Source organism: Octopus sinensis, unplaced genomic scaffold, assembly GCF_006345805.1.
Source record: "Octopus sinensis unplaced genomic scaffold, ASM634580v1 Contig02042, whole genome shotgun sequence".
NCBI lineage: Eukaryota > Metazoa > Mollusca > Cephalopoda > Octopoda > Octopodidae > Octopus > Octopus sinensis.
Window position 1 is genome coordinate 68,248 of NW_021825323.1, and position 130,898 is coordinate 199,145.

The following is a 130,898-nucleotide window of genomic DNA, read 5'->3' on the forward strand; positions in this document are numbered from 1 at the left end:
CCTTGAGATTGTGAAAACTATAAAACGGGACAATGCTAAACAACATTTTCAAAGACATTTAGACAACCTAGCTGTCAAGTCCAAGTGTTCAAGAGAAGATTCCCTCGAAAATTTGAAATACAAATTAAGACAAAAAAAATGTTTAAAAACTTTTTTAAATGTGGCAAATGCAAGAGTTGAAGCATCCTTTCGAGTTGCTCATATCCTTGGATCTGCTGGAAAACCTTTTTCAGACGGCGAACTTTGAAAAGATGTATCATGGAATCAGTTAAATGCATTGATCCCGACAAGGAGCATAACTTTGAAGCAATTCCACTTTCACGTGACACAATTCAGCCCCGACAGTTTCATATTGCCGAGCATCTTAATCTATCACTCCTACAAAAATTAAATTCTCAAACTACGTTATTTTCACTTGCCATTGATGAGTCGAATGATATGTGTGATTCTGATCATATTTATTCGTACTCTATCCTTCGATTTTGAAATACATGAGGATTTTCTATCCATAAAGTCACTACCTGGAAATGTACGGAGTCAAGATATATTTGAAATAGTTAAACAATGTTGTTTGGAATTCAAATTGGACATGAAATGTCTTATCATTGATTGATCTCATTGATGACAAAATAATTAATTATGACGATCTTACACCAAATACATTTAATACTATATTCGATTATATTTTGAAACAATTTGAAGAGCTATTTAACGAATTTAAAAAAATTGAACTCAAACTTCAATTAACTGCAGCACCACATACTGTTTCGATTGAGAATGCGCCATTGGAATTTCAAATTGAATTACATTGGAATTTCAAATTGAATGCGCCATTCGGAAGCACATATTTATGTGAGTCTACATTTTCCAAAATGAATTATTTAAAAAGTCAATATAGATCTCGGATAACGGATGCAAACTTAGAGTCATGTTTGCGCATAATGATATCTACCCTACCAGTGGATTTCAATAAGCTCGCAAAAAATACCAAAGATCCTGGCCGTCATTAGAATAACTTGTATAATACATTTCTTTTAATTAACTTTCCTTCTTTCTTATCTTTTGTCCATGAAATAATTATTTATTTTAATAATATGATGTCCCTGATGAACGAGAGCATTTCCTGTCCAAGAACTCATTCGGTCTCGATGACAATGGGCAACTTATGCGGTCACTTTTAATAATTAAAAAAAATTACTATATTAATATCGAAAAAATAATGCAGAAAATGTGCGGCCGTGGAAGAGAAGGAAAAATAAATGCTATGCGGCCGCAAACCCAAAAAGCTTGCGCACCCCTGCTGTAGAGACTTATCCACATCCAACTTTCTTAAGTACCGCCTGTGGTATTTGGTGACCAGTCCATCCCATGTCATCACACACGGGATGAAATGGACTTTGCACTGGTGCATCAGTCCTAGCTCGTTTGCAAGGAGGTCATACTTCCTCCTTTTCTTCACTTCCACTATCTGCAAACGGTCTAGGCACGTGATTCCCACCTCCACGATAACAATCTCCCCGGTGACCTTATCGTGGACCACAATATCGGGTCTGTTGTGCTGGACAACAATCGAGGTGCGTATGGGCGTATCCACCTTAATGCACACCCGCAAGTTCTCACACACCGATTGAACTCGATGGGTTCGCAACTTTCTGGACCGCCTCAAGCCATACTTATTGCAGAGCAAAAGATGGAGGGACCTCACCACCTCGTTATGCCTCCATGTGTAATCATGGTAAAGCATACTCCCGCACTTCGTGGCTAAATGGTCAACGGTCATTGCCTTACTCTTTCAGTGGTTACACTGTTTCCGTTGACCATTAAAAAAGTTTCTATCCTGCAAATATGAGAACAACCCTTCAGATCGGGGAGAGTTATTCCCATATTTCAGCCACGTTGATGACGACGATACGTCAATGTGCGGGTTTTCCAGGCTGCTAAAGAGAGTCTTGTGAAGGACTTTTAAGTTGATCTTTTTAATTAGGGACTCCTTTTGAAGTTTGATCAACTCCTTCACATTAACTTGGGTAGCACCTAGACCATACTTAGCCGACACATAGCCTTTTATGGTCCCTAGGTGTGTACCACGCACTTTTTCAGCAGCAAGGATGGCAGCCTTCCTTTGGGATACACTCGACCCACTCCACAAGGTGTCGTGCATCTTAGTAAGAATTTGCTCACTTAAGTGTACGATGTTATTCAGTCCACGTCCTAGCTGCCCGCGAGACAAGTAGAATCTCTCCTTATTGCTCGCCAACACGTGGACACGATTCTCTCGGAGTACTCTTCGGACAATAAGATCCATTTCATCGTACTCACTCGGCTCGAATTCGATCAGGCCAACGTAGTAGTTTAGCAATGAGGTGGCGTACTCGTTCAAGGCATGAAATATGTCGCGAGCGCAGCGAGAGACCGAGCACTAGACGCGACTTTGACACCTGTCAAGCCGGTCATTAACGTGTCAGTCTAATTTAATCAATATGTCGCGAACTACGCTGGCGACCATACCACGCTGGCGACCAGAGCAACCTTCATTGTTGACAAGATTGACAGCGCGACCTACATAGTTTGACACTAATTACTGGCTAAAGATAATTGCTAAAAAATCAAAAAACTTAACATTTTTTTATCTCTATTCATAGTAACTATTTCGTAATTTGATCTAAATGTTTGTTAGGAAAGACAACTAACCATTAATCTGTATTTAGACATTATATTTTTTTACTTTTCCCTTTTCTTCATATGGGGATTCAAATCTGTGTAGCTTCAATGACGGATTCGTCCCACAATCTTTTATTATTCGCTTCTAAAAATAAATACATCATAAATTTACCATTAAGTTCATCTTCGACAAACGATGACTCGTTATTTTTATCTAAATTATAAATAAGATTATAACCTGGTATTTCATGAATCACAGTGTTAGTTCTAGAAATACCCCTAAACTTTTGAAGGGGGTCTCATTGATCGCCGAGTGGTGTGTCGTATTATAGGAAAAAGTTTTTTTGTCTAAAAATTGTTTCCAATTTTTACGTATTTTTTTATGTAGAGAAATTGTATGACCGGTTTCAGTAGCATGTTGTATAATTTGATTTTCAGAGAGGTCGAAATTTGTTCATAATATGTCCGCTGTATTGTTTCCAATTTTTAGTTCCTTCTTTATCCATCAGTTTTGCCATACCATGTGTCAATGTTTGGTTAAAACGCTCAATTACACCCTAATTTATTTCAAATTTATAAACTTGTGACTGGGGATGGTTTGTTTTTCAATGAATATGTTTGATTTTATTTTCTCCGCATATCTGATCCATCAGTTGATTTTTGAATTCCAATCCGTTGTCAGTTTGTAAAATTTGACAATATCCAATTCTTCTAACATCAGTAAGATCCGCCTGGAATCTTTTATTTAGACTTCTTGCCGTTACATGGTAATTAGAATCGGATACCTAAGTATGTTTAATCAAAAATACTTTTAACGGCCCAGCAAATTTACAGATTTCGCAGTCTTTTATAATTTGTTCGATAATAGGGCGTTTCACAGTAAAATAAAATTCACAGCACTTCTTATGAAGCTTTAGAATTCCCCAGTGGCATTCTTGGTGAATAGCGAATGCCAGTGTCTTCATCTCCATTTAATTGTCAAAAAAGATAACCAATTTGTGTTTTTGGTTATTATCGTCCTTTAGATAGAGACTACGAATTAGGAATGTCAAATATACCGATCATCAATTATCATAAATTGATTCGCTTTTTTAATAAGTTTGTATTTTTCGGATTTAGATGTAGTTTGTACGGGTATTTGGAGTAGTGCATTTAAAATATTTTTATATTCACTGTCATTTTTCACGTAACCTAAGGATTGAGACTATATTAATACAACACCTTTTGGAAGATACCATTGTTTTAACTAAAATGACGTTAAACCCTTTTTATAATAAATTATTTTCGTTTTTAATTGAATGTAACTATGTAGGTCACGCTGTCAACAATGAAGGTCACACTGGTCGCCAGCTATGGGCGCGACACAATAAAAATGCTGTAAAAATCATGTAAAATATTACTCACGTTAGATAAATTTTGTTTTTTGTGTGCCATGTCGTATACGCGTTTGCATGTGAAAGATGAAGGTGAATACAATTTGCTAAACGAATATTTGTACTATTTGATAATAACTACAAGTTAATTAATTAAAAGCTTCATGGGCGGGAAGCCGACGCGATCGAGAAAGAATTAGAGCGTACTATCGCAAGGGATATCCGCTCGAAAAACCATCTCGATATGCTAAAATCCATACTTGAAAATGAGAATGTCGATCTTCACAACATAAGAAGTATCGACTTAAAAAAAGGCAGAGAATTTCACAATAATTGAGGGGAAATTGTATCTGAAGGATGTAAACGGGCTACACAAGCTCGTCATTGTGTCCATGAACATTGAAGAAATAAAAAATATTGTTTGAGGGATTCATGAGGCCAATCATTGCGGACACAATGCATTGGAAGCTCTTTGTAGGAGAAGATTTTATACAATAAAAAGAGAGATTATTCGGGAAGTTGTTAGAGATTGCAATATTTGTCAATTCTCAGTACCACTAAAACAATACGATGATTCAACTCATATTGTTGCCGATTCGCCTAATGAGAGATTTTAAGTCGATCTGATTGATCTTAAAAGGTCTTTATTTTTTTATTGTTATTTTATAGATTTAAAGATCAAAATAATCATTTTTCTTGGTTGCTTACTGTAGTCGACGTTTATTCGAAATATTCTTTTTCGAAAAATCTCTTAAATAAAAGTGGTTTTGAAGTGGCCGAAAAACTAGAAGAAATTTTTATGGGTTACGGCCCATGTAAATATTTGCAATCGGACAACGGAACAGAGTTCAAGAACATTCACATGACAAATTTATGCACAGACTATAATGTGACTCAAATACATGGAAGGCCAAACAATCCGAAAAGTCAAGGGATTGTGGAGAGATTCAACCAGACGATCACACGAAGTTTATCGAAAATGATGAGTTTGGAAAGTAAAAAGGAGTGGGTAAAATACGTTTCAAAGGCTGTTTTTTTATACAATCAAACTCCTCACTCCTCCACAGGTAAATTGTCTCATATTTTTTGTAGGTTTTAGTCCGTTCGAAAGATATCGTGGGATTCCGGGATTTAATACTGTAAAAGAAAATAGTACTTAACAGGACAACATTGAATCATTAAAAAAAGGTTTTGTATTTAAATATACACCCCTCGTCACCGAAAACCGGACAAGCCATTTTTTATGATTTTATTAATTAAATACAAAAAATCAAAAACGTACGCTTAATATTTTTACTTAATAATAATAATTGTGTATTAATTATTAATTATGCTATTATAGAACTAATATTTAAAGCAGAATTTCAATTTAGTTATGACATGTAAAACCGGACAAAACTTTTATAGATCTAAAAGTCGTTGAAAAGAAGCTAAAAATGTATAGTCAAAGAAGAAGTCACCTTTGAGATTTCCTGAAAGAACAAATTATTGCATTTTATAATCATAATATGTCACATGCCTCAGGGATTACTATGCCCCACTCGTTACCTCCGAATTATTTCTGAGAAATAATTGATTAATGATTTTTCAATTTTTTAGAAAAATTAATAATCAATCACAACGACGAACGAACGAACGAAGAATTTTATTGTAAGAAAGAAGAGCGAGACAGAAAATTAGTGCGGAAAGTAATTTTGACGAGACGATTGCTTTGGGCATTCGAGCTCTTCCATGGTTCGTCCGCTTTGTCTGTCTATGAGCAGGGACACCTGCTATTCTCCACGATCGATGAATAGGTCAGTTACTTTAGAGCGTTTCCGAAAAGTTCGGATAGAAGCCTCGATGGCCTGCCGTAGCTCTGGAGACTTGCTCTCCGCCCAGCTTGGGACAGGCTCCCATGGATTTAGCATATAGGCTAGTTTTAGAGCGTATCTCCGTATTTTTTCGCATTTTCGCAGAATTTTCTCATATTGTTTCGAGTAGAACCAAGCTTCCATACCATACAGTAGGCTGGGCAAGATTGTTGCATGGTATACAAATAGGAAGGTATTTGGATTCAAGTGCATGCTTCTTAGGAGTCGGAGAGCGGCGATGGCTTTCCCTTTTCTCCGTTTGAAATGCAAATGGTATCTCGAGTTTGCGTCGATTGTGAGCCCCAGGTAACGTATGCTCTCAGGGCGAGCAATTTCCACCAAAGAGCCGGGTTTGCGATCTTGCGACTTTCTTGGGTTAATTTGGAGATATGCAGATTTGTCCATGGCCAGCGAGAGTCGCTTACCAATGCACCAATTCTTTATCTCCTCAATGTAGCCGGCAAGTCGTTTCTCCGAGGCATTGGTGTCCATCGAGGTGTCCAGAACGAGAACATCGTCCGCGTAGAGGAGTAGGGATGTCCTGGGATCGGAGGGTGTGGGGAAACTGCTCATTACCAAATTGAAAAAGATTGGGCTGAGACAGGACCCCTGCGGAACCCCCCTTCGGAGCGAAATATATCTTGAGAAGAAGCCCGACTCAGAGATAAAAGAGTAGCGATTTGAGAGGAAGCAGCGCATCCAGAGGAAGACTTCCGCTGTTGGCTCACAGAGTTCGATCCTTTCCAGGAGGTCTCTGTGCCAGACGCTGTCAAAAGCCTTTGAGATGTCCAGACATACAAGAGATAAAGTTTCTTTAAACTCCGTTGCTCTCGAGATGGTGGACTGTACCGTAATGAAACAGTCACCGCAGCTACGTCCAGAGCGAAAACCCCATTGCTGCGGGAGCAGCACTTTCTTCTCTTCGGCGTGGAAGTCGAGGCGCTTGGCCATAATTTTCTCCATCAGCCTTGAGATAGTTGGGATTAGGCTTATGGGACGGTAGCTGCTAGCGAGATTCACCGGTTTCGCAGGCTTTTTGATCATCCGGACCTCTGAGATTTTCCATTTTTCCGGCACATGGCCCCATTTGAGACTTGCCGTAAACAGATCCGCGAGGAACACATGTAGGTCTTCGGGTGCTTCCTTAAACAATCGCATCGGTATTTTGTCATGGCCCGGTGCGTTGCCTTTTGACGAACGGATGGCCCAGGTCACCTCTGCAATGGTGATCGGGTGATGGTCCGGCGACAGTGGGCGCGGCAGTGGCTCCGACTCCCGGTTTTGCGACGTTTCCGGATTGGCCTCCTGGATAGTGGCCAGGTGTTCTGCAAATATGTTTGGCATCTCTTGTGGCGAGGCGGGCATACCAGACTGGTTGCACAACCTCGGGGGAGGATTTTCCTTCGAGGTTAGCCACTTTGTGGAAACAGTCCCAGAAATTTGGGTTTCTGTAGTCCAGGTTTTGACAAGCCTTCTGCCATTTCCTGGCTGCTTCCAGCTTTGTCGCGACGTGGACCTTATAACCAATTTCCGAGATCATGTTCCTAAGTCTTCCCCTGTCAGCTGGGTCCACACAGCGTTTGAGTTTATTTCTCAGCCGCTTCCTTTCGTTGAGGATGATCTTCACTTTCACGCTCAGAGTGGTCCTCCGTGCGCGGTCTGCACTTGACAATTCTCCGTACGACGTTAGATACTGAAGCATGAATTTGCTTAGCTTATCGCTTGCGGAGTCGATGTCGAGGGCTGAGTTATACCCAACAGGGCGACCGTTGTCGTGCAGGAATGCACTTATGGAGCTCCTGTAGTGTGGCCAGTTGATCTTTGAGAGATTGTAGTGAGAGGAAATGTGTTCTTGTCTAACAATGCTAGTGTGAATTTTGATCTCCATTGGTAGGTGGTCACTTCCGATATCGTCAAGGACTGTAGGCTTTTCCATAAGGTTAGCGACAGAGTGAGAACAGATGCACAGGCACAGGTTGTCCCCGCCAAAGGGCGAGTGGTGGTTCGGGTCTTCGGATGTCCTGACGAAAACACCAAGCTTGTCAGTGACCTTCTTCAGTGTTCGACCATCTTGGTTGGTTAACCGACATCCAAACGCCGTGTGCTTCGAGTTTAAGTCTCCGATAAGAAGGCAATGAGCTGTGCTTGAGAAGAATTCGTCAATCAATCTGATGCAGGGGGGGAGATATTTGCAATATATTCCACCGACCTTTATCCAGAAGGAATCAGTTTTCACCTCAAGAGAGAGGAATTCGCACACCGTGCTCTCGATGATGGTGAGGTTACGGATTTGGAGGTTTTCGGCGTAGAAGATGCTCGAGCCAGTCCCTGGCGTAGAGCAGCTTCCCCATTTTAGGTCCACTGACCGGTAGCCCGGAAGTTCGTACGAGTGGTTTTCTTTGAGCTTAGACTCGTTGACGACAATAATGTCTGGATGGCCGCTGTTTACCATCTCAACGAAGTCCTGGTGCCGTCTCTTGATAGATCGGGCATTCACAGCGATGATTTTGACTGGGGCTATGTTGCTGGCGTGCTCCCCTCTAATAGGAGCCGTTGCAGCACCTCAGGTTCCACACCAAGTTTGGTTAGAGCTCCCACACAACGATGAAAGAATTCCATAAGGGAGTCTCTGTTGTGCAGGTCTTCGTCCGAGAGGGCACCTCTTTGCGATGAGATATTGTCTGGAGGGGTGTTTCTTCTTGCGAGCAGCAGCCGTGCGGCCAGCTCTGGTACTGGAACAAGTGTCAGCCGTCGGCTTCGGGTCGAGTTTAAAATCAAAGTCGGAGTCCGCCGATGTCTGAATGCAGACATCAGTCTTGATCGGATTCACAACTGGCCTCTTTGTCCAGATCGACTCTGTGCGTTCGGCTTTCACCCAGCGAGCTGGGTTGCTGGCCGGCGGATTTCTCACAGCCCGTAAGGCTGCAGACGCGGCTTTGGCGAATGGGCATCCACCGTAACATGCCCAGTGTCCAGGACTGTTGCAGTTTATGCAGGTCTTGACAGCAGGGTCATTTGGTCTGGGGTCTGAGTTCGGACACCTATTGTGTCGGTGTTCGCCACCACAGACCAAGCAACGAACTTTTTCGGTGCACTTATGGGACGTGTGTCCAAATTGGTGACACCGAAAGCATCTGACTGCCGGGGGCTTGTGCCATTCACATCGGATATGGCTGAAGCCCGCAGTTATTCCAAAGCGGATGAGGGTGTTGGCCTCTGCTCTGGAATCCAGGGTGAGTCTGCCGACAGGCATGTCTGTTCCATTGCGAGAGAATCTTTCGAACTTGAAGTCCGATTCTAGACTTTCTCTCAAGTGGAGGTTAAGATCCTCTGTCGAGATCCAATGAGGGATTCCTTTAAGGATCAAGACTGAGGCCTTCTCAGCTATTGAGGCAAGTTTATGGCCGCCTTCGCCAAACATATTCGATTGAGTCAGCTCTGCTTTGAACGCAGCAGCATCCTCGGGCGATCTGAATTTTAGAATGAAGGTGCCGGACTTCTGCAAAGTTATCCGAGCTTTGGAGGCAGTTAGCGACTTGGATAGGAGGTTAAACCTCTTGATCTTTCCAAGCGTCGGGTTTTCAATACTCAAGGAATATGTGAGGGTCTCATGGGATTGGGTCTCACTCTGTTTTTGGGGCCCAGTAGGCTTCGGCAGTTCTGTGGGATCCTCAGCTTTGATTGGTTCACAAAAGGGCTGTGGCTTTGCCGCTGTTCGTCTTTGAGCTTTGGCGCAAGCTTTGATTGATGAGAGATTTTGATTATTCTTGACCATTTTTTCTTTCTTTTCCTTGACCATGATATTCAATCCGATATTCAATCCGATATTCGATATTTTTTTTTTTCATCACAACGACATAAAATTCAACCTATATATTAGGTTAATTAGAGTACAATTTAATGATATACTAAAAGATGCTTTAAAACAAATAAATTAAAATAATATTTTTATACAACAAACCATTTTGACTGATAAGCACATTAAAACATATTTTAAAAATGTGAATTGTGTGAAACGCTTTAAAGGCACATAATTTGATAGTTTTATAATTAACTCTAACCAGTTTTTAGTTTTATTTAAAACATTTTTTGAAATGTAAAAAGATAAAGGTTTAAAATCATCTGTAGATCTCTTATAAAAAACTCAAACTTTATCCAGTTTTTTAGTTTAAAATCATATATAGATCTGAAGTTTAAAACGAAAAATTAAATTTGTCCTTTTTTTGATTCTTTTCATGTGAACATCTTTGTATCTCCATTCGAAAATTCTACTTTAAATTTTTTCAAACCCTAAACCCAACCAATTCCCTAACCTTCACCCTAACCCTAACCTTCACCCCCAAACCCTAACCTTCACCCAACCCTAACCTTCACCCAAACCCTAACCTTCACCAACCTAACCTTCACCCAAACCCTAACTAACCTTCACCCAAACCCTAACCTTCACCCAAACCCTAACCTTCACCCAAACCCTAACCTTCACCCAAACCTAACCTTCACCCTAACCCTAACCCTAACCTATACCCTAACCATAACCATGAGATAAAACAGCATGCTTAATTTATTGTTTTTTAATGATAATGGTTAAGCATTGAAAAAATAAAAATCCATAATATTATTAATTTTTAAATTAATAAGTAAATATATTTCAATCATTTAAATATTTTAAATTGAAATTTTAAAAATTTAGAGCAATGGTAACGAGCGGGGCATGGTAACGAACAGGGCATGTGACATAATATGACTTATCGAATGATTTCTGCAAGTATAGGAGTCCCAAAATCAACTGTATCAGATGTGATTCAGAAATTCAAAAAAACTGGATCAATTAACAGACATCCGGGAACTGAAAGAAAGAAAATATTGAAAGAGGAAGAAATTTTAATTTTAGTAGAACTATCAAATAATACCCCCAATAAAAGTGTCAAAACTCTTAGCATCGAAATTAAAACTATGTTCAAAAAAAAATTTCAACAAGAATAGTATCTCGAATTTTAAATAAGAAAGGATTATATGGCCGAGCTGCTAAAAGAAAACCTCTTTTATCCACAAAAACTATAATTTTAAGACGTGAAATTACGAAATCATTTTTAAGCATTTCCGACAAGACATGGAAGTTGGTAATTTTTACTGATGAATGGTCTTTTGATATTTTTAATACCAATAAGCATCAAATAGTGTATATAGAAAATGGTTCTGCATACAAAAAATGCAATATTATCCCAACTGTAAAATTCGGTGGTGGAAAAATAATGGTCTGGGGCAGTTTCTCATATAACGGAGTCGGTAATCTTGTTTTTATTGACGGAATTCTTAATAGCGCAAAATATATTAATATTTTATCCAATAATATATTCGAATGTGCCAAAAAATTCGGGATAGACTCATTTATTTTACTACAGGATAATGGACCTTGCCACAGATCTAAAATGGTGCAAGATTATATTAAAGAAAAAAACATTATTTTACTTCAATGGCCGGCTCAATCACCGGATCTAAACCCCATAGAACATCTATGGGCAGAAATGAAGAGAAAATTATCAAAAAATGTAGTTCAAAAACAAAAATGAGCTAAAGGACAAATTAACAGAAATATGGAATAATATGTCACATGGGCGACTATGTCGCTATGGGCAGCCAGTCCTTTTACGTGTTTCTATGGAAACCGCAGAAAAGGTATTAAATATTGACGGGATATTCCCGGAGGATATGAATGCTCGAAGCAAACACCGGTTGGTCAAAAAGGCTTCCAATTTTTGTCAAAATGTCTGAAGAATCGTCATTTAATTTCGAGTTAGGGTTTGAGTTAAGGTTAGGGTTAGATTTTGAATATTTATGTTGTCACTCTGCCAACGTTAGGGTTTGGGTTAAGGTTAGGGTTTGATTTTGAATATTTATGTTGTCACTCTGCCAACGTTAGGGTTAGGGTTAGATTTTGAATATTTATGTTGTCACTCTGCCAACGTTAGGGTTTGGGTTAAGGTTAGAGTTAAAGTTGTTACAAACTTTGCAAAAAATTTGATGTAAATTATAATTTGCTAATGTTGCAATTTATATTATCAAAAATAAAAATAATTCACATTATAATTTGCTAATGTTGTAAATAATTTTACTATTTTAAAGCAAGCATGGTTCAAATATAAAACATCATTTTCTCAAAAATTTAAAGTTCAATCATTAGTTCAGATCGCTTGCCTTTTATTACTCGGCCTTTTAGTAAATATTTGCTATGTAGTTTCCATGGAAACACGTAAAGGCCAGGTTGCCCATAGGGGTCTGATCACCCATGTGACATAATATATCACCAGAATTATTGAAAAAACTAGTAATGTCTATGAAAAATAGATGTTACAAAATTTTCAGTGCAAATGGTGGACATATTATGTCGCGTCCCACACGAGCTACCCATCCCATGGTAGTTACATGTCACCTGTCAATAAATAATAATGCCTGTCAAATTTAATAATTAATTTAATTCCATTGATTTCTAATCAATAATCGTTTCAACAATAAAAATTTATTAAAATAAAGCGTCTACGTTTTTTTAACTTGATTCATATTAACTATTTTAGACTTCCCTGAACTTGTTTTAATCTGTTAAATAAAATAATAATAAAATAGACCTCTAGTCGATTGTTTGACAAAATTTGAACAAATTCAGCAGGTTCTCCATATGGGGATTCAAATCGGTTTAGCCTTAGGGAAGGATTTGTCCCAAAATCCTTTAGAACTCTAACCTAACAATTATTCACTAAAAATATTCCGCTCCCAATTGAAAAATCGTATTTCGATTGATGAACATTCATTTTTTATTCATGCGTTTAAAATATGGTGAATTTAAATTAGGTGGAGAAAAATTCAATATAAAATCACTAGCATCCAAGTTGTCTAGCATATGTTATTCAAAATTTACCTGAAACATCTAAAATATTTTCTACATCCATATCCTCTGATGATACATGATAAAAATCATCCGAACACTCACTTTCTTTGAAATTAAAAAAATTTTTATCATCATGAATGACGGTGTTTATACCAGAAACTCCTTTTAGTTTTTTAAATGGTGTTTCATTTATAGAAGAATGAATAGTCGTGTTATATGTAAAAGTGCTTCGTTTAATAAATTGGATCCAGTTTTTAGTTGATTCTTCACTCATCAGCTTTGAAAGATTTCGTGTTAAAGTTTGATTAAATCTTTCCACGATACCCTGAAACAGATAAATATTGTGTCATTACTTGTGATTGAGGATGATTTGGTCTTCCGTAAATATGTTGAATTTATATTTTATTTGTCTTGAAGATGTCTGTACAGGTTGGCCATTTAAAATATTGACTATAGTATGATATTCTGAGATATTTTTTACAAAACCTATTATTACATATACAGGGGAAAACATTTTAAAGAGGACATGTTGAAAATTGAATAATAACGCTAAAAATATTAAATATGCCCACACGAGTAACGAATGATTAAACCACATTAATTATGACATCTGACAGCCAATGACCTCGTAAAAATGATTTATTGACAGGTGACATGTAGCCAGCATGGGATGCGTAACCACCACGGGACGCGACATATTATGTCACATGCCCTGTTCGTTACCATGCCCCGCTCGTTACCATTGCTCTAAATTTTTAAAATTTCAATTTAAAATATTTAAATGATTGAAATATATTTACTTATTAATTTAAAAATTAATTTTAAACCTTTATCTTTTTACATTTCAAAAAATGTTTTAAATAAAACTAAAAACTGGTTAGAGTTAATTATAAAACTATCAAATTATGTGCCTTTAAAGCGTTTCACACAATTCACATTTTTAAAATATGTTTTAATGTGCTTATCAGTCAAAATGGTTTGTTGTATAAAAATATTATTTTAATTTATTTGTTTTAAAGCATCTTTTAGTATATCATTAAATTGTACTCTAATTAACCTAATATATAGGTTGAATTTTATGTCGTTTCTCGTATCAAAGATGAGGAGGGGTCACACTCCTCTCAAGTCTCTGAACAATCCAAACTGTACTGAGTCTCTTGTCCTCTCGCTGCAGATAAAAAATTATGCGATTGGACGAATAAAGTCCTTTAATATTCTAACCAAATCCGAGACTGCACAGAAGGCCCGAATTACTGCCAGGAAGTCTGGGGACTTTACCCTCGAATTCTCAAATTCTAGTGACAGGGACTCGTTTGTGAATGACTTCGAGTATAACAAACCATTTGGCCAGGACGGCCATTATATTTCTGCGTGCAGTCTGCAACCATCGACCGTAGTCTTGAAGGGAATACCATCTTGGGTCTCCGAGGAAGACCTGGATCTTTACCTCAAAGAAATTCTCAACCCCGGTTTTACTTTCCAACGGTTCTACAAAAATGGACGGAGTGTACCTGTTGGAAAGTTGAGTCTGAATTCGAGGGCAGAAGCCACTTCGCTTGTAAGGATGGGAATCGAAGTGGGATTTCAAAAAATACGATGCGAATGGTTTAAAAACCCAGCAACAAGATGCTTTCGCTGCCAACAATTTGGTCACATTGCTAACTTCTGCAAAGAAGTGGAAAGATGTCTTTTCTGTGGTGGTGATCATAATATGAAAATGTGCCCGATTAAAGGAAAAACTGAGAAAAAATGTATAAACTGCGGTCTGAGTGGGCATTTGGCTTGCTACGGTGGCTGCTCTTCAGCTAAGGCAGCCACTGAACAACTAAAAAAGCAGCTCAGTGCCAGGGACAGACTGGCCAAAGCAGAACACTCAAAAACTGTATGGTCAAAAGCGGAGGCCGTTGAATCTGTATGGCGAAAACCCACAATTTCCCGCTGTTTTGACTCCTCAACGCAAACAGATGTTAGTGAAGACGCAACTTTGCCTCCCAATACACAACACACAGAGCCTCCAACCCGCTTTAAGAGGAAAGCACCAACTATCGACGTTGAGCTTACCTCTATGATTCGCAAAATAATCGCTATATGCGATGAAAAAGGCCTCGATATCAACAATCTGTTGTCCCTTTCTCTTGGAAGGGAAAGGATTGATCAGGCGTGAGCCCCTTTCTGTCTATTATCGCTGTGAACGCACGTTCTCTAAAGAGAAGGCGTTCAGAGATTGAGGATATGTTATCCCATAACCCCGTGGACCTTTTGATCGTAAACGAAACAAAAATCAAAAAACATGATGATTACTACTTGGATGGCTATCGTTCCCTTGATATTAAGTGGAAGCCGGGCTCGATCGCTGGAACAGGCACTTCTATCTACTACAAATCAACTCTAAGGGTGAAAAATCTAAAAATTGTGTCCGAGGAATTGTGTGAATTCCTCACAATCGACGTCCTTCTGGAAAAAGGGTGGGTAACAATCGGAGGGATGTACTCAAAATCCCTTTCCAATTACTCATCGCTTATCAAGGACTTTTTTGCCGATAAACACAATCATTTGTCAATACTCCTCGGGGATCTAAATGCCAAATGCACATCTTTTGGCTGTCTGAGAACCAACAGGGATGGCATCATTCTTAAGAAGCTTTCAGAATCTCTCAGTTTCTCGGTCATCACATCAAAAACCCCAAATCATTACTCACCAGGAGGGTGGGACTATTTGGGCGTAGCATTGGTCTCTATGTCTACTCTTCAATTTATGGAACAACCGTACACCTTAAATGATATTGGAAGTGACCATCTACCAATTTTATACAAACTCAACCTTGGACCTTTAAAGGGTAAACCAACTTTTATACGATATAACCTCTCGACTATAAACTGGGAACACTACCGAAAATGTTTTACACTTTATCTGAGCAATTTCGCTCCTAAACTTGACGAAAATTCTTCATCTGAGGACCTCGAGAAGTCTAGCAATTCCCTTATTGGATACATAAAGTCTTATCTGGAAACATATTCTACAAAAATCGTCTCAAACAATAGGAAAACTCACATGCCAAACATGAATGTTGAAATCCTACTAAGGAAAAAACAATGTCTAAGGAACAAACTCCGGCGCTGCGCAGATTTTCGTGACCGGTCCGTTTTGGAAAGTGAAATCTTCACCATTACGGAAGAAATAAGAAAATCGGCGAAGGTGGCGAAGGATAAAAAATGGAATACTGAGTGCAAAAAGCTACATAAAGGAAGTCCAAATTTTTGGAAGGTCTACTCGAAATTAACCTCGACGTCTGAGAAAACTATACCTAAACTGCTAAAACAAGATGGATCCCCTGCATCTCATGAAGAAATCCCGAACATATTTGCTGATAGTCTCAAAAGAATACAAGAAGTCAATCCGGATACAAATCTATCTGATTCAGCTTTGTTTGATATGGAAAAAGAGTTGGAAGACAATCTTAGCTCATTACCAATGTGCTCGGAATCTATAACGTGCAAAGACGTGGAAAATGCAGTTAGATACTCCAAAAATAACGCTCCGGGAAAGGACAAGATAACCATGCGCATGTTCAAAGAAGCTCCCAAGCAACTTTACGAATATTTGGGATGTCTCTTCTCCCGCAGTGTGAGCTTGGGATACGTCCCTTCTTCATGGAAACTGACGGAGGTAAGGATGATACGGAAGCCTGGAAAACCTGGTTACTTGGCGACAAGTTATAGGCCTATAAGCCTAATTCCTACCATCAGTCGAATAATGGAAAGGGTAATGTTTGAACGACTCTCTGAACACGTCGAGAGAAATGGTTATCTCAAAGACGTGCAGTGGGGCTTTCGGAGGGGTCGTTCCTGTGCTGACTGTCTTTATACACTCAATTCGTCGATTGTAAAGGCTCTGGATTTCAAAGAGTGTCTGACAATTGTGTCTCTAGACATCTCAAAAGCCTTTGATATGGTTTGGCACCTCGGTCTCCTTAGACATCTGGCGAAGTGTCACATAGACAAAGGACTATTCCTATGGCTAAAAGACTTCCTCCGCGACAGGCGCTCTGTGATAAGCTTTCTGAACTATGACTCGGATGAACTGAAACTTAAAAGAGGCGTCCCTCAAGGATCAGTCCTCAGTCCTCTATTATTCAACATTGTGATGAGCAATCTGCCGTCTCCTGTCAACACACGGACGGAAATTTTGATATACGCCGATGATGTTGTAATCCTTGACATTTCATCGAAACCTGCCTTATCCGAACAAAGGATTATATCATATATGAATACAGTGGAGCAATGGTGCGATGAAAATATGTTCATTATTGCGCGTGAGAAGTCCGCATTACTGAGAATCACAGAAAGCAGAAATTTAATAAATTTACCGTGCCTGATCAAGAACATACCTCGACAAAACTCAATTAAATATCTTGGCTTGTTCATCGATGAAAAGGAAACTATCTCGAAAACGCAAAATTAAGTAAAAGGAAAGCAACTAATGCTCTGTTCTGCCTGAGGAAGTTAAATTTGGAGCCTGATACTTTCCTCTACGTTTTCAATACGGTGATCCTACCGGGACTACTATACGGAAAAGAGGGATGGTACTTCTCTAAAAAGAAGGACACCATCTTAACTAAATTTGAAAAGTCTCGCAGGCTCGCTTTGAAGCTTGCTTACCACCAAAAAGTTGAAGATCCAATCCCCCTGTGGCTTGAAAGTAAATCCTCCATGGTCGGTGAAACTGTCGAAAAAGCTATAAGTGGTTATAAATCCAACTCAATTGTCACTGGGACGTACCTGCAGAGGTAGAAAAGAAAAAAAAAAAAAAAAAAAAAAATTTACTTGAGAGGGTCTCTTTTTTTTTTCTGGGAAGAAGTCGATAGGGTAGTCCTATTGTTTCATTATACAAACTCCCCCCTAACCTTTAACCCTTCTCTGTTTCCAATAAAACTTCCTATTCCTATTTCTCTCTCTCGTTGTGATTGATTATTAATTTTTCTAAAAAATTGAAAAATCATTAATCAATTATTTCTCAGAAATAATTCGGAGGTAACGATTGGGGCATAGTAATCTCTGAGGCATGTGACATAATAGCATAATTAATAATTATTACACAATTATTATTATTTTTTTCCGGTTTTACATGTCTTTCCTCGTTTGGAGTACGCACTTCGCACTTCTCCCTGTTTCCGATTCCCGGATGCAGTCGGAGACTTCGATTCGCTGCTCAGGAATACTCTCGTTTAAATCTCAAACGTACATTTTGACGAAATGGGGTGGAAACAGGCTATCCTGCCTATCAGGCACGGGGGTCTCGGATTCCAAGCCCCCTCGGTCCTCTCCTTGCCATGCTTTCTTTCTTCCTCTCACCGATGCATGCCTCTCGTAGTCCAGATCCTTCCTCCTCCCTCTGGATCGCTCACGGACTCAGAGCTTTCATACGGCACATCGTTGTGGACAGATTGCGGACTAAAAACTCCCGTTGACCTATGCCTTATGCGCGAATGGACGGAGATCAGCAGCTCTCAGTCTTTCCGGTACTTACTGTCTCACGGAGACCAACACCGGCGTGCTTGTCTGTTGTCTGGAGCATCTCCACGGACTGGCGCCTGGATCAACGCCTATCCTTCCCCTGCAGCTGGAACCTTCCTGGACCCAGACTGCTTAAGAATCGGAATATCTCTCCGACTCGGCTTGGACATTTGCCAGCCTCACCAATGCCGTTGCGGGGCTCATATAGACCGCAAAGGTCTACACCCGCTCTCCTGCCGCAAATGCCCTGGGAGGTTCCCCAGGCACGGACAGCTTAATTCCATAATAAAGCGTCTGCTCGAGGCAACCGGCATCCCGTGCCAGCTGGAGCCCTCTGGCCTTAACAGGGGCGATGGCAAGAGGCCGGACGGCGTCTCGCTCTTCCCGTTCAAGTGCGGCAAAGCAATCGTCTGGGACGCGACATGCTCTGACACTTTCGCGTCAACATGCCTTCTCGCGTCCGCGATCGAAGCTGGCACAGCGGCGAGGAGGGCAGAGACCCGGAAGAAAGACAAGTACGCCTCGCTCGCCGACAGATTCCTCTTTGTGCCTGTTTCAGTCGAAACATCAGGCACATTCGGCCCAGCCACGCTACGTTTTCTCACCGAGAGAGGCCGTCACCTCGGGAGGATTAGAAACGACCCCCGCGAGGTCAATCGGCTTTTTGAGCGCGTCTCAATAGCCGTACTCAGGGGGAACAGTTTCTCTATTCTCTCTGCGGCTAGTAGCTGACTTCCTGTTCCATTTTCTTTTCTACTAGCAAACAATTTATTATTCATTATTATTAAGTAAAAATATTAGGCATAAGTTTTTGATTTTTCATATTTCTTAATAATAAAATGGTATGGTGTGTGTCTGTCTGTCTGTCTGTCTGTGTGTCTGTCTGTCTGTCTGTGTGTGCACACCAACTTCAAATTGGCAATACGATGTCCTCGACTTACATGATGAGGTCCTTAAAACCTTCCCCCCAAAAAAATTAAAAAAAAATTTTCTGCATTTTGGTTAAAATGAACAACTACAATGTCCTCGACTTACATGATGAAGTCCTTAAAACCTTCCCCCCAAAAAAATTAAAAAAAATTTTCTGCATTTTGGTTAAAATGAACAACTACAATGTCCTCGACTTACATGATGAAGTCCTTAAAACCTTCCCCCCAAAAAAAATTAAAAAAAAATTTTCTGCATTTTGGTTAAAATGAACAACTACAATGTCCTCGACTTACATGATGAAGTCCTTAAAACCTTCCCCCCCAAAAAAATTAAAAAAAATTTTCTGCATTTTGGTTAAAATGAACAACTACAATGTCCTCGACTTACATGATGAAGTCCTTAAAACCTTCCCCCCCAAAAAATCAAAAAAAAATTTTCTGCATTTTGGTTAAAATGAACAACTACAATGTCCTCGACTTACATGATGAAGTCCTTAAAACCTTCCCCCCCAAAAAAATTAAAAAAAAATTTTCTGCATTTTGGTTAAAATGAACAACTACGATGTCCTCGACTTACATGATGAAGTCCTTAAAACCTTCCCCCCAAAAAAAATTAAAAAAAAATTTTCTGCATTTTGGTTAAAATGAACAACTACAATGTCCTCGACTTACATGATGAAGTCCTTAAAACCTTCCCCCCCAAAAAAATTAAAAAAAAATTTTCTGCATTTTGGTTAAAATGAACAACTACAATGTCCTCGACTTACATGATGAAGTCCTTAAAACCTTCCCCCCAAAAAAATAAAAAAAAATTTTCCGCATTTTGGTTAAAATGAACAACTACAATGTCCTCGACTTACATGATGAAGTCCTTAAAACCTTCCCCCCAAAAAAATTAAAAAAAAATTTTCTGCATTTTGGTTAAAATGAACAACTACAATGTCCTCGACTTACATGATGAAGTCCTTAAAACCTTCCCCCCCAAAAAAATTAAAAAAAAATTTTCTGCATTTTGGTTAAAATGAACAACTACAATGTCCTCAACTTACATGATGAAGTCCTTAAAACCTTCCCCTCCAAAAAAAATTAAAAAAAAATTTTCTGCATTTTGGTTAAAATGAACAACTACAATGTCCTCGACTTACATGATGAAGTCCTTAAAACCTTCCCCCCAAAAAATCAAAAAATTATTTTCTGCATTTTGATTAAAATGAACAACGCGAATGTCCTCGACATTCATGATGAGGTCCATTAAAACCTTCAAGGCAAAAATCTCACGTATTAAGAATATCCTTGATGAAAACGACAGCGAGAATATTAACAATGATGAACTCCCAATTATTCGCGATAAAGAAATTCAATTCATCCTATGTTTTTCTCTTTAAAATTAATTGCATATATCATTATCGACCATGAATCAAAATTAAAGCTATTATCATATTTGACTTTGACAGAATGTGCAATCACAGATTGCACGACTTTGAATAGAGTGTGCAATTAACAGATTTTGAAAAACCACTTTGATAGTTGAAACCACATTAGCACAATCATTAACACAATTTACCACCAATTGACGCACGACCTTGAATAGAGTGTGCAATTAACAGATTTTGAAAAACACTTTGATAGTTCCCTTCTGATAGGTCCCTCCAACGTGAATGGGATAAAATTCTTGGTAAGCATCATGCGGACTCGTTGGAGGCTCTCCTGAACCAGCACAGACTGGCTTGTTACCGTGCCAGCCGCCAACCGCATTCTGGCTCTTGGCTTAACTGCCTTCCTTCGACCCATTTGGACACCTGTCTTGACTCCGACGCCCTCCGTTTTGGCATTTGCCTCCGCCTCGGACTTCCGATCTGTAGTCCCCACCCCTGCCGGTGCGGATCTACTATGGACGTATACGGGCTCCATGCCCTCTCCTGCAAGAAAAGCGCGGGTCGTATTCCACGCCATTCGGCGATTAACAGAATCATTCTCGACTCACTCGAAAAGGCCGGCTACCCTTCTGTCCTTGAGCCTAAGGGTCTCGACCGTGGTGACGGGAAAAGGCCGGACGGCTCTACGTTGTTCTCGTTTTATTCTGGGAGACCTTTGGTCTGGGATTCCACTTGTGTGGATACCTTCTCAAAGTCTTTCATCAACGAATCGGCCTCTCTTGCTGGGTCTCGTGCTAATAAGGCTGAGCTTTCGAAGTGCCGGAAATATCAGTCTTTGATGGATGACTTTTGGTTTTGGCCAATCGTTGTCGAGACTTCCGGCGTCTTTGGCTCCGGGACCCTCACTTCCCTAAAGAAATTGGGACATCTTTGTTCTTCGCGGTCCAAGGACCCTAGGGAATTTACTTTCCTCATTCAGAGGATCCTGCTGGCTGTCATGCGTGGCAACAGCTGTTCCCTCCGTCTCGCTGGGAGAATTTATTAGTTTGTTGACTTTACTTAGTAGTTTGACCCAGTCAAACTTTATTTTAATACTTTGATAGTTGAAACCACATTAGCACAATCATTAACACAATTTACCACCAATTGACGCACGACCTTGAATAGAGTGTGCAATTAACAGATTTTTAAAAACACTTTGATAGTTGAAACCACATTAGCACAATCATTAACACAATTTACCACCAATTGACAGCGCAATCAGAAGAATTTGCGTAAAAATATTAACTATTTACTTGAGTTTTTCGTAAAGATAGAATTTATTTTCGGTATGCCTCTTTTCCTAAACTTTTTTATTATTCAAAAATAATTTTTTAAATAGATAACCGAAGGAGGAAAAACGAAGCTGAAGAAAAAACGGTCAGCTTAATAAGGTAATTAATTAAATCTTTTTTGTGTGTCGCTTTTTTGTGTGTCGCTTTCTTGCCTGCCGCATCTCTGCCTGCCGCATTTCCGCCTGCCCATCTCCCCCTGCCCCATTTCCGCCAGTAAAAAACAAAAAAATAAAAAAAGAAAAAAAAGGAAATTACAAAGGAAAAATGAAAAAATTAAATATAAAAAAAAATAAACCACAAAAAATGAAAAAAAAAAGTTTGCAATGACAATAAACAAGGCCCAGGGACAGTCATTAAAGGTAGTTGGGTTATTTTTAGAGTGAGTGCTTTTCACATGGACAGCTGTATGTGGGATGCTCGAGGGTAGGCAGAAGAGAAAATTTATTCATATATGCCAAGGAAGGACGGACGACAAACATCGTTTATCAACAGGCGATAGAATAGGGTTACATTAAACCAGGTAGTTTTATACATCTACATAAACTTATAGTTGTTTGATGAAACAGGCCCTCCGCAGGAGCTAGGTCGCGGTGAGCGAAGCGAGCTGCCGAGCTAGTAATTAATAAAATCATCAAAAATAGCTTGTCCGGTTTTCAGTGACGAGGGTTGTATATTTAAGATGAATTTGAGTTCCATTTTCCTAAAATTAATTTGGAGTCCCCATATTATAAGAGAATGAATAAGAAAATGGGAGTACATGTCTCAAAGTATGACTTGGATGTTGGAGATATTGTATTCTATTTTAATTATTTAAAAGGCTCAGATTCAAAAGGATTACAGGACGAATCCTTCACTAAGATTAACAAGGTTCGAACAACCATATGGGGATCCAGTTACTATTGTTGCAAAATTGTCTAACAATTTTGTCAATGTAGAAAATATAGATGGATCAGTGACAAGAATGCATTTGAAACGACTAAAAAAGTTAAAAAAGACTTAAGTTGATTATGGCAATAAAAATTATTCTTAAAAAAATTAAGTTAATCTTACATAATTTTAGTTAATCAATAATAATCAATGAAAAGATAGAATTATGTTTATGGTGGATATGTAGCCTGGCGGATTGCCAAACTGTTTCCCCGGATAATGGCAATCGAGAGCCGTTGCATTAGCCAGTTCGCCTCCCGAGGATCATGGGTGCGCATTGAGATTTTGGCTCCGAGCTTGCGAAGGAACTTTTCAGTTTTTGGACCGAGAGCACCCGACGTCTCAGCCGCAATCGGCACCACGGAAAACTTCTCCGAGAGGGCAGAATATTTTAAAAGCTTTAAATCTTTAGCCTTCTTAGCTGCAGATTTGGCCTCCAGGGCACACGAAGTTAAGTGAGAAGCAGAAAAGATGTCGCAGCAGGTTGCGTCCCAAACGAGGCCTTTTCCGCCTCCGAAGGGGAAAAGGGTCATCCCGTCAGGACGTTTCCCGTCGCCGCGGTCGAGGCCCGGTGGCTCGAGGACCGAAGGAAATCCCGCCGAGTCGAGGGCCCTCCGTATGATGTCGTTCATTTCAGAGTGCCTCGGAAAACGTCCGGCACTCCTCTTGCACGATAAAGGGTGCAGACCGAAAGGGTCAACAGTGCAGCCACAGCGGCACGTGTGCGGGACACATTGCCTTAGTCCGAGTCGCAGAGAGACTCCGATCCTTACCGCTTCATCATCAAGGAGAGTGCCAGATGGGGCGTTCGGGAATGCACAAAGCCAAGCTCCGCTAGCCGGGGATGCTGCCGACAGAAGGCAAGCGCGGCGGTGCTGGTTGGACGACTCGAGCAGCAGATTGAAAGTTTGCTTGCATCTAATTCGATCCCAGGCTCGTTGAGACATTCGATTTTCCGGAAAGTCAAGGCCTTGTTCTCTCCAGACTTCGCTGAAATGAGCAACATTTGTGTCCAAGGAAAATTCAGAAAAGGAGCGTAGAATTTCCATGACAAGTGTGTGGCTCGCGGAGACGGAAGAGAGGTAAGCAGGTAACGATAGGTCGGAACATGAGCGGATGCCGAGCCCTCCAAAAGATAACGGGAGGGTTGCCTGTCTCCAACCCATGTCGTCGAAAGGGGAATTGCATACGTTCTGAGTGCAAGTGCGGATAAGGAGGTCAATGACTGAAAGCCTCTCTGGAAAATCAAAGCACGGAGAAGAGCGAAGCAAATAGGAGAGCTTTTGGATCGAAAAGCAATTCCGTAGGAGAAATAATGCAGTGTGCGAGTCCAGCTGTCTGATACGATCAAAAGCTTCTTCGAGGAAAAGTTCTTTTTTGCGTAGGGCCACATCGATAGAGTTGCCAGCGACCGGGGCTCCGAGAATAAAAAGTTCGTCAATGGGAGTAGATTGAACTCCCGGGATAAGATCGCAGAAAGAGGAAACAGCGTCTTCGAAAATAGATTCCGAGCATCCAAGGTTGGTAATTTCACATTTGGAGGAATTTAAAATGAGGCCGATTTTCTCCAGAGCCGGAATGATTTTAATTATGTCCTGCAAGACGATGTCCGGAGGGCCACCGAGAGTGGCGTCGTCGAGATACCAGAGGTTCAATGGAGAAGATAGAAGCTTGGTCACCTCGGAGATTCCAAGACAGAAAAGGAGTGGCCCCAGAGGGTCTCCCTGTTGGACTCCCGAAGCAGACGGGATAGTGTCGGAATCAAAAATGAGGGAAGATGGTTAGCCATATGATTGGAAAGCGAGCCCAAATAAGGAAGGACAGTACTCAGAGCAGGACTCTAAGACTCTGTCCCGTCGGATACTGTTGAATGCATTTCTGATGTCAAGCTTGATCAAAATGTTTGGACATTGTGATTTCCTGCACGCTTCTGAGAAAGTGCGGATAGCATGAACAGCAGATTCACATCCTCCAGGCACGCCGACCCCGAGTTGGACTGGACTGAGCTTTGCGGCAATGGTTGGGATAATTTTCTTGCATGCGATCTTGGCTGCAAGCCGACCGCAATTGGGCGGATCCCTCAGCATTTTTTGCCAAAAGCGGTGAGGTTGGCTGAAAAGAGAATGTGACGTATAGCATCCGGCAGATTCCCTTGGAGCAGTTCATTTAACAGGCAAGTGATAGATTTGAGCAAACGAGTGGCAGGCTCGCCCACGGTATGAGCGGTGAGGTCCTTCAAATGTCCCGGGCGGAGGCCGTCGGCTCCTCCGCTGCTGCACGGAGCAAAAGAGAGAATCCCGACAGAGACATCATCTTCCGAAAAAAGTAAAGGCGGTTGATTGGCCAGATGGGGACAGACGCGAAGGTCCGCAGGAGACGGTGGATGTTTTTCGAGCAAGGCCTCAAAGACTGACCGAGACGAGTTGAGTGGTCCATTGTCAGACGAAATAATTCTGAGAGCTGCACGGACTCCGCCCTCGCTAAGTTTAGAATGGATCATTTTGCGTAGACGGAGTTGTTGGGCTTCTGGGCTCTCATGTTTGCGACATTGAGACTGTTTGTGCGACTTTGATGACTTGAGAGGGGGCGAGTCTGGAAAGTATTCCCGAGCCATAAAGGAGCGAATGTTTTTCTTCATACGAGTGGCCAGAGAAGTCGAGTCCCGATCAGCATTCACAGGGGAACCGAGAGCACAGGGAGCAAAGGTCAGAAGACGGATCCAGTCCTGTTCGTCTTTAGACAATATTGCAGCGTCAATGCAAGATGATAGAGCATCGGCCGCGGTAGCTCGTGCTGCCTTGGGGATCTTCACGGGGATGATGGGGGATTTGCGTCTCTCCGAAACGAGCTTCAGCATGGAAACTGGATCAAACGGCGCCACGTCGGAGGGGTTTGGACGACACACGGGATTGCTTCGGGCTGTGCCCAGGCATACAGAACAATTCCAAATGGAAATAGCGGACATTGCCTTCTTGGTCATTTTGGCGCAGGACATGTGAGATTGATTCGAACAAGTTGCGCAGGAGATCCAAAGCTTACGACTGTTCGAAGAGTTGCAAATGATACAAGTTTTCATTAGATTGCGAACACCACGTCAAAAAACCAGCACGCGATATACTGACGTTGATTGATCGCATCTAGACATTGATTGACATTGATTGGTCGCTTGTTGCGCTCGGTGGCTCGCTGCGCTCGCGACAAAATAAGTTCCGTGCATTGAGCCGAGTCTTACATAACATTGCCGCCCTACTACGCACACCCTCCACTACACACTTTCTCGTTTCGGGTGTGATTAATGAGGCTGGACTCTCAACCACACCAAGATACTTATATCCTTGGTGTTCCTCCCAGACTTTGACTAGGTCACCGCACACAGGGGTGTTAGTCGCCGACTTGTTGTAGTTGAGTTCCAACCCCACGGCCTTCATGAAACCTTTCAAGACTTTGCCCATCGAGTGGAGGATCTCTGAAGACCGAGCGAACAGCTTAATGTCGTCTATGAACATGAGATGGTTGGTGCTAAAACATCCTCCTTCATGTTCGATCGACATTTGTTCAAATTGGGCAGTGAGGACTCTACTCAGCGGTTCTAGGCAGAGGACAAACAGCAGCGGAGACATGCTGTCGCCCTGTAATATGCCCCTCTCTAGCTTCACCTCGCATTTGTTGTAATGTAGATGCACGTTCCACCTGTCCATCACAGTTGCAACAAATTTGATAAACCACATTGGCAACTTAAGCCTTCGCAGACACTCAACGAGGTAGGCATGATCAACCGAGTCATTTGCCTTCTTCACATCCACCCACATCGACACTAGTGAGTTTCCGTGGGCTCTCGCGAGGCATTCGTTGATCAATGCCTGCTCCTTAGCTCCCTGGCAATCGCTCCGAGCACCTAACTGGTTCTCAGACAGAATCCCATTCACCTCCACAAAATTTCTGACCTCAGTGGCCACCACCTTAGTCATCAACTTGTACAGGTTGGGCATAGAAGTTATCGGACGATAATCTGTCGGAGCGGAAGGGTTATCTACTTTAGGGATCAAATAAGTGACCCCAGTACATAACCACTCTGGAATCGAGCCAGGGTCTACTGTAAACTGTTCGATTGCTCGACACATGCAATCATGGATAGGTTTGCAATTTTTTATAAAGAAATTATACACCTTATCGACCCCAGGTGTCTTCCAGTCAGAGAGACGGGTTACTGCTTCATCGAACTTCTTGCGAATGTCAGAGACACCACAAGACTCAATCATCAAGGGAGCATCGGGTCCACAAAACGGAAACGACACACCCTTGCGAGGACGTGCTTTCCACATACTCCCCCATGTGTCAAGCATTTCAGCCTTTTGCTGGGTACCCTCCTTCGTCTCTCCGTGCAACCGACGATAGAACAACCTGCGATTAAATTCAAACAGGTTGTTCTCTCGCCTGCGCTGATACCGAGACTCATGAGTTGAGAGCTTCTTCTGATAAACGAGAATCAGCTCCTCCCTCTCTGCCCGGATACGCCTCAAATCGTTGAGGTCCCATTTGGCAGCTCGTTCCCGACGAAGTAAAGTACGCACCAAGGGGGGAGTCTTGCCCTTGACCCCGTTGCTCACATTCAAAATGTGCCCAGTCAGCACTTCCAGCTCGGCTTTTCTTGCGGCTATTTTTGCGGCAATGTTTTCTCTCCATCTACTCTCTGGGGCAGGCCTCTGAGTGATTTCATCATAGGTTGTCTGTGCCGAGTACAAATAGAGAGAAATTTCGTCCATTGTCTCCGGAGGCTTACGCACGATCGTCCATTGTCTAATTAACTAAATAATTGGTTAAGTCCCGAACCTTCGAGGTGAACAAGGGGTGGCAGTCTGCACATCTGTTTCCTTCTTCCTTTTCTCCAACCCCATAAATCTCCGAGAAGGTATTGTCCAGTGCCTCTCGCCGACTAACTGTTAGGAAAGGACTAGATCGGAAAGCATCAAACGAGATACTTTCAAAAGTACAGTTGACTGTATATGGGTTAGGGTTAAGCCTGTTCATTATTCTAACATAGGACTATGCAAGTCCATCATGGGCGCAACTGCTGTCAAAAACAGTTCGTCAGAAACTACAATCAATCCAAAACCAGACACTCAAAATCATTACGGGTTGTATGAAGTCTACTCTGACCGACCATATATGCATCATGAAAGCAACATGATCAAACTTGAGAACTGTTTCGACATCTATGGAACCCAATTCTTCGCTTCAGCGAGTATGATCAAAAATCACCCAAGTCACAATCTCACGTCAACACCAATCCCATACAGGAACATCAAAAACACACCAGCACTCCATTACTGCCGTATCCTAGACTCATTATCATCGAAAATAAAAAGACTAATAACAAAATCCATCTTGACAGCACTAACCGCAAACACTATCCTCAACAATCCACCAAAAAAATTAACTCAGCTGAAAAGTATCTCAGCCCAAAGATCGGGTCGAACTTGCAAGGTTTAGCCATCATCCTTTACTCCTCGACTATTAAAAAAAACTTGATAAGGACGTCGATCGGGTTTGTTATGTTTCACGACGATGTCAGTCTTTATAAATGTGTTCACTCTGATTTCAACTTTCTCATTCGCCGATACAGATTCTACCGAGTCTGTTTTTAGTTTTTTTTATCATTCTTGAGTCAAAATTCTCGACAAAAATGAAAGTAGATGTATCTCACTACTTCATCATGCTTCCTGACATAATCTAGTAGCACAGTGATTGACGGTCTTCTTTCATCTCATGCAGTGGGAACACATTGAGTTATGTCCTGCAAAGAATAAATTTCTATCTTGCACGAAACAGAATAAGCTTTCAGACCGTGGGGAGTTATTGCCTTTGGCCAGCCAGTGACTAGAGTTTTGACATTCTTTTGTATATGATGGCATGAAGATATTTTTACAAAATCTGGTCAAGTAGGTACTCTGTTCGCCGGTCGAAGGTGTATCTTGTATTCTATTAATTTTGCCCGGATTGCATCGTCCACCATTTCATATTTAAATGACTCAATATCGACTAATCCGATGTAATAATTGTACAGTGAGAGAGCGTGTTCATTAATTGCTTTAACAGGTTCACTCCCTTCAGTTTTTTATTTGCTAACCTTTCAATTCGCGTGATTACTTCTCCAATAATTATTTTCAGCATGTCCGATTTTTGAATTTTTCCAGTTGAACTCTCAAGTACTCCAAGATACTTATATCCATCAATTTCGTCAAAAACTTTTGCCTCCGCTGATTACAATGAGGTATTCGTGGCTGACTTTTCCAGATTTTTCTTTAGCCCAGCTGCACGGAAATGACGATTGACCTCTTTCATCATTCGAACAATTACTTTCTCACTTTTCGAGACAAGTTTCAAGTCATCGAAAATAACATGCCCTGATTTCCTTGCCCTATAGAAACCTTCAGGAAGTTATGAGATAATAAACGGCTCAAAGGGCCTAATACAAGGACAAATAACATGGGGGACAAACTATCACCCTGCAAGATCCCCCTCTCGATGCGTACACCTCGAATGTACTTGAGATTTAGCCTTAGTTTGACTCTCTATCTGGTGACCATCGACTCAACAAACTTGCCAATCCATCCAGATAGATCAGACTTTTCCAAAATCTGTATCAGAAAATCGCGATCTACTGAATCAAATGCTTTTTTAACGTCATTTTATGCAGCATGAAGTTTGTAGCCATTCGCTTTGTTTAACTCTGTTCACTAATGCTTGTTCTTCTGCCCTCTGGCACAGCTTCCTTGTTCCCAGTTGATTTTCAGAGAGAAGGCCGGAAACTCCACAAACTCGCCAAGCTTGGTATTTACAAATTTGGTCATCAGTTTATAGAGAGCCGGCATACATGTTATAGGGCGTAACTCCTTTGGGGACACCGGATTTTTAAACTTTGGAATAAGATGTGTCACCCCAGTGTAGAACCACTTTCCTGAAGTGGTGTTTCTCCATTTATGACATTAAGCATCTGTTCGAAGATTACCTCATGAAGTGATGTGAACTTTTTTAGAAAGAAATTATACACACCTTCGCAGCCTGGGACCTTCCAATTTGGCAAATATTTAACGATCTCCTGAAATAAACATTTTGAGACTTTGACTGTTACGCCTTCTACTCCAGTCATCCTCTTCGCAATCTTCACAATCTGACCACTCAAATCATAATTTGTTAATTAAATTAACTAAAAAATTTGAAAAAAGCTAACAATTTTCTCAGAATTCTCGATCTAAAGGGAGATATTTTTAAAATAAAGAATATATCAATAAAAATGAATTCAAACAAAATTCTGAAAATTTAAAAAGAGATCAAGATTTTTTACCTTTGAAAAAGTTGCGGCCTGTTTGGTGATTCGTTCTTTTTAATTCTTTCTAAAATTTTTTCAAAAGACCAAAATTTTAAATTATTCTTTATAATTCGTTTCTAGAAAAAATATTTCCTCTTCGAACTGCTGGATTCCACACACAATTGGAACCTGCAGGGATTTTCGTAGAGGACGGCAGAAGACCCGATGGGATGACCACATTTCCATTCTAGAGGGGAAAGTGTCTGGTTTGGGACGTCACGTGCGTGAACTCCTTTTCCAATCAAAACATCAAATTATGCATCGAGAATCCTGTAGCCCCGTCTGAACGGGCTGAGAAGAGAAAAGCTGAGAAATACGCTGGAATTGGGAATGGGAGAGTGTTTGTCCCCCTGGCTGTTGAGACGTCAGGAATACAGGGGCCTTCTACTCGGACCCTACTCCAGCGCATTGCCTCATTAATCGAAAGGGTTACCGGCGACCCGTGTGAGCACCGGTAATTAATCGAAAGAATATCTATAGCCATAGTCAGAGGCAATACTCTGGCTATCTGCCAATGACTATTTCTCTTTTGATTTGAAATATATTAAATATAATTTTAGGTCTACATTTGAGTCAGCTTCTGTTTTATTGAATCAACTTATTTGACAGTTACGAGGTTAATTTTTAGGCCAACTTTATGGTTTCTCTAGTCATTATCAATAACATCGAACAGTGCTAATACGAATAAGTGATTCACGTTCTAGAAGGTTTTTAACGTGCGAGGTTCTTCAAATAAAGCTGGTTTTATGGTGACAATCACATATTCAGTTCGAAACTGTCTGTCTTCATTGCCCTATTTATAATATTTTATAAAATAAATTATTAATGCAATTTTGAAATTAGACTTTATAATAAATATATTATCTAAAAAGACATTTTGTAATCTGTTGATTTTCCTTTTTTGTTACGTATTAAACAGCAATATCACAAAATAAAATATGTCAGATGAAAATACTGTATCAGTAACTAAAGATGAGGCAGCCTGGTTACTCAAGTAAAGTTCACTTTACCTAATCAAAAGTTATTTGGAGGAATCAAAAGTAGCACATGTGACGTTTCTAAGTATGGTGGAAACATTTAAAATGTATGAACATGGTTCCTACAAACTCTTTTCTTTTGGTATATGCCTGGTATATTATGGAACCTAATACTCTCAGTTAGAACTGCTTCAAAGATATGAACTCTTCCCTGGAAGATGTCAGCGTCTCATGGCTGCTGTTATGCTATTCCAACTATATAGGAATGGAAACAAATTGTCTGGGTCAATATTCTCACAACAATTAGAAGAAATTATAGTAATATCTATTTCTTAGTTAATTAACAAACATTTACAGTGATAGTTAAAATAATTTAATTAATTGCACCTTGTAGATTCAGGATCAAAAAAGAGCAAGACTAGCTGGAATAAGGAGGTTTGAGTCCAGCGATATTGGCTTCTTGGTGCATATGATAAATGGAACTATTGAGGTTGTCGAAAATTGACGTTTTTTCTAGATTTGGAATCTGACACCACATATTGTAACAACAAATTTTGTGCTCCCTGAATTTGTTAATTTTGATGATTTTATGAATTTAGAAATCTAAGATTCCTAACATCTTGGCGGAGTTGACGGATACGAACGAATTTGGCTGGAATTTTCATGATAAAATGAGATTACCTTTGCTGTGGACACTTTCTGGCGATCCAAAGGACATTATCCCTCACAACGACGACATTTTTTCATTTACGGTGGACTTAATGTACCTCGCAGTCAATATGAATTCGGAAACCCTCCAGCCATCTATGATGCGCCCCTCCCCTCCTCCAATGGAAGGAAGCCTCATTGAAGTTATTTAAATATAAACTTTTTAGATACCGTGGCATTTTTCCTCCGCGAAACATCTTTTACCACCATTTTACGGAAAATCCCGTCCGGTCACGATCTGGCCGATTGAAAGTTCACTCCGTCGTCCAAAAACTAACTACTACCGCCACACTCATTTTAGTATTTTGAAAAGATTGTTGTGTCGGTGCCAAGTTTCGAGCGAGGAGCTGAATATGTTGGTGGATATGATAATTTCCTTGGAGAATGAGCCACGTTTTTTGTGTCAAATTGCTGTTGTGGACAAGGATTTGTTTGCTCAATTGTTGGGAGCCAGTTCTCAGGCTGCTAAGGTGTTGATTGCAGCGGTCTCAGGGACTGAGCTTTTTATCACCTTACTGTCTACGGTAGCCGATATTTCAACGTTCCGATCATTGGAACTTGTGAAGGACCTTATTAATGCTCCTGGAAAACTTATTTCCGTCGAGTTTGTTCATAAATACGTCATCAATTTCATGCATAAGACAAGTTCCGCTACTTGTGGCGAGGATTCTGGGGATGCAAGAGTTCGTTGGGTAAGGATATTGTTTGCTTTCCTCACATCTATAATAAAACAGAGAATGTTTGATCTTAGGGTAGGTTGTTGGTGTGTAAAATTGCAGCCTATTGTATCTGAAATTCAGTCTTTTTGTTGTGATCATTCAAAAATGAAGGAGTCAACTGCTCTCTATAAACTCATCCGTAGCCTGGATGAATATGTTCCGCAATAATTTTTTCGTAATTTAATCTGTTCTATTTATTTGTTTGAATGATATCCAATTTTCGTTTAATGCGCGACGAGGTTTGTTAGCATATAAATTACGATTGAAACGATATCGCAATATCCGAGATTAGCATGAGCAAATAGAAAGGCAGCCAAGTACCAGTCGGATTTAAAAGTCTTTCACTCAACATATGTCGGTGGAAAAGCTAACAGATAAATCATTACTAATTTTTAGATTGCAAGAATATTCCAGCCAAATTCGTTCATAATGGAATGCATTATTTTTCTATCTTTTTTATCAATTATGAAATTACTTGAGTTGAAACCGGTAGCTTTCGGTTCTTTGATGTCACTTAGAAATTATGACTAATACAATACAATACAAAAACTTTTGAAATAAAAGAGATAAAAAGATTTGAGCTTTATTTTGAAAAAGGCGTTACTAACCGGAAAAGAGGATAATATACGTGATGTTGGTAACAAATTTCTGTTGATCATATAAACATTAGACATGCATGCTGTGCTTAAATGATCTGGTTACGATATGTGTGAATGAAAAAAATCGCTTATATACTAGCACTTATGATTTGATTACAAAGTTCCAGTTTGGAACTAAACGGCATTGTCAGAAAGAAAAGGAACGATTCATCATTAATTGCAATATGATCAAAGAATCTGTTATTTAGTATTTAATTAGCAGCAGAGGATAAGATCGAATGGCAATTCCCACGCAAGATGGCTATTGATATGCGTTGGAAAAGCCATGTCCGTTCCCGATGATCATTTCTCCTTCTGCTTGCCAAATCCCCCAGTTTAATAAGGAATTTTTTAGTTCTGGGACCGAGGACTCCCGATGTCTCCACTGCGATCGGGGCAAAGATATGACGATGAGATAATGCACTGTATTTCTTGATTTTTAGCGTTTCGGCCAGGTTAGCTGCGGAGCCCGGCTCTGCGGCTGACGTAAAGATGTTTCCGGCAAAGAAGATGTCCGTGCAAGTTGCGTCCCAGATGAGCGACTTGCCATTTTCGAAAGGGAAATTCGTTAAGGAACTGTAAATAGATGCGTTAACAAAGCATTCCAAAATTGCTCTGTACTTAGATAGATGCAAAGAAAACTTTGGATTTAGGGCGATATCGTGTTTTAGCGTCTTAAAATCATAAGGGACCAATTCTGATTAGAAATCGCAAATAAATTAATATTATTATATTATTTTTTAAAAATTATTATAATTATCAAAATAATTATTATCTGCAACGCTTTAACAGTATTTTTGAATGATGTCTCGCGGAAGGCCGTCTGCATCGACTATTATTGTTAATAATACTCAACCAACATATGATTTGTTACTATTTGAATTGAATCACCGAGATTTTGTGGAAATAACAGTGACCACGCAAGATACGGTCAATTGGTTGGCTCAATATCAGCTAATCAAAAATTCGATGAAATGCGAAAACTGCAGCACGGATTGCCGTCTTCTTTCAGACAAATCCCGACTCGACAAATTAAAGTGGAAATGTAAAACATGCAATTTCTCAAAATCGATTCGAGATGGCAGCTTTTTCTCACATAGTCATCTTGAATTGAAGAAAATTTTGGACTATATCTATTTTTGGGCACTCAATTCAGAAACGATTATCTGCAGCAAAGAATCTCGATCAGACTTTAAAAAAACATCAATTGATTGGGGCAACTTTTTACGTGATGTATGTGTAAAGTGGGTCGAGGACCATCCTTGTTCTCTCGGTGGAATTAACCCAGAAACTATGTTGCCAATTGTCGTAGAAGTGGATGAAACAAAATATTTTCATCGAAAATACGCAAGAGGTACCTGGCACGAAGGGCATTGGGTTGTTGGTGGAAAAGAGAGGGGCAACCCTAGGAATATTTTTCTGGTCGAAGTTCCTGATCGGAGTCGAGACAGGCTGATTCCAATAATCCAAACTCATGTACAGACCGGATCGATTATCTGTACGGATTATTGGCCAGCCTACAATAGAATCGAATTGTAGGATATGCCGATCATTTAAGAGTCAACCACAGCCGCAATTTTGTTGACCAGAACAATCGCTCCACACATACGCAGGGAATCGAGTCATTGTGGTCTCACGCCAAGAAAAAGCTAAAAAGGATGAATGGAACATCCCGTGTTCTTTTTAATTCTTATCTGGCGGAATTTGAATGGCGGTGGAGAAATGATACGTATCCCTGTGGAGGCGGGAATGCATTTATTAAAATGTTAATAACTATTAATTCTCAGTATCCTTTGTCTTAATAATTCGAGTTTTTCACTGTTTTCATGTTTTACTAAGTTGCTGTAAAAAATGTAGTTTTAAAAAAATTTTAATTTAGGGTTGCCACAGTATTGTACATATAAATTTAATTATAATAATTTTTAAAAAATAATATAATAATATTAATTTATTTGCGATTTCTAATCAGAATTGATCCCTTGTGATTTTAAGACGCTAAAACACGATATCGCCGGATTTAGTTCAGGGGTGTCAAACTCATTTCTTCCGCGGGCCGGATTAAAAAAATTTTAGGCTCCGCGGGCCAGACTATTTATTTTTGATTTAACAAAATTCGTACTACGATTTATAATTTATAATTTTAATTTAAAATCATTTAACAACAAATTTAATAATTTTTATAATTAAAATATGTTCCAGAAACTTGACATCTTTTTTTCTTCATAATAGAGTCAATATCTGGAGTGAAATCCTGAGTTACCGTCAATCTTAGAATCTCACTCAGATGAGTGTGGGTGAGCCTTGATCGAAATTTTGTTTTGTTTATGTTCATTAAAGAAAAAAGTTGTTCACATAGATATGTACTTCCAAACATTGACAAGATTTTCTCAGCTAAGGCTGTTAAGTTGGGATACTTCGGCAAGAGATATTTATAAAAGGTGTCTAAGCCCACCATGGTAAATTTATTCTTCAGATCTGAGTCACATTTCAAATCAATTTCTTCTCTTTTCTAATTTTTCCCATCAAATTATTGTATTCATGAGCATGGTAGGTTTGGTAATGTCGTCGAATGTTATATTCATTGACAACTGAAATTTCTTGTCTACAGACCAAACAAGTAGGTTTACGATTTAAATCGGCAAAGAAATATTCCAGTTTCCACTTTTTTTGAAAAGATCAACTTTGCGCTTTGTTGAAAAAGGCATCAGCACAAGACAAGAAAAACAATTAGAATAATATAAATCCAAAAAACAATTAATTATTTTTTAAGTAATAATTTTTGTATTTTTATTTATATTCTAGAATCTAGATTCTTGTATTTTTATTTGGAGTTAAATAATAATTTTAGATTTTAAATACACTTTTAAACTTTTACCGCGGGCCGTATCTTTGACACCCCCGATTTAGTTAGTCGCAAATTTTTAAGCCTTGAAAAATTTAGGATTACTTAAATAGATTACTAAATTAATGATGTCAATAATTCCTAACTATGGAATGTCGTTGAGATTAAGAAAAAACATCTGGAGACAGTTAATATTCAACGTGTTATAGTTCAAAGGAACGGTTAATATTGAACGATTAAATGTTTCAGCAGTTATTTATATTGGTTTTTGATCTATTAAGGAAATTCATGTTCTTTAAATCAATACCGGTAGAGAATTTCCTTACGTTTTTTAAAAATTGTTTCCAAATTTATTGATGTAGGAATTTAGATCTCCAAAATATATAACCTCCCTTTTCCTGCCAGGTTGAGGAAAAATTCAAAATGTTGGATATTAGCAAAACTACACCAGAAGCTCAGTAGGAAAGCATAAAGTTGATTATCACTACAAACATCTACAAAAAACCTGATAAAAAATGTGCTTGGTTATCAGGATATACTTTGAAAATAGCCATGCGTCGTAGAGCAGCAAAGGCAGCTGACAGGAAAGATGTTCCCTTTAATGCTCGGAAAGAGAAATTTAAATTAATGGAGGGAGTACGGAGAAGAACTTTATACACCTGAATAAAAAACATCGGCCTCTCATCGTGGAACACTCTCTATCTTTCCAAACCCCGAAATAAAATAAGACAGTGATATATGAGCAGTAAATGAATTACCTTACAAGAAGGCTTCTGGGTCAGACAATATTTCAAGCGAGATGCTCGAAACCATTCCTTTATCTGAAATTACAATCGTATGCAAGAAAATCTGGAAAACTGGCATTTAACCTTCAGAATGGAAAAATCTCAGCATGGCTTCCGACCACAACATTCAACAACTCACCTCACGATTCTAACAGATTACATCGCAGACGGATTTAAAAAGTACACTCCATCTCAAAGAACATTCCTGGTATCAAAGACATCAGTAAGGCATTTGACCGAAAATCGCTTCATGTCGTCAGCACCAAAATTTTTGAATTCAACGTCACCCACAAAATCAAAATATGGCTGGCTTCCTCTCAGGAAAACTCGGCCGTACAGAATACGCGAACAAAAAATCTCAATTCCGCTACCTTCCAAATAGCGTACCACAGGGCTCTTCTTTCTCCCTTTTACTCTTCAACCTCCATTTGAGCAACATCCCCACCAACAACGCGACCCTACAACGCAACAATTCCTCAATGAGATCCCGGGCAGCCCACACTCTCAACATCGTGTTCCCCTGTCAAGAAACAAAAGGCATATCATTGCGACTCCGCAACTCCCCTTATCGATGAATCCGAATCATTGCTAGGCAGGAAAATCCGTATACAGCTATCAAGAATCCGCTCAGGGCACCATCCTCTTCTTCAAAGACCACATCTCTCCGTGCAACCAGATGATCTTTTCTCATGCCCTGGGCCACCTCAATCGTCTCCCAACCACGGGCTCCGGGACCTGTGGGAGTGTCCGGCCTCCGCCGAACAAATTTAATCATTTTTGTAATTTAGATTTAACCAAAGTATAAATCAATAGATCTCCTTTATCAGCTCTTCAAATGGATTTTTAAGAAAATACATTACATTTATTAAGGATATTGTTTTCGACTACAGCAATACAGTACGCTCAAAGACGAAAAAGCTTTTTTCTATCTATTCATGGAAATTGAAAATCCAGCTAACGTTGAAAATGACATAATTGAAAGCTTCCTTTTATATAATGACGACATTAATAAGTCCCGTGAACAGAATATAATAAATGCTGAAGAAAAAATGATACAACAAATAAAGTGGAGATTTGACAAACAATTTATTGAAATTTATATTCAATTAAGAATAAATTATCAACAATGCTAATGCATTTATGCATCACATCCAACTCCTGCTTCCAATGTTTTACGGAAGTAAGAAAACGTATGCACCGCACCGAAGGACCCGTATAGGCAAATTGTTTGAAACAGAGTCCGCCTTCAATCCCGCATCAAATCGTTCCGTAAATCCGTCGACTAATACAGTTTGGCCTGCTTTGAGACGACCTGTCGTCCTCACAGCGAAGCCCTAGCTAAATGCCACTTCACTGCCAAGTATTGGGAACCTTCTGGACAATGAGTCCGTACGGACTGGAATTTGTTTACGTCTCAGTATTCGCCTATGCGAGCCACACATCTGCCACTGTGGCGCGAAAATCTGTCGCTTTGGACTGCACGGATTGCCAAGTTCACCAGGATACAGGTTTCCACGTGTCTCCCTTCCTTCATCAACGATGGACTTGGGCTGTAAAGCACGGTTTCATCTAATCAGGTTTGCCCCACTTCCGCTCGGAACTCCTATCCGCACTGGGAAGAACCTACTTTCTTTCTTGAGCTTGATCAAAGAGAGCATCAACATAATCTCTTTGCACCCAATAACAATCCTCCTGGAAATTAATTACAAATGCCCCCCAAAAAACAAAAAGAACATCCAACACTGTCCGGAAAACACCCTGAATGAAGGTGTTAGTATCAAACTAGCCGAAGATGACGTCCGATGTGCGATTCGCACAAAAACTTCCGTCAAGTTTGGGGGTTCGCATTCCATTTCGTGTCGCTAGAGCGTAGCCCGCTCGTCTCGTCATGGGGCACTCAACGATGTCATCTCGCGAGCACTCAATGCTGCCGGTCTCTCTTCGAATCTATTCGAATTAGTCGGTCTGGACAAGGGGGAGGGCAAACCTCCGGATGCAAAATGTTTCATCTGAGATGCTAGGAGTACAGACACTTCGTTGCCATCCGTAATGCTGTCACCTGTATCTTTTCCCGGATCGGCATTGGCCGAAAAGTACAAACAGCTTTCCACACAACACTCCTTTGTCTGTCTGGCATTCGAGACCTCCGGAGCCTTCGGTCCGCAAACATCAAAATTCCTGAAAGACGTCTGCCTTCTTATCGCACGGAGAAAAATGAATGCACGCAAATCCTCTTGACTGAAACATAGGATCCCTAGAATGAAACAGAGGCGCAAGCTAACTATTTGCCCGGAATCCAACCGTTCTCTGGCAATGCTCGCAGATCTAGCTTGTTTTTCTTTGCTGACTTTTTTGCATGCGAGTAACCATTTGAGGAAAGTTTTTTTGACGGAACCAAAGTTGTTCAGCTCATAACTCTCAAAAAATTTTATTAAGTAATTTTTATTTTCAGAAATTAACGTAATATTATTTTTAAATAAATTACATTTTTTCTAGTGGTATTTTTATGAAGGATAAAATAAAACAATGGCGGGACAATAAATTTCCTCTCTACGAATTGAAAATTTGTGTAGTAGGTCCAAGCAATTCTGGTAAAACAACTTTTTGGTTTACTTCGAGTTTTATTTTTGATCCACTTGGTATGGAAATAGAAGAGAGTTTAGATATATTGTTTCGACTTATTGACCAAGGTGTAATTGAAGAGCACATTTCTCTTCTTCTTTTATCTAATATGTCGCGAGCGCAGCGCGCGACCGAGCGCTAGACGCGACTTTGACAGCTAACAAGCCTGTCATCAACAAATATATTTATTAAATTATTTAAAATTTTAACATGATTTAAAATTAAAATTGAAATAACTTAAGTTTTCCATTGAATCCCATAAAATAATTTATAAGTAGACCTTAATAGAAAAAGTAAAATCAATGAATACTGAACGCTAATTTGGTTTAGGTTGTGAGGGGGGTAATAATTTGACAGATCTCATTGCTATTTTTTCGTTTTAATCTCTAAAATTAGGTCTTCTAATCAAAAATAAACTGTGCAGACAGGCTTGCTCCTTCAGAAGATTCTTGTTTTGACATTTTAATAAATTATGAAGCATTTAGATTTTTTCTCATTATTCTAAAATATAAATTATAAATTGTAAAATATTATTTTTATTTATGAAATCGGTTTTAAAGCTCATTCTGCTTTGGCATCGATTTTAATTTTTGTGATCGAATATATTTAAACCCAAATACCAGCCCGTGTATTTGTCACATTTCAAAGGCGTTCGACAGCGTTTGGCACCTAGGCCTCCTGGAAAGGATCATCAGTATCCATCCGGGGCAAAGGACTGTCAAATGGCTAGAGAATTTCTTACACATGCGAAAGTCTTTTATCAGATGTGGTAACCGGACCTCGGATACAATCAATCTAAGGAGGGGAGTGCCTCAAGGGTCGGTCCTGAGCCCTCTACTTTTCAACTTATACGTTGCCGACATCCCGAAACCAGTAAATCCGGAGAGTCTACTAATCATCTATGCGGACGACATATTGGTTACGGATCTGTCGCGATCCAAGGACCTCTCTTGGAAAAGGCTGAGGGAATATATAGCGAGGGTTGAGTCTTGGGCTACGGAGAAAGCCCTCTCCTTAGCACGAGACAAGTCCACCATCACGTGGGTTTCTAAAACTCGGAAAGGAAGAGAACCACTTCTGGAGACAATGGGACTAAGAATCTCTGACGACCTAAGCTACCTTGGGGTAACGATCGGGGCTGACGGATCGTTCCTTAAGTTCGTGGAATCTAGAAGAAGGAAATGTTCCGGGATCCTGAGAAGCCTTATACGCTTCCATCTCTCCCCAGACACCTTTCTCTTCATCTATAAGGCGACTGTAGAACCAGTCCTTATCTATGGACATGAAGGTTGGTACCCTACAGACGAGAGAAATCGCATAATCACCAAACTGGAGAAAACAAGGCGCTTTGCGATTAAACTGGCGTATAAGCTACGGCTTGATCAGGATCTCCCCAGAGAGCTAGACGAACAAACTCAAAACATTCGGCAAGTCCTCTGCTCATTGCAAAGGGCATGAGAAGTGAAAAGGAAAGCAAGGAGGAGGCTTTCGGTGTCTCGATTTTAATAAAACCTTTTCATATAACTCTTCTCTTTCGGTTGCTAAGTCAATAAAATCTGTTCGTTCGTTCGTTCGTGTATTTGTCAATTTATAGATTTGTTGATTGATCGGATCTAGAAATTGAGTGGTCGCTCGCTGCGCTCGCGACATAATAAATCCGATTTATCTGGAGGCATTGATCATGCTTTTATTCCTAATTTTGTTGCAAAGTCTTATTTTTTATATTTTAAGAAATTTACGACGATGGCCTGATCGTACCTCGAACATAAAAATGCTTTCAATATCTTGTAAAAATGGACAGAACATAAAACAAGCATTCGAATGGATGTATAAATATCGTCGTAGAACTAATTTACTTTCTCTTATCCATTTTGTATTTGATTGAGATTAATAAATAATTCTAACAATCATCAAGAAAGGGGACATTTATTTAAATATATTCTCGCTGGTTTATGCTTACGTAGTTTTAACCACTTTCTTGAAAGCATACCTTTTAGTCTCTAGAACAGGGTATCTTAACCGGGGGTACATGTGCCTAGGGGGTGCGCGAGAAGATCCAGGGGGTACGCGGAACAATTTTCCAGTATGCAAAATTTAATTCCTTATCCAACAACATACTTATGCGAAACTGCGGTCAGTCAACACTGTCGACGGGAAAAGTTGAAATCAGGGTTGATACAACAATCCTCACCGAAACAAAAGTAGAATACAACAAGCCAGATATTTTTGTCCACGTTAAAGTCAGAAACGAAATAAATCTAATTGAAGTGGGTATTACTTCACAGGATCGCCTTAAGCAAGTGGAGGTTGAAAAGTGTCACAGGTATTATCTACTGGCAAGTGAGCTTTCGCTTCTGTATAGCTGTCAAGTAAAAATAATTCCTGTGGTTATGACATGGGATGGAGTTGTCTCGAAATGCTTCAAAAATTATATGAAGAAACGGTACTTTTGTCGAAGTGGTCGCAGTTTTTTAGAAGATAATAAAATTAATTAATTTTTTTAGTGAAAAATAGATTATTTAATTATAACCCTCTATCAATAATTAAATGGTTATTAAAATTATTTAAAAACACAAATTATTTGTTCAAGTATCCATGTTCGACACTCTTTAATTGACAAGCCTTCTCCTTGTTGGAATAAAATTTGGTTTTTTTTTAGAAGCGATGTCTCTTTTCACGTGAGCTTTTACTTTGGACCATACATTTTCGATAGGGTTAAGCATTGGGCTGTACGGACCGAGACGAAGAATGTGAAAATCATTAAATTCTTCCAATCAAAGAACTTCTTCGATACCACTGTGAGCTGGTGCATTGTCCAACACCATAATAACTGGACCACCATGTTTAATCCGTGCTTGCCTCAAACAAATTTTCATCCAATTACAAGCCTGCTCTTTTTTAAAAGCTCCCCTTCGGATTTCATAGTAAATGCATCCAATTATATGTATATTCGACCCTTTTGATGCAGCCGCTAGAGTAGTGCATCTTGTTTTTTTAGCGATCTTCCTTCTGTCCTGCTGATATGGAGATTAAAGTTTGATTCATCCATAAAGCAAATTGGTCTGTTTTCCGATTGAAATTTTAAATATTTTTCAACAAATTCCTTTCTCTTGATTTTGTTAATTTCACAATTAGCTTTTTCAGGCTCGAATCTCACTTTCTTTAATGTATACAAACTTAGATCGAGATGTCGAGCGATACTTGATTTTGATATTGATAATTTTGGAAAAACTAATTCAAATTTTCGTTTTATTCCATGAAGGGTAATTGTGCTATCGTCTTCAATGCATGATATAAAAAAGTCGACATGTTCTTTGTCAAACTTTTTTCTATAATTTCCACCTCTCGTGTCAGGTTTAACTCCATCCCTTATCCAACGATATGCTGTTGTTCTCGAGATATTGAGTTCAAGCGCTGTTTTTCCAATCTTCACCTAATTCTGCAGCTGAAATTAAATTTATTTTATTTCTATGCACTTGATTTTTCTCTTCCAATGATTTACGTAGCATTTTTATTTGCTGCGTCGAAATATAATAAACGTAATCCACTTAGTTGGACGTTAATCCCATTTAGTATGGGAAATGGTATAGATCTTTAACTTATATATAATAACCATATCTAAAAGTAAAAAGATAGCTAAGCTAATTAAAGGCCTCACGAGACACCCGGCCACCCTCGCGAATGGCGAAGCCGTTCCCTCGGATCACAGCAATCGATCCGAGGGAACTAATAAGACTAAAAGAAAACTAAAATCTTAAAGGACGGAATTTATAGATTTGATCCAATATAACATCAAGAGCTACAGTCTGTTCAAAAAAAACGTGACCACTTGAAAAATATGTGTTTTTCTTAATTTACAAAAATATGTCACGTTTTTTTTGAACAATGTTTTTTTGGAATATGTAGTTACTTTGAAAATGTAGCCGACAGTGACAAAAATAAAAATTGAATTGTGTAGATAGAAAGGTTTTAAATTCGGTATTCCTTGGAAATTTTACATAAGAATCAATAAATATTGAAAAAACACACATTTTCAAGTAGTCACGTTTTTTTTGAACAGAATGTATATAAAATAAGAATGTTCTAGAGAAGCGGTTCTTAACCTTTTTCAAACTTTTGATAAATTGTACCCTTTGGGGCTAAAAATGGATTCCGCGTACCCCCTATCGATTTTTAAATTTTTACATATCTTTTTTGAGATAAAGTACATATACATATTTTTTGAGATAAATGATTTAATGCTGGCACACGTTGTTGTTGTTGTTGTGGTAAAAGCCAAATGAAGAACGAAGAAGCTAGAAACGAAGACCCGTGTCAACTCACTCACTCTACCAGCGCATGTGCTACCTGCTCCCGAAAGAACTCTCGGAAACTGGGTCTATTCTGCTCCTCTTGTGGGGTCTACCATCATATTGGCTGCGCGAAGCTAAGGAAGAAGGCTGTCAAGGGCCTTCGTAATTGGCTTTGCCCACCTTGCTTACGCATGTTCACCTTTTCTGAACCCCGAGCAAGACGCTCTGATGTATTTTCAATCACAGACGGAGATTCAATTATTCTGCTGCTCTCTTCTATTCGAAAATCCAGAAGGATCCCTTTAAAGATCCCCAAGTCAGCCAGAGTTTCTGCTGCCTCGTGCCTCAACAGTCTTGTTGAAAGGGCACTCCAGTCACGTGACACAGAATCATGGATCCGCCTTTTCTGTTTTGCACCTCTTGGACTTGGAACTTCTGTGCACTCTTCAGAAAACCGCAAGTCTTTGGCTTCTGAAATTAAAACGCATCTAAAATCCCTCCCTGAACGCCCTATTGAGGAACTAATTGATCAGCCTGGGCGGCACGAATTTAATCGGCCACGCTTGGGAGATGAGAGGGAGTGGATCAGAGGAGAAGTTTCTCGTAAATTCATGGTGGGGGACCTGCGGGGAGCACTTCGTGTTATTTCCAACGACGGCAAAATTTTGCCGACGACACCTGAGATCTTGGATCTACTCAAATGCAAGCACCCGTCGGCCCCGACGAATGTGCGGCCGTTCCATTTTATAAATCCCACACTGGATGCGAAAACACTTACGGAGGAGATACTCGCATGCATTTCCTCTTTCAATGGGGGCAGCAGTGGCGGAATCGATGGCCTGCGTCCAAGCCACCTGAAGGATTTGGTTTCGGCCTCAGCGCACGAGGCTGGCCGGCTCGCTTACAGCTCTGGTCCAGCGCATTATCGAAGGGGACATTCCCGTGATCGCTAGGGAGCTCCTTTTTTCTGCCCATCTTCTTGCTTTCGGCAAAAAAGACGGTGGGATACTCCCAATTGCTATTGCCAACGTTTTTAGAAGACTTGCTGCTAAAGTTGCTTCACGAAGGGCATCACAGAGACTCAGCTGCGAACTTTCGCCACTTCAGCTGGGCGTGGGAATCCCAAATGGCTGCGAAGCTGCAGTGCATGCAACCAGAGAATTCTTCTCGCAAAAAGGGAACTCAAATGGTCCCGGAGTTCTAGCTATAAAACTGGACATTAAGAATGCATTCAACAGCCTGAGGAGAGATGTGATTCTCGAAACCTGCTTAGAAAGGGCTCCTGATATTATCGGCTTGGTTCACTTGGCATATGGGTCAGACAGCTCTCTTCTTTTTGGAGATGAAATTATTAAATCGTGCACAGGAGTTCAGCAGGGCGACCCTATCGGTCCACTGCTGTTCGCCCTCGGCATTGACTCTGCCGTACGGAAAGTCGATTCTTTTTTCAACCTGTGGTACCTCGATGATGCAACCATCGGGGGCCCCTCTGATACTGTGATTCAGGATATTTTCAACATAATTCCCACCCTCCGTGAAATTGGACTGGAAGTAAACGTCAGCAAGTGCGAGCTTATAAATATCTCTTGCTCGCACGAAGAATTCGGTTCCGCACTAAACAAGCTGCAACTTCGCCTGCCGGGGCTGACAACCACACCCATTGATGATGTTCTATTCCTCGGCGCGCCCATGGGCCAAATCCAACTTAAGAAGTCGCTATCTGAGAAAGCCAAATGGGTCACTGATTTCACAAATAAGCTCATGTTGCTTGATTCTCACTACGGATTTTTCGTGCTCAGAGCAAACCTCATGCTGCCAAGGCTTCTATATTTGCTGCGAACTTCAAACTGCTCAATACAATCCGACATGCTTCAATCGCTCGATACTTCTCTGAAGTTGGCCGCTGAAAAAATCCTAAACATATCCTTTGATGACGCTGGTTGGACTTGCTGCAAATTACCTCTACGCCTTGGCGGAGTTGGACTCCGTTCACCTCTGGACATGGCTCTTCCTGCATTCCTCTCCTCACGTGCGAGCTCCCAAGCCCTCATCACCCAAATCCTACGTAACTCTCGCGGATTGGAAGAGGACCGGGTTTTCTCTGGAGCTTGCGAATTCTGGAAGGGATCTGGATTGGCCATTCCATCTAACATTTCACGCCAATGGGAATGGGATGATATCTCCAGCAAAGCTAAAATGGAAGCAATCAGACCTACACTGGATCAGCATCGCCTCGCTTGTTTCGGTGCCGCTGCCAGACCTGAAAGTGGGGCGTGGCTTAATGCCCTCCCTTGCTCCCAATCTGGAACCCTTCTCGATAATGACTGTGTGAGGATTGGCGTAGCAATGCGCTTGGGACTTAATGTCTGTTCGGGGGGCCGATGCCGATGTGGGAGTAAAGTCGATACCAAAGGACTACATCCCCTGTCATGCAGAAGGAGTGCTGGCCGTGCTCCCAGACACTCTGCTATCAACGAGACTATTTCGGCTGCGTTACAAGCAGCTGGATTCCCGACAGAACTGGAACCCGTTGGGCTTGACCGTGGAGACGGTAAACGCCCAGATGGAGTCACCATTTTCCCGTGGAGTAATGGGAAATGCCTCGCGTGGGACTCCACGTGCACAGACACCTTCTCAAAGACCAATATAGTTGACTCCGCGATCAGTCCAGGCTCAGCCGCTGAGAAGGCTGAGATACATAAAGCTCAGAAATATTCCAACCTGCTGGACAACTTTATCTTCTCCCCAATATCTGTAGAAACCTCCGGGGCCATGAGCCAAAAATCGTTTGAACTCGTCGTGAAAATCGGGAATCTGATCTCGAGAAGACGGAGAGAGCCTCGGGAGAAGCAATGGTTGTTCCAAAGAATATCCATTGCGATCCTGAGGGGCAACGTCTTCTCGATCATCAGCAGCTTAAGATTATGATGATCATTTTCGCTCTTTGATTTTAATAAGAATCACTTTCAATGATTTAATTATTTTCTAACTAAACAAAATCAATAAAATATTTTATGCCGAAAAAGTGTAAAAGATTTAATTCTACTGAGATATTTGTTGTTACTTTTCTGCAACAAGTTTTCTAATATTCGAATCCATGTTGCTAAGAGCGATTCGCATATCATCTCCAACTTTCAATCGATTACGAGATTTATTTTTAATAAATGATAAATAAGACATCGCAGTTTCGCAGTACTTTGTATAAACAATAATAAATTAATAGTTAATCAGAAACTAAGCAGATCTCACTCCAGCTCGCTGATATCCACTCTCCTTCCCTTGGAAGAAGAGCCTACTTCCAGCTGCCTCTTACTCCCCATTACCACATCTGATTCAGCCATTGCATCTTCTTTAGCATTCATTGGGTCGTCTTCACCATTGCATGCCATCTCCACAAGCCGGTTGGAAGCAGAAGCGTATTCTTCACCAGATACCTTCATTCCGTGCTTGTGTTCGTTCGATCATCAGCGTTCTTTTCAGTACAACGAATTGGATGTATGTCCTCGTTCCTGCTCCAATAGATAGGGTACTTTTGTCGAAGTGGTCGCAGTTTTTTTGGCCTTTTAAAAAATCTAATAATTTTTGAGGTGGAGAATTAGTCTTGGGACCGAAGCTCAATTGGAAATGCTCAAGAGTTGGTTGTAGAGTCCAATGTTCTATTAAAAAGGTATAATTTCTCTCAAATAATTCTAGATACCTGGTTAGAGAATTGTAGATTGCCATTTGAGGATGTCATCGCCTACATATACTTATGGAGTTACGATAGGCATACCTTCAAATGGCTTCATCACGAATACAATTGGGGTGAACATACATATGTCGATTGGGCTATGTTTTTACGTGAAGTCTGTGTGGACGCACTTGTTAAAAGATCTGACGGCAAAATTGGTATTATTAATGTTTATTTCAGGTGGTCCTGGTATGATTGTGGAGGTAGACGAGAGTATGTTTTCCAAACGGAAAAAACAACTCTGGAAGAGTTTTACCAAAACAGTGGGTCTTCGGTGGTATTTGTCGAGCCACCAAACAGTGTTTTCTGCAACCAGTCGCGGATAGGAGCAGAGAAACACTGCTCAGTCTAGTAATTCGATATGTCGAGGTGGGAAGCATTATTTATAGTGACTGCTGGAAAGGTTAGCATTATTTGATTAACATTTAGGGTATTCAACTGATCAATTGGTTGAAAACGGCTACACACACGAAACCGTTAACCATAAGTAAGGAAATATAATATATTCAGAAAATTCTTTGTGGATCCAACGACGGGAGTGCACACCCAGACAGTAGTAGAACGAATGTGGGGAAGTGCAAAATGCAAGAATAAAGCTCAAAGAGGAGCTGTAAGACATCATCTGGGATCTTATTTCGCAGGTTTTTTTAGTTAGTTATTTTTTCAGAATTTATGTGGCGAAAACAAATACAGAACTATAAGGAATCTTTTGCACAGATTGTAAAAGACATAAATTCCTTCTACAGTCCTGGAATTTGGATGCCGCGTACTAAAAATGACTAAATTGGTTAAATAAATTTTTAAATAATTTTAATAACCATTTAAATTATTGATAGAGGGTTATAAATTAAATAATCTATTTTTCACTAAAAAAATTAATTAATTTTAATTATCTTCTAAAAAAAACTGCGACCACTTCGACAAAAGTACCGAAAGGTATCATACAGATTGTAAATGTATAGATTGTATCTTAAATGTGCGAATTCAGATCACAAGCTAGTGATTTGTTAGACAATGAACCCGAAATGGAGATCTTTGCTAAAAGTTTGCATGACTTCTCGCATGGAGGAGTTAACAAATTGAATATGAATGTCGACAACGATATTTCACAGTTAAAAATGAGATTATTCGAAAAGTCATTCGAAACTGTGAAATTTGTAAATTTGCGCGACCCTTAAAAGTTTAACTTTTTTAAATCCTAGATTGGAGATATAAATAACCATGTCTTTGCATCTTGCCCAAATGAAAGATTTCAGATAGATCTTATAAATCTGAAAAGTTTTTCTACTGTAAATAAAAATTTTAAATGGATTTTAACGGTCATTGACGTATATAGCAGGTTAGTTTTTTTAACAATTTTTATAGATTTGCATTTGCGAGGCCGCTCTACACTAAGTCCTCAAATGAAGTTTGTGAAAACCTCAGATCATTATTTTTCTTAAATGGTCCGTGACAATTTCTTCGGTCCGATAATGGGACTGAATTCAAGAATCGTGAAATGACCAATATATGTGAGGAATTCAATATCAAACGAATTCACGGAAGGCCAAACAATCCCCGCTCACAAGGGATTGTCGAACGCTTCAACCAGTCAATTACAAGAAAAATGGCAAAAATGATCGACAATGATAATAAAAAGTGGCTGGAAAAATTAGAAAATGCAGTGTACAGTTATAACATTTCTGTCCACTCATCTTCTAATGAGAGCCCTTTTGAAAGATACCGGGGAATAAGTGGAATAAATACAATATTTTATGGTTGTAATTATAAAATTATTCCTTAGATAATTCAAGTAATGATTTGTTGAGTCCTGATCGATGATGCAAACAATTGTCCGAGTCCAATTGAAAATTCATGTAATTTGAATTTCTATATGTAGATATAGACTGTAATTATTCGTTTACAAGTCCGAAAAGATTTCAGTTCGAAATCAACCCCATTGATCCTAATTCTAATTATTACAAAGCGATGAACAGAAAAATGAATGTTCACAATAGTAAGTATGAATTTAGTGTTGGTGATAAAGTATGCATAAAAATTAATGTTTAGGTTCGAGTTAAAAAAGACTTTGGATCAAATCCTTCGTTGCGACTGGATAAGTTTGAATCTCCATATTATGTCACAGGCGCTACCGGTTACCGAGCGCTAGACGCGACTTTGACACCTAACAAGCCTGTCATCAACAAATATATCTATTAAATTATTTAAAATTTTAACATGATTTAAAATTAAAATAACTTAAGTTTTCCATTGAATCCCATAAAATAATTTATAAATAGACCTTAATAGAAAAAGTAAAATCAATGAATACTGAACGCTAATTTGGTTTAGGTTGTGAGGGGGGTAATAATTTGACAGATCTCATTGGTATTTCTCGTTTCAATCTGTAAAATTAGGTCTTCTAATCAAAAATGAACTGTGCAGACAGGCTTGCTCCTTCAGAAGATTCTTGTTTTGACATTTAAATAAATTATGAAGCATTTAGATTTTTTCTCATTATTCTAAAATATCAATTATAAATTTTAAAATATTATTTTTATTTATGAAATCGGTTTTAAAGCACATTCTGCTTTGACATTGATTTTAATTAGAGTCACTCATACATCGGGCAGCAGTTCACACGACAAAACAAATTGAAAGTCTGGACCAGCTCGTTAGGAATCTTATCAACACTTCTTTGGAGAAGTTCTCCAGGAAAAAGTTCATTAAACACTCTGGTGGAGGGACTCATGAACTCGACGACACAGTAGTGAGTCTCCTGAAAGAAAAGGCAAGATACCAGAAGAGGCTACGCAGATGTTTTGACCCAACAGACTGCACACGCCTACGAGCAATGATTTCCTCTCTTAAAAAGAGGATCGACAAAAGGTCTAAAGAAAACATTGACTCAGCTTGGAGATTGGAATGTTCTAAGCTTAATCGAAGACACCCAAGTTTCTGGAAGGCATATAATCGCCTAAAGGAAACGGAATGCAAAGGAGATGAAATCAATTTAACCACAGAAAATGGCTATGCTATCAACCGAGACGATGTACCTGACGCTTTACGTCAACAACTGGCGAAAATTCAAGATGTCGACCCGAGCTGTTTGGTCCCGACAGATATAATGGACGATAAAAAGAGGGCAATAGCCTCTGCGAAAATGTCCCCTGGTCGACTTTGTCACGCAATCACCCTGGATGAAACCCTACTAGCAATTAAAAGATGCAAGGACAACGCACCGGGTTTTGATTACATACCCATCCGAGTCTTCAAAGAGGCCCCGATAAGCCTAGTCAAGATAATAACGATACTTTTCAATGCCAGTTGGGAGACTGGATACGTCCCGAATGCATGGAAAAAAACCGTGGTACGAATGATTCCAAAGGCAGGGAAACCTAAAGACCGTGCAGAAAATTTCCGACCCATAAGTCTCATCTGCTCCATATCAAGAATCATGGAACGTATAATCTTTAAAAGATTATCTATTCTCGTGGAGGAGTCAGGTTACCTGGCTAAAGAACAATGGGGTTTCCGACGTGGGAAGTCCTGTGGAAACTGCTTTGCCCAACTGGAAACGCAAATCTCGAGGGCCCTTACACACAAGATGGGGATGACAGGACTTCCCACGTCGGAAACCCCATTGTTCTTTAGCCAGGTAACCTGACTCCTCCACGAGAATAGATAATCTGTTAAAGATTATACGTTCCATGATTCTTGATATGGAGCAGATGAGACTTATGGGTCGGAAATTTTCTGCACGGTCTTTAGGTTTCCCTGCCTTTGGAATCATTCGTACCACGGTTTTCTTCCATGCATTCGGGACGTATCCAGTCTCCCAACTGGCATTGAAAAGTATCGTTATTATCTTGATTAGGCTTATCGGGGCCTCTTTGAAAACTCGGATGGGTATGTAATCAAAACCCGGTGCGTTGTCCTTGCATCTTTTAATTGCTAGTAGGGTTTCATCCAGGGTGATTGCGTGACAAAGTCGACCAGGGGACATTTTCGCAGAGGCTATTGCCCTCTTTTTATCGGAAGAAGGAAATGTTCCGGGATCCTGAGAAGCCTTATACGCTTCCATCTCTCCCCAGACACCTTTCTCTTCATCTATAAGGCGACTGTAGAACCAGTCCTTATCTATGGACATGAAGGTTGGTACCCTACAGACGAGAGAAATCGCATAATCACCAAACTGGAGAAAACAAGGCGCTTTGCGATTAAACTGGCGTATAAGCTACGGCTTGATCAGGATCTCCCCAGAGAGCTAGACGAACAAACTCAAAGCATTCGGCAAGTCCTCTGCTCATTGCAAAGGACATGAGAAGTGAAAAGGAAGCAAGGAGGAGGCTTTCGGTGTCTCGATTTTAATAAAACCTTTTCATATAACTCTTCTCTTTCGGTTGCTAAGTCAATAAAATCTGTTCGTTCGTTCGTTCGGGTATTAATACACGGATGCAATCAAATTAGCAATACACGGATGCAATCAAATTAGCAATACACGGATGTAAAAATAAATCCCCTGGTTGGGACTACATACCGATGATTATCTTCAAAAAGGCGGGAATGCCTTTGTTGTACGAACTATGGAAGTTATTTAACTTTTCGTGGAGTATTGGACATGTTCCCCAAGCATGGAAGAGGACAATTGTTCGCATGATCCCGAAGAAAGGAAAACCGAGTTCGGATCCTGCAAATTACAGACCAATCACCCTCATATGTTCTATCTCAAAAATCATGGAAAAAATTGTCTTTAAAAGACCATCAACTTATATTGAAGATAAACAGTATCTCTTGAAAGAGCAATGGGGTTTTCGGCGGAACAAGGGCACTGGAAATTGCTTTTCACTGTTAAAGGAGGCCATATCTACAGCACAAAGGAAAAAAGAGTATCTTACGGCTGCATGTCTAGACATATCAAAAGCATTTGATAGCGTCTGGCATGCCGGGCTATTACGAACTTTATACAATTTTAACGTTGGAAAGACAGCCCTAGTTTGGATGAAGAGTTTCCTCTCGGAAAGAGAATCGTTTGTACGGGTCGGTAACCAATTATCGAAGAGAATTTTGCTTAAGAGAGGAGTTCCGCAGGGATCTGTCATCAGTCCACTTTTATTTAACTGTGTGATGTGCGACATCCCTCAAGTGGATCTCCCTAGCATGGAGATGGTCATCTACGCAGATGATATTTTAATTATGGATTTCTCTATGAGCAAATCAATATCGTGGAAAAGAACCCATAGTTATATCGAAAAAATTGGCAAATGGTGCAGGATAAAGGCTTGTCTTTATCTTTTGAAAAAAGCACTGTTTGCTGGATTGTTGGAAGGAGAAGGAAACCTGATGTTTGTATTAACACCGGAGCGATAAAACCCGTGGATGATCTTAAATACCTCGGAATAGTTGTGGATGCAACTGGTTCATTCAAGATGTATATAAGGAAGAGAAAGAACAAGGCTACCCAAATGTTGAAAGCTCTGATGCGATTCCAGCTGAAACCGGAAACGTTCTTATACGTATACTCTGCGTGTATAGAACCCTTCCTGATCTATGGATCTCAAGGATGGTTCGGAAGCTGCGAAGGAAAGAAACATATTGATCTTTTGGAGAAAACGCGGAGATATGCCATTAAACTGGCACATGGCTTGGACTTAAAATCCAAACTAACCCCAGAGCTGGAGGGATCGGTACGATTTATTGAAAAACTGTTGCATCACTTAAATAAATAGTGGTGCAAGGGGTCATTATTTTTATCGAAGGGACATCTGGTGTCCCATTAGAGTTGACCCCAATCAGCAAACAAACTTGGTTCTTCCGTCTCCTTGGTTTCGTTTGGCTCTTCTCTCCCCCTTTTAATCTAGTGACGAGTTTGTTACATAGAAAATAAACAGTTCAATTCAATTCCTGGGTATTTGTCAGCTGTTTGTCTGGAAATTTCAAAGGCGTTCGACAGCGTTTGGCACCTAGGCCTCCTGGAAAGGATCATCAGTATCCATCCGGGGCAAAGGACTGTCAAATGGCTAGAGAATTTCTTACACATGCGAAAGTCTTTTATCAGATGTGGTAACCGGACCTCGGATACAATCAATCTAAGGAGGGGAGTGCCTCAAGGGTCTGTCCTGAGCCCTCTACTTTTCAACTTATACGTTGCCGACATCCCGAAACCAGTAAATTGGAGAGTCTACTAATTATCTATGCGGACGACATATTGGTTACGGATCTGTCGCGATCCAAGGACCTCTCTTGGAAAAGGCTGAGGGAATATATAGCGAGGGTTGAGTCTTGGGCTACGGAGAAAGCCCTCTCCTTAGCACGAGACAAGTCCACCATCACGTGGGTTTCTAAAACTCGGAAAGGAAGAGAATCACTTCTGGAGACAATGGGACTAAGAATCTCTGACGACCTACGCTACCTTGGGGTAACGATCGGGGCTGACGGATCGTTCCTTAAGTTCGTGGAATCTAGAAGAAGGAAATGTTCCGGGATCCTGAGAAGCCTTATACGCTTCCATCTCTCCCCAGACACCTTTCTCTTCATCTATAAGGCGACTGTAGAACCAGTCCTTATCTATGGACATGAAGGTTGGACTGTAGAACCAGAACCAGTCCTAATCTACAGACGAGAGAAATCGCATAATCACCAAACTGGAGAAAACAAGGCGCTTTGCGATTAAACTGGCGTATAAGCTACGGCTTGATCAGGATCTCCCCAGAGAGCTAGACGAACAAACTCAAAACATTCGGCAAGTCCTCTGCTCATTGCAAAGGGCATGAGAAGTGAAAAGGAAAGCAAGGAGGAGGCTTCCGGTGTCTCGATTTTAAATAAAACCTTTTCATATAACTCTTCTCTTTCGGTTGCTAAGTCAATAAAATCTGTTCGTTCGTTCGGTATTTGTCAATTTATAAATTTTTTGATTGATCGCATCTAGAAATTGAGTGGTCGCTCGCTGCGCTCGGTAGTGCCCAGCGCCTGTGACATATTATCCATCTGCAGAAATTATCAGTATTTTATCAAACAATCGCGTTGAGGTAGTTTAAACATTTAAATTTAATAGATAAAAAATTCGATGAGCGAAATTTCGATTGTGCCAATGTCCAGACTTAAAAAATAATTAACAAGTTATTATTCTTTGAAGTTTAATACAAGGTCACGTCAGGTATCACGCGGCCCATAGGTGTCACGCAAACCATGTCACATAATTGTAGATAGAATGAAAACCATTACGTCTAAAGATTGTGTAAGCTTTATTTCTGGAATACAGGGAAATATTGCCGACACACTAAATATGGTTAACATAAAATTTTAAAAAAAGAATTTTTTGGTGTTAATCCCATTTAGTTAGCTATTTTTTTTTTTTCCATATTGATCCCATATTGTTTGGTATCAATCCCAATTAGTTTTATGTTAATCCCATTTAGATTTAGATTTTTGCTAATCCCACTTAGTTTGACGTTAATCCCATTTAGTTTTCTGCTAATCCCAACTAGTTTTTTGCTAATCCCATTTAGTTTTCTTCTAGTCCCACTTAGTTTGGTGTTAATCCCATTTAGTATGGGAAATGGTATAGTTTTTTGCTTACAGGGTATTTCATTAATATATCCTCTAATTTCATAAATATATCCTCTGATTTCATAAATAAATCTTCTTATTCCATAAATATATCCTCTTATTTCATAAATATATCCTCTTATTCCATAAATATATCGTGTAATTTCATCAATATATCCTCTTATTTCATAAATATATCGTTTTATTGTGCACATAAAACTATCATGAATAGAAAATCTAGAATTTCAATGACACAAGAAATAATTATTTATAATATACGATATATTTATGAAATAAGAGGATATATTGATGAAATTACACGATATATTTATGGAATAAGAGGATATATTTATGAAATAAGAGGATATATTTATGGAATAAGAAGATTTATTTATGAAATCAGAGGATATATTTATGAAATTAGAGGATATATTAATGAAATACCCTGTAAAAAGATTGTTGATAATTTTAAAGAATTCTTTTAGAATTATTGTTTACGCATAGTATGGGTTGCTAAGATGGAGAAAAGAGAGACTGAGGGAGTAATTCTTTTAGTAAGAAGCTTGATTCAAGATATAATTGTTTTTAATGCTTATTTTCCAAGTAGTTGATATAAAGCTATGAAGAAATTCAATTACCTGGTCCTTAATTAAACATTAGATCGATATGTTGGATGTTGTTTTTAATTATAATTTGGAGTTCTTTTTTTTCTATAGGGACTCTGGGTTTTTTAATAGTATTAAGTTAATCTTTTATCCGAGCCTGAATAACTGGGAATCTTATTCTTGATCCCATTAATGTTTATTTGATAGATGGATAAATAACGTTATTGATTTAGCTTAAAGTTCGAAAATTTAATGATTAAAACTCTTTCACTACATAGAATAGGAAATAAAGTGAATTCACTTATAATAGGAAATCTTTCTTCTTGTGGGATTATTAATGAAAAAAATACAAATTTGTTCGACAATAATTTTTTAATAAATTTCTCTTATTTCGGAAAGGCTAATTAAATTTATGTTTAAGAATTGGAAGGCGTTTCCATTTTTAGGGAATCACTTTGAGACACCCCGAGGAGCTTGGATAGAATCAAACGTCTCATTGTTTTATTTTAGAAAAAAGAAAGGATAAGCTCGAACCTGTTTGGCTCAAGTAAAGACTTAGTTTGGCAGTATTCCGAGTTAACGTTTTCGCTATCATCACCAGTAGTCATCCTTAACTTCCAAATATTCAATATTTGATGTTAAAATAAATTCAATATAAACGGATAAACCAAAAAATCAATCGTTTTTATTATACGAATTATTTATAATATTGGGATCTTTATTTATCTTTTTGGGATTTGTATTTATAATATTAGGATTATTCTTTATAATAATAGGATTATTATTTCTCTTTCTGGGATGCACTGTATTTTTAGGCCAAGATGTAATTTCGGCAGGAACTACACAATCAGACGGAAACCACCCACGCAACCGCACAATCCCTGTCAAACTATATCCAAGCACATACCCTGTCGTTTGTCCTGATCAGTCAAGCGCTTTTCCCCATAATACCACTTACTAAAAAATTAAATCGATTTACAATACCAATTCCCACCAGCACATCTCGTAACAAGGACAAAATCACCATTTTCCAAAGGAATTCGATTAGAAAAAACACACGGAACACACAAAGAAGTTTTCAGACCAAATCCTTCACAGAGGGGAAAACAACGTCCTTTGTTAGCAATAACGACTTTATGAAGGACACTATGACTATATTTATATTTTTTCTGTTCAATTTGTTCAATCTAAAAATTTCAAAACGCCGATAACTGTTAAATCAAATTTATTAGAGCCATTCCGCAAGACCCAGCCATCAATACCATCACAGCCTTTATAGTGAAAAAACAGGTGATATAAATTTAATTTCCATCCTACATTGTAGGGATACACAAAATCAGGCAGCCCTTCCTCTTTGCGCCTGTTTTTAGCCTAACTTTCACATAATCAAGTACTTTTTCCACAATAAAGGATTCAATTGTTGTCATGTTTTGACTGACTAGTACCAACTAATCGGATTATAAAGTTATATACTTGACTGTAAAGCAAAAAACATATTGTAATCAGCACTGAAACATTCATAATAAAGGAAAGAGCGATGACCCCAGTCCAAATTAAACCAAATTTCATTATTATTGCGATCAATAAAAATGACGAGTTGTAAAGTGCCCTCCCAACCGAAACCCAAAGACAGAGTGCGTAGAAAGTTGAAATGATGATGAAAACCAGATAAAACATAAAAGAGCGATGATTTTCAAATCCACAACACGTGTTAATCCAAGGACAGTGGTGATCCATCTTCATTACACAACTACAATTATAAATGTACATATTCTACCGTTGACATGAACTGCAATGGTGTGACCGGGGAGGCTTAAATCCGTTACAAATTGCACACCATTGGAGAAAAAATTGGTCAGATTTTTTTTTCTAAACAACTACAAAATGAAATTGACACCGGCTTCCAGTTTAAGGGGACAAATCCAGGCCCGTTCATTAATGAAATTGAATGTGTAATTGGCACCAAAGATGTACAAAACCAGAAAATAACAATTTCTATGTTTATCGTAATTCCTTGATAGGATTTGACCAATAAATATATTTGAGATATCGAAAATGTAACCCATAAATGGATAAATGTAGCAAAAAAAGGACCAGGGTGTAATCCCCTTAATAAAATCACTATCACCTCATTCAAATTAAATATCATTTAAATATTTAGATTTATTTAAAATTAGAGTGATTCTTAAACAAATTTTAGATTAAATAAAAATAACTCTATTTGAAGTGGTGGAAATGATTAATTTAAAATATGATTCAGGTCTAAATAATTAATTTACCATTATGGGCTCTGACAGCTTTTATAAATCTCTTGCCGAAGTATCCCAGCTTAACAGCCTTAGATGCGAAGAGTTTGGAAGTACATATCTATGTGAACAACTTTTCTCTTTATTGAACATAAACAGAAGATGATGGTAACTTAGGATTGTCGCTATTAAGAAAAACAAAAGATGTCAAGTTTATAGAACATATTTTAGTTATGAAAATTAATAAATCTGTTGTTAAATCCTCTTAAATATAAAAAAAAGTTTCAAATATTATAAAAATCATAGTACGAAACAAATATCTTGTTACGGCAATCGCCCTGGAGACCGCTGGAGCTGCGGGAAAGGGGACTGACTCGTTCCTCAACGAGGTCGGACAGTCCATCGGGAGGAGGCTCAAGGACACGAGAGAGGGCCTCTGGTTCCGCCAGCGCATCGGCCTGGCCATTGTTCGGGGCAACGCACACTGCGTCCTTGCCGCTGGGACTTAACGATTTTCGTTGTCTTTTAATCAATTTCATAGACAATATCTTGTCAAATCTTAAAATCAAAAACTACTAATCTGGCCGGCGGAATCAAAATTTTTTTAATCTATCCTGTTAAGAAAATGAGTTCGACATCCCTGCTCTAGAGGTTATATCGAAAGATCTCGAAATCTTTACTACGCGCTTATCCAAGTTGAAGTCGCATGTTTCCTTCTTCCTGCTAAGAATTTTCTGTTAATCACGCATCTTATTTTTTTCTTCGATCGTCTTTGTCCGTCACCTATCAGGCATTAATCGTGTCTCACTCGCTGGCAACGATTTTAGACACCCTTTTTGAGTTAGACTCGTTTAACTGACAAATCTTCTAATTTGCCACAGAAGCATTGGTTTTCCCAGATATGTTGACCCCCCCCTGCCATGCTATTTCTCATCCATGGCTGTTTCCCTAAATCTCATAAACACTGTTCCCTCCCCTGCTATGAACTGTAACCTCGTGTCCTTTTATGAGACTGTAACAAATTATGTTTTTTGCAGTTGGGAAGTAATTCGTCAACCCCATTTCTCTTTAATTTATTTATTAATACACATTATGCATGAAGAACCTTCGTGAGATTCAATGTTTCAGCGTCTCTCATTTGAGGTCATCCGGGGAAACAGTCAGACAATCCTATCCGTTGGGGCTATGTGACCTTTTACCTTCTTCTTTTAAATATTAATAGTTTTATAAAAATCAAAATTATTAGTGTTTTTTTAAATATTAGGTTATATAGTATCTGAAATGTCAATAAGTAAAATTCACTACGGCGTGACTTCAGATGGAAATTCTATCAAAGAGTTGAGTAAAATCATAAAAAATTTTGCAGATTCTGCTTAAAAACAAATTTTTGCAAAGTTAAGTTGATTAACTACGGAGCAACGATAACCTCTATTTGTGTACCTGATAACAAAGAAAACTACTCTGACATCGTCCTAGGACATGATAATTTAAGAGGTATCTGTAAATTGAGAATATGAATATCAATTTTTGTAGAATATGAAAACTGCAATGCTTATTTTGGGACTGTATGTGGAAGAGTAGCCAACAGAATAAGGAAAGGTCAATTCTTGTTGGACGGAAAATCTTACAAACTTTCTATGAACATACCTGACGGGCATCTCCATGGAGGAATTGTTGGCTTTAATAAAAAGTGTTGGAATTTTTTTGAAACAGAGAACAATTCTATCGAATTTAATCTGTGCAGTCCAGAAGGAGACGAAGGTTATCCAGGCTCCCTAAATGTCTCCGTGAAATATTCGCTAGAAGATGTTTCTGTTAACGATTCAGAAATAAAATCATTTCTGAAAATTCTTTTTGTTGCAAAATCATCTTTACCTACAATTGTCAATTTAACAAACCATACATATTTCAATTTGGGTGGAAATGTTTTTAAATGTTTTTTTTATGTTTTCGTAGACTTCGGGGTCGATAAATGATCATCTTTTTCAGTTCCCAGGTGCCTTTTACACTCCACTCGATTCTAATATGTTACCAACAGGTCAGATGCTGAAAAACTGTTTTTAGGTGAAGTCAGAAGTGTCATAGACACTCCATATGATTTTAGAATCCCAACAATCTTTTCTAAGGCATTTTCTTTGAATAAATGGAGGGGATTTGACATAAACTATTGCTATGGATCTCCCGGTTACATGAAAACGATGGGAACGTAAATTTTGTCATATTTCTTTCAGAGTGATTCACAGACCAAGCGGACGTGTTATGACTGTGGAAAGTAGTCAGCCAGGAATGCAGTTTTATACGGGAAACTATTTGAACAATATTTGTGGAAAAGACGGCTGTTGTTATAACCCTCGTGACGGTTTTTGTCTTGAAACACAAAATTATCCTGACGCTATTAACAATGTAAGAGTTTTATGTACTAATAAATTAGTTACATTGTTTTCCTTCTCCAATATTACGTCCTGACGAGGAATATCGGCATGAGACAACCTATACTTTTTCAGTTTTATATTGAATTTCTAAGCGTCAACCTCAACATTTATAATATCAAATCACTAAAATGGCCTGCCTTGTCTTAAACTTGTTACTAACTTGATAAAAATTACAAATAACACAGCTACTTTTGAATTATAGGAAGAAATATTTTGGTCACTATTGACAAAATATATCGAAGCAGAAATACTCATTCTACCAAGTCCGAGAAAGTGAAATTCCAAAATAAACAAAGTCCAACTCAAACATGCGAAAAAATCTCAGGATAGTAGTATAGGAAAAAAATTATGCAACCAGTTAATACGGGCTATATCTATACTATTTTCAGTTCAAGTTTGACAATTTTTGTATCGATTTTGACAATGCAATATTCAATTTTAACAATGCAATAATCAATATTGACAAGACAATTTTTATTAATCAGGTCAGTTTAATGGAATCGCAATCGTATAATTTGAAATAATTTTTTCCTGCATTTCTGTAAAAATTACGTATTTTCTCCCAAGTTAGATTTTTCATCGAATATTCTAACGCATTTTGCAATAATAATGCTCAAAATTTCGTCAGGGTTCCATTTCCTGCTACATGAGGATGAGAATTATTGTGATTAGATAAATATGTCTTTATTTCAGCCTTGAAAATCGAAAAACAGCCTTCGCATGGATAAAGCTACGGAGAATATGGTGCATCAAATCTTCGAATTGTATGTTCTACTTGCACGCCTTCAAAATTTCCTTGTTTTTTATGGATTGGAGCATTATCCATATAAATAATAATTTCCTCTCCAGCTGAACTGTCAGATAATGCCGTCATAAAATTGCAAAATTTCGTTCTCTTCGCAGCATTTTGTAGGTAATCAAACGCCCATCAAGTCGTTTATAAATTGTCGCAATACAAACTTTATTATTTACCAATTTTCGTAATTCCTTCAATGTTATCGATGGATTATTTTCAATTATCAAATTTATATCATCATCCGTAAGTTTAATCGTAGCATCCCCTCTACCTCCATGTTTACAAAAATACGGATTTCCACTTTTTACAATGGCTATAGCTGTTGTCCTCTTGACACCAAGATCGCGAGCAAGCTGTATATAATCGCCACCCTCTTCATCCTTATTTATAAGTGCTCTTCTTGTAGCTTCTGACACTCTTGAATTTTTTCATGACATAAAATTTGTACAGGAACGGCGAATCAGAAAATATAAAATAAATGACAAATCGGCAAAAGTCAAAATTAACATAAAAATGTCAAAATTGATATAAAAATCGTCAAACTTGAATTGAAAATGGTATAGATTGTTTATGTAACCAGTTAATACGGGTTATATTTATTAGAAAAGCGGGCTGGTTCCAGGATAATAAATTTTTGATATCATGCTCTCAGGGGTTTTCTTTATAGTAAGTGATTGAATGTATGCGTGCGTTCTCACCGATGTTAAGCGAACGTGCAGATTGTAAGAATTTTTGAGTAACCAGCCCATCCCATGTTAATACAATAGGTACTATTATCAGGATTAATACTGATTAGAATATTTTATTTGTCAACGTTTGTATTTATTTTTATTAAAATAAAGACCAAAAATATCAAAATTTCATGACAATAAATTATCTACCAACGGAAGAACAATACGTTCCCACTGAGTTTCCCATGTATTATCAAAGCCAATAGTAAGCTTATTCCGACAATTTTCGAAATTTTTGGAAATATCCTAAAATATTACAAGCCACAAATACAATAATAAGCTCTGCCAAATTAGAGGAATTGTTGAAAGTAAACCCATTCGAACCATAAGAGACGAGTTCTTCAATACTATTAATAACCTCAAAACAACAAAAACCAAGGATAGTGATATGCCAAGACAACCAATCCGGCAGCCATCATATCAACCACTTTCATAGGTAAATCTAATCCCGAAGATGAAGTGTGGAGACTCACGCCAACATCGGCAGCCCCTGAGTGTGATTTAATAATGACTAATAAAACTGAGCATAAGTGGATAGTCCTCTGCTTCAAGCCAAAGGGTGGTGATTGTAACATGTTTGTAACCTCGCTGAGATATTGATTCCAAATATTGTTCTTTTAAAGGTCCTTTTCCAGTAATGAAACATTGGATGTTTCGAAGCAGGGAGCTACTGGCAATCTCTTCGTAAACTACAGAATTTTATTTTTCTTAAAAATAAAGCCATCAAATGCGTTCAAAAGTATGGAAAAGTCTTCATCCGCTATTTAAAGTGATTAGAGACAAAAACCTGTCCAACTAGTAGAACTAACCAAAATGAGGCTCTTCGTGGATAAACTAAACAATAATTTTAAACAAAAAACATTGACTTGGTTAATTTATATTTTTCCACAAGAAATGCTCTCAATTTATCTTTATTTTCAAATGAAGAAAAAATAAGACGATTTGGTGGGCGATCGTAGAGAATCTTGGCACTACATTTATTAAAAATCTAAAAAACTGAATATCCCAATTTTTGCTCAAATCAATAGCCATTGACCTGCTCACGCACAAATTCTCAGCAGCAAGTCGACCAAATATTTTTTCGTATCTGAAAGTATATTAATAGAAAAAGAATACATTTTATAAATTTTAATGATTATCTTATTTTTCGTGTTACATGCAAGAATCGTATATCCGTAATTATGCCAGTCCACCACCACTGGCGCTCCATTCAATAGGGAGATTGAAAAAACTACTGCCAAAGAAGGAATACTTGGGGGATTCTTGAAATTGATTTATGTGAGTTACCTGAACTAGTATAATATGATGTCTAATGTGAAGAAGCATGGAGAAAAACAGACTCAAATGAAGCCAGACCGATTTGATAAAATAGTTAAGAATCGAATTTTTTGAGAAAATATTGTTTATTCTTGAAATATTGATTATTTTTATTTTTTCGTTTTTTATAACATTATCGATAGGAGTTGATTCTTAATATTTTAGGCAATCAAGTGACATACCGTGGAATCCGAAGATTAGTGTCTTGTAACCATTTTCTGATAGAGACACTGAATGGTTTTGCATTCGAGGACTTCGTCCAATATCTCCGACAACTACGACAGCAGCTACGGGTGTTCCTTTGCCGCAGCGTAGTAAATATCGTAAAATATTCATATAAAGTCTGATAGCCGACATGATGGTTACAATAATAAGGAAATAGCTAAGCATCCTAACTCCACATCGAAACTTGGTTTTTTAATTTATTTAGAATGAATTGAATTGTATATATTGTTTAAGAAAAACCCAAAAAACAAATCATTAACAGGAAGATTAAAACAAGGCCCAACAAAGGGCCCTCAGATTAACCGATCGTTGGTCGCATGATAGCCAACACACCGGTACAGCCTCTCTGGAAGACCTCATCAAGCTGAACCTCGGCCCGTCGGCGAATTCTCCGCCAAAAACGGCCTGCCGCCCGGTGCGATCTTGTGTGGGCTCGTGGAAAGATCATCGGGCGAAGATGAGGTCCTTGGTCGAGTGCATCGAGATCACGTGACCTTTGTTTTTGACTCTTACCGTGGTCTTGGCGGCTAAATAAAATAAAATAAGGCACCGAAGTGTCTCTCTCCATGCTAACCCTAGTTATAATTACTCACACAACTTTCCTCTATGTTCCGTCAAGTTGTACGCCGTAACCCAGTTTCAATGCGAAACGTCTTGTCCTTTCCAACTGTCACTCTTATCCGTACCGACCGAACAAGTCCTCGTAGCCATATGCGAGGACTGGCTGTAGACACGTTCTGTACACGTAGATGTACGTTTCTGGAGCTAGATGGGACCTGGTTAAGGTTTTAAGGATCCTCACAGTCCTTTTCTTCTGATTTGCTACATGGTCGGCGTACAAGGCACGACAGTTGACAATTACTCTAAGGTAGTGTAAATTCAAGGTCTTGGAGAGATCCATAGCATAACCACTTATAGTATAAACGTACGACACCGCACAAAGATTTCCTATCCATAAATGGTGCTCTTCTCAGATCCGGTTTTAAAAGAATTCGGATATACCGAGGAGTCGGTTTAGAGGATTTGACTGTAGTCAAATCCAGGTGCCTTGTTCTTCAACCCAGCAATTAGCAATTGGCCACTTTTGCAATAGTAGATTTGATTTTGTCAATCTCAACTTTTAGGCAGCATTTAATTGCAATTCTTCAAAATACCTTTCGTTCTGATCAGAGTAACAAGTTTTGGATTCATTTAATGCTTAAACCATTTTTCTCAGCATAAGCATCCAGGAATTTTATGATTAAGGATCTATGGTGTTTTTCAAAATTGTCGACATCATCTTTGCACCCCAGGGGCTGGAGCACGACAGTTCAAAGAGACTCCCGTATAGATGATTTGAATGAACTCTAGTTCATATTTATGAGGCTGTCTCATTATTTTAATTAGACCAGCTCGAAATTCTGGGAAAAAGTTACTTTCACTATAATAAGAAAGATTTGATTTCTTTTTTTATCAAAAACACAAAAATGAACCTGTTTTGTTTGCAGTTATATTTGTCTTTATCTGACTTGTCAAGGTTCTTTTTTACCACAAATTCACTGAAATAACAATTTGCATCTTCCATCATTTCGACAAAAACACTGGCACTGCTCGGCTTCAAATCTTTAAAAATTGAATTTTTTTTATTAAAGACCAAAGACGGGTAAGCCATTTAATTATAATAATCCCCGTGATCGCCGATCCAAACGAGGGAGATCCTACTGAAAGGTTCGATCCTGCCCGCATGATCGGCCTGAGACGACGATGTCCCAGGGTCTGAGATCTAGAAGTCCTTTTTCGGTAGGCATTAAGTGCCTCCTGAGCATTGCTATATCAGATTGGAATTTTCCAACTGACATGGTGGACCCCATAACGCCACGCTAAGACCGGAAGGAAGGTAATAGATAAGTAGATTGAAAAAGCAAAAGTAGAAATATACACTACAGTGATAAACAAAATTTTAGTTTCTTTGGCTTTATGAGAATAGTCCTTTTAATCGGGAGAGTTATTTTCATCTTCAGACACGTTGATGTCGACGATACATCAATGTGCGGGTTTTCCAGACTGCTAAAGAGAGTCTTTTTAAAGACTTTTAAGTTGATCTTTTTATTTGATCCCCCTGAAGTTTGATCAACTCCTTCACATTTACTTGGGTACCACCCATAACATACTTAGCCGACACTTAGCCTTTTGTGGTCCCAAAATGCGTATAACGCGCTTTTTCAGCAGCAAGGATGGCATCCTTTCTTTGGATAAACTTGACCTACTCCACAAGGTGTCGTGCATCTTAGTAAGAATTTGCTCACTTAAGTGGGCGATATTACTCAGTCCACGTCCAAGCTGCCCACGATATGTATAATTTTTCTTTTTGCTTGCCAACACGTGGACTTACTCTTTCGGAGTACTCTTCGGATATTAAGCTCAATTTCATCGTACTCAGTCGGTTTGAATTCGATCGGGCCAACTTATAGTTTAGCAGTGAGATCACGTACTCGTTAAAGGCATGAATAAGTTCCGTGAATTGAGGCGAGATTTGCATTCTGGTACGCACACCTTCCACCACACACTTCCTCATTTCGGATGTGATTAATGAGGCTAGACTCTCAGACAGACAGAATTTTATTTTAAAAACAGACACAGTTACAGAAATTTTTGACGTCCGATACAACGAGACGACTACTCTAGGAAGTCGAACTCTTCGGAGGAAACGTCAATTTGCTGTCTGGAGCAAATTAGGCGGTTACCGGTCCCGATCGATCAATAGGTCGGTCACTTGAGATTTTCTCCGGAAAGACTGGATAGATTTCTCAATGATCTGCCGTATCTCCGGGGACTTCTTCTCGCCCAGCTTGGGACCGGGCCTCGTGGGTCAAGCCTATAAGCTAGCTTCAGCCCATGGCGCCGGATTTTTTCGCATTTCCTGTTAATTTTCTTGAAATCTTTCGAGTATAACCACGCTTCCATCCCGTACAGCAAGCTGGGTAGGATGGTTGCGTGGAACACGAAGAGGAAAGTCCTTGGGTCCAGATGCATGCTTCTTAAGAGGCGAAGAGTTGCGATGGCTTTCGCTCTCTTTTTTCTTGACATGCAGACAGTAACCCGGGTTAGCGTCAATTCTAATCCCCAGGTAACTTGTGCAGCTTGGGCGGTCAATTTCACCTAGGGACCCGGAACTCTGACTTTGTGTTGATTCGCAGGTAAGCGGATTTGTCAAATTCATGAAAATTTCCAAGGCTTTGACCATTGAGTGGAGAATCTCTGAAGACCGAGCTAACAGTTTAATGTCGTCTATAAGCATGAGATGGTTGGTGGTAAAACTCCCTTTATTGCAAGTAAAAAATATACTATATAATTTTAATAAAATTAAGTTCCCATAGTATTAAAACACTGAAACAATATTAATGAGTCATGCAGGTATGTTTACAAATTTTAAAATAACATTAAGTGAAAAAACAAAAAACTAGAAATTCCTTAGTCATCGAATCTCAAAAAATTGTTGTTGAAAATCCAATTGAAAAGGTTTATTTACTTTATTTATACTGGACCAAGATTTGTCAAGGAATATTTGACAAATGGCCTTCATTTTCGAAGCCTCAAAACTGCGAGGACAAAGAAATTTACAGCAATCACGGACCGTGGTTGATGAGACATTATGAAGAATACATTGCTAAACAGGAAAAAAACTTAAGCTCTTTTCAAAATAAAGACGATGGTATGTTGGAGGTGATTTAAATTTGTCTATTGGTTTAGATTTTTCGTAATGTATTTGATTCTTTTATCAATACTTTCCAAATCTACAAACCACTTTTGTCAAAAATAAAACAACAATACGAACAAAAAATTTCTAATTTAGAAAAACAGGTTATGGAGTTAGTACCTCTAAAAGTAAATTAAACTGCAATATCTAAGTCAATGTTAGTAACAGTTGCTGAGGAATGTAATAACAGAATAATAGATCTTCGTAAGGAAGACAAAAATTGTACATTTTCAACATTGATTTCTCAGACGTAGAAGCTATTACACAAGAAAATAGTAATCTATACGCCAGAATTTCGAATCTATTAGAAGATCAGAATTCCTTGAACTATCAGGTTAAGGTTCTGAAACGACAATTGGCCGAACAATATGGCGAATACAGACAGGAGGCTGACGCTAGAAAGTTGCTAGTGACAGACTTCAATGAATTGAAACAACGCAACAACATTCACTCTACACAGGTTAATCAAGAAGACGAAATTTCCGAAAAAGACGTCACAATACTCCAGATAGCACTCAAGTAGTAAAATATATTGATATTTAGGAAAGCAAAGATTGATTTAGATTTTGCTCATGAAAAAATTCACTCAATGATGGCAGACTACACCGAGGTTGTACCCCGGAGAGAATTTGAAGACATTCAAAATCAGTTTAACGTACATTCATTCTATAAGACAAATTTAGAATTTACAAAATCTTTACAATGTGCTAAACGAACAAGATGAAAAGTTGAGGACAGAACATGAGTATGCTACGTAATAATTTTAAATTTTAGAACTTTAATGAATACATTCGACCAAGTTTTAGAAGAAAGAAACTCTTATTACTCTCAGTGCATGGAAAATTCTGGAACTTTGACTCCTCGGTGAATGAAACGAGAATTTATTTTTATTTAGACCCGATTGGTCACAGCTTTCTCCTTATTTGACAACTGGACAAGATAGTTGGTCAAAACTGATCCACGAAAAAACTAGTGCTGAAGTTTTTTCGCTATTAATATCTGAATTATCGAATCAAAAATTTAAAGTAGATGAACCCGAAGGCCTGGTATCTGTGTAAAGGGACTAATTAATTACTAGGGGACATCGAAATATAATGGGAAAATAAAACCTATTGAAATTTTAGAAAGTGAGATAAATACAATTTTTGCCGGTTTTTGGAAATATAGAGTATATTGATTAATTTTGTTTGATTTTAGTTTGATAAAATGGAAGATAATAACCAAATAGATCAAATATTTACGCAATATATTTCTGGTATATATCCAGACAAAACGAAAGAGATGTGTTATGCATTCAAAGACTGGTGTAGGACACATAAGACCACACATAAAATTAAATTAACAAGTGATATTCTAGAGCTGAAAGTTCAAAAAACATTATAACGGCGTAGGTTCATGAAAATGTACTTCACAAAGAAGTTTCAATTTTAAAAGAATTAAAATTGACTGAAAATCTAGATACAGTAAAAAATAAACTTAGTGAGTTGCTACCGTCGCTTTCTGAAACTGAACTTTCAAGATTACTAGAACAACTTGGAAACTGGAAGGAGCAAGTAGATTACTTAATTTTTTAAACAGATTGACGATAATTTTAAATCTAATCTTTTTGTTGAAATGAGAAATGAAAGAATTATAACTGCTCAGAAAATCAAAAATCACAATATGTTGATTTAAATGTCATATTTTAGTGAAACTCTCAGTGCTAATTCTGTTAAAAAAGTTATTTTATCACTGAACGACTCAATTGAGGAGAGCGACTTAAACAGACTTGTTGAATGGATTCTGTCATCTTATTCGGAGCAATCAGTCAGCCCTGAATATTATTCTCATTATGTATGTATACTATGACCATTAAAGTTATTCGATCGAATATGTGAATGCTACATAAAACATGTTCCTTTATCCAATGGATTTGACTAAAAATAAAAATGGAATTACTAATTTATAGTACCTTGTCATTTTAATTATATTTAAAACAACTCACTATATAAATATTGTTATTCAAATACTTGCATTCTTGACAAAAAAATTTTCAAAGGAGGTTAAAATAAGTACGCGAATAACTCTTTTCGATCAGAAGGGATAGAAAAATTTTTAAAAATCAACGGAAACAGTGTAACCACTTTAAAAGTAAGCCCATGACCGTTGAAATGTTTTATAATAACTTTTTACAAAATATTAGGAGAAATTATACTTGTCTCATGGGCAACTAGGACGTGGATTTTTATTTAATAAAGGGCCATTTTGATATAATCTCATGTTATCTAAACTTAATTATTGTAATTCCTTTGAATCTATTATCCGTCGTTCACCTTTTATTGCCCGTCTGGTCGCTTTGGCCTACGGTCGCCCCAGCCTCCTTATCGTTGGGGATCATTGAATCTCGTCCTGCAACGGTGTCCAACAATGCGACCCTGTGGTCCTCTTCTTTTTGCCCTGGCAATTGATCCCGTTGCCAGAAGTGTATCCTCCCTTTTCAATGCATGGTATTTGGACGATGCCACTATCGGAGGTACTCTCGAATCCGTTCTTGACGACCTGAGAATTTTGATCCCTGCATTACACGCAATTGGTCTCGAAATTAATCCCCAAAAATCTGAAATCTATAACATCAGTTATGATGTTCACCGTTTCTCTGTTGCCCATGGTTCTATCAAGTCATTACTTCCTAAAATCCATGTCATCTCGCCCAGTAATCTCAAGATTCTGGGTTTCCCGATTTTTAACACCGGTGTCATTTCGACCTTATCAGAAAAAACATAAAACCTTGTATCAATGTCCCGTAATCTTGGTATCATCAATTCCCATTCGGCCCTGTTTCTATTGAGGAACAGTTTCGCCATTCCCAAACTATTGTTTACTCTTAGAAGCGCTCCATGCTTTGCCAATCCCGAGAGTCTCTCCAGATTCGACCATGCTATTAGGACTTGCCTCGAATCAATATGTAATGCCCCTTTCGACGATCTTGGCTGTGAACAGGCAACAGTCCCCATCAGTCGCGGCGGCATCGATGTGCGCTCAGCCATTGACCTTTCTTTGCCAGCATTCCTTTCTTCTACACATGCCACGAGCACCCTTGTCCAAGAGATTCTCAAATCTGTTACCGAATCTTCTATGGAGTCAGAGTCAGTCGCCGCAGAAAGCCGCTGGCTTGGGTTGTCTCTTGAGCTTCCGCAGAATACACACACAGGACGAATGGGACAAGATTCTCTGTGACCAGAAGTTGAACAACCTCAAGTCTAAGTTTAATCAACATCGCTTGGCTCGTTTATTGGCTGCCTCGCAACCATATTCGAGGACTTGATTGACCACCATCCCTATGGGATCGATTGAAGCCTTATTGGACGATAATTTCCTAAGGTTCGGCGTCTCATTGCGCCTGGGACTAAACTTATGTCGAGAACACCGGTGCCGCTGTGGATCGACCGTTGACCTCTATGGATTGCACCCATTATCGTGTCAGAAAAGCTCCGGACGCTTTCCCCGACACGCTGCCCTGAATTACATAGTCAAGCGGACTCTTGAAACTGCCGGATTCCCATCACAGTTGGAACCGGTCGGCCTGGTTTGGGGGAATGGTAAACGTCCTGACGGCCTAACGACTTTCCCCTTCGAAAATGGCAAGTCGCTCATCTGGGCACAACTTGCAAGGACACCTTCTCCGCCAGAAACATCTTTACGTCAGCCGCAGAGCCGGCTCCGCAGCCAACCTTGCGAAAACATTAAAAGTCAAGAAATACAGTGCATTATCGCACCGTCATATCTTTGCCCCGATCGCAGTGGAGACGTCGGGAGTCCTCAGTCCCAGAACTAAAAAATTCTTTATTAAACTGGGGAACCTGGCAAGCAGAAGGAGAAATGATTATCGGGAAAGGACATGGCTTAACCATCTTGCGTGGGAATTACCATTCCATCTTATCCTCTGCTGCTAATTAAATACCAAATAATTAATTTGACTGTTAAATTTTCTAAGCTAAGTTGCTATTTATTGTTAAAAAGTCCTTTGTTTTATGCTCTTTTACTTAGTACACTTATTACAAAAAACATATTCAATGAATAAATGAATTTATTTAAAAGGAAAAGCCGAAAAAAAGGGAGAAAGTTAATGAGACAAAGTATGCCTCTTCTGCGTTGTTTTCCTCTTTTTTATGTTTAATTCCAGATTCGAGAGGAAAAGGCTCTCTCAAGAACACTTCCAATCGTTTCCGTCGCGTCTTCCATCTCTTGAGGAATGGGTTGGTCCAGCTGGAGTCCATTTGCCAATTTGATGGCATATCGTCTCATCTTTTCGAGTTTAGCGATAATGCCATTCCTCTCAGCAGTAGGGTACCATCCCTCGAACCCGTAGCTAAGCACTAGGTCGACGCACGTTTTATAAACATATAAAAATGTTTCCGGACAAAGGTGGAAGTGAATTATGCTCCTGAGAATTTAATGATAATCTTGTTTCAGCGAAATATAATTTTAAATTATTGTAATCCTGAAGTAGATTATATTGTGGTCTAGTGATCAAAATAATAATAATTGGAATCTATTAAATAATTGATAATGGTTAATTTCATTATAGCAGCGGTTTATAAGACATTAATTTGGTGTTGAAAATTTGTAGGTCAATAATTTTCTGGTTTCATTTTAATCTTACATTAATTTGTAGCAAAGCTAATTTTTTATATTAAAACAAATTAAATTTTTAATATAAACAAAAAATCAAATAATATCATAACTAATTTAATTTGAATTTCGTTATAATTTTAAGAAATAAAATACGTATTACGTATTGTTGTGATGCAATCTGTATCTCCGGTCAACTGCAATGAACTTCTTCAGGTATGCATGCATATTTAACATATATACAAAAGTTAACTAATCTTGGGATATCACAAGGGAACATATCTTTCTCCTCCATCACAATGGAGTCGGAAAAATATATCTGCGTCAGGGAAAAGGCTGGAGACGGAGCCCAAATTGTGATAGTCGATGTCAACAACCCAACAAACGTTATTAGAAAATCAATATCGGCTACGTCAGCCATTATGAACCCTTTGAAACAAATTCTCGGTCTTAAAGCAGGTCGAACGCTTCAATTATTTAACCTTGAACAAAAAATTCGAATGAAAGTACACGAATTGAGCGAAGAATCTGGATTTTGGAAGTGGCTTTCTCCCGAAGTAGTTGGGATTGTGACTCAGTCTTCAACTTACGGATGGTCAATCACAGGTAACTATAGAGGTGTCATTTTCAGGGGACGAGGGACCACATAAAATTTTCGAAAGACATGAAAAGATGTCAACTGTTCAAATCATCAATTTTAAAGCTGATTCTGAACTAAAATGGATGATTTTATCAGGAATATCTGGACAACCCGGGGCAAAAGTGGCTGGAACTCTCCAACTTTATTCGGTGGATAAAAAGGTTTCTCAAATCTTGGAAGGTCATGTTGCCACATTTTTTCGCTTTCAATTGTCTACTGCGTCTAAACCGTCTCTTTTCTTTTCCTTTGCAACAAGAAATCAAACTGGAGGGAAAGTATGGTTATTTGATCTGCATTTGTTAGTTTTATATAATTGAACTGTCTTCTGAACAAAAAACTGATTTGTTTAAGAAACAGTCGGAGATTTTATTTGGAGATCAGTATCCTGACGATTTTCCAATTTCCATGCAGGTTTCTTTCACTTTATTAGTCATAGGCTGACGAGCGTTTGGGTTTAATATTTTTCCTTACAAAATATGGATGCTTGTACATCCAGGAAGTTGAGTCTGCTCAAACAATATTTCAAAACAGAATATCCCAGCAACCCATATTTTTAACATGTCCTCAATCTTCAACCAATGGATTTTTGGGAATAAGTCGATCAGGACAAGTGTTAAGTATAAGCGTGAATGATGCAGGGATTATCCAACATGTCAAAACTGCGATCAACAATCCAGATGTTGCTATTTCTTTGTCATCGCGGATGAATCAACCAGGGATGGCAGATGACTTGTTTGTGTATAAATTCAACCAACTTTTTGCTGAGGGAAAGTATTCTGAGGCAGTCATTGTAGCTGCAAAAGCTCCAGGGCAAATTTTGAGGAATGCACAAACAATTCAAAGATTCCAGCATATCCAACCAATGCAAAATCAGCCTTCCCCTTTGTTGAAATACTTTACATATTTGTTGGATACAGATAAACTAAATAAACATGAGTCGGTTGAGTTGTGCAAGGTCGTCTTTCAGCAGAATAGGAAGAGTTTGGTTGAAAAGTGGCTCAAGGAAGATAAACTGGAATGTAGTGAGGAGTTGGGTGATTTGGTTCGCTCATACGACTCAAAGATTGCTCTTTCGGTGTATCTTCGTGCTAATGTGCCAAATAAAGTTATTGAATTATTTGCCGAGAATGGTCAACATCAGAACATACTCCCATATGCCCAAAAAGTGGGATACAGTGCAGATTATACGGCTATTGTTCGAAATTTGTTCAAATCAAATCCAGAACAAGCCACTCAGTTCGCTCTTAATCTATTACAAGGTGAAGAAAAGTTGGCTGATTTGAATAATGTAAGTAAAATGTGGCTAAGTTGTTATTAGCTTGTACAAGTATTTATGGAAAGTCAAAATTTGCCTCAGATTACTCGATTTCTATTGGAAGCTCTCAAAAACAATCTCCCAGAGGAAGCACAGTTTCAGAATCGGCTTCTTGAACTCAATCTGATGCACGCTCCGCAGGTGGCAGATACGATTTTGGGGAACAAAATGTTCAGTCACTACGATAAACAGAATATTGCCAGGCTATGTGAGCGAGCAGGCTTGTTTCAGAGAGCTTTGGAGAACTATACCGACATTTATGACATTAAAAGGGCACTTATGAACGTCACGTCATTTAATCCTGATTTTCTTGTCGAGTTTTTTGGAAATTTATCAGTTTCGGATGCCATGGATTGTCTCCAGTCAATGTTGCACATTAATCTCCGACAAAACCTTCAATTGGTCATTCAAATAGCGTCTACGTACCACGAGTTGCTTGGAGTGAATAATATTATCCATATGCTTGAGAGCTACAAGACTTCTGAAGGTTTATTTGTTCTTTATTTTCATTCTAGGCCTATTTTATTTTATAAGGCATGTGATAAACACTAATGAGGACCCAGATGTCCATTATAAATATATTTGTGCTGCTTGCAGAGTGGGACAGTTCGGGGAAGTAGAAAGAATCTGCAGAGAATCTAATTTCTACGATCCCGAACTTGTCAAAAACTTTTTAAAAGAAAGTCGTTTGCCGGACCAACTACCTCTGCTGATTGTATGTAATAGATATGACTATATCGATGATCTAATATGTTCCCTTTACAGAAGCAGTCTCTATCAATATATAGAAATACTTGTCCAGAAGGTAAATTTCTTTTGATGAAGTTAGATTAACCCAAAACGACTTCCGTTGGTTGTTGGTACTCTTCTCAGATTGGATTGTCCTGAAAATGTCATTAAGCAATTGATAATGTCAACTCCCGCTGGATACTCTACTGAGGAGCTATTGTCAGAAGTCGAGAGACATAATCGTCCGAAACTGGTGATGCAAATGTTGGAAAGAGCGCTTCAAAATGGATCAACTGATCCCGAAGTGCACAATGCTCTAGCCAAAATATATATAGACAACAACATGAATCCAGAGCGTTTATTATCGTACTTTAATTGATTCGCCAATATTTAGTGAGAATGAATGTTACGATCACACAAAAATTGGACGTTATTGTGAGTCGCGTAATCCTCAATTGGCTTGTATCGCTTATGAGAAGGGAAATCTTGTGTTTGATTTGATTAGAGTATTTAAAATGGTCATTGAGTTTTAGGTCTGCAATGAAAATGCCTTGTTCAAAATAGAGGCTCGGTATTTGTTAAGACTTAAAGATCCAAATATTTGGAGAACTGTTCTATCGGATAAAAATGAACACAGGAGAGCATTAATAGACCAGATTGTGCAAACAGCTCTTCCGGAGTCACAGAGTGCAGAAGATATTAGTGTGGCAGTTCGATCCTTTTTGGAAGCTGATTTGACAAACGAACTAATCGAGCTTTTGGAAAAGATTGTGTTAGAGAATACAATGTTTAGTGAACACACGTCTGTCTTTCTTAGTTAATAATCTGACAGGAATCTGCAGAATTTGTTGATTTTGACTGCATTAAGGAGCAGTAAAGCCAATGTGTCATCATACCTGGAAAAATTGGACAAATACGACGCACCTGAAATTGCTAGGAAAATGATTGATAGTGGTCGGTTCGAGGATGCTTTCAATATATATAGCAAGTTTGGAGATAATAATATGGCGGTGGAGGTGACTACTTTATTTGATAAAAATTTAGATTATGGTTGATATGATTAAAGATTTTGAAAGGGCTTTGGATTTTGCAGAAAAAATTAATGAGCCGACAGTTTGGGCCACGTTGGGTCGGGCACAATTACGTGATCCAGAATTGGTGAAATTAGGCCTGTCCTCATACTTAAAATCTGGAGAGGTAGCCGATTATATGACAGTAATCGACACTGTTATAGCATTGGACAGTACATTAAGGAATGAAATTACATGATTAGGTTATTGGGATGACTTTGTCAAGTTTATTCTCATGGTGAGGAAGACTATTCGCAACAGAACTACCGATGATGCACTTATTTTGGCATATGCAAAGTGTGACCGACTTAACGAATTGGAAGAATTTATACAAATATCTTCTAACCACGCTGATATAAATAGAGTTATCTTTTAAAATTTAGCATTAGGTTGGGGACCAATGTTTCAACTCCCGGCTGTTTACAGCTGCCAAAATATTATTTACGTTGTCGAATAATTATCTCAAACTCTCAGTGACTTTAGTTTATTTGAAGGATTATCATGCTGCAATAGAAAGTGCAAAGAAAGCAAATAATGTTGCTTCGTGGAAAGGGGTTGACTTTTATTTGTTATTGTAGGTCTGTTTTGCTTGTATTGATAACAATGAATTCCGATTGGCCAAAGTTGCTGCTTTGAATATTGTTATTCATGCTGACTCACTGCAAGAAGTGATATTATATTACGAAGATAAAGGATACTTTACTGAACTGTTGGACATGATGGAATCCTCAGTTTCACTTGAACGCACTCACATGGGAATATTTACAGAATTGGCTATTCTCTTTATCAAATACTCTCCATTAAAGACAAAGGAACACGTGGAGATGTTTTGGTCTAGAATGAACGTTCCCAAAGTTTTGAGGGCGGCAGAACAGGCCCATTTGTGGTACGAACTGATCTTTTTGTATGAAAAATACGAAGAATATGATAATGCTGCTAGTACATTTATTGCACATCCTTCTGTGGGTTATCGAGACATTCAGATTAAGGAAATATTAATCAAAGTTGTGTTAATGTACTTAATGTCTAGTGTGCCAGTACTGAACTAATTTATCGGGCTATTTCGTGTTATATTCGATGTTTTCCTTCAAAGTTAGACGATCTAATGACTGCTTTGTCGAATCGATTAGACCCTTTGCGAGCTATTCAGATATTGCAAAAAAATGACATTCTTTATTTACCTATCAACTATTTGACTTCTCAACATTGTCGAGGGTCAAAAGCAATTGATGAAGCAGTAAATCTTCTTTTGATTGAGGCTGGAGATCACGAGGTTTTCAAAAGTTTTTATTTTTCAGGAATTGTTGTCAGTTGTTCAAACAAAGCCGAACGCTCAGTATGATAAGTTGGAATTGGCCAAACAACTCCAGGCTCATGATCTGAAACAATTCAGAAATATATCCTCATATTTGATGAGACAGTCTAATAGATTTGTTGACTCTGTCGAGATATGCAAACGAGATGAATTGTACGCTCAAGCAATTGTGCATGTCTCGGAATCTAATGATCCTGAACTTGCATATTCGCTTGTGCGATTTTTCCTCGACAAAAATTTGTTTTCATACTTTTCTGCCATTCTTTACCATTGCTATTCCTTATTTTCTGCAGACCGTGTTTTGGAATATGCTTGGAGATTCAATGCGAGTGATTTTGCGATGCCTTTTTTTATTCAGATACTCCATACATTAAATAATAGGGCAGTCTATTTTTTTAATGTTTAGGTGAAAAAATTGGAAGAGAAGGATACTGTTCGGACCGAGAAGGAAGATGCCAAGTCTGGTGAATTTGTACCTATGATTGGTAGAGTACATGTGTACGAGTTTATAGGTAATAAAAATAATCTCATGATTGGCGGTCCGAATATGTTTTAAGAAGCTCCTAATTTCTAACTAATTTTTTCTGGTTTAATTTTTAGGATTTTTAATTAAAAATAACTTGCAAAAATCATTAATTAAGTTTATCTTCTTAATCGTATTAGATAATAATTTTATTTATAAAGGGAAGAAGCTCTGATAACCTAATATACGAAACACTTAAATGTGTCTTAATCTTATTTTTGTTATTATTTTAATTTCTAGTAATTTCTTAAGAAACGTCACTGAAATAAAGTTAAATTATTTTCTTAAAAAACTAAGGTGTATTTTATCGCGTTAAAAGTCTATACAATGGGTAAAACTTAATTTTGTATTGTGGATTATCCCGATTTTGCATTACAACCGCTTGAACCGCTATCATACATCATCTGAGACTAAAAATTTCAGCGAAACAGCATTTAGATCAGAAATGAAATTTCACACAAAATTTGAGACTTTCAAATTCTCTCAATCTAGTGCATGAAGAACAAATAAGCATGAAGAAAAGTGAGATACCCAAATAAAAAATGCGCAGTGTTTTAAAATATTAGTTCTTATTGTGTATGCCGTCTTGTATTGTTGCTCAGATTCTTTAAGTTGTGCTTTTTAAAAAAACTTTACGACTCATTAAAATTTTTATGAGGATCGGAAATTATTCGTCACATAAAATTATTCGGTATTCAGTAAGGACCTAACAAACTAATTGGTGTTTACCCTCTCTGTTAACCACATTGCACGCAATCTTTTGTTCGACGTCAATTTCTAGTATCTGGGTGAAGTAACGATTGGAGAACTCACCAAAGTTGGCCTTGGTTTCCTTGCGATTTTACGATTTTTTCACAAAATTTTCCGCTTAAATACATTACGCAAACTTTGGTTAAGGTCGGACCAACTTCAGCTGGCCTCACTAAACCGCATAGGGGAGAATAACTTAAAGCAGTCCCTATTCCTAGCACGGAATTACTACGGGACAATGAATCTTTACGGATTGTTATCTGTTTACGTTTGGGCTTGGACATCTGTCTGCTTTACCCTGAAATACGGTCACCTCTCCAGCTTCGTTTTCACGTTGAGACCTCTGGGATTTTCGGCCGCAAGTCGCTTTGTTTCCTACGCGGTTTGGGGAGAAGAATCGCCAAAAGGAGGGACGACCCGAGAGAGTCCTTTTGGCTTCTTCAACGCCTCTCCATTTCCGTAATCCGCGGCAACTGCTTCGCAATCCGTGAGGCTGGGAGGGCGCCCTAACCTGCGTGGTCTTAAACAATCCTTCTTCCTTTTCTAATTGTCTTTCAATAAATACTTTACCGTGCAAATGTTCCGGACCACCCAATTATTTTTCAATTCTATATATATTTGGCAGTTACGGCTTGACTCTCTTAGACAAATTTTAATATTAAATAAATACAAAACTTTTTTGGTTTTTCTTTTTTCATAAAATTTTACAATATTGAATTTTTAGCAGTCAGTAAATTTCGACCCGTGCATATGTTCCGGACCACTCATTAATTTTTTTTAATTATTATTAAATACACCTTCATCTGATATTTTAATGCTCAATATATATTAAATTCGTTAAATGCCTCGTGTTAGTTTCGGTAACCGTGCCTCAATTATCACTCTGTATAAACTTGGAATGTCTCAAAGAAAAATATCATTATGTGTTGGAATTTCCAAGTCTACAGTTCAGAGAACTATTAAAAGATATTCTACATGTTCCATAATTCAGGATAAACCTAAATCTGGAAGACCCAAGAAGTTATCTAAAAGAAATGAACGAAATATTGTTTATCGATCAAAAATAAATCCTTCTAAAACAGCCAATCAAATTAGATCTGATCTCAATTTGTCATTATCCGTTTCTGTAGATACGATTAAACGATGTTTAAGGTCCAATAATCTTCATGGTAGAATAATGGTAAAAAAACCGAAACTTAAAATAAGAAATTTGAAGTCAAGATTAATGTAATTTTTTGAAGTCAAGATTAATGTAATTTTTTCAGATAAATGTCGAATTATGTTATTTCCAAATGTTAGAAGATATGTTAGAAGACCAGAAAAATGTAGAAATGAGAAAAAATATTCATCAGAAACTGTAAAGTTTTCTCCGAATATCTTGGTATGGGGTGCTATCACTGCAACTGGAAAAAGAGCATTGGTTTTGAGTAGGAAAAATGTTAATTCCAATGAATACCAAAGAATTCTCGAAGAAGGATTAGAAAATATAAATTTTCAAAATATGATGTTCCAGCAAGATGGGGCCCCATGCCACAAATCGAGATCCACCATTCAATATCTTGATCAGAAGAAAGTTAAATTACTTGAAAAGGGCCAAGTCAGTCACCGGATTTAACATTATTGAAAACCTCTGGTGTATACTTAAACAAAGAATACGTGAAAAAGAACCAGAAGATCTGGAGAATTACAAAAAAAGAATTTTATAAAATGGAAGATGCTCATATAGAAAATCTCTATAAATCACTTCCGACTAGGATGATCGATGTTGTAAAGAATAAAGGAGGTGAAGTTAATTATTAATTATTTTTTAAATAAGATATTTTCATTGAATAAAGTGGTTTTTTTTGATGCTGTTAATCACTGGTCCGGAACATATGCACGGGTCAAAATTTACTGACTGCTAAAAATTCAATATTGTAAAATTTTATGGAAAAAGAAAAAGTATAAAAGTTATTTATTCATTTAATATTAAAATTTGTCTAAGAAAGTCAAGCCGTAGCTGCCAAATATATATAGAATTTAAAAATAATTGGGTGGTCCGGAACATTTGCACGGTACTGTACTTTATTCAAAAAAAATTAGTGCGTCTGCTTTCAATCGATTCTCTACCTTTTCGAGCCCCAGCCAATGTCTTCAACGGGCACACTTACAGGGCAGGCTACTTTTGTGGTTGTTTTGAGTCAATTCTATGATCTCACTTGGGGAAGCTTTCTCCGTCGCTGCCCTTACAAACCGGGTCATTTGACGATCTTCGGGTGGGCACATCCCAAACTTATATGCTGTACGCATGCTCTCCAATGTTTTTCGGATGACCACAGACTGGATTTAAGCTCGTATAGATGTCAATCTGTTCAAATTCAGTTAACTCAATATTGACGAGCCCAATGGAATAGTTGTAGAGCGATAATGCGTACTCATTTATAGCTTTAAATAAGTTTCAAGAGTTTAATTTTGTCTTTGAAAGATTGTCGATCCTTTTTTTTAATTCTCTAAAGAGTGTGTTCAGTACATCACTTTTTCTATTTTCTAGAACTCCAAGGTATCTGTAACCATCCATCCCATCAAGCAATTTAGCTTCCGACCGAAGCTCAGCCTGGTTAGTTGGGGACTTTTCGACATTTTTTTCAGTCTGGCGGCTTCGAAGAAATTATTTACCTCATTCATCATACTCATCATTGTATCCTCTATTCGTAAAATAATTTTAGGTCATCCATAAAAAGTATGTGGTTTGTTGTGTATGTAATAAAACCGTGGTCTTAATTATCCATAATAACTTTTGGGTACTTTGCGTTCAGAATTCTATTGAGAAAGTCCATTACAAGTGCAAAGATTTTGGGTGACAAGGAATCACCCTGGAGTATGCCCCTTTCCATTTTGACCTCTCCGATTACGTGGTGGTTCAGGGTTAGCTTAACTCTGCATTTGTAACAAGTTTCTTCGAGAAATTTATAATCCAGTGAAAGAGTCCAGAATTTTCAAGGACTTAATTCAGAAAGCCGTTATCAACCGAATCGAACGCTTTTTTCACATCGATCCAGGTAGAAAACAAATTATTTCCGTGTTGTTTTTTAATGCATTGATTAATTATTGTCGTATGTCATAATCTCCGGGTTGTTGATACCGTCCGGGCTGATAAATCTGATTTATCACATGAAAACATCAACAACCCGGACACTATGACATACGATAACATTTAACAAATCACATGAAACTCCTTTTTTTGCAAGATAACAAAAAATATTTTGAGTTGATAAAGCTATTTATGATATTTTTGAATATTTTTTTAACTCTGATAAATCTGATATATTTTGAATCAATAAAGCTATTTTTAATATTTTTAAATTATTTTTTTAATTTGATTTTTGTAATGCCATTAAAACACTTTATGAATTAAAGAACATAATGAACTATGTCGAATATAATAAGTATCCTAATGATTTCAATGAAAATCAAAAGCGTACGTTACGCCAAAAGTGTCAGAATTTAAAACTTATAAATGGAGAATTAATTCTTGCACTTAATGGAAACTTCCGTACTGCTGTCTGTTTCTTTCAAGAATCTAAAATTAATTCAATTTTAACTAAAGAACATTTTATCGGACATCCTGGAGTTTCCAAGATGTGCCATTTAACTTCCCAAAAGTATATTGGTATAAATCAAAAAGTTATTCGCCATTTTATATCAACTTGTGATTCTTGCAACCATTTCAACAGTTTATAGACATGCGAAGATATTCAAATGATTACCGTTTCACATAAATTCGAAAGATTTATGGCGGATTGTATAGATCAGAGGTTTCCAAGCTTTTTTTTACGCGCCTCCCTTAGAGAAAAAGTACAATCTTGCGCCTCCCTTTATATTCCATAATATAATACAATTATTATTTTATCAAAAACAATTTTTTAAAACAAAAAGTTAATGAGATAATTTTTTTTCCATCTTGGCGCAAAGTTTTTCAAATCTTGGTGTCATCGCAGAGAGTGCTACTCTTAGCTCATTAGTCACTACTAAACGAGTTCGATATTTAGATTTAATTGCAGCTAGTGCAGAAAATCCAGTTTCGCATAAATATGAAGTAGCAAATGGCAACAAAACTTTCATTGCTTTATTCGACAAAATTTCATATTCCGTTCTTACATTCAACAAAAAGAAATTAGCGGTTCTCTCTCAAATTTTTGTTTCAATAATGTATCGCATGACAATTCTATCAATTTTTCTTTTTCAAAAGTTGTCAATGCAAATTGATTATCTTCTTCATCAATAAATGGATTCTGTATCCATTCGAACATTTTACAGTCGAGATCTTTAAAATAGTGAGCAAAATGCTTCAACAAACAATCCAAATGTTCAGCAAATATGTCTTTGTTTGCTTCAATGTTCACTATGGCGCAAAAGGTGTTTAAAAGTGGAAACATGTCATAGATATTTTTTTGTATATTTGATTTCCATAATACCAATTTTTTCATAAATGCTTTTATTTTGTCCTTTTGAGAGAATAAATGTAGTTGTGGTCCCTGCATTGATTTATTCAATATACTCAATTTCCCAAAAATGTCAACTAAATAGGCAAATTTGACAATAAAGTCATCATCCCTGAACAACTTTGCATCTTCAATATCATTTTCATCAAGAAAATCTGCAACTTGATCTTTGAGTTCAAACACCCTTCTAATCACTTTTGCACGAGATAGCCAGCGTACCTCACAATAGTATAAAAGCGATGTATATTTTGAATCCATATCTTCACACAGCTTTGCAAAAAGCTTAGCTCTTAAAGGACTGTGTTTTATGTAGTTTATAACTTTTGTAATTTGCGCAAAAATATCGTTCAGTTCTGGACTCATATTCTTTGAGACAAGTGCTGATCTGTGCAGCATGCAGTGCGTCCAGATAATTTCTGGTGCTCTGTTTTTTACAAGAGCTTGAAGACCAGATTTATTTCCTGACATTGACTGTGCTCCGTCTGTACAAAGTCCAACACAATTGATCCATTGTATGTTATTTTCTTCAAAAAAAGTATCAATTATATTAAAAATTTCATTGGCCGTGCTCCTTCCAGGAAATGATCTTCTATTATTGTACTTTCAGTTTGCAGAATAATAGATCTTCTATTATTGTACTTTCTTCAGCATATCTGACATATGCAATTAAATGTGCATTTTTATTTATGTCAGCTCCCTCATCAACTTGTATAGCAAATTTACAGTTACGTAGTCGAGAAACCAACTGATCACAAAGATCTTCAGATATGTCATCAATTCTTCTAGCGACTGTGTTATCAGCAAGCGGTATTTGCTGTAATTGTTTTGCATAGGATTCGCCAAACATTGCTTCAACCATATCGATAGCTGCTGGCAAAACTAGAGTTTCTCCGATATTGTGCGGTTTCTTGCATTTTGCAATCCTGTAAGAAACTTTGTACGATGCTAGTAAAGCATTTGAAGAGACAGAAACAAGTTTTTTTAACGATTTCGTTTGGTTATCAAACTCTTCTAATTTTCTTTTAAAAAATTCTTCAGACTTATGGACATGTTCAGAATGCATCGTTTCAAAATGTCTTCTTAATTTGCATGGCCTCATACTATCTGCTGCAAGTGTTTTGAGGCAAAGCAAACAGAGGGGTTTTTTCCATAGAATCAACAAAGATACGTGTGAATCCTAACAATAAGTAAGATGGAAAGTATTTTCTTGTCTTTGGAGTGGTATTGATTATATTCCAATCATTTTGATTTTTTGAACCATCGTCAAAATCTTTATTATTCGTGAATTTTCTTTTGCAACCACACAAGAATTTATTCATGTGTTAAAATTATTTAATTGTCTAATAAATTAAATAAATTTTTGAAAAAATATAATTTTTAAATTAATAACTCTTATTATCGGAATATAGTCACGTTTTTTTACATAGATATAATTTTCTAAAAAATGTTTCTGAAATACTTTTCGCGCCTCCCTTGACACGAGTCAACGCCTCCCTAGGGAGGCGCGCCTCCCCATTTGGAAACCTCTGGTATAGATCTTCGGAGATATTCTTCTCATAATAGAGAATATAAATGGATTCTTAATATAATTGATTGTTGCTCAAAATTTGCATGATCATTTCCCTTAATGAGTAAAACTTCTCAAAATATAAGAAATTCTTTTGAAGACTTGTTTTACTCAGTTAGGCCACCTGAAGCCTTACACACGGATAATGGAAAAGAGTTTTGTAACTCTGAAGTTTTATTTTTATTGCCTGATTGGGGGATAAAGACGATTCATGGAAGACCAAGACACCCTCAATCACAAGGGCAGGTAGAACGATATAATCAAACGCTAAAGCGTTGGTTACCAAAAACCATATTTTAATCCGAATCAAATAATTGGATTGATATTTTAAAGAATACTGTCTATAAATAAAACACGACTATTCATCGTGCTACCGAAAAGTCACCTTTTAGGTTGCTTCGTAAATTTTTTTTAGATTATTTTTTGGAATTTCGGGATTCAATACTGTTTCTTTGTTTGATAATAAAGAAATCGAATCATCATTCGAAGCAAAATCCCGGATAAAAAAATTTTCTGATAATAATTTCCTTTAATAAAATTTTTAATAATCAGAATATATCAGATTGATTGATTCAAAATATATCAATTCATCGAACCAACAATTGGCTACGCCTGCGCCGCTTGGGGTTCTAATCTCTCATGGTCTAACCGCCTTAAAATTGAGACTACACTATGCCGAGCCGCGGCTTGCATAACGAAAATTTCCAAACTGAACAACATTACCCCAACTCCGCTTGACCAACTTATTAAGAAAGATGGAAGGGGTTTCTTAGCCCTCCAACAAGACCACCTGCCAAAAGACTACAACAATCAGAAGCACATCACCCCAATCCAATTCCTCGAAAAAACTGCTCCCCGCCCGTCCCGCACTTGCGTTGGGTCCAGAGTCCAACATCGGGAAAAGCTAAGAAAGATTTTTAGGATTGTTGGAATCACCTAATTAATTACCCTAATTAACTGTTGGTGATTCTTGGGTTAAATAATAATAATAATCAGATTCAAAATATAATATGTCACGGTCCAGTGGTGTGCCTATGCCGTAGGTGTGCCTCCATCGCAATTTTTTTTCATAAAAATTTCTTGGTGGGTTATTTTTATTTGCTAAACCGATTTTTAAAATTTTTTTTCCAAATTATCAACTATTTTTTTCCAATCTAGAGTCTTTTGGCATAAAACAACATAGAATGCAATTTTAAAACTAATTTATTATTTTTTATTATATAGATATTTATTTTGTATAAAATACTATTTAATTACTATTTTTGTGTGGGCATGTAGGTTACTCTCTGGAATGCTGAAACTGATTTAATCAAAAATTATTAACGATTCGGAGAATTCACGGAAGACATAGATCGATCGAAAAGAGTCCGCTATCGTCGGCTCTCAAAAATAATGATTTTTGAGGGGGGAAAAATTTATTTAACAGTTTAAACTATCCAATTGATCAATTAAGAAAATCTCTGTACAACGTTACTCGTGCAGAGGTTTCTGACGTAATTAAACATTGTCCTTTCTGCCAATCCAAAAGGATGCTGGAGACTAAGCCACCAATCACGCCGATAATATCCAAAAACCCAAGAGATAGATATCTTGCGGATTTGGTGGATCTAAGGCGTTATTCAGAACGAAATTCTGGATATTCTTGGGTATTTATTAGCAGTATTAAATCTCAGATTCTAGTTGTTATCGACTCTTTTTCAAAGTTTGCAATGGTTGAAGTTGCAACTTCAAAAAACTCAGAAGAAATTGTAAATCTTATCGGGAAAATCTTTTATACGAATGGTCCTCCCCTCATACTGCATACAGATAATGGAAAAGAGTTTAAAAACTCAAAAATGGTTAAGTTTTGTGAGGATTTTGGGACCAAACATGTTTTTGGGCGTCCTCGTGCACCATGGGTTCAGGGACAAGTTGAAAGGTATAATTTTAGTATTCATTCAATAGATTTAATCAGTCGATTAAAAGATGGTTGTCTTCAACAAGTGCGTCAGAAGGAACATTTGGGAGTTACAGTCTGTAACAGCAAAAAGGAATATTCTTAAAACACCATTTAAAATCAAATAATATTCATTTTAAATATTTAAATCACTCTAATGACATTAATTATTATGTAATTACGTTTTTATAAATTTTAAAAATCTTTGAAAATGCATAATTTTAGTTAATTATTTGAAATTTTGTAACAGCAAAAAGGAATATATCAAAACCCAACAATAAAAACCATTGAATTAATAGTTAATATATTTTCCCTTGAAACGACAAATGTCCAATGTTCTTTTTCTAAAACTTAACGACAATTTTTTGCATATTTCTTCATCAAATCCATTCCAAACGTTTAAAATTTCGGCCTTTAGATCTTTTAAATTCTGAGGCGCTCTTTCTGCTATTTTCTCTTTAATTATTCCCCATAAGTTTTCGATTGGGTTACAATCAGGAGATTGGGGGGGCCATTGCAACAATTCAACATTTTTTTCATTCAAAAATTGTTTAGTAAGCTTTGCTGTGTGTTTAGGATCGTTATCCTGTTGGAACACAAATTCATCAAGCTGCATTTTTTCCGCATAAGAAAACAAATTCGTTGATAAAATATCAATATATTTGTATTTGTCCATTATACCGTCAATAAAAACTAATTTGCCGACGCCATAATATGAGAAACAAGCCCAAACCAGCAAACTGCCACCACCATGTTTTACAGTAGGTAAAATATTTTGGGGTTCTAACTTTTTATTGCGTTTTCGCCAAACAAAAGGCTTTCCATTGGTGTAGAAAAGGTTGAATTTACATTCATCAGAAAAAATAATGCTCTTAAGTTTCTTTTCATCATATTGAACCATTTGCATGCTGCTTCATAACGTAATTTAATTATTCGTGGTGTTAGCAATGGTTTTTTTATTGGTTTGTGGGCATATATTTTTTTCTTGTTCAACATTCTTTTAATTGTCAAATAACTAATTGATAAGTTTCTCTCATTTTTCAATTTAATAGAAATTTTCCTAAGTGACAATTTGGAGTTTTGTTCAATTTCATAACAAATCATGTTTGAAATTTCTTTAGAATAAATATTATGACCACCACTGCCTTTTCTGGGTACCTTTGTATTGCTTAAAGACATTTTTTTATTTGTTTCGAAATTGTTGATTGGCAAACGTGCAGAATAGATGCAATATGTTTTTGCTTGAAACCGGCATTTTTTAATGAAATCATTTGTGCTATTTTATTTGAAGTCAGTTTCATTTCTATAAGTTATTATTTATTTATCATGTACACAACAGGAATCAACAGAAATTTTTAAAAATCAAAAAATATTACATTTTGCTGTTACAAAATTTCAAGTAATTAACTAAAATTATGCATTTTCAAAGATTTTTAAAATTTATAAAAACGTAATTACATAATAATTAATGTCATTAGAGTGATTTAAATATTTAAAATGAATATTATTTAATTTTAAATGGTGTTTTAAGAATATTCCTTTTTGCTGTTACAGACTGTATATGCCATTTCTTGGAAGGATCGTATTCAGATACAATACGACCGTTCACGAGACAACACAAAAAACTCCATTCTTACTTTTTACTGGCTGTCAGTATCCTCCAAAATTAATTGCGATGATTTAAATAATCTAATTGCGTTTGAACCCAAGGTGGAAGTAGTTCAGGTAATTTATTTTAATGCATGTTGATAGGCATGTCATGATGCATTGAGGAACACAATCAGGGCAGGGGAAAAAATGCAAAAAAGAAGGAGATAGAAGGATGATGAAACGTGTATAGGAAGTGGTGATTCTGTCCTCATAAGAGGAGATTTTAACACAAATCCGGCACATCGAACGATGCCGCTTTACGACCAGGTGGATACGACTATATATAAAGTTGTGAAACAGAATGGCGACAACTATGAAGTTGAGAATGATGAGGGGAATTTGTAAAAAAACATTTTTCACAATTAAAAAAATTATAAAAACATTCTTTTGTAATTTTAATGATTAGGTTTTAGAGTTAATGCATCCTTAGGGTTAGAGTTAGGGTCAATCCATCCTTATAGATTTTTTTTAATTAAAAAATTTTTTACTCAATTTTTTATATATACAGTCGGACCTCGGTTTATGAGCCACTTGGTGGCTCATAAACCGAGGTTGTATCATAAACCGAGGTTCGCTAATAATCCTAATTAACAGTACTTTAAGTAAAAAATAGTTCACAAGAAACAGATAGAAACAGTTCATAAGTTATACTTTTTTGAAATAATGCGTAATCTTTTCTCCAAAACGATTTTTATCCCGTAAATTAATCAGTATTTTTTTCCTTAAATTGAGATTTTTGGTTGCTTCCAAAAAATTGCTTTTATTTTCACAAATGCATACGAATTCGATAAGTAAATTACTGTAATTTGTCTTCAGTGCTTTAATTATGCCCATATCCAATGGCTGAACTAACGATGTTGTGTTTTTAGGTAAATATAAAAATTCAATGTTTGAATAATCGGATAGTCTATGAGAACTAGCATTATCCAACAACATTAATATTTTTCGGTTTTCAGAAAGCATTCTGGTATTTAATTTAAAAACCCAGCTTTTAATAATTTCAGTTGTCATCCACGAATTTTTAGAAGAAGAGTACATGACGTTAAAAACATCAGGATTGAATTGTTTTAAGCACCGAGGGTTTCGATATTTGCCGATAATTAAAGGCTCCAGTTTCTCTCCAAGATAACTGCAGCATAGAAGCAGGCTAACCCTTTCCTTGTGCTGCTTACAAAATATTTAGTTTATAGCAATTTTTAGATGGCTCATACGAGGTCTATTTTTAATTGATTTTTACAAACCCCTTAGGAAAAAGCAGTTTCAAAAACGTGGCTCAAAAATAGTTTGTATCATAAAGCGAGTATGGATCATACCCGAGGTCTGGCTCATAACGAGGTCCGACTGTATTAGTTATTAAAAACATATTTTATAAAATCAGGAAATACATAAATTTTAAATTGTGATACTTTCAGTATTTTTATTGTTGCTGTAATCACCGACATTGGAATATTTCCAATAAGTAACAAAAAACTAAATAAATAATGATTTAGGACTAATCGATAATAGATGTACCGATTTACAAAAAAAAACGGAAAAAAATTGCGATGGAGGCACACCTACGGCATAGGCACACTCGTGGACCGTGACATGATATATCAGAAAGGATTGGTGTTAAGATCGGGATCATACGATGGGTCAAAATAGTCTTGGGACACTTGTTTATTTTTAATAACATTTAATCCACAGCTAGGGTTACAATTAGAATAAGAGTTTGTGTTAGGGTTTAAATTAGGTTTGGTTGATGTTAGGGTATAAAGTCAAAATATGGTTAGGGTTTGGATTCGAATTTTGGGTAGAACTAAAATTAGTCTTCTTTCTTAAGAACGAGTGTTTGTTAGTGTTTTCAAGTGATCAATCGTTCTCATCAGCCCGGACAGTATCAACAACCCGGACGCTATGACATACGACATTAACTAATTTGAATTTATTAAAAAATGTTAAATTTAAAGAACGCGTGTATACACAAAAATGTGGTGTGAAAGTATTTCTTCCCCAGAATTAAGTATATTAGCAAATAAATCGCATAGAATGGACAAAAGAAAGTAACAATACACTAATTCAGAGAGTTCTAGCCAACATAACCGACTCACACGACAAACGACTCACACGACAATAACTGAAAATTTAAAAAACGGGGCCAAAAGGGGGGACCGAGTACTAAGGGACTTGTACTCGCACAAGTTCTCGAAATTGTCGGTCAAAGACAAGTTCCATTACGTCAAAAAATTCGAACACCTTGACGACAATACGAGGTTTTCCATTCGTGGTTTATGCAGTCTGATTTGGCTGATGTCAGGAAACTCAGGTCAAATGTCAAGAGAACGAGCATTTGCCTTCAAACTTTCAGGAAGGAAGAGGAAATAGTTGGTGCGCATTTAAAAATTCTTCGTTGTTTGAACTGGATCTTAGGCTAGGTCGACTCACAAACGCGTCTTCTCGATGGGATCCCCTTTCCTCAAAGGAGAAGGAAGGTCTGGCGAGGTGGGTAGTCTGATTAAATGAAGAATATTCCCGGGAATAAAGAGGAGACTGTCGGGATTGGACGAGTTTGAGAGTTCGTTGATGGAGGGCCTTCTGTTAAAGGAATGCGATCATTAAGATTGAAATGGGTCTACACAGTCGGAGGAAAGGCCTTTTATCGTCAAGCAATTCATGTCCACGTTGATTTTTTGTGGGGAATTGTGTCACTAATTTTAATTGAAAAAGTAAATTCACTTATCTCTGTCTTACCTTCCGGTCTTAGCGTAGCGTTATGGGGTCCACCATGTCTGTTGGAACTTCCAATCGGATATGGAAACGCTCGGGAGACACTTAATGCCTACCGAAAAAGAACTTCTAGAACTCTGACATCGTCGTCCCAGACCGATCATCGTGGGCAGGATCGAACCTTTCAGAAGGATCTCCGTCGCTTGCGACATGAATCAGGTATCGCGGAAGATTATAGTTAACCGGCTTACCCTGGTCCTTTGGTCAATAAAATGTCTTTGAAATGTTAACAAAGAAATGAGTATTGGTACAGTCTGCACTAAGTAAGTGACTACCAAGTAAGCCGTCACCCCGTAGATCGAAGTAGTATTTTGAGGAATTGTTGGATCAGCAAATCTATTGAAATAACTAAACATTGGAGAAATATTTTCAAATTTTATTAACCAAGAAATTCTGCATTTGAAGGCACGTGTTGACGAGGCAGGGATGAATTTTTTGGAGGTGTTTGTCGCAAATGTAGACGAAATGAATAACAGCAACAACAAGCCCTGGTGTAAAATGAGAACGAAATGTTAACATCTCGCTTGGGCCAGCCACATAAGATCAAGACAGAAAGAAAACATGTTATTAAGAACAGACGAAATGAATGGGGTACATAATTTCTCAAGGGTAAAATCTCATTCCAATCATCTTCGTTCTCACTAGCAGATTAAGACGAAAGGAATTTTTGTTGGTGAAGATTTTAGATGAAATGAGATTAAAGTGCATACAAAAGGACATTGACATGTTTCCGTAACATTCTGCTTATTCCCGATAATATTATACAAGAACTTGACTCTCATTTGTTTAATACGTTGCGTAATCGTAAAATTTGTTAGGTAATTGACTCGGTTAAAGGAAATTAAATACATTCGTTATTTGAATTTATTTGTTACACCAGCGGTTCTCAAATGCGGCCCCCAGGATTTTTTTTGCGGCCCCTCTAGAGTAACTAACTTTTTAAATTTTTTAATAATGTTTAAATTTAATTATTCATTCTTAAGGTTAAACATATCCATAATTGGTGATTTCATTATTCAATTTGCAGCACGTTTTGGGGTACATTTATATAAATTTAATTTTTAGAATTTTAAAGAATTCTTTTCTTTAATGAAAATATTCGCAACTCCATTCAGCGTGGAAATTAAGGATGCGCCTGCAAAGTTTCAACTAGAACTCATTAATTTACAACATGATATAGAACTTCCGGCATTGTTCAAAAATGCGTCCATTATTAATTTTTACGAATTAATTCCTCAAGACCTGGCACCCTACCCCTTTATATCATCTCTGCCAAGAAAATACTCTTGTCAAATTGTTCACAGGACGGGGACTCGTGGACGATCTCTGCTTTGGACTCGAACTCGTGGAGGCATTTGACAACTCAGGATCAGCCAATGGCCGGACACGGCTGATTACGGCTTTAACTAACTAACTAACTAATTCCTCAAGACAAATTCAAAAATATAACACACAATGCATATATGAATCTACATATTTATGCGAATCAATATTTAGTAAAATGGAAAATATAAAAATATATAAAATATTTTTTGTGCGGCCCGCGAAGCTAATCTTAATTATCGATTTGGCCCTTGAGCTAAAAAGGTTGAGAACCTCTGGTTACACATATGAAGAACATTTTTTGTGACTTATTAATAAAATTAATTTACCTCATAATAACATCGAAATCGTGGAAATATGTATCCTGTGGAATAAATGGAGGATTTTTCTGCTTCAGACAGTTTATTAAGTCGTTTGAACAAAATCTATTGACATGGGAATAAAACTGATAAAAACGGGGCCAAAAGGGGGGACCGATTTTCTTTTCCGCCAACCTTACTGCCCTCGGGAAAAAGGACAACGGCGTGAGACCCATCGCCGTTGGGAATATCTTTCGGAGGCTCTCCGCCAAACTTCTGTGCCACGCAATTGTCCCCTTTTTGTCTCAGGAGTTTCTCCCCGCCCAACTCGGGGTCGGTGTCCCAAACGGCTGCGAAGCGGCCGTTCATTCGATCCGCGAACTCATCGAATCTTCCCAGGCGGCTATCATGGTTAAACTAGACGTCTCAATCGCTTTCAATTCCATTAGACGTGACCACCTACTGGAGTGCTGCCGCGAACTGGTTCCGTTCGCTTATCCCCTCGTACATCTCTCATACGCTTCCCCGAGTATCCTTATGTTCGACGATGTTCCCATCTCTTCGGCTACCGGGGCCCAACAGGGCGATCCCCTGGGTCCTGTCCTTTTTGCCTTGGGCGTTAACAGCATCGCTCACTCTGTTCGATCCCCAATTAACATATGGTATCTGGATGACACAACCATTTGCGGTCCCCCCGATGCTGTTTTTGTCGACCTTCGTTCTATTTTCCCTTCCCTCTCGGACATCGGCCTATCTATAAATGCCGATAAATCCGAAATCGTGAACATTGCCTTAAATCCGAGTGACTTCACTGCTTCAATTCCCACGTGCCGAGGCATTCTTTCAGACGTCCGGATTACGGACAAATCAAATTTCACGATCCTCGGTGCCCCCATGGGGCCTTCTGCCCTCGAATGCTCACTCGCTGAAAAAATTTCCCACTTATCCAAAATGATCGAGAAGCTTAAAGTCATCGAGCCTCATGTGGCTCTTTGCCTTCTCCGAAACCACTTTTCCGTCCCTAAGATCCTTTACACCCTAAGATGTGCACCCTGCTTTCAAAAGAGGCGACCTTCTTTCCGACCTTGACAATATCCTCAGGCTCGATACGAGCTCTCTTTGCAATCTGGCTTTCGACGATCCAGGCTGGACTCAGGCATCCCTGCCTGTGCGCTGGGGCGGCCTTGGCTTGAGATCCTATTCCGATCTTGCCCTCCCCGCATTCCTATCCGCCCACTACGCTTCTCGTACTCTCTTAGACATCGTTCTTAGAAACCTCCCCGAACGGAAATTGTCTGAAGATTACTCTGCAGCCCGTGGTCGGTGGGAGGCTCGGTTTAGTTCGAAGCTGCCCAATTCTCAATCTGTACAGCGTCAATGGGACGAAATCTCTTGCGAGACAATTTTCGAAGGCCTCCTTCCTGTCTCCAATCAACACCGTGTCGCTTGCCTCCGTGCAGGTCGCTGCGAAGGCAGCGGTGTCTGGTTAAAAGCTCTCCCCCTCCCTTCCATCGGGAACCTGGTGGACAAGGAATGCCTAAGAATCGGGCTGAAAATCTGCCAGACGCACAAATGCCGCTCTGGGGAAACTGTTGACGAGCACGGTTTGCACCCCCTCGCTTGTCGTCGGAGTGCCGGTCGTGCCCCCCGTCACAGTGAACTCAACTCGATTATACAGAGGGCCCTCGCTTCAGCTGGCGTCCCGTCAATTCTCGAACTTGTTGGACTGGATAGAGGGAATGGCAAACGCCCAGACGGGATGTCCACCTTCCCATACGAACAGGGGAAATCCCTTATTTGGGATTCTACCTGTTCGGACACGTTCTCGCTGGGAAATCTCGCTCTGTCCGCCGCCAATCCTGTGCACGCTTCGAGGCAGGCCAAGGACCGAAAGATTCTCAAGTACGGCCGCCTCTCCAACTCGCTGTTCTTTACTTCAATCGCCGTGAAGTCCTCCGGGATCTTCTGCCCCAAGACACTCCGCTTCCTTCGCTCGCTCGGTCGACGGATTTCAAGGACAAGCCACGATCCAAAAGAGTATTCTTGGCTCCTGGAACGTCTGTCGATTGCTGTGATCCGAGGGAACGGCTTCGCCATTCGCGAGGCTGGCTGGGTGTCTTGTGAGGCCATTAATTAGCTTAGCTATCTTTTTACTTTTTAGCATATAGCTGTTTGATCAGATTAATTAGAGGTGTACAAAAAGAGAGACCAATCGGATTGATCCCCGTCGACCTATGGTCTACCTTGTAAAGTTTGTACAACAAATGAGACACATTATCCCTAACAGTTTCCTCCCAATCCTACCAATCACATATTGGCTCAACCTCATCCACCGAGTAAGGACAAAACGCAGAAATGAGACATTCCACATACTCCTCCGACATCCGACGATTAATGTGGATTAATGCTATACACGTGCTAAGCACACTCGCCAGCTGAAAACTCACTCTCTGTAGTTCACGCTTGTACAAGCAATCAACTACATTTGTGAGGCAATAATTTACTTTGTTGGTCAGGTCCTCATACACCCACTCGTAGTGGCCAAGTGTCTTGATTGTTGGGTCACGTACTTTGGACAGCAAACACTTTTCTACTGAAAGCATCTGTTGGCAGTAGTCGCTCATTTCTTGTCGTAATTTCGTCAATTGTGCACAAAACTTGTGATAATCGTGACATCATACTTTATTTTGTTGTGTAATCGAATGAAAAAGATCACCTGTAGGGATATCCTTGCTGTAAGTTAGTTGGGAATAGTCGTCATTTAATGAGGCCAGCAGTGCCTCCAAGACCAACCACAGTTCTTGGTAATCATTGGCTTGAATAGAGCACGACTGCTGGCCTAATGCATCAACATAACAGAAATACTCCATGAGATGGAGACTGTCTGTCCACTGGGGAATTTTAGCATGGTTTTGGGGAGTGTATCTTTATTTGAATACTTTTTATGAAGCCACCCAAATCAAGTATTTTGGCTGACTTGAATGTGACTTTGAAAGATCCTTCGAACGTGTCGGGCATGTAGAAACCATCATGTCCAGAGGTACGTGAAATCTTTTGCAAATGTGCATTTGATCAGCAAATAGATACACAACCAATACTTCTGTCAACTTGAAAAAAGAAAAATAAGTCGACTGCCAGTGTGGACGGCAGGTCTGTCCAATCTCCACTAAACTCGACCACAAAAGTGTAATTCTTGGCTATTTTGGCTTCATTAAATTCCCACCAATGAAAGGCACTCTGATATCCTTCTGAGAACTCTAATCGAGGACCTGCGAAGGATCCTGACATTGTCAACTTACATGTTTGTGGAGACAAGACCCTGGAGATTTAGTCAACAAGCAATATTTCCAGACATATCCGATTTTCCCTCTAAACATATATTTCCATACAAACGTGAAATGTGTCTGTCACTTGGAACTGGAGATTCAGCAGAACAACCTTGGAGGATTGATCTTGTTTGATTTCCTTGATGAGTGTTCGTAGTTCCTGTCTGGCCTGCTCATGACTAAGATCTCTGGTCAGACGAGTCGTCGATATCGTGGAAGGATCGGTCTAGAAGTAGAAAGATTCGAGGGACCCATCGTCCCCCAAAATAGACAAGTCCGCGTTGGTTTCTACAACCAGTTAATAAAGAAAACTACTCGAAGGTGCCTGTAACAATTTGAATGGCGGAAAAATCGGTTCGACACGACCAAAATACCTCCCTTCCCTTGTAAGCTCAAATGGTGGACTGAGCCATCCCCATAAGAATCCCCGGCTTCTCCTCGGGCACTGCGATTAACTTGGATTCTTAATTCATGCGTAGACAAGGAAGCAGGAGACGTGGTCTCGGAGTTTGGTCATGAATATTATTTTTCCGTTTAAAGTCAATGAATAGAATGTATGGTCCCCTGTATTAATTATATTATATGGCTAACCGAGACAGGATTCCTAACTACTTTCATGTCTCTGACTGTTTCTCCAATCGTCAGGTCCTACACAGTCTGGGTTATATGTGACAACATACAACATGTTCCGACACCCCGAGTATCAAATCCCTGTACTTGTATGCCTCTACCTCCATGTTGGAAGAGACAGTCAAAAAGAATTCCGCAGTGTTTGAATACCCAATCGGTCCCGGGAGAAGTCGAGTCCTCACCCGGAAAGAGGCGGCGATAACTTTTTCTGAAAAGACCGAGATGAGACCCTCCATAGACTGGACTGCAATAGATTGGAAGGCTAAGAGTCTCCTCCATGACCAGTACTCTCCTCAAAGCCGAACTTCCCGGACACCATGTTAAAGTTGCTAGCAGGGCAATCGTGATGAAATGATTCAAAGATCGACATCTCTTCATTTTTGAAGGTGAAATATAAACAGCCAGTCTCCAAGGCTCTAGGACAACCAAACACGTCTGGTCATCGTTCCTGACCAAAATAAACATGAAACAAATGACTGAGTGAAAGTCCCGCTAAAATTCGAGAATATTTCCTCCAGGTTTAGTTATTTTATACATTTGCTGATCCAACTACTCCTCAAGCCGTTATGGCTTATTTGGTAGAGTCACTTATTTAGTTTAGTAATCTGGGTTCCTCTGCTCCAGTTTCTAATAGTCAGACTGTACTAATACTTTTATGGTTATTAAAACAGGGATAAGTGAACTTGCTTTTGCAATCACAATTAGTGCCGCAATTCCCCATCAAAAATCAATCCTCAAGGAAAGGGTCTCCCACAGAGAAGCGGCGTAAGTCGACCTGGCCCAAAAGCCTGTTCCAACATCGAGAAGCCGGACTGAGGGGGTTTGGGAGATTTTAAATGCGCATTCTTATCATTGATTAGCTAGAATAGACTTCTACATAATCTCCCTTACTTCTAGGAAACTTAATAATAGTCAATAAACTAAATTTAACCAAAAATACAACATTCTTTTGAAACAAAAGATTGAATTTTTTATACTAAATAAGATTATTTAGTTGGTGTTTCTTTGCTAAAGTCTGCAAATCTGTCTTCTGCCCCAGTGACTCTCTTGCTAATTGGTACTGTACTGCCATCTCTCTCGTGTTTACTTCATATTTTCTTTCCAAAAGATATTCCCTCTTGTTAAACATGAGCCATGGAGACGTTTTTAGTAGAGAAGGGAAACCAAGGTAGACGAAAATATGGACAAAAATTAAAAAGATAATAAATTAAATCAAAACAAGAGCCAAAAAAAGAAATCAACAACTAACTAAGCCATCTTTTCAAGTTTCTTTTTCTTCTCAATGGCTGCCTTCTGAGCCTTATCCATGGTCGTATCATACTCACGACCGTGGCAAGAACCAATTGCAACAACAGAACCAGAGTCACGAAGTGAAATCCTAGTATAACGAGGAAAGTCGGGAAGTGCTTCAATCACAAGAGGCATTTTTGGAATAAAAGTAACTTCTGCCTGATCACCGGAAGCAAGAAACTCACAATCTTCACCCAATTCTGCCATCAAATGCTGATGCCTTTTGGATTTCTTGACTTTAACTATCTCCTTAAGAATGCAAGGCATATGTGTGGTGTTCGTATCCAGAACAGGGGTATACCCTTTACATATTTTGGTTGGATGGTCCAACACAACCAATTTTGCCCCAAAACTCTTAACTTTACGAGGAGGATTGGTAATTGGACCAATCATTGTACCCCTTTTCAAATCCTTTATTGCCATCCCCTTTAAGTTCATCCCCGCACAGCATGTGGCATCCACAAATTCATAGGCTTTTCGATGAATTTCAATAGACTTAATTTGAGTATTCATTGAACACGGTTCCAATCTTAGTTGCATTCCAACCTCTGCCCTTCCATAGTTTATAGACAGTGTGGTTATTGTTCCAATACCTATAGTTTTATTACAAAAAAATTAACCCTGCAAAACAAATGCATCGGTAATACAGCCGCGAAGATCGTACTCCTTGGCTGAGGGTGGCTTAACAACCGAATTAATAGCATCAATCAATGTGACTCCAGACAGTTTAATTGGATCTTGATCTTTCTTGTACACCTGATACTCCCATTTTGGCTGGAAACTGTAACACGTCGAAGGATCGCTTAAATTCCGACCATGGAATGCAGAAATCGGAACATAAGGAACCATATCCTGATTTCTGAAGTAACCGATCTACAAAATAAATGTATTCCTAAACCTTATGAAAAATACTCCCAATTTCGTTCTTTATCATAAGGAAACGCTCTGCCTGATCCTTTTCCTCGATCGCATCCATCTTATTTACGGCCACAATAACGGAAGAAATCCCCGAGGCGAATGCTAACTGTGCGTGTTGACGAGTTTGCCCCCTGGAAGAAATACCAGCCTCAAATCCTCCCGGTGTTCCATCAATGACCAATATGGCCACCTCTGCAGATGTTGTCCCGGTTATCATATTCTTAATAAAGTCTCTATGCCCCGGAGCATCCACAATAGTCACATGGAACCGATCGGTTTCAAAATTCTTTACTGTCGACTGAATTGTGATTCCGCGATTTCTCTCAGCTTTTGTCAGGTCCATAGCAAATGCATATTTAAATGATCCTCGGCCCATTCCAACTGCTTCATTTTCCAGCTTGCTCATCTGTCTTTTGTCGATACCACCGTTTTCAACAAGCATTCTGCCACAAAGGGTAGATTTGCCAGCATCAATGTGTCCAATTATTACTAGACCAAGACTTTCTTTTTTACTTTCCTCAGACATATATGAAGAGAAAGGAACCACTTAAAAACTAGTAGCGTGTAAGCATGTCTGTTCTTTTATTAAAAAAAATTGGTTAACCGTTCCAGAAAAAAATAATTTATATATATATTTAAGTCATTTGTATTAATATGATTAACAAAATCATATTCTTTCGATATTTATGATTGCTAAATTTGTTTCATGGAAAATGGATAGCACATCATTTAATTTTCTAATTATTTTATATTTTCGTCATTTTAAGTAAACGATTTTGCTTAGAATCATCTTCTTCTAACTATTAGTACAAAAAATCTCCTTTATCTCTTTATTAATAATATACTTCTTTCATTAAATTCATAATGCGGTTTTAAATTCGCACGTGGAATTCCTACTTATACAATAGAAAATCTGATTAATCTATATTTGTGAGGGCCCACATACCCGTTCGGAATGTCCTCTGACTGGAAACTACCCTACCAAGTGCATAAACTGTGGATCCTCAACACACATGGCCAACTATGGAGGATGTCCTGTTGTCAAGGAGCTTCTTAAAAAGAGATTACCTCGGAAAACTACAGATCAGTCTACTAAACTGAAATTTGATACATCTCCCGCAATGAAAATACAAGGAAAAACGATCAAAACTGAAACAGGAAACGTGAAAGTACAAAATACCTGGAAAGGATGGAACTTTAATAAAAGTACAAAATTCGTGGATGCTGAGGTTCAGACTGACGATATCTCTGAATCCATGTCAAACACTTTGAAAACTGCGACACCACTATATCTACGCAAAAACCAAAATTAAAGTTGGAACAAGGCGTAAACACAACCGAATATATGACTCAACCCAAAAAAGGCATGAAACTCGGGGACACTTCCAAATCAAACCCGGGACAACCACCATGCAACATACAGGTGGCAGATGAAAGACAAATGCAATTGAACATTTAAAAGCAAAACTGGAGGACCTCCATCTTAAATCGAAAACGACGACTAAAAAAACGTTTAAAAATTTACTGGAACTGGTGGCGCTCGTTATGGAGGACAGTCACCAAAACTTGACGAGATGAGCGTTTTTACGCTTATCAACGCCCGGTCAATTCGGAAACGGGCTACGGAGCTAACCTACTTGGTTAGCTCGGTAAACATGGACATATTGGTTGTTAATGAAACGAAGCTTAAGGGAAATCAGCATCATAAAATCCATGGTTTTCAGTCGATTGATATCCCATGGCGACCTGACGCAGTGGCTGGCACTGGGACATCCATATATTATAAAGACAATCTGATGGTGAGGGACTTGAAAATCGTCGAACAAAATTTGTGCGAACTGATTACATTGAAACTACTAACATCCCTTGGATGGATATCTGTCGGAGCTATGTACTCCAAAGCAATGAAGAATTATCAAAATCTTATTGAAGAATTTTTCCAGAACAATGATAGAGGAATTCTAATAGGAGACCTTAACGCAAAACACACATCGTACGGATGTGCCAACACAAATTCGGACGGTAATATACTCCTCAGATTATCGGAGAACTGCGGTTTTAGTGTTTTGACCTCACGAGAACCAAACCACTTCTCTTGTTATGGAGAGGATTGTATTGGAGTTTTCCTCGTATCGGCAGATCTTGTTCATCAATGCAGCATACCAAGGATTGAGATAAACATTGGTAGTGATCACCTACCTCAATCCTTGTGTATGCGAACATCATCTACGATATGCGAAGATCTGTTTATCGGATACGATACGTCTCGGACAATCTGGTCGGACCTTGAGGTATCAATGAAAAAGCATTTGACACCGTATCCAATACAAAACATCTCTTCGAATATACAAATTGAAAAACTTGATAAAATTCTCAGAGAAGCTATACTGGACTTTCTCCGAAAATCTTCAATCAGGAAATACATCATGTCAAATACTAACAGAAAAACCCGGATTGACGAATCTTTGGGAAAACTTATAAAATGGAAGGGAAACCTTGAAAAGAAGCTAAGACGATGCAGTGACCCCATAGATCGTATTCGTCTTCGGGATAAGATTCGTACCGTGAAAATAGAGATAAATGATGTCGCAAAAAAACATTCAGACCTTGCTTGGAAGAGTCAATGCTCGAAACTGAATAAGAAAAACCCTCATTTTTGGAAGGTTTTCAACAGACTGAGTAATATGGAGAACAAAGGAGAAGAGATCCGACTAAAACAACTGAAGGAATAGATATCCCGCTCGATGAAGTTCCCTCACATCTGCGAAGTCAACTGGCAAAAGTTCAAGAGGTGGATCCGATCGACATGGTTCCGAAAGAAGTTATATGTGAGGCTCAGAGAAGTCTAAGAGCTAATTTGAGTCATACGGGACCACTGTGCAGAGACATAACGTTGGAAGAAACGTATGCCGCAATTATGAGCTGCAAGAATAATGCACCCGGCCATGACTACATTCCAATTTCTGTATTCAAACATGCTCCAATTATTCTCCTACGATACTTGACCGCACTATACAATGCAAGCTGGAGACTTGGATACGTACCGGACTCTTGGATAAAGTCAATCGTATGTATGATTCCAAAGCCTGGAAAATGAAGGACCATGCAGAGAACTATAGGCCGATAAGCCTAATATGCTCCGTCTCTAAAATTATGGAACGGATTGTCTTCACAAGACTTTCGAACTTCGTAGAGGAATCAGGTGCACTTGCAGCGGAGCAGTGGGGATTCCGACGAAAAAGATCCTGTGGAGATTGTTTCGGAGAACTCGAGAAAGTCATCTCGCTTAGTCTTGCTAACAATACAGCGACTATTGCTATCTGCCTCGATGTCTCAAAAGCTTTTGACAGCGTATGGCACCTGGGCCTCTTGGAAAGTGTCGCCAAAATCAAACCCGGGTCTAAAACGGTCAATTGGCTAAAGAGCTATTTATCAATGAGGAGGTCATACATACGATGCGGAAACCGTTTGTCGGAATCTGTCGATCTCAAAAGAGGGGTACCTCAAGGCTCGGTCTTGAGCCCTCTGCTTTTTAATATTTACGTTGCTGATATTCCAAAACCGAAAGATCCTACCAGTCGTCTCATGATCTACGCGGACGACATACTAATAACGGATGCTTCGTGGAGAAAAGACATCTCGTGGAGGAAGTTAAAAGGATACGTGACAAGAGTGGAAGAATGGTGCATATCAAAAGGACTGACGCTTGCAAAAGAAAAGTGCACCGCCACTTGGATTGCAAAACAGGGAGCAAAACGAAAACCGCCGAGAAACCTCTATGGGTTTACAGTAACGGAGAACCTGAAATACCTTGGGGTTGAAGTTGGATCCAAGGGTTCTTACTTCAGATACATCGACTCGAGGAGAAGGAAATGCGCTCAAATTCTCAGGAGCATAATTCACTTCCACCTTTCCCCGGAAACGTTTTTATATGTTTATAAAACGTGCGTCGAACCATTGCTTACCTACGGGTTCGAGGGATGGTATCCTACTGCTGAAAGGGATGGCATTATCGCTAAGCTCGAAAAGACGAGGCGATATGCCATCAAATTGGCAAATGGACTCCAGTTGGACCAACCCATCCCTCAAGTGATGGAAGACGCGACGGAAACGGTTGGAAGTGTTCTTGAGAGAGCCTTTTCCTCTCGAATTAAATATTAAAAAAAAAAAAAAAAAAAGAGGGAAACAACGAAGAAGAGGCATACGTTGTCTCATTAACTTTCTCCCTCTTTTTTTCGGCTTTTCCGTTAATAAAAATTCATTCATTCATTCATTCATTCATTCATTCAATCTATATTAAATTAAAGAAACTAGGATAATGAAGCAGCACACTGATCCAATCTCTAATAAAACATTAATTTAACTATTTTTGTATAATAGTTCTCGAACATTCTGTATTAACGTATCCTTAATTGCTTCAAATCGATAGCACGTGCACAGGATTTTTCATTATCGTATATATTATCAATATAATGAAGTTTTAAAAATAAATTGTTAATCCCTCGTGAGAAACTCGCGAATATTAGAATCAAGAATCCATAAATATCGGAATAGCTTGAGATTACCAAGAAGGACTTGATTGCTTGTTCTTAGACGGGAAGTTACATTTGACATTTGAATTAGTGATTTTTCTCTTGTTTTTTTAATTGTGATATAGTAAAAATATTTTCCTTCAAAGAAATTATAATATAACCAAGATTGAAAGGCCTTGAAAGCAAGGTGGTCTGAAGATTAAAGTATTTTTAATCGTCACTGAATAGTTAACTCTAAAGCAGTGTTTCTTAACGTGGTCCCCATAAAATTTTAGATGGTCCCCAGAAATATGTTTACGTCAATTAATTTTTATGACTAAACAAATTATTTATTCATTTGAATATCTAATTAATTTTATTCCACGTGTTTTTTGTTATTTGATTGTAATAATTAATGGAAAATGGATTGATATACTGGATCTGAAAATGTCGATGATTCGCAGTGCATGATATGCGACATCATAATGGGAAACAACTCTTTGAAGTCACAACCAAAAGCTTTTTTATTAAATTGTTCTGTTACTGGTGATCCCCAGAAAAATTCAACAGACTAAAGTGATGCCCGGTCAAAAAAGGTTAAGAAACACTGCTCTAAAGAAAGTGAGTGTTTTAGAAAATCTATATGAATTACCTAAATCAGTCATTTTAAATAATCGTAAATGTAGCTCACCTCTATTTTACGATGATTGCTTCAACATTTTTCATAACAAATTAAACACCCACCTAGTGAATACTGTCAAATTCGACATTTTATTTAATTACCTTCAGAACCCGTTGTGTAGACTCAAATCCCAAGCGTTTCTGGGGATATCGAGGCAAACACCGGTCCTTACGAGAATTTATATATTCTCTTTACTTCAATGCGAATTTTAGCTACATCAATTTGCAATACAGTTCTGTCTTCCTTCAAAAAATAAGATTCATATAAGTTTACTGCATAAATTACGTCTCATACAATTCAAAAGATCCCCAGTATTAGAAATTAGTTATTTAGTGACATTACTGCTTTATGCGAAGAAGAGACTCCAATACTCTTGATGTGCCATAATTGAACTACTGGTCCGTTGCCTAGAATTTCTATCTTGAATTTTATACACTCTCCGATTAAACTACTCGTTTACTGTCGGAGATTTCAGAAAGTAATGTAATTTTATTAAAAAACTGCTCTACAAAATTTATTAAAGCATGTATATAATTCCGTATTGTACTTGATGACTCTGTAATATGTGCTCCGCCTGAACCTAAAAATATCAATGATATTATTCATAATATACCAAACTCTGGAACGTTTTTATAAAGGCTGTGGGTCTACACCTCAATAACAACAGGTCGACAACTAACACCCTTGTGTTAGTTAATATCCGGTTTTGTCATCAGCAAGTAAAAAAGCGAACGGCGGAGGTCGGTCGCTCCCACAAGTCCAGGATTCCGTGGTGAGGAGACGATTAAGGTGGCCCAGGGCATGAGAAAAGTTCATTTGGGTGCATGTAAATATGTGGTCTTTGGAGGAGGGGATAGTGCCCTAAGCGGATTCTTGATAGCTGTACAAGGGGAGGTCTGGACTCTAATAGTTTATTGTGTTAAAGTGATCTGATTCCTTAGGTGGAAATGTGGTTATGTATCTGTTTGGACATAGTTGATCCGTTTTTCGGGGAGGTATTTTTGAGAGTGATCTCAGTTTGTCCTCAAGAGTGGCAATGATATTCCTTTTGTTTCTTGACAGCGGAACATAATGTTGTTGAGAGTGTGGGCTATCCATGATCTCATTAAGGAATTGTAATTCTCGCATTTCTAAGTAATGCCTGACGAGAAGGATCCTGGATTCTCAAAGGAGATTATCGATAGGCTTTGATGAGAAAAATCCCGTGACTGTATAAAAGCCAGCGTTCTGGAGGCGCTGGAGTTTTTGTAAATTCGTAAAAAATACATTCCAAGAACAGCATGGGCTGGGATAATTCAGGGACGTTCGAACAAATTGTTTATAAAGAGTTGGTAAGCTTTCTTTTGCTTGACTGAACGATTGACCCGATATGGTTTTTACGGCGTTTAGTTCACGTCTGATTTTACTGCATGTGAAGTCAATATGCTGAGAAAAGGAGAGGCATTGGTCAAAAATGACCCCCAAAATTCTGGGATGTAGGTCATTTTGTGGCGACATTTTGATCCTATGCTATGCTTAACAACCAAATTTACAATTAAGAACTTTACCAACTCAGGGTGGGGATTGCGAACAGTCGCGAGGGCGCAGTTTACGCTGCCAGAAGTTTTTTCTAACGGAGCACTCAGCTCCCCTCACGCAGCTGTGAAGCTCGATTTACGAAACACTTTCAACAGTGTAAAGAGAGATTGCATCCCCGAGGATTGGCTTAAAAGGCCTCAGCTGGTCTTCCTTTTCTACAACGAAGAAAGCACGCTTATCTTTGGGAACCAAGTCGTCCGCACACGGACAAGAGTTCAGCAGGGTGACTTACTCGGGCCGCTCCTCTTTGTCCTGGCAATCGATGATGTCGTAGACTCCCTAAACTCTCCTTTCAATTTATGGTACTTGGATGATGCATCCGTTTGCGGACTCATTGAGTCTATTTCCCGGGACCTCTCACATCTCATTCCTTCCCTTGGACACCTCGGGCTAGAATTAAATGAAGGAAAATCGAACTTTTGAATATCAACTATCCTTAGGCAAATTTTGTCGATTTAAGAAAACCAATAACCGATCTCATCCCCGGAGTTCAGACTACCAACATGTCCGATGGGATGACAACTTTCACATCGGGGCGCTAAATATAAGATAAAAAGAAATCCGTTTTAAATGAAAAAAGTATACGCCAGTTTTTATCAGATATTTTTGAAAGATCCAATTATACGCCAGTCTCTTAATATATTTAGAAAATTTCAAAAGACCCACTTTCTGACCTCAAAGGGCCACCGGTGACTCGCGAGCCTCCGGTTGCCGACTATGCCCATAACATCGATATTGTTCTCCTTTAAGAAACCAGACTATCTCCCACGAAGAGCATCCTAATATTCAGAAACTACTCGACCATTCTCACGGATCACAAATTTATCGCATAAACTGACATATCCTGCCATATTAACTCTTTGATAAAGAACGATCCACACATAGAACTATCCTCAATCCTCATCACGATCAATTCCATGCCATACACTATTGTAAACATATAAATCCCTCCGTCCTGTCCTAATCACTGTCGATCTCCTCTCTCCAAAGGACAACACCCGCAAATCAATTATTAACTACAAACGAGCACGATGAGCTGCCTATTAGATGGAGACAAAAAGTTCACTGAAAAACTTTTCAGTAAAAGCCATCACATCATTAGACATGCCACTGAACAATTCCACAACAATCCTACTGGACGCTAACAGAAAATTCATACCAAGAGGATTCCTCGTTACGATTCCACCCCCTTCTCGTGCAGGGCGCTCGCCTCGTTACGGGGGACTCAATGGACCGAAAACCTTTTCCAAATCGATCAATCGTGCAAGCCAAGGCTCACTGCCATAAACGAAAACCGTATTGCTCAGCACAAGGAAAAAAATAGAACGAGTTTGTTTCTTTTCTCGACCATCGCACAAAATTCTTCAACTTCTGGAAAACACTAAAAGGAATTTCCTAGTAACAAGCTATAAATACTATCTTAAATAGATCGGGTCTAAACAATAAACACTAAAAAAAGACATTCCTTGAATAAGCAAACAGTCTCATTAGCCACTTAGCGAAAATTAGCCAAATGAACATGAACAAAGATAATCCTAGCAGAAGTCCTCTTTTTAGACAAGAAAAAACAATCAGATCTAATCACCATTTCCTCTTGACAAATCCGCGAGCTGATTAAAAATTCCAAAAACTCTCACACCAAGGGAGCTGATGGCCTCCGTATATACCATCTAATTGCTTCCAAGATAGCAAGCAAGGCAGGTTCTGGGGCACTTCTACCGTACTTCGTACCAAAACAGCTCGGGGTCTACGCTCTACGTAAGTTTGTTAACTCTTCCACGGATTCCCAGCGAATTCTGGCCAAGATACACGATATCCTAAATAATTGTGCGATTTCTGAAGAAGATTTGGTCACCGACAGTTTAAGCATTACATATTTGGAAAAAGAATCTACAATTACCCAAATCTATTTTTCATACCCAGCTAAAGCAATCATTCATCGCCGGATATCTTCTGAGGTCAATTAAATCCGCAATGTATCTGTCCCTACATCTCCTTGCAATGATTGCAATAATTGGAGGCTTCGTAGACAATAATTTTTCAACTAAAAATATTTACTGAAAGGAATTACAGAAAAAACGCAATTTAAGCCCATTCTTTCGAACATATGTTTTTCCAATTTCAAAATGGAAATTCGTCCCCAATTTTGTGAGCCTGTATCTCTCATGCCGCTCGATTGGAGATGTATCAAAGTTGGGGTCCTTCATTTCTTTGATTTTTTCTAGTTATTCCTAATATAGTCTCAGTACACGCATGTTTCACGCTTTTTTAAATAATGTGATAATGTGATTCTAGAAAAATAAATAATCAATTATTTATTATTTCAGACTAATTTTTTAAATTTCTATTTTTTTCGGCCATTTGTGACAAGTGTATTTATTCAGACTGTGACATAATCTAATATTTATAAATAATTTTCATCTCCCCCTTTAAATTTATATCGCCCCGCAGTAAACAATTTAGTCATAAACGCCCCCTTAAAATTTTGTATCGCCCACAAGGAGTTCTGATTAATCAGATCCTTCAGAGGAGCCGGTCCAGAACGTTTGTTATCGTAAGACCAACTCAATTTAGACAACAACTAACCACTAAAGAGTATATGAAAATTTGCTAAGAATGTGTGAACCACTTCAGTAAAAATTTAACTTAATTATTAAATAATTTTCGAAATAGTTTTGAAACTCAGACTTATAGTGTAATTGGGGTGGATAAACCAAAGTTAAATTGAGATCGACCTTCGAATAAATTTGAAATTAAGGTAAAAACTTTAAAATTAGTTTTCTGAATAGATAGTTTCATTAAAAAATACTCATATCATTTAATCGAACTAATTTGTTAAAGGATTTATATTTAAGGTGGGGCTTATATAAAGAACCCATATCGCTCGAACATAAAATGGGAATTACTCAAAATAATTTAAAAATAACTCGAGATTAAAAGTGTTAAATTACCGCTTTTTATGAGAAAACCGACTGAGCCATTTAATACACAAATCAATGTTTTTGCATGTGAGACAAGAAGCTGAATAAATAACACAATTCCGCGCCTCCAATGCTGTGAGATTACTAAAAAGAATCAAATCAATACAACAGGCTGGTTTTGACGTCGCACAAACTCAAAGCTTCAGACAAATCGTTTTTATTAGCGATGACGAGGAGAGGTGTTCGTTCTAAATCGTGATTGAGAAGGAGATCATGAAGGAGTGACTTCGCTTGGTCAAGTTTATCAATATTGGCCGAGTCAACCATAAAACTAATATTATTCAAATACAACAAACATTATGCAATCAACACCAAGACAGTACCGGAGCCACATCGGTCGGAATCTAGGTTGCCCTCCAATGTCCCATATTTTCATACTCACAGAACCCTTCTTTACTCTGCGGATATTAAAGCCCAAAGTGGGGACAGTATCCTCTTTAAAGTTTCCAGACTTATCGTAAAGGGACGATTATACACATAAAAGTTCGACAAAAGTACTCTTTCCGGCTGATTCTGGACCCACGATGCAGATGTCCATTTCTTGCTTGAACAACAACTGTCGAAACCATTCAAGTATTTTTCGAATAAATTCCATCTACAAGGATGAGTCTGAAAATTATTTTATTGACCTATTTAAAATTAAAAATTGTTAATATAAAAAAATTATTCGGATAACCATACATTTGTAATTGTAATATATACAAATTTTTTGAAAATAAAAAAAATTATACATATAATCAACTTCAAACTCTTTATTTCATTTGTTAAATTAATAGCTATACGTAAAAAAAAGTTAGTAACTGCAAAACCGGTTTTTTTCTACCAGCACTGTAGAACGTTGTATATCTTATCTGTAACCTATGTTGCGTTTTTATGTTTAAGATATGGATGAGTATCGCTTGCTAGAAAAAGTTTTATTTGGACAAAATATTGAAAATCACATTTTCTTTATTTAAAATATAAAATAGATAGAAATTTTGCTTTAATTTTCCGCCGACCGATGTGACATCTCCATATTTCCAAAAATGAACCGGAAATGGATGTTTATCAATCAAAACATTCATTTAAAATTAAACTCAAATTATTCTAAATTGTAGAGGGAGACGAGCGAGCTGGCTCTTCCAGCGAATCTCGGTCGCGGTGCTCCGCGGAAACTGCCACTAGATACGCAGCGCGGCGTCTTTGAGTTGACCTCCAGGCTCTTTATAAACTCGTGTTAACTTTTTCATATTTTCTTCCTAAAAAAAACCATATTGGATAAAAAAAATTGTAGATAAGTATTCAAAAGGACTACGTTACCAATCCCTTACTTGCACTCAAAAAATTCGAAAGTTTATACGGAGAAGTTTGTACAATAACTGAAATCCTCTTGCATAATATAGTAGACACTTATCAAAAAAATCAAAAAAAATAATTAATTGTCTTGATTGTTTATTGTCACGCGCCATAAATGAAACGCGTGCCTAAGGTAAAACGCTGTGACCTTGAATTTAACCTTCAATTAAGCTCTTGACAATTATCGACTCAACATCGGGAACGGACATGGCTTTTCCAACGCATATAAATAGCCATCTTGCGTGGGAATTGCCATTCCATCCTATCCTCTGCTGCTAATTAAATATACAAAATTTTGTTTCCAAATAAATTTTCTTGCTGAAATATTAAAGATGATTTCGCACTTTGAGAGAACATGTCGCGTCCCACACGAGCTACCCATCTCATGGTGGCTACATGGCACCTGTCAATCTATCATAATGTCTGTCACAGTGACTGTCAAAATTAATTTCATTGGTTTCTAATCAATGATCGATTTAACAATAAAAAAATTATTTAAAAAATTAATTTCATGCTTTTTTTACTTGATTCATATTAATGAAAATAAACTGAAAATTAATCACGGATTAAAATTAAAGATTTATTCAGGGGTTATAGCCCAGCCGAACGGATTGCTTGCGCGTTCCCGCGCACGATTGCGAGATCCTCTGCCTCAACCAAGAGGACTCGCGAGCATCCATCTTCTTCCGAGCATCCATCTTTCATATTAATTATTTTACATTTCCCCGAACGTGTCTTAATCTGATATATAATAATAAAATAGACCACTAGTCGATTGTATGACAAAATTTGAATAATTTCAGCTGGTTCTCCATATGGGGATTCAAATCTGTTTAGCTTAAGTGAAGGATTTGACCCATAATCCTTTAAAACTCGAACCTACCAATTATTCACTAAACATACTTCATTCCCAATTGAAAAATTGTATTTCGATTGATGAACATTCATTTTTTTATTCATCCGTTTAAAATACGATGAATTTAAATTCGGTGAAGAAAAATTCAATACAAGATCATTATGATCCAAGTTTTTTAGCATAATAAATGGGATCCAATTTTTAGTTGATTCTTCACTCATCAGCTTTGAAAGATTTTATGTCAAAGTTTGATTAAAACTTTCCACGATACCCTGAAACAGATAAATATTGTATCATTACTTGTGATTGAGGATGATTTGGTCGTTCATAAATATGTTTGATTTTGTTTTTAAGGTAGAAAGAACAAGATAATTATTCTTAAACTCCGTTCCATTATCTGTTTGTAGAATCTCAGAAAAGCCGATTTCAAAACAAATTTCTTCAAATGCTTCACAAATATCTAAATTCCAATATCAGATTTAAATATACCTATTGCAGATTTATTTTTAACTTTTTTACAGATGGCATACTTACTGTAAACATCAGTGACTGTAAATATCCATTTGTAGCCATCATTTGAATCGTTAAATTTTATAACGTCTATAAGGTCTGCTTGGAATCGTTCATTTGGTCTTTTGGCAATCACATGGAATTTAGAATCAGAAACCTGCTATTAATTTTTTAATTTTATACTTTAAGTGGAATAGAAAACTTGCAAATTGACAACTCGTTCTATAATTTTCCGCTTTATTGTAAAATAAGAGTGTAAATATTTCTGCTGCAATTTACGAATTCCAGAATGGCTATTCCGATGAATAGAATCTGCAATATCACTTTCATTATCCATGCAAATAACTAATTTGTGCTTTTGAAATCTTTCGTCTTTGAGGTATAAGCGGTCATTGATAACAATAAATTTGGTGGATTTTTTTTGTTAATTTATATTTTATCTGCCTTGAGAATGTCTGTAAAGGTTCGCCATTTAAGATACTCACTATAGATTGATATTCTACGATATTTTCACAAAACCTATTATTTATATATAGGGAGAAACATTTTAGAGAGGACATGTTTAAAATTAAGAAATCAGCCCTTAAAGACAAAATATCCACTAGTCAACATAATAGCCAAAGAACCTCGAGAACGGTTCATTCAATAGTTTATTTTTAGTTATCAAGTTGATTTAGTCCTGCGGTTCTCGACCTTTTTTAGACTGGGGACCACTTTTGCACTATAAAATTTTGTGGGGACCACCTTAAATTAAATAAACATTTTTTGGTATTAGCGCACAATTTTTGGCCTCGTCAGGGCCAGGTTTAGACATGTTCGAATATTTATTATAAAAATAACATGAACATTATGAAAATAACAGAAAATTTAATAGTAATTTAGTGAGATTTCTGATCTTGTTTGCTCAGAATAATTTTACTTATATCAGGCTCTATGTTCGACAAAGCTACTCGCATATCATCTTGTACCCGTAGTCTATTTCTATATTTTGTTTTTAGAAAAGTCAGACACGACATCGCCATTTCACAGTGATAAGTAGTGGGGAATGCAAGTATTGATTCCAATGCAGTTTTACTCAAAATGGGGAATTCTTTCGCCATCTGACACCTAACAATAAAAAGTAATTATTAATGAGAATACCAAAAATCTAATAATGAAGTACATTTGAAAATAATCTGAGCAGACTGATTACATTGAAGTTCAATCAAGCTCTGCTGAAAATTGAGTTTATGGCAAATCATGGATTTTGCCTTTATTTCATTATTTGGGGCAATGAATTTGGTGAATCCAAATTGTACGTAAAAATCCGACCAAAGACGACGATTCTTGTTAACCATAACTAGAATGATAAACCACGCTAATCAAATCAGATTAATTTCAATGTTTTTGATTTATACTTAATTGTACAATTAGTTTTAAATTTAATATATTGTTATTTTTCGAAAATTCCTGGGGACCACTAAAAATTTTCTGGGGACCACGATTGAGAACCGCTTGATTAATTTCAATGTTTTTGATTTATACTTAATTGTACAATTAGTTTTAACTTTAATATATTTTTATTTTTCGAAAATTCCTGGGGACCACTAAAAATTTTCTGGGGACCACGGTTGAGAACCGCTGATTTAGTCGATCTTTCGTTTTATTCAGATATAAATGATTCATATAAATATTTTATGATTGTCATAGATATTTATTTAAAATTTTGCTTTGCTAAAAAAATAAAAAATAAAGAAGCAGTTACAGTTTCGGAATCATGACCACACTCAAGGACATGATCTCTGAAATCAGTGAAAAAATAGATATCGGAACAAAGCTGGACGCCACCAGGAAATGGCAGAAGGCTTGTAAAAACCTTAACCACAAAAACCCAAACTTCTGGGAATGTTTTCACAAGGTGTAAAACTTCGCAGGAAAGTCCTTCCCGCCGAGGCTGCATAACCAATCCGGCATGCCTGCCTCGCCGGAGGAGATTCTGAACATTTTCGCAAAATATTTGGTCGTAACCCAGGAGGCTCCTCGAAGGACGCCGCAATCCTCGATGTCGAAGTCACTGTCGTGCCCATTGCCATCAGAACACTGCCCAATCACCACAACAGAGATAACCTGGGCTATCCGTTCGTCAAAGACAATGCACCTGGCCACGAAAAGTTTTCTATGCGCCTGTTCAAAGAGGGATCCGAGCAGCTACATAAGTTCCTGACGCGACTGTTTTCGGCGAGTTTGTAATGGGGTATGTCCCTAAAGCATGGAAAGTTTCCAGGGTCCGGATGATCAAGAAACCTGGAAAGCCGACAAATCGAGCTAGTAGTTACCGTCCAATAAGCCTTATCCAAACTATCTCAAGGCTAATGGAAAAAATCATAGCAAAGCGCCTCGATTTCCTGGCCGAAGGAAATAACGTTCTGCTCACGTAGGAATGGGGTTTCCGCTCGGGACGGAGCTGCAGTGATTTTTTCCTGACGGTGAAAGCAATGGAATTCGAAGGCTTTCGACAACTTTTTTGAAAATGATCCAGCTCTGCGGTGGCAAAACCAGATTTAGTCCAAACTTTGAGGCAAAAAAATTCAGTCAGTTCGAAATTTTCAGAAGAGGGAAAAAGAACAGAATTGACAATCTTTCCCATGCCAAGAACGAAGATTTTATTTATTTATTAAAACACCAAGACCACGCTAAAAACCGAACAAATGTCACGTGATCCCGATGCACTCAACCAGGGACCTCATCCTCGCTCGGTGGTCTTTCCACGAGCCCACACAAGATCGCACAGGGCGGCAGGCCGTTTTTGGCGGAGCAGTTGCTGACGGCCCCAGGTTCAGCTTGATGAGGTCTTCCAGAGAGGCTGGACCGGGGCGTTGGCTATCAAGTGACCAACGATCGGTTAATCTGAGGGCCCTTTGTTGGGCCTCCTCGATTCGCCTCCTGTTGGACCACGATAGCCGCGGACCCCATGATCCGCAAGCGTACGCAACACAAGGTTCGAAGTACTGGCGGTAGATATTCGCCAGTACCGGGTGCGACCCGTTTTTCAAATTCCAGATAGAGTTCGCAGAATGTTCAGTTTATGCTCGCATTTGCGAAGGAGGTTGTCCACATGAGAAGAGAAACAGAGGTGCATGTCGAGGGTTACCCCTAGGACCGTCTGACTCCTGCAGAAGGGAACGGATATCTTATTCAGCTTTAAGTCGACTGACGTCCTTCCCAATCTTTTATCCGAGGTGAAGAGGCACGTGGCGGACTTCGCCGCGTTTACCACGAGCCGGTTGTCCGTCAGCCATAGGTTCAGCCGATCCAAGTTAGCTTGGAGCCTTTCAGAGGTCTTCTGGATGTCCCGGTCCCGTGAAGCTAGTACGATGTCGTCCGCGTATGAGAGAACAATGTCATTGTTGTCGAGGGAGCGAGGGAGGTCTTCCAAAAATAGGTTGAAGAAGGCCGTGGATAAGGGGGATCCCTGAGGTACTCCGTTGGGTAGAAGATGAGATTTGGACTTCAGATTACCGAGGCACACCCTTCCCCTTCGTCCACTTAGGAAGTTAGTAATCCATATTTTTAGCTTCAGAGGAAAGTCGGATTGGAATATCTTCCTTGAGAGGAGCTTCCTCGAGACGGAATCGAAGGCTTTATGGATGTCGACGGAGCAGAGCACGGTCTTTTGGTGCCTCGGTTTGCTGGCAAAACCGGTACAGATGAAGTTTGACAAGGATTAAAGGTACGAAGACGTGGACTTCGCCTTCTTAAAACCATGTTGAAAATGTCTTTCGGGTAAGAAAGCTTCTATTCTGCCAAGAACCAGTCTATCCAGGATTTTCGACATCGAGCATAACAGGGAAATCGGCCTGAAAGAAGCCGGGTCCCCTCTTGGTCTTCCAGGCTTCAGTATCGGCCTTATTAAGGCCTGTTTCCATAATGCAGGAATTACGTTGTTGTTAATAGAATGGTTGAAGATTGCTGTTAGGAATCTGACACCTTCGACGCCAAGGTTTTTTAATAGGATCACCGGGATTTTGTCCGGGCCGTGAGAGTAAGAAGGTTTTGTTGAGTGCAAGGTATCTTCCACCTCCTTTACCGAGAGGAGGAGCGGTTCAGCCCGTTTTTTTAGGCTTCTGTTGGAGGAGAGTGAGTCGGATTTCCTGTGATCTTTATGTGCATTTTTCGCATAGAAATTCATGAGGTTGTTCACGTCTTTTTTATCAAAATCTACGAAAGGTTCGGGAGCGTCCCCCCTGGCCACGTGCCGAATGGCTTTCCACACTTCACCCGTTGAACGATTGCGGTTCACGGTAGAAAGAATTCGATTCCATTTCAAATAGGTCTGTCTGAGTTCATTGGACTTCAATTCCTTGTTTAAGTGACGGATGCGGGTAATTATGTCAGAAGACATCCGGTTTGACCTTTTGAGGCGATTTCTCTCCTTGGCCAGACCGGATATCCTTCGACTGCAAGCAGCGTGAGGTGGACGTTTAGGAATAGCCCTTGCTCTTGCTTCCAGAATTATCTTCGAGAAGAAGCCAATGACTTTGTCGAGAGAGCTAAAGTTGCACAGATTGCAATTTTTTAGTCTCGTGTTCAATATCTCTTGGAACCGTGGCCAGTTGGCCGCTTTGTAATTGTAAGGAATTGGAACTTTCCTGGTGACAACTTCTCTTTTGATCTTCACCGTTATCGGGTTGTGATCGCTTCTCGTTTCATAGAAGACTGACCACTCCGTAGATGATACCAGAGAAGGAGAGCATAATGTTACATCGGGTGAAGTGGGTTTGTCGGACCCTCTGAATGGGGTTCTTGTGTTTCTCGATGGGGCGTTCAGGATGGTTAAGAAATCCAATTGGGAAATTAGAGATTTCCCTCTCGTATCCGCCAACTGATTAGAGAGCCAAAGGGGGTGTTTTGCATTGAGGTCACCGCATAAGATGACCCCGTCTATCCGTGCAAGATTGGAGAGAGTAGGGAGGCAATAGCTCCTTGGACAACAGCCGGGAGAGGGATGTACATATTGACGAGCAATAAACGGCCCTTCGATGTGCCAAGCGAGATACCGTTGATGTTTAGCTGGAGAGCCGTGAAGTGCTTTCTACGTCTTCGGGCTGCGGATGTCCTCCGGGAGGAGTGAGACTTAGGTAGGGTGCATCGTCCTGGGACGAAGATGTCATCAGGAGGACAAGTTTTGATGGTTCTTTTCCGGTGGGTATTAGGTACCCCCTGAGCGTTTCTAAATGCGTCTGAATTGCAAGATTCAAGCGAGTTGGTGAACCACATACGCCACGCCAGATTATGTATCGCCACCAACCCATGTAAGAACAAAGATAGGTAGCAAAGCAGAGAATGTGATTGAAGAATGTGATCTCTAAGGAAAAAGAGCGATATTTATGGGAGATGGTGGAGCTCCTACGCGAGGGCTGCTACCAACCCATGTAAAAGGTTCTCTCGTGATCATCCTCGTGAAGGCCAGATCAATATAGAGACGGCTTTCCGAGCTAATCCGGCCGGATATCTTAGTAGTAAACGAGTCAAAATTAAAACATGATATGATATTAATTTTGGATGGCTATACTTCATATGGTGGAGGGATGGTGCGGTTGCTGGCACAGGTACGCCCATCTTTTATATGAATGGGTTGAAGATAAAAAAAAACTTGAGAATAAAAAACGAAACCACTTGTGAATTTGTGTCTATCGAATCATTATTCTGGGATCTTCTAGACAGAACTTTACTGAAAAAAGAATAAGTGCCATTGAAAAATCACTTTGTCAGACAGCTCTAATTGAAAAAGAACGTGCTTGTTGCGCCAATCAAAAATGGTCCATCCAAAACACCCCAAATTTTGGACAGTTTACAGTAAAATAACTGGAACCCAAACAAAGACTGAAGTAATTCGCCTGCGACTTCTGGGAGGATGCCTGTCGTACCAAGAGGAGACTGCCGAACTCTTCCGAAATCAGCTCACAGCTGTTTTGGAAGCAGATTCACCAGTCGTCTCATGATCTACGCAGACGACATACTAATAACGAATGCTTCGTGGAGAAAAGACATCTCGTGGAGGAAATTAAAAGGATACGTGACAAGAGTGGAAGAATGGTGCATATTAAAAGGACTGACACTCGCAAAAGAAAAGTGCACCGCCACTTGGATTGCAAAACAGGGAGCTAAACAAAAACCGCCGAGAAACCTCCATTGGTTTACAGTAACGGAGAACCTGAAATACCTTGGGGTTGAAGTTGGATCCAAGGGTTCCTACTTCAGATACATCGATTCGAGGAGAAGGAAATACGCTCAAATTCTCAAGAGCATAATTCACTTTCACCTTTGTCCGGAAACATTTTTATATGTTTATAAAACGTGCGTCAAACCATTGCTTACCTACGGGTTCGAGGGATGGTACCCTACTGCTGAGAGGAGTGGCATTATCGCTAAGCTCGAAAAGACGAGACGATATGCCATCAAATTGGCAAATGGACTCCAGCTGGACCAACCCATCCCTCAAGAGATGGAAGACGCGACGGAAACGATTGGAAGTGTTCTTGAGAGAGCCTTTCCCCTCGAATCTGGGATTAAACATAAAAAAGAGGGAAACAACGCAAAAGAGGCATACTTTGTCTCATTAACTTTCTCTTTTTCGACTTTTCCTTTTAAATAAATAAATTCATTCATTCATAACTAGTATAGAATTTTGAAACCGCAGGGTAAAAAAATATTTTTATGTTTATCCAATTGGTCAGCGGAGTTGCAAATACAAATCAACTTGCAGAAGCAAAAACAGTATTTCTGAAACAAATTCCCTGGAAGTAACAGAACCAAAATTTCTAAACTGCAAACTTCCAAGCTTACAGTGCTCCTATCAAACTGAATGAGAGAATTATGTTCCTTGAACGTCTACATGGAGGACATTAAGTTACTTATTTAACGCATGGGCCGTCTCATTGATTACGCTCAATTTAAAGAAAGAAGAAAGCTCAAATATATTATAAAAACAAGTCATAGAATTCATTAGCCAATTTCAGGCTCCGGGCATCCTATAATCTAAAGATCTGTCTTTGATGAAGCTTTAATATATTTAATTAAATTTGATTCTTTCTAAAATGATTTATATTATATGAGAATTATTAAATTTATAGCGCCTTTTATATGTATACGTAGTGAACGTCTTTTATTACATTTTATTAACAAAAAATTATATAATACTATGCATTTAGATGGTAGGAAAGGGACCTAGTCTGAAGAAATCTAAGATATCTGCTAGTGCTAGAGCTGGAGTAATTTTTCCAGTGGGAAGAATTAAACGACTTTTAAAAAGTTGCTTTAATTAACCATTACCGTTCAATTAGTGTCAACAGGTTTGAGAGTTGGGGAGTGTGCTGCAGTATACTTTTCAGGAGTGATGGACTATTTGCTATCTGAATTGTTAGAGTTATCGGGTCATCAATCAATAAAGTGCAACAAGACGAGAATAACTCCGAGGCATATTCAAACTGCAGTTCGCAACGACGAAGAATTTCGAGAATTACTTAAGGGCGTTATATTTCTCAATGGAGGGGCAGTTTTTAGTCAAAGGCCTATCAAACCGGTTATTGACTCACAGGTAATCGCAAGCCAGGACTATTGAGTTTACTTAATTTTTTTTTCAATGAATACTTTTTTCTTTTTTATCCATTCATATTAGGCAGATTTTATTTAAACAGAAACTTCTGTTGAAGATGAGTTTTGCGATTACAATAAACAAGGCTAACGGACATTCGTTAAAGATAGTTGGCTTATTTTTAAAGAGAGAGTTCTTTTCTTATGAACAACTGTATGTGGGATGTTCAAAGGTAGGTAGAAGAGAAAATTTATTCATATATGCCAAGGAAGGACGGACAACAAACATCGTTTATCAACAGGCGTTGGAATAGGGCTACATCAAACCGGGTCGTTTAATATATTTACTTGAACTTATAGTTGTTTGATGAAAAAGGCACTTCGCAGGAGCTAAGTCGCGGTGAGCGAAGCTAGCTGCCGAGCTAGTTTTATAATATTTATTTTGACAAAATCGATTTTAAAATAGAATTCGAATATTTTTTTGAATTTTTTATGTCTAAACTGTAACCACCTAGGCTCATGACGTAATTAATCCTTAAAAAATTCTGAAATTGTCAAGATATACTTTTAGGAGGCAGCTATTTTCAGGCACAGACCACACCAGAAACGAGGAAGTGTGTAGTCGAGGGTGTGCGTCGTAATGAAAAACTCGGCTCAATGCACAAAACTTATTTCATGCCTTGAACAAGTGCTAAAGTACTACGTTGGCTTGATCGAATTCGAGCCGAGTGAGTACGATGAAATGGACCTCATTGTCCGAAGATTACTCCGAGAGAATCACGTCCACGTGTTGGCAAGCAATAAGGAGAGATATACTTGTCTCGTGGGCAGCTAAGACGTGGACTGAGTAACATCGTACACTTAAGTGAGCGAATTCTTACCAAGATGCACGAGACCTTGTGGAGTGTGTCAAGTGTATTTCAAAAGAAGGCTGCCATCTTTGCTGCTTAAAACTCGTGGTACACACCTGGGGACCATAAAAGGCTAAGTGTCGGCTAAGTATGGTCTGGCTGTTACCCAAGTTAATGTGAAGGAGTTGATCAAACGTCAGAGGGAATCGCTAATAAAAAAGAACAATTTAAAAGTTATTCACAAGACTCATTTTAGCAGCCTGGACAATCCGCAAATTGAAGTATCGTCGGCATCAACGTGGCTGAAGATGGGAATAACTCTCCCCAATCAGAAGAACTATTTTTATATTTTCAGGATAGGAACTGTTTAATGGTCAACGGAAAAAGTGTAGCCACTGTAAAAGTAAGGCGGTGACCGTTAACCATTTAACCACGAAGTACAGGAGTATGTTGTATCATTATTACATATATAGCCATAACGAAGTGATAAGGTCCCTCTATCTTTTGCTCTGCATAAGTATGCTTGAATTATTTCAAATTAAACGTTAGTCTAACCCAAAAAAGTTTTCTAATAATAAAATAGTACCGAGATTTTGAATTTGGCGAGCAATAGAGGTTTCTTTCGAAATTTTCATTTTTAAAAAAAATGTGGCGAGCAATGGAGGTTTGACTGCAGTCTTGAATACTAATAAAAAAGTTTTTTAAAATGCTCAGTATTTTTTTGCAATGAACTTCCGCTCATTAATTATATATAAAATATGAATAAACTAAAAAACTACATTTAAATAATTATTATCATGTATAAAGAATCATAAATTAACTTAAACATCAGATGACATTTCCAATATAGAATACCTATGCAGATCACTGAATAGGGAACGAGAAGAAGTTCCGATCTCACTAATTAAACAAAGTGTCCGGTCAATGAGTATTTCGTCAAATAAGGGCTTTGCTAAAATTAATTTAACGCGTTCAATCATTGATCGAAGTAAACATTGAGTCACTGATATCTAAAATTAACACAAGAATCAAACTTGCTGAAAGAGAAAATCGTCGCATTCAAGCAATTTGGTTACTTTGGCAGTTGCGATAAGGAATGAATTTAAACTAAAAACAACCATCTAAAATATTAAAAACCCAAAACCTTAATTGATTTTTTTAAATTTTCTGTAGTAGGAGAATTCAAATCTTCACAAAAAACAACAATTGCATTTGAAAGAGCAGAAAGTGCAGTACTCAACTAACATTTAACAATAAAATTTTACCCAAATATTTTGTCCTTTCTCACCGACTTGCTCGTCAATATTTAAACTCAATTCTTTATTATCTCTATCTGACTTGATCGATTCACGATGAAAAGAAGGAGTCAGGTTATTATCAGGACCATCTTTAATTAAAATTTTGAATGAATACCAGAGTATAATTCCAAACATTTGTCAGAATCTACATTAGGAGTAACGACATTTTTAAAAGAAAAATTTTTTCGATTCAAAGAAAGAGGAGATGTTTTAACTACATCGGAAATCTGCGACACAGTCGATTTTGAAGCAAATGAAACCGTTCTCAAGTCAAAATTATCATCTTCGGTCAACGTTTTTCCTGATATTTTAGAAGATTTGGAAACAGCTAGAGAGTTAACCGAATTGTCATGTTCATAAAAAAGATTTCTATAAATGATGTAAAACAACTACTCAAAATAATTTTGTAATTCAGACAAATTTTTCCGCATTTTTGGTTCAAAAGTCCAACAATGTTCAATAAATGTGTAAATATGTTCAGGGCAATCGTCAGGTTTACAAAGTCTATTACCAGCTTCAAGGTGAAGGAGAATGTCAGAGTTAAGCATGTCGTTATATGGCTTAGATTCACCTTTCGTCCAAATCTCCCAATAACATACACCTAAAAACTAGTATCGATTGGTCAAACCCAACATCCAAACATCGGTCTCCTTAGTAAAGATGCGGTGACGAAGGGACTCGGGAGCCATCCACTTTATTGGCATTTTCAAATCATTGTCTATAAATAAAATTGAAAGAGGAAACTCATGCGGTAGACTTCATCAGAAGACAAAAAACAACACATCCCAAAATCTGCTAATTTTATGCACGTTTTTCCGCAGACTAAAATATTTCTTGCCGCCAGATCACTAAGATAAAAAAATAATTATAGGATTCATAATTACAAGGATTAAAAATTAAAAAAATTATTCCTAAACTTGTATTTACCGGTGAATAAAATTCAGACTGTGAAGATAGTCGACTGCCCGAGTCAATTGAAGGCAAAAAGCTATCAAACTTTGTTGTGAGATATCGTCTACTGTCTGTAAATAAGCTCTCAGCTATTGTTCAATAAATCACAAATACCAACCTGTCCATATTCTGCAAGCTCCATTACGATAGCCAAAGTTCCTTTCAGTAACCCAAAAAACTCGATAATGTTTGGATGACTGAACATCTTCATTAAATCTATTTAATATACAAACACAAAAACTTGCTTCTTCATAAAAATTAGCAATACTCTGTTTGTCGGTACCCTGGTGGAATTTGACCGCAACTTCACTGACATTCTGTATTATAAATTCAAAAAGAAATTACATTTTTACAACTAAGTAAAATTCCTTTATAAACCATCCCATATTGACCTTCTCCAATTATTTCCAATAGTTCCAGGTGATCACTATTGATAGATAAATCTGAATTATAAAATGTGAGAAACTAAAACCAATCAAGGAATCTGGAACTTCGGGAAATTCAGCATCAGTATGAATTTGTAAGGCCGAGACCTTATTATATAATTTTCTAAAATTAAAAAAATGAAAACTCATTGTTAGAAAACGAATAAATTTCGTCGCAGCCATCAAGTTCTATCAAAGTCAGAATGAACCAAAACCACAAGTTTTTGAAATGTAGTGGAAAATCTCTTCCATCACAGGCAAGCTTCCATATAATTCAACAGAAATTTCTGGAGGGGAAACAAGAACCTGAACCCTCGCCTTACCCTCCTCAAGTTTTTTCAAAATTACATCCTTCACTCCTTCAGAATCCGCAAAGCTCCGACACAACATTCTCTTTGAAGGTAAAAAACTATTCTCAACCCAAGAGTGTCCAGCTACTCGATAACTTATTCCATCCAAAGGCCTGATCACCAACTCTACAATCGTCAAATTGTCGTTGATCTAATAAAATTAGCCAGGAAAAAAGACATTGATAAAACAGCGAAACTCTTTATAAATAAGTCCAATAGCACAACGATGTATATTAAGGAATTCGAGGATACATCGCCTCGAAGAAGTGAGAGATCTGAGTTTCAGCATTTCGTCTTTGATACTTTTTAATGGCACTTTCTAAGTTAATAAGAAAAATATTAATAAACAATGTTGGGTGAGAGAGAATTGAGCTGCTTAATAATCCAAGAGGATTTAAACTTAGCCATATTTCCATCTACCAATAGCCGTCTCCTTTTACATGTAGACAATCACATACTTTAATTCTAAAGTCAAAAAACGTATATGTCGATCAGATTCTTTGTATACACCTTTCTGAATTGTTTCTTCCAAACACTATTTGTGACGGAATAATTTTTACTTGAAAATATAGAAATTCGAGCATTTCTTTGTCATTTTCTTTTACATGTTCATAGAGTATATGATTGATATGCCTTATTTTTAGTAAAAGTCTATTTTTGAAATTGAATTAATCAGGCAAACCGATGTTTGTCAAGCCACTGATGTCCAAGCCGATTTTGAATGTCAGTAATATTATTGCTTTGGTAAAGAGTTACTATTTGTCCATTCGCAAGGGATTGAGCCTCAAGCTCGAACAATTTTATGTACTCCGTGAAATTTAATTGTTCAAGCAACGTCAGGATTACTTTCTATTATATAGATTAAAAAATGACATAAGAAACTTGAATTGTAGAATTTTCCACGCATGTCACTTGTCTAATGTCTCCACGAGAAAGTGAAATATAAATTTTTAGGACGTCTAGAGAACTTTGACATGAAGTTTTTTTTCGATCAGAAATCATTTATCTGTAAATGCTAGATAATTCAGTAATCTGTGCACGTCACGCAAAAGCCCCCAAATGTATTTAAAATTGATAAATAAATTAGAGAATATTAATTTTAAAAATCAGCACGTTTTAATATAAAAGTGGATAATTTTCAGGCACCTGAATTTATCATTTTAATTTTTGGACAGAGTTGTGTTCCTCAATGTTGTTGTCTAGTTATCTTTTTTTGATTATAATCACTGGAAAAGTTAAAATACTAAAAGCGCAGCCGGCGAATTGATTCCATTACAATTGGCCCAGAGAATGGCAAAAGAAATTATTTGGAATCGCCATCTCGTCTTGCCACGGTCATAAATCTTATATTCGTTTTCTAATCTTCGGAAAAAATCCACGTCAATCCTTACCGATTAAAGGTAATTAAAAATGGCATAAACCACATTAAAAAATATAAACTTAGATTTTTGACAGATTAAAAACTTTGAGGTTGAAATTTAATTTCCATTTAATATTTGATTCTTTTAAAAACAACATTTATTTTATATTTCGAATCTTTTCTCTTCTTCAAGACGAGTGGTTACCAGATAAAACGAATTGATCAAAACGGGGATGAAGATAAAGCGTTCTAGCAGTTCTTTTTATGTTTTTTTTCTTTTTTTCGGCCTTTATCACAGCCATTTCCAAGGAGGTTAGTGATGAGAGTGTATTTATGTAGGTGGCTTCCCAAACAAGAAATTTCCCACCAGATCAAAAAAATTGTATTTCCGTCTGGTTATTTCCCCCACAGTCTAGGATAATAGCCTGCAGTGAAGTAGGAAAGCGTTTATTTGATCATATTCTTATTGAAATTGAATAGCGTTGTTGGTTGATAAATTCTTTTAGTATAGGACTAGATCTTAAGTGATATTTTTAACAACTATCATAATTAATTAAAACAAATCGTCAACTTATTATTATGCACGAAACGCAACAATGAGAACGCTAGGTTTTTATCGTCGCTTGTGCCGTACCCAAGATGATTTTCTTCGTTAGACATTTGGACATTGTGATTTTTCGGAGATCCTCATCATTTTCTAGCCTCATTCTAGCATTTTTAACATCATTTAGTATAGATAGTGGCATGGTTGTGCGTATTCTGCTTCAAAGCAGGTCTTTGGCACTACGACTCCATTATGTCGTTTGCAAAGGCAGCAGGATCCATTGTGTCAGGATATGTTTAAATAGTCACCGATGAAAGCGATCGTCACCATAACTTTCTAAACAAACAAAAAAATCAATTAATAACATAAATTTAAACCACTCAACTATTTTGATTTAAAGTACGATTTAAAAGTTAAATCTTAATTCAAAATATTCATAATAAACTAACGTCATTCAATTAATAAATGAAAAGAAAGAACATTAATTGACAATAAAATAAAAAGCTAGAATTATTTAATTAATGTTATAAAATACGAATAACCATCGTTAGAATTAATTTTAACATAGATCATCTGAGTTACCAGATATAAAATTGCAGAGATAATGGAATATAAAATTCAGGAAAAACTTATATTCTTAAAATATCAATTTAATGAAATATTCCGCAAATTTATCTCTACAAAACCGGTTATTTTTGAATACAAAACGTTTGTTAAAGATTATTCGATAAAAAATTCTTTTCTGCCTGGAAGAACCCGGTAAATTATATATACCAAATTAATCTAATTTTACGCGCGCTTAAATGTTAAGTTTGTTATATGTTTAAAAGTTATATCAATTTCCACTTATTTCGTCATGGTTAAACGATTTATATTAATATATGTTTATAAGTAATAATTTACTTCTAGTGAAGAAGATTTAATGCAAGTTTTGTTCGAAAATCAAATTGATAACAAAAGTAAGCATATTTTTCTCACCTATACCAAATTAAAACTGTTAAAATCAATAATTAAATTCGTGAATAGCTAGTATTATTATTGATTGCTGGATTTAATAAGCTAATATATTACAAATTACGAACATATTTATTTAGAATGTGCGAATGTTTGGTAATTAAATTTCTGTATTTTTGTTATTTAAAGTTTAATATAATGACATAAGTGTCACATTTGTTTAATTATGACGAAAATAAATTTAAAGGTTTAAATGTACTATATAATAATTTTCGTTATTTTACATCAAAGTAATTTTAGTTAGGATTTAATTATTTTTATGTAGTTTACGTAAATTTGTTCAAGTGCTATCGTAAGAATAATGATGACTATATAAAACAAATAAAGATGAGCAATTAATAATTTATCCGAAATTCTAAAAAACATTTATTAATAATAAACCATTTTAGAAGAGAAAATATCGTTGGAAAACAATTGCATAATCAAAAAACCGTTTGTATCATTACAAAATAGTAAAGTTCAATTCTACCTTCGACCTCACAAAGCAAATAAAACTTTATTAATACAAGAAATCGACTATAAACTTTCTGAAGATTTTGAAAAACTTATAAGTGTTGTTAAAGTCGGGGAAAATTCATACTTTTGTGTTCTAAATAATTCTGAAATGAACATAAATAGAGGGGCAGAATTTTATGTCAGTGATAAAAATAATCCTGGAATTGACTTTAAAGAACAAGAGAGAGCACCTATAATTGAACTTTTCTACTACCAAAAAGAGCTATGGAATAATGGGCTGCCTGCAATGAATAAGAAACAAATTGCGTGTCTTGTTTTTGCTAAATTACTTGAATATCAAATCCATCAAGTAATTATTCGATTTCCGAGTAACAATAAGCTTTTACCAGGATATATTTCTAAAGAAGATAAAAATGTTTCAGTTTTTCAAATATTACCTCATTTATCAGTTGGAATATCATCTAAACAAATAAAAAAAGCTCAAGAAATTTCAAAATCGTTTAAAGCTTTAAATTTAAAAACTGAGAAGGCATCTAATACCAAAAGTTTTTCATGTTCTCCGTCAAAATCTTTAGTTAGAAAAATACCAGTTGTATTGCTTAAATCTCGATGTTCAAAATTAAAAAATTCTTTAGAAATACAAGAATATAATAAAAATTTCTTAAAATTCAAATCGGACCAATCAAATGTTTTAACAAAATCAATATTCAATTTAAATTCTGGAAACTTGCTGAAGACAAAACATGAATTTATTATTAGTAGTTCTGAAAAAAAGAATAAAATCATGGTTGAAAATGTAATTAACATTCAAATGAATAACAAAAATACATTGGGTCCATGTTTATTACAAAAGAAAGAACTAAATTCGAAGAATAAAATTCAATATTTGAAAGAAATAGACATCTCCTTAAATCGCAATAAAGATACAATTTTATCTAACGACAAACGCCAATTGTTGATATCAACGTCATTAGAAATGGAAAAAGTTTCATCCATCAACAATGAAATGGAAATTATCGAAAAGCTATCTCCAATAACTCTTGACAGTGGTATATTTAGTGACAATAATCTAACTCCGTTATTTGAAAAGGATATAAACTTGAATAAATACAATAGCACAAAAATTAACTATACAATAAGTGACGAAATTTCCAATAATAATACATGTAATCTATCTTCGTCATTTGAAAAAGCTGAAATTTTTGATAAATACAATATTGTTCAAATTGATAATAAAATATGTGACGAGGTTTCCAATCAGAATATAAACAATCATATTATGTTATTTGCTGAAAATAATGAAACTTTTGATAATTCTAATAATACTAAAATTAATTCTCAAATAAGCGATCAAGTCTTAGAACACAATACTCGAAAAAATATTGAAAATGATCAAAATCTTTGTTGTTCCAAAGAAAACAATATTTCTAAAATTTGTGAATCTGGTTTATTGAATGAAACAGTCAAAGAAAAGGCTGAAAAATTACCAACAAATCAATTCATAAATGATAATTACATAAAGGATAATGAAGATCTGAATGCTATATTAGATATTGATTACAAAGAAGTTTTTTGCAACTGTGTTACAGAGAGTACCAATGAGTATGTCTTCATTAATAACAAAAAATATGAAAGAAAATATATTTCTGCTAAAATAGATGATCTTTCACAATTCGAAAACAAATTAAGTCAATCTGAGAACTTGACAAAAAATAAAATTCAATTAAAAAATTTTTTGTTTAGAAGAGGCGTGAACACAGGCAGTCAAAATATTTCAGAAAATAACTACAAAAAAGATTCAAAAATATTAAATAATGAAATCCTTTACAGCAATAATGAGACTGATAAAGAAAAAAACGAAAAATACCAGGGCACAATCTTAAATAATATAAAAGAAGATTGTAGAGAGATTGTCGACTATTATAAATTAACTCACCCCAAGCAATTTTCACGAATTTCTAAAAGTGATAAAAAGTTATTTAATAATAATAAAAATGTATCAAAAAAGAAAGTGAAAAAACATACATTTAACCCAAAAATCAAAGGAAACAAACCCCAATATAATAAATACTGTGATGATATGAAAGTTGATGAATATTTCGATAAAGAAAAAAATGTTACAAATAATGCAGATAATATTTCAAAGAAGGAAAATAAAGTTTATTCGTCATTTAAAATAAAAAATACTAATATAAAGGAAAAACAACAATACGTCAGGTCAGAGAGAAGTGACGATATTTATTTTAATGATAAAACAGAAAACCCCCATGTTTATAAAATTAGAAATATTTTAAACAAATCAAGAATTCTCGGCGAATGTCAGTCAAGCCTATATGATAAGTCAACGTTTTCTCAAGCCGAAGATATTTACCAGCACTGTCACGACTGTGACTGTTCATTTACATTGAATAGAAATATACATCAAAAAAATTCAGATTATAAGTTTTATAAATATTCAAATTTTAAAAACAAATATGTTTATACAGGAGATTATTTCGATTCGGAATGTTCGAATTATAAACAGACAAACTATAAGCTTGATAGATATTCAGATTTTACCGTTAAATTTGATTATGAAGATAATGAAAATTTTCTCGATTCTTTATGTTCTTATTCAACTCGTCTGTGCATTGCTGGATCGAGATTAGATAGAGTAGAAACATCAATCAGGTCATTAGAAAGAAAAATACAAATAGCAAAGCAAAATATTCACAGGTTTAATATTTTATTTAAAGTTTCAGTCTTTTTTTAGAAGATACGAAAAATCAGTTTTATAAAAATAAATACAAAAATTGCGAAAGTGATGAAAGATATGAAGAACATTGGATAAATAGGTAATTTTTTATACAACCAATTATTCTAAAGAAACGAGTCGAGATTAAACCGAAGTTTTTTAACATATGAAAAAAGAGTTCTACGGTCACTAATCAGAGCAGAGGCTTCAAATCAGAATGCAATTAATACTTTAAAACTTTTGACACGCTCTAAAACGTTTGATATGTACTAACATTCTTAATTTTCCTATATAATTGAGAAAATTCAAATTTTTAATGTTTTTTTTACTTTTAACATTATTAAACCTTAAATTGTACACCAACTTTTTTCGTCACAGTCTTCAACTGCTTCCCGAAATTTAAATAGATCGGATTAAGCTCCTTATACGCTTTTTTGCATCCAAGGCATTTGTATTTTTGAAGATAGCCTCATATCTCTTTCTGCAAGTTACTCATCTAGTGAGTTATTTAGATTTTTTTGGTATTGATACTGGTTTTGCAATCTGAATAGGCAGCATCTAAATTTTATTTTTAAACTAGTAGAATAATCAGAAATTTTATGCAAGAAAGCCAGAATATTGTTTAAAGTTATTGTACATTTAGTATGTTAACGTAGCATTGTTGTAAAGTTTCCTTAACACACGAATTTTTTGCAAGTTATCACCATTAGTAGGGGTAGTTTGTTAGAGAGAAGCCTCTCGAGATTGTTCCAGGACCCTGAATTTACATCAAAGTGTCGTGGGATTGAAACATCATCTTCTGAATTCTAAAATTCTTGAAAGAAGGTACACAATAAGTGACCATAAAATTATAAACATGCTCGTATTCACATAGTATGGGAAAAACAGCATCCTGGCAGCTATATGAGGCACATGGGGATACTATACATTAATTTTGCTAAATATTTTCTCGTACTTATCGCATGTTTTATTAATAAGAAAGCGCTGTTTAGAGAAAAAACCAAAAGAAATAACTTTTAAGTTAGAATGATTTATAATTCGGTTTGAAGATTTTTGTTGCACTCCGAGCGTTTAAGTTGCAAAATGTTTTCACTGAGAAGATCTTTGCATTTAAACAATAATAAAATTCTCTAAAAATATTTATAAATAGACAAACTTTAAGAAGATCATTTTCTTCTAACTTATAAAAATTATAAATAGTTGTTCCGACAATTGGGATTACAATGGTGAATGTGAGTAAATATCCCACTACAGTTGCCCAGACAGGAAAATAATAGCCTTCATAGCCAACAGATGTGGAAAGCATCGTATTCATCACAAATATCGCCTAAAATACACATGTTATACTTTAAATAGTTAAAATTTCAGTAAATATAATAAAATAAAATTAAAACAAACATGATTTAGTAAACAACTAAAATAGAATGATACCATTGTAAATACTGGAGTTACGACTGTAAAAATAAACTTTAAAATCTTTCCCTGACTTTTTAAATTTAGCATTTTGATATCGTTTTGAATTCTGTCAAATCCTAAAATATAAAATATTAAGTCATACCGTAAATCCATACCAAGGCAATTATTTCCAAGAATCCCGTGAGAACCAAAATTTGACTTATTGGGAAAAAGTTAAAGATTTGAAAGACATACATTCCTCCCTTGCAAAAAACAAGAAAAAAATACATTCGTGACCATCGATAGTCCAACAAGAAATGATCCAAGGCAGAGCATTAAAGTGATTACTTCTTTTCGATATTTTGTTTTTATATAACCTTCCAAAATATCCTCTATTGACAAGACACTTGTTTCTATAGTAATGAACTAAAATCATTTTTTATTTCCGGGATACAGCGCTATCAAGTCCAATAAAAATCAGCGAAAGAAAAAAGAAAAATGACCAGAAGTTTGACCCAGTTAACTCGACAAGAGCTCGGGGATATGCTACAAATGCCAATCCGGGACCTGAAGACTGATTTGACAGGGAAACCTGAATCCGCTACTTGATCAATCGATACGTTTTGACGCTCTGCCATAAACCCAAGAACCGGAAAAATCACAAATCCAGAAATAATACTGCAAAAAGAATTCACAATAGAGCAACGGATCGAATCACTTTTAAATTAAATATATAATGTGTTACTAATAAACGTTAGTGTCTATTTGGTTATGAGAAGCCAGAGCAGAGAGGACTCCCGAAGCCACACCATAGGAGTAAAATATTTGACCTCCCGCATCCGACCAAACCTAAAATTATTAGTCGATAGTTTCACCTCAAATTTGGCCAATTTACTCATATTAATGGAAAGATAGTATTTTGCCCCTGTTAATGCTCCTTTAAGAGAACAACTTCTCCCCAAGAGAATCAGAATCATCACAAATGGAAGCAGTGCTGTAACGTACATTACCTAAGATTTTTTAGACTGATACTTTACTTTTCCTGATATTCTGATCCCTTTCCAAACAACGAAAAAAATGATTATGTACGCCAGAGCCAGACATCCAACGAGTGGAAAGTTGAGTGACCCCACGTTGTCAATACTGGGAGATAATCTTAGAACGTGGTTTCTACTCACGTGATACAAAATTAATCAACCTGAAATACTCG

The 130,898-nt window shown here is 37.6% G+C and overlaps 10 protein-coding genes, 2 long non-coding RNA genes and 1 pseudogene across 12 annotated transcripts; 8 read left to right on the forward strand and 5 right to left on the reverse strand.

The window, feature by feature from the left end:
• Positions 1-25,986: 25,986 nt before the first annotated feature.
• Positions 25,987-27,612, reverse strand: LOC115227143. The gene has a single exon (XM_029798058.1). The coding sequence runs from the start codon at positions 27,610-27,612 to the stop codon at positions 25,987-25,989; it is 1,626 nt and encodes a 541-aa protein (XP_029653918.1).
• Positions 27,613-32,256: 4,644 nt separating this feature from the next.
• LOC115227144 (CCR4-NOT transcription complex subunit 11-like) lies at positions 32,257-32,790 on the forward strand. Its single transcript, XM_029798059.1, has one exon. It carries the CDS (start codon positions 32,257-32,259, stop codon positions 32,788-32,790), a length of 534 nt encoding a protein of 177 aa, XP_029653919.1.
• A 1,274-nt stretch (positions 32,791-34,064) lies between these two features.
• On the forward strand, positions 34,065-34,799 carry LOC115227145. The gene has a single exon (XM_029798060.1). The coding sequence runs from the start codon at positions 34,065-34,067 to the stop codon at positions 34,797-34,799; it is 735 nt and encodes a 244-aa protein (XP_029653920.1).
• Positions 34,800-59,281: 24,482 nt separating this feature from the next.
• Positions 59,282-60,101, forward strand: LOC115227147 (galactose mutarotase-like). The gene is made up of 3 exons (XM_029798061.2): positions 59,282-59,403; positions 59,443-59,834; positions 59,866-60,101. Exons 2-3 carry the CDS (start codon positions 59,547-59,549, stop codon positions 59,971-59,973), a joined length of 396 nt encoding a protein of 131 aa, XP_029653921.2. The 5' UTR covers positions 59,282-59,403; positions 59,443-59,546; the 3' UTR covers positions 59,974-60,101.
• A 2,126-nt stretch (positions 60,102-62,227) lies between these two features.
• Positions 62,228-63,542, reverse strand: LOC115227148 (chitobiosyldiphosphodolichol beta-mannosyltransferase-like). The gene is made up of 5 exons (XM_029798062.1): positions 63,368-63,542; positions 63,156-63,337; positions 62,678-62,702; positions 62,390-62,557; positions 62,228-62,358 (listed from the first exon to the last, which is right to left on the reverse strand). Exons 1-5 carry the CDS (start codon positions 63,540-63,542, stop codon positions 62,228-62,230), a joined length of 681 nt encoding a protein of 226 aa, XP_029653922.1.
• Positions 63,543-65,592: 2,050 nt separating this feature from the next.
• Positions 65,593-67,870, forward strand: LOC115227150 (annotated as a pseudogene).
• Positions 67,871-67,920: 50 nt separating this feature from the next.
• Positions 67,921-68,308, forward strand: LOC115227134. The gene is made up of 3 exons (XR_003883076.1): positions 67,921-68,010; positions 68,042-68,192; positions 68,225-68,308. It is a non-coding gene; the product is annotated as an uncharacterized LOC115227134 (long non-coding RNA).
• A 3,572-nt stretch (positions 68,309-71,880) lies between these two features.
• On the forward strand, positions 71,881-81,819 carry LOC115227151 (clathrin heavy chain 1-like). Its single transcript, XM_029798063.2, has 15 exons — positions 71,881-71,973; positions 72,006-72,363; positions 72,494-72,672; positions 72,834-73,685; positions 73,716-74,207; positions 74,975-75,243; positions 75,274-75,451; positions 75,486-75,684; positions 75,715-75,875; positions 76,090-76,548; positions 76,810-77,151; positions 77,233-77,338; positions 79,365-79,480; positions 80,630-80,695; positions 81,496-81,819. The coding sequence occupies exons 1-15, from the start codon at positions 71,932-71,934 to the stop codon at positions 81,817-81,819; spliced, it is 4,143 nt and encodes a 1,380-aa protein (XP_029653923.2). The 5' UTR covers positions 71,881-71,931.
• Positions 81,820-85,676: 3,857 nt separating this feature from the next.
• Positions 85,677-86,189, forward strand: LOC115227152. The gene has a single exon (XM_029798064.1). It carries the CDS (start codon positions 85,677-85,679, stop codon positions 86,187-86,189), a length of 513 nt encoding a protein of 170 aa, XP_029653924.1.
• Positions 86,190-97,325: 11,136 nt separating this feature from the next.
• LOC115227153 (elongation factor 1-alpha, oocyte form-like) lies at positions 97,326-97,880 on the reverse strand. Its single transcript, XM_029798066.1, has one exon. The coding sequence runs from the start codon at positions 97,878-97,880 to the stop codon at positions 97,326-97,328; it is 555 nt and encodes a 184-aa protein (XP_029653926.1).
• A 379-nt stretch (positions 97,881-98,259) lies between these two features.
• On the reverse strand, positions 98,260-98,827 carry LOC115227154 (elongation factor 1-alpha-like). Its single transcript, XM_029798067.2, has one exon. The coding sequence runs from the start codon at positions 98,809-98,811 to the stop codon at positions 98,260-98,262; it is 552 nt and encodes a 183-aa protein (XP_029653927.1). The 5' UTR covers positions 98,812-98,827.
• A 23,929-nt stretch (positions 98,828-122,756) lies between these two features.
• On the reverse strand, positions 122,757-123,204 carry LOC115227135. The gene is made up of 3 exons (XR_003883077.1): positions 123,068-123,204; positions 122,868-123,034; positions 122,757-122,836 (listed from the first exon to the last, which is right to left on the reverse strand). It is a non-coding gene; the product is annotated as an uncharacterized LOC115227135 (long non-coding RNA).
• Positions 123,205-126,370: 3,166 nt separating this feature from the next.
• On the forward strand, positions 126,371-128,079 carry LOC115227155 (hybrid signal transduction histidine kinase M-like). The gene is made up of 2 exons (XM_029798068.1): positions 126,371-127,161; positions 128,046-128,079. The coding sequence occupies exons 1-2, from the start codon at positions 126,371-126,373 to the stop codon at positions 128,077-128,079; spliced, it is 825 nt and encodes a 274-aa protein (XP_029653928.1).
• Positions 128,080-130,898: the final 2,819 nt, after the last annotated feature.

Coding starts and splice junctions, on each gene's coding strand:
- LOC115227143 (XM_029798058.1), bottom strand. CDS start 27,612: ATGGACGAAATTTCTCTCTATTTGTACTCGGCACAGACAACCTATGAT.
- LOC115227144 (XM_029798059.1), top strand. CDS start 32,257: ATGTTGGTGGATATGATAATTTCCTTGGAGAATGAGCCACGTTTTTTG.
- LOC115227145 (XM_029798060.1), top strand. CDS start 34,065: ATGTCTCGCGGAAGGCCGTCTGCATCGACTATTATTGTTAATAATACT.
- LOC115227147 (XM_029798061.2), top strand. CDS start 59,547: ATGAACATACCTGACGGGCATCTCCATGGAGGAATTGTTGGCTTTAAT. Junction 59,835..59,865: donor ATTTCAATTTGGGTGGAAAT/GTTTTTAAATGT, acceptor ATGTTTTCGTAG/ACTTCGGGGTCGATAAATGA.
- LOC115227148 (XM_029798062.1), bottom strand. CDS start 63,542: ATGTCGGCTATCAGACTTTATATGAATATTTTACGATATTTACTACGC. Junction 62,703..63,155: donor ATCATATTATACTAGTTCAG/GTAACTCACATA, acceptor ATTATTGTTTAG/TTTATCCACGAAGAGCCTCA. Junction 62,558..62,677: donor CCACGAAGAGCCTCATTTTG/GTTAGTTCTACT, acceptor AAAATTCTGTAG/TTTACGAAGAGATTGCCAGT.
- LOC115227151 (XM_029798063.2), top strand. CDS start 71,932: ATGCAATCTGTATCTCCGGTCAACTGCAATGAACTTCTTCAG. Junction 72,673..72,833: donor GAAATCAAACTGGAGGGAAA/GTATGGTTATTT, acceptor TATTAGTCATAG/GCTGACGAGCGTTTGGGTTT. Junction 75,876..76,089: donor ACCACGCTGATATAAATAGA/GTTATCTTTTAA, acceptor TTGTTATTGTAG/GTCTGTTTTGCTTGTATTGA.
- LOC115227152 (XM_029798064.1), top strand. CDS start 85,677: ATGCTGGAGACTAAGCCACCAATCACGCCGATAATATCCAAAAACCCA.
- LOC115227153 (XM_029798066.1), bottom strand. CDS start 97,880: ATGAATACTCAAATTAAGTCTATTGAAATTCATCGAAAAGCCTATGAA.
- LOC115227154 (XM_029798067.2), bottom strand. CDS start 98,811: ATGTCTGAGGAAAGTAAAAAAGAAAGTCTTGGTCTAGTAATAATTGGA.
- LOC115227155 (XM_029798068.1), top strand. CDS start 126,371: ATGAATAACAAAAATACATTGGGTCCATGTTTATTACAAAAGAAAGAA. Junction 127,162..128,045: donor GTTACAGAGAGTACCAATGA/GTATGTCTTCAT, acceptor ATGTTTATACAG/GAGATTATTTCGATTCGGAA.